The sequence below is a fragment of the Triticum urartu genome, chromosome 2, assembly GCF_003073215.2.
Source record: "Triticum urartu cultivar G1812 chromosome 2, Tu2.1, whole genome shotgun sequence".
Classification (NCBI taxonomy): Eukaryota; Viridiplantae; Streptophyta; class Magnoliopsida; order Poales; family Poaceae; genus Triticum; species Triticum urartu.
Genome location: NC_053023.1, coordinates 250,293,687 through 250,437,865, shown reverse-complemented (window position 1 = coordinate 250,437,865; position 144,179 = coordinate 250,293,687).

Genomic DNA, 144,179 nt, shown 5'->3' with positions numbered 1-144,179 from the left:
GTGGGTTTAAATCCGAACCCTGACCCACTGAGGACTCCGGATTTTGAAAAATTCCTAAGTACATTGGCCCAGGATCTGGAGTGTCCTAGGGGTTTTAGACTCAACACCTAATTATATGTTCGAAGGGCAGATGATCTCTTCTCGAGGATGAGTGTCCAGCTCGTATGGCTCGAAGATCCGAACATAGTTTGTTTTTAGCATAGGAGGAGCGGTGTCCTCAACTTGTTCTTCCACGACGGTCACCAGGTGGGTGACAGGTGGAGACCTGATTTCCCTCTAATCGGGTTTAAGCCCAATCAGGTCATAATCTGTTGCGACCCCCAGGATGGCGATGCGATCTAGCAGTTTGTTTAAAGAAGAGACATCTGCGGGATCCATCTTATCGATGCTTTCGGGGTTGATGCGGAGATTATTTTTGGCAATCTGTGGGACTGCAGTGGGATTGATGGTCGGGCGGGCGTCTATGGCGAAATTGCTGATCTGGAGGATCTGCCCAGAAACTAGGGCTCTTCTAGAGGTGATTTTGTCGTTGATGACGAGGAGAGCCCTCGATCCATCTATCGACAACACGGAGGAAGTCTCAACGAAAGCACCAATGTCGGTGTCAAAACTGGCAAATCTCAGGTAGGGGGTCCTAAACTGTGCGTCTAAGGATCGAAGGTAACATGAGGCAGGGGACGTGATGTTTACCCAGGTTCGGGCCCTCTTAATGGAGGTAATACCCTACTTCCTGCTTGATTGAATTTGATGAGTATAGGGGTTACAAGAGTTGATCTACCTTGAGATCATAATGGCTAAAGCCTAGATGTCTAGTCTGTATGATCATGACCGCCTCTACGGACTAACCCCTCCAGTTTATATAGATACCGGAACAGGCTAGGGTTGTACAAAGTCAGTTTACAGAGGAAGGAAACTACACATCCAGACGTCAAGCTTGCCATCCACGCAAAGAAGAGTCCCATCCGGACACGGGGAAGGTCTTCGATCTTGTATCTTGACGGCCCATCAGTCCGGCCCACATCACATAGCCCTGACGCTTGAGGACCCCCTAGTCCAGGACTCCCTCACTTGTCGTCGGGTTGCCCGTAGCTCCAAATCTAGTGATAAGCGACACAAACAACACCATGTCGCGGCCCATGATGGACACACACTACTGTAGGATGGTACAAACGCGACACTACGATCAGAGACCCTTCGACGAAACTGTGTGCGATGCCATAATCTCAAATAGGGTTGTAAAAAACCCGTCAAAAGGGTGCAAAATGTTTGTGATGACGTATGCATCAAACACGGTTCAGATTTTATTTGCGTGTGCGATGCAGGGCATACGGTTTAGTTCAATTAACTGTTTGGGATGAGGAGGAACAAAAGAAATGGGCAGCCAGATGAAGGCATGTGAGATATATAGCATACGGTTCACTAGGATGAACTGTGTGTGATTAGGCAACACAGTGGAAACGGTTCAACTGAACAAGATGTGTGTGATACGCGGCAAACAGGTCCATAATTAGAAATGTGCGAAGACCAATAATAACACAGACGATTGCTGCTAATAAGCCATGTGATTTGCTCTGTCTATAGTAGAATAACATGTATATATATGTAACAGAAATAAACATCCAATTACATACGTGACTATACAGATCATTCGCACACACCTCAATAAACAATTGCATGCATTCTATCGTAGGAGAAACGATCGTCTAGTCATCTACTTCTTGTGACGCTCCCGCCACTGCTCTGTGGCTCGATCCCTCGTCTGGGTCGGGAAGAAGACAGTTCCTCATGTCAACGATCCTCCTATACATCTCGTAGCTTCTGTACGCGTCCATGGCCGCGTACATGACATGTTGTTCATCTAGTCTATTATGCCACACACTCTGCTAGGCGTTCCTGTCCTTATTGCTCTCATTCTTCATCCTCATGTAGTAGGGGTCGATGATGGCTGAGGCGAAGTCAATCAGGAAGTTCAGTTTGTTTTTGTCGCTGCACCAGACCTTGTAGTGGCGCTGGATGTTGACAAGATTCGGGCATTTCAAGCACGAAACCTTGAGTGCTTTTATATCATTGGTGGTGTCCACCACAGCGAAACTGTAGTTTGAGCTGTTGATAAACCTGGAGAAACGCTCGCAAGGTGTTGTGGCCAAGTGGTAGTGGTAGACGAGGACATCATGTCACACGCACAATTGGGTGACGGCAACCTTCTAATCGTGCCCGGCATGACCCATGGTGTACTCGAGGTCGAAGACGACCACTTGGTACTTATCCTCGGCAAGGAACTGCTCCATAGTTTGGATGGAGCTCTCCACCGAGACCGGATCATTAGTGTACACCACCGAGAGAGCCTTCCCCCTCACGAGGGTGTCCACGACGTGTTGCATGGTGAACCTCCCGTCGTTATCGTCGTCGGCCGCTCGGAGCGCCATTTGAGCCACGGGGAGCGCCATTGGAACCGCTGGATGTCCTCTCTGTATGTGTCCTCGTGGGTGTGCTTACTGTATCATGTGAGATGAGAGATGAAGGTAAATGACCGCAGGAATAAAAGGGGGCCTGGCGGCGTGGATTCTCGGCGCATCCGCATGGCATTTTTTGCAGCGGGTAACTGCATCATCGCTCCGCGGCCGGCGCAACCGCATGCACAATCAACCGCATGCGTGATTGTGCGCCGAATCCAAACACTAGCATTGCGCGTGGAGGGATGAGGGCAGAGCACCCGGAGGGACGCGAGCAAAGTGCGCCGCAGCCGCCTGAACCGCAAGCAACCACACGCATAGAGCAGTTGAACACACATGAAATGGTCGCCTACAAGCTGGCCAACAGTTGCGTCACTGCGTAGAGAGCGCCCGTGTGCTAGCACCTCCATCTAGTCTATAGTCCCCTTTATATTCTGTGCCATACTTTGCCCTCAAATTTGACCAATAAAATGTTAATGCATGTTATAAATATTATATAATTGGAAACTATGTTCAAATATGAATCCAACTATATAATCTTTAGCGACATGCATTCTTATTTTATTAGTTAAATCATACTTATAAACCAGGACGGGGGTATAGTAGGTAATTAAATCGCAAATGTTTTCTATTAACCGTATGTGTACGTGGCCTTTCATCCTCCTCTCGCACGTCTTGTCACCCCGCCGCCACAAACAGCTTACAGCGCAAGCTTGGACAACGCGTGGGCGAGTTCTTTTGGCCAAACGGTGGTGAGCCCATTCTCGCGCAACCTTGCAGGTTCCCACGCAAGCTTCCCGCCGCACTCGGTGAAATCACCCAAAATCCCAATGCTTACCGTCCTGCTATAAAAACCCTCATGGCCGGCGAGTCCTGCGTCCCATTTTCCACTCCCTTCCTATAGCTTATCTCGTCTACTTCTCCCACAATCTCCAATGGCACCAGTCCGTCGTCGTCGCTCAGCCACTCTGCCATCATCAGAGGACAGCTCCAGCTGGGAGGCTACACCGTGGCGGCGGCGCAGTCCCCGGCGTAGTGTAGTACGCATGGCGTCTCTGCTGGGTGTGCGCGGAACACCCACCACATGCTCCACCGCCGCTGCCCGTCGGCAGCTATTGCCGGCCGCCATTGCCGCCACACTACCGTAGAAAGCCAGGGCCATCGCCCGCTCTGCCGCCGTGGCCTGAAGGCGGGAGGTGGCCGTCATGGCCGCCACCCCACTGCCAACCACCGTGGCCATCACCCGCTCCGCCACCGTGGCCTGAAGGAGGGAGGTGGTGGTCGTGGCCGCCACCCCGTCGTCGGCCGCCGTGGCCGCCAACCCACCGTCAACCTCCGGGGTCATCACCCGCTCCGCTACCGCCGCCCAAAGGCGGGAGGCGGAGGTGCATGCCAGCACATGCGTCAACGACCTTGTGCGCTACACCGAGTTCCTGCGGGGGAGGAGGAGCGCCTCATCGAGGACGCAAAGAGCCTTACCGCCGCCGTGGCCACGGCACACGCCGCCTCAGAGGTGAGGAATTAGGAGATCTATGAGGAGAACCACCGCTTCGAGAGGGGTCGTCTAGAGCGGCAGAGGGCGTTTGAGGTGAGCTTCGCTGAAGCTGCAACAGCGGCAGGTACCGTATTACGATTGCCCAGCTTGTCGGTAGGCTCCTCTTCCTCCACCACTTACTGAGCGCGCTTGGTAGAGGAGAGGCAGCTGGAAGTAGTACAAAGCTGCTCCGCAGTAGTAGTAGTATTTAGGGGCTATTTTGTTTAGTTCATCTGACTATAGATGTGGTGGAACTGTACAACGTACTTAAATTAGCTAGAATATATAGTTGAACTAGCTATTTCAGTACGTAGTTGGCAATAATTGGGGAAAAGTTTGGTTGGTTCAGCTGTCGAGTTGAACTGTATGTATAAATTAAGAACGACTGCTTAATCTATGAATGAAATCTATGCTTAATTACTAAATTTTAGTTGCAAAAATTAGATACTGCTAGTGATTTTTAGCTTCATATTTTGAAAAATCGCAGTGTTACAAGGTTGACAAATGGCAATGTTAATAGATCAACAAATGTCAATCTTTCCAGTTTGACAAATGGTAACATACCCAATATGACAGATGCAAATCGCACCAAATTGTTTGTAAGTGGTTGCACACGGGTCATCCAAAAGAAATGTTTGCGTTGAAGAGATGCACAAATCCTGCTCTCACTTTGCATCCTGTCGTCCTGGGGTCGATGGGCAGGGGGGCGGGAGGACGGCAACTGGTGGCACTAAGAGGTAGCGTTCGACGGTGGTGTCCCATGCCGCTGAGGGGGGTGCGCGCACGGAGAGGAAGGCGGGCGGCCATGGAAGTCAAAGGGCTCGCTTCCTAGTGTGCCTGCATAGCATACAGCTCGCATGCTTCCCGTTGAGCCTGCGCATTCGAGGATAGCATGCACTCCTCTCGGTCAGCCTGTGCACTGGACTGCGCTCGCACGCCTCCCGTTCAATCAAGATCAAGCAGCTGTCCGCATGGCACCTCCTACAGCCATTAAAACCAATACATGTGGCGTCACGTGAAGGGTTAACAGAACGCACACTGTTTGAATTATACAAACGTTTGAGATATTAAAGTGGCAGCTATTTTTTCAAAATGCCTTTGTTTGTAGTCATTATTCGAGTGCGCCTTCTCTCAAAATTGACACGAAAAATACCACAGCATGTTGGGTGGCATTCCATGATAGCATGCCAAGTTTCATGAATTTCAGACAAGTTTTGGATTTACTAGAATTTAAAAACCAGGGATCTCAATGTTTTGCCGGCAATCAACGGTGCACTGGTGTTTGAAATTCATTAACATTTGTTGCATGGGACCTAACCATGCACCCAAGGACACAGATTTGATTTTTTCAACCAATTTGTATGAACTAGAGCATGTGCATGTAGTTCAAATTTCAATTATGCACATAAATGCATTGAAAACTCAATTAATGCATAAAACTGTCCAAACGAACCCTAAAAAATCACAAAAATTTACACAACACTCCTATTGTTCTTTGTTGACACGAGAAATTTTTTGGAAGCAATAAGAGGCAATGGATATCATTTCGTCCCCAAAGGTGGGATGTTCCCTACCCAGACCATCATGCTTGTTGTGAGAAGCTCTGGTTTGTGAGAAGCATATACCCAAACTTGCACCAAATGGGACAAAAAATTTACCACGACATGTTGATGACAATCCATGATAGCGTGCCAAGTTTCATGAATTTCAGACGAGATTTGGATTTACTAGGATTTAAAAACCAGGCATCTCAATGTTTTGCCGGCAAGCAACGGTGCCCTGGTGTTTGAAATTCATTCCCATTTCTTGCATGGGCCAAAGCATGCACCCAAGGACACATAATTGATTTTTCAACCAATTTATATGCACTAGAGCATGTGCATGTAGTTCAAATTTGAATTATGCACATAAATGCATTGAAAAATCAGTTAATGAATAAAAATGTCCAAACGAACCCCGAAAAATCACAAATATTGACACAACACTCCTTTTGTTCTATGTTGACACGAGAAATTTTTTGGAAGCAATAAGAGGCAATGGATATCGTTTCGTCCCCAAAGGTGGGACATTCCCTACCCAAACCATCATGCTTGTTGTGAGAAGCTCTGGTTTGTGAGAACCATATACCCAAACCTGCCCCAAATGGGACCAAAATTTTACCACCACATGTTGATGCCGCTCCATGATAGCATGCCAAGTTTCATCAATTTTAGACGAGTTTTGGATTTACTAGAATTTAAAAACCTGGCATCTCAATGTTTTGCCGGCAAGCAACGGTGCCCTGGTGTTTGAAATTCATTCCCGTTTCTTGCATGGGACCTAAGCATGCACCCAAGGACACATAATTGATTTTTCAACCAATTTATATGCACTGGAGCATGTGCATGTAGTTCAAATTTCAATTATGCACATAAATACATTGAAAAATTAGTTAATGCATAAAAATGTCCAAACGAACCCCGAAAAATCACAAAAATTGACACAACACTCCTGTTGTTCTATGTTGACCCGAGAAAATTTTTGGAAGCAATAAGAGGCAATGGATATCGTTTCATCCCCAAAGGTGGGACGTTCCCTACCCAAACAATCATGCTTGTTGTGAGAAGCTCTGGTTTGTGACAAGCATATACCCAAACCTGCCCCAAATGGGACTAAAATTTTACCACGGCATGTTGATGCCGCTCCATGATAGCGTGTCAAGTTTCATGAATTTCAGATGAGTTTTGGATTTACTAGGATTTAAAAACTAGGCATCTCAATGTTTTGCCGACAATCAACGGTGCCCTAGTGTTTGAAATTCATTCCCATTTCTTGCATGGGACTTAAGCATACACGAAAGGACACATATTTGATTTTCAACCAATTTATAAGCACTGGAGCATGTGTATGTAGTTCAAATTTGAATTATGCACAAAAATGCATTGAAAACTTAGTTAACACATAAAAATGACCAATCGAACCCCGAAAAATCACAAAAATTGACACAACACTCCTGTTGTTCTCTGTTGACACAAGAAAATTTTTGGAAGCAATAAGAGGCAATGGATATCATTTCATTCCCAAAAGTGGGACGTTCCCTACCGAAACCATCATGCTTGTTGTGAGAAGCTCTGGTTTGAGAGAAGCATATACCCAAACCTGCCCCAAATGGGACAAAAATTTTACCACGGCATATTGATGCCGCTCCATGATAGCATGCTAAGTTTCATCTATTTCAGACGAGTTTTGGATTTACTAGAATTTAAAAACCAGGTATCTCAATGTTTGCGGCCGAGTGACGGTGGCATGGTGTTTGACATTCATTCCCATTTCTTGCATGGGATCTAAGCAGGCAACCAAGGACACGTATTTGAATTTTCAACTAATTTATATGCATTAGAGCATGTGCTTGTAGTTAAAATTTGAATTATGCACATGAATGCAGAGAAAAGTCAGTTAATGTATAAAAATGTCCAAGCGAACGCCGAAAAATCCGAAAAATTGACACAACACTCCTATTCTTCTATGGTGACACTAGGAAAAAAATTGAAGTCGAAAAGAGGCAACGGATATCATTTCGTCCAGAAAGGTGGAACTTTACCTACCGAAACCATCACTCTTGTTGTGTGAGAAGCTCTCGTTTATGAGAAGCTTATACCCAAACCTGCCCCAAATGAGACAAAAAATTTACCACAACATGTTGATGCCGCTCTATGATAGCATGCCAAGTTTCATGAATTTTGGATGAATTTTGGATTTACTAGAATTACAAAAGCAAGTACGTCGACGTTTGCCGGAGAGCCACGGTGCCATGGTCTTCGAATTTCATCCCCATTTCTTGCATGGGAGATAAGCATAAACCCATGGACACATATATGATTTTACAACCCATGTTGGTGCATCGGAGCATGTGCATGTAGTTTAATTTTGAATTGTGCACCTGAAATGGCTAGAAAACCAATTTAATGTATAAAATTTTCAAACAAACCCTGAATAATTCCAAGTCTTTTACGACACACATATAGTTGCATGTTCACTCCAGATAAAAGGTCTAGCAATTCAAACACTGTCCATTGCCACTGTGACCCCATTATGTCATTCAAATCAAAATGAAAAATCAAGTAGACCGCACGCAGTTTATTATCACGAACTGTGTGAGATGCAGCACAAAATATCTTGGAGCATTGTCGGTGTATAGTATGCCTATGGGTTACGCGAGAATGTGCATCGGCTACAGTCCATAGCCGGCATCTCAATCACACTAGATCGCTCCCCAAATATCATTTCACTGTTCAATCATCACCGGTGAAAGATGGGCACGTGGACCCATGTCGTGAGGGCAACTTCGGTGGCCCACTCCGGCGAGAGCGCGGCCATAGCCACCATGCGCGTGCTAACAAGGTGCATGAGCGCGACCGCAATCTGCGACCGGGCGGCCATGGCAGCCCAAACGGCCTTTGTTGCTTCCCAGGTGGCGGCAACAACATCTGGCTCAGGGATAACAACTAGGCGGCCATGGAAGTCAAATGGCTCGCTTCCCAGTGATCCTGCATAGCGTACAGTTTGCACGCTTCCCGCATCTGTGCATTCGAGGACAGCTTGCACTCCTCTCGGTCAGCCTGTGCACTGGACTGCGCTCGCACGCCTCCCGTTCAATCAAGATCAAGCAGTTGTCCGCACGGCACCTCCTACAGCCATTAAAAACAAGACATGTGGCTTCATGTGAATGGTTAACAGAGTGCACAGTATTTCAATTATAGAACCGTTTGAGATATTAAAGTGGCAGCTATTTTTTCAAAATGCCTTTGTTTGTAGTCATTATTCAAGTGCGCCTTCTCTCCAAAATACCACAACATGTCGGTTGCCATTCCATGATAGCATGCCAAGTTTCATGAATTTCAGACGAGTTTTGGATTTACTAGAATTTAAAAACCAGGGTTCTCAATGTTTTGCCGGCAATCAACGGTGCCCTGGTGTTTGAAATTCATTCCCATTTGTTGCATGGGACCTAAGCGTGCACCCAAGGACACAGATTTGATTTTTCAACCAGTTTACATGCACTAGAGCATGTGCATGTAGTTCAAATTTCAATTATGCACATAAATTTATTGAAAACTCAATTAATGCATAAAATGTCCAAACGAACCCTGAAAAATCACAAAAATTTACACAACACTCCTATTGTTCTATGTTGACACAAGAAAAGTTTTGGAAGCAATAAGAGGCAATGGATATCGTTTCGTCCCCAAAGGTGGGATGTTCCCTACCCAAACCATCATGCTTGTTGTGAGAAGCTCTGGTTTGTGAGAAGCATATACCCAAACCTGCACCAAATAGGACAAAAAATTTACCACGACATGTTGATACCGCTCCATGATAGTGTGCCAAGTTTCATGAATTTCAGACGAGTTTTGGATTTACTAGGTTTTAAAAACCAGGCATCTCAATGTTTTGCCGGCAATCAACGGTGCCCTAGTGTTTGAAATTCATTCCCATTTGTTGCATGGGACCTAAGCATGCACCCAATGACACATATTTTATTTTTCAACCAATTTATATGCACTAGAGCACGTGCATGTAGTTCAAATCTGAATTATGCACATCAATGCATTGAAAACTCAGTTAATGCATAAAAATGTCCAAACGAACCCTGAAAAATCATAAAAATTAACACAACACTCCTGTTGTTCTATGTTGACACGAGAAAAATTTTGGAAGCAATAAGAGGCAATGGATATCATTTCGTCCCCAAAGGTTGGACGTTCCCTACCGAAACCATCATGCTTGTTGTGAGAAGCTCTGGTTTGTAAGAAACATATACGCAAACCTGCCCCAAATGGGACAAAATTTTTACCATGACATGTTGATGCCGCTCCATGATAGCATGCCAAGTTTCATCAATTTCAGACGAGTTTTGGATTTACTAGAATTTAAAAACCAGGCATCTTAATGTTTTGCCGGTAAGCAACGGTGCCCTGGTGTTTGAAATTCATTCCCATTTCCTGCATGGGACCAAAGCATGCACCGAAGGACACAAAATTGATTTTTCAACCAATTTATATGCACTAGAGCATGTGCATGTAGTTCAAATTTCAATTATGCACATAAATGCATTGAAAAATCCATTGTTGAGGAAATCGTTAACTGGTAGCTGCTCGGTCGGCTGGTGAGTAGTGGATTAATAGGCTAATCGGCAAGTTAATCGGCCATTTAATTAATTAATCAGACGATTTAACGGGTAATCGGCTACTCGCTGACCCTATGAGTAGGGATTAATCGGGACGTTAACTGGTTAATCGGATGAATTCTTGAACAGGGGAAAAATCAGTTAATGCATAAATATGTCCAAACAAACCCCAAAAAATCACAAAAATTGACACAACACTCATGTTGTTCTTTGTTGACATGAGAAAATTTTTGGAAGCAATAAGAGGCAATGGATATCGTTTTGTCCCCAAAGGTGGGACGTTCCCTTCCCAAACCATCATGCTTGTTGTGAGAAGCTCTGGTTTGTGAGAAGCATATACCCAAACCTGCCCCAAATGGGACCAAAATGTTACCACGGCATGTTGATGCCGCTCATGATAGCATGCCAAGTTTCATGAATTTCGGACGAGTTTTGGATTTACTAGGAATTAAAAACCAGGCATCTCATTGTTTTGCCGAAAATCAACGGTGCCCTGGTGTTTGAAATTCATTCCCATTTTTTAAATGGGACCTAAGAATACACCAAAGGACACATATTTGATTTTTCAACCAATTTATATGCACTGGAGCATGTGCATGTTGTTAAAATTTTAGTTATGCACATAAATGCATTGAAAACTCAGTTAATACATAAAAATGTCCAATCGAACCCCGAAAAATCACAAAAATTGACACAACACTCCTGTTGTTCTATGTTGACATGAGGAAAATTTTGGAAGCAATAAGAGGTAATGGATATCATTTCGTCCCCAAAGGTGGGACGTTCCCTACCGAAACCATCATGCTTGTTGTGACAAGCTCTGGTTTGTGAGAAGCATATACCCAAACCTGCCCCAAATGGGACAAATTTTTTACCACGGCATGTTGATGCCACTCCATGATGGCATGCTAAGTTTCATCAATTTCAGAAGAGTTTTGGATTTACTAGAATTTAAAAACCAGGTATCTCAATGTTTGCGGCCGAGTGACGGTGGCAGGGTGTTTGACATTCACTCCTATTTCTTGCATGGGATCTAAGCAGGCAACCAAGGACACCGATTTGAATTTTCAACTAATTTATATGCATTAGAGCATGTGCCTGTAGTTAAAATTTGAATTATGCACATGAATGCATAGGAAACTCAGTTAATGTATAAAAATGTCCAAGAGAACGCCAAAAAATCCCAAAAATTGATGCACCACTCCTTTTCTTCTATGGTGACACTAGGAAAAAAATTGAAATTGAGAAGAGGCAACGGATATCGTTTCGTCCAGAAAGGTGAAACATTCCCTACCGAAACCATCACACTTGTTGTGTGAGAAGCTCTCGTTTATGAGAAGCTTATACCCAAACCTGCCCCAAATGGGACAAAAAATTTACCACGGCATGTTGATGCCGCTCCATGATAGCATGCCAAGTTTCATGAATTTCGGACGAATTTTGGATTTACTAGAATTACAAAAGCAAGTATGTCGACGTTTGCTGGAGAGCCATGGTGTCGTGGTGTTCGAATTTCATCCCCATTTCTTGCATGGGAGATAAGCATAAACCCATGGACACATATATGATTTTACAACCCATGTTTTTGCACCGGAGCATGTGCATGTAGTTTAATTTTGAATTGTGCACCTGAAATGGCTAGAAAACCAATTTAATGTATAAAATTTTCAAACGAACCCTGAATAATTCCAAGTCTTTTATGACACACATATAGTTGCATGTTCACTCCAAGTAAAAGGTCTTGGAAGTCAAACACCGTCCATTGCCACTATGACCCCATTATGTCATTCAAATCAAAATGAAAAATCAAGTAGATTGCACACAGTTTATTATCACCAACTGTGTGAGATGCAGCACAAAATATCTTGGAGCACCGTTGGTGTATAGTACGCCCATGGGTTACGCGAGAAGGTGCATCGGCTATAGTCCACAGCTGGCGTCTCAATCACACTAGATCGCTCCCCAAATATCATTTCACTGTTCAATCGTCACCGGTGCAAGATGGGCATGTGGACCCATGTCGTGAGGGCAACTTCGGTGGCCCACTCCAGCTGCCGCCATGCGCGTGCTAACAAGGGGCATGAGTGCGGCCGCAATCTGCGACCGGGCGGCCATGGCAGCCCAAACGGCCGTTGTTGCTTCCCAGGTGGCGGCAGCAACATCTGGCTCGGGGATAACCACTGGCGAGAGCAGCACAGCAGCTGTCCGTTCTGCTGTGGCAGCCTTAGCCCTGATGGAGGCCGCCCATGCCCAGCTCCTGGCTGTCACCGCACAAATCGAACAAAGCTTCCCCGACAATGGTCGGCAACCCACGGCCGAAGAGCCGGCAATCGCCGAGACTGTTTGAGCAGCCGTCCATTCCTCTGTCTCATACCTTCCGACGACGGAGCCCGTCCAAGCCAAGATCGCGTCCCCCCATGCCTAGCTCATGGCGGCCTTTTCCAAAGATATGGTGGACGCGGATGGCGAGATGCTTGCCGAGTATGGTGCGATGGATGCCATGGAGCCCCTTCCCCAGGAGACCGTCGGGCGTGAGCTGGACATGGAGGTGGCGGCGGAGAACGACGAGCACCAGCCATACTAGTACTCTTTGTTTTTTTTAATTAAGAGCGTCGGTCTTTAATTTGTTAGAGTACTGTTTAGGTCAGCTAGCTCTGTTTAATTGCTGAACTTGCTCGATTAAGAAGTTAGTCTCCTTTGTGTACCCAAATTATGCAATGACGTGCACGACCACTGTAACCATGGAAAATCGAACCAAAATTTTTTACGTTCAAACTCATAACACACGGGTTAAGCTATCTGAATCATTTGTGATGTTCACATATCGTACACAGTTCTGAATAAGGGACCGTGTCTAATGACCCTTTGCACGCTAGTTTTTTCGCTGAAGCGATTCCAAATTTCCGTGTTCCGCGGAAATATCTACCTCCCCGCCCCCTCCCCCTTACCAAAAGCCACATTTTCACTATTTCTGCCTTCCTTTCCAAGTTGATACCTACACTCCTTGCATGCAGCGCCGCCTCCTCGTCGGTGACCCTCCTTCATGCTGCTCGGCCTCGTCTATCCAGGTAGGTAATCCACAACCGACCCCCATCCTCCAACTCCTTCCACATCCCACATGCCCCGACCGCCGGCGCGAGCGCGACACCTTCCACCCAAATCACCGACCCCTCCACCAAATAAGCACAGCCCTAAGCCATGGTGCATGCAGTATAGCCAAGATCTCAAGGAGCATTTGGCAGTGGAGAAGCAAATCGCGGCCGCACGCGCGGATGAGGTCGCGATGGCTTCCATTCGTGCCGACCCCCAGATCTTGGATGAGCACCTTGCCATTTGCTAGCTACGCCGGTTAAGCATGCTCAGTTTACCCGTTGCGTGTGCTGCTCCTGCCTTTCCTTCACAAATTCTAGTGAATTGTGCTATCTAATTTTACCATGCAATTTGCTGCTGTAGTGTATATGTTCTATATGTCATGCAGTGTGGTGCTCACTTATTAACTGTTTTGTTAATTAGTTGTCATCTTCAGTTAACTGTTTGGTTCAATTCTGCAAATGTGATGTTCAATTCTTCAGGCTGCAATTTTGTATTGTCTTCCATGTGAGAAATAAATCAAATTTATCTTTACAAAATACATGAGAAACGAATACACTTGCTATATTTCCCAGTTGCCAAGCATGCTTGGTTTGGTTATACATTGGGTAATGTGGTGCTCAGTTAACGTTTGGTTTATTTGTGTTGTGGTGTTTAGTTAACTGTTTGGTTCAATTCTGCAATGCGATGTTCAATAGTTGTGGGTGCATTCTGTTATTGTATACCATGTGTGGAATAAATTGAATTTGGCTATAGTAAATACTTAACCTGATGACGAACTACCTTATATGTGTTCCAGGGAAACAATGGGAAGCACTGAGGTTTACAATCGATGTTAGCTCATGCATGGCCCGTTGTCTAATAACACATTATTGTGCAATTGCAGGAACCATTCTGATATTTTGGTTTTTATAAATTTGGTCCTACACATGTAGGTCCTGCTGTTAGAGGTTTTGACCCACTGTTGGACCCTTTTTGCATATCGGGAAATGAGTTGTCCATGAATATCAATCAAATCAAGAAACTCAGAAAGATTGTTAGGATAAAGAAATTAGTAAGAAAAAACAACAAGATCTTTGTCTGCACAGTGAAGAAGACATCAGTTCACTATAAGATGGTACTAACTATTATACCTTGCCCTTTTTCTATTCCTTTGCCCCATTTCCAATATAGAGAAGATATTTATGCACATCCTTGTTTTCAGGCCTTTCCAAAGTAGTTCACTCATGATTACCTCTCAACCCACCTCTATGGCCAGGGGGCGAGGAAGGTTTTCATACAACACGCACGATTCAATATTGAAGTGTTCCTGAAGAGGACGAAGGACGGTCAATCATCAACATGCACTGGCCTAAAGTTGCAAAGATCTTCAACATGAATGAAGGCTCAATATTCGCCTTCTGCTTCAGTAGTTTTCCAGATGAGATGCATCTGTCTATATAACGTCTATGATGCTAATTTCGAAAGGTTCTACATGTTGCATGTGAAACTTGGTGCTGGGGCAGTTGTGTAATGGGGTAGCTGAGTACTGAAGCTATATCATGTTGTACTCTGATGTATTTCAACTATGAAATTCTGCTTCGTTAATATGGAAATGAAATATATTATGTGCTTAATATGAATGTCAATTAGATTAATAAATGGATTATTAATAATATGGTAATTAGCCTGCTAATTGGGTTTCGCTATTGCAAACGGCTGTTGAAAAAATACCGTGGGCAATGACCTTAGGCAACACACATAGTTTCTAGGAATAAACCGTGTTGGATCAATGAACAACCACACACGATTTCTCTTGAAAACTATTTGTGTTAGGCCACCTTGTGCAAACGTTTACCTCATAAAAACTCTGTGTGATGGACAACCTTTGCCACACAGTTTCTTCTATGGACCATGTGCGATACATTCAATAACGCAAACGATTTAACAGGAAAAATTGTGTGTGATGTACCTGTGAACGGAAACATTTTCCTTGGAGCGACTGTATTACCCCCTTTATGTCAGGATTGTCATGAGAATTGCACCATCTCTCATGAATTCTTGACGCATTGATACTTCTTGCCATCATTTTTCATTCCTCGGTCCCGTGTTGTCGCAACCGGGATGCCGACAAGTGAACTATGATGTGTGAATTCAATACTCCTAGCAACCGTGTTGCTTGGTAGTTAAAGGAGAATAATTTCATTCTTAGCGTTTTGGTTATTGAATCATAATTCTAAAATAGATTGTGCTACCTAGTCCATTTTCCTAGTGCACTCCTTAATCAATGAGTTTGGATTATGTCAACCCCTCGCTCTTTTGATCACATCATCTTGCTGTGAAAAGCAAGATTGTTCTCGAGCTTAGAGACTGTAACACCCCAGATGTAACTTTCCCTATTTGTACTCCAACTCTTGCCGTTTCCGGCGTTAAGTTATATTTATTTCCTCGGGTTCGGGTTTTTGTCTCCGTGTGTTGTTGTCGTTGTCATGCATCTCATATCATGTCATCATGTGCATTGCATTTGCATACGTGTTCGTCGCATGCATTCGAGCATTTTTCCCGTTGTCTGTTTTGCAATCCGGCGCTTCGTTCTCCTCCAGTGGTCATTTCTACCTTTCTTTCATGTGTGGGGATTAAACATTTCCGGATTGGACCGAGACTTGCCAAGCGGCCTTGGTTTACTACCGGTAGACAGCCTGTGTAGTTTCGTATCATTTGGACTTCGTTTGATACTCCAACGGTTAACCGAGGGACCGAAAAGGCCTCGTGCGTGTTGCAGCACAACACCCCTCCATTTTGGCCCCAAACCCACCTAACTCTACTCCATCATCTAGAGCGTTCGATCACGACCGCGTGGCCGAAAACCGTACCTCATTTGGACTCTCCTAGCTCCCTCTACCCCTATATATAGATCCCCACATTCCAAATCCCGGGCAAAACCCTAAATCCGCTCCTCCTCACGCCGCCGGACACCGTCCACGCCGGATCGGACGTGTCCGACCTGCGCGCCACCCGCCCGCAGCCACTCCAGGCATGCAACGTGGCCGCCGCCTCCCACCGCCGCCGGAGCCCGCACGGGCCCGTAGCCGGCCCTCCTCGGCCCATCGCCGCGCCGCCCGCGCCGTCCTCCTCCACGGCGCCGCGCCCGCGCCCGCCGCCATCGGCCGCCTTCCCGCCGGCGCGCCGCCGCTCGCCGCCCGCCGCACCGGAGCAGCCACCGCCCCGCGCCGCCCAGGTCGTCGTCGGCCGCCCCGACCGCCACCACCGCGGCGACCCGAGCCGGCGTCGCCACCGCCATCGCCATCGCCGGCCCCGCCTCCTTCTCTACTCCGGCCGCCGCCCCGCGTCCCCCTCCGGAGACTCCTCCGGCCGATGAACCTCGGGCTCCGTGCGATCCCGATATAGATCTGGCGTGAACAGTAAACCCTAACCCTAGGTCGTTTTTTTCACTAAGTCCCAGAAATTTCAGTCCATGTGCACATGTTCGCGGCTCCGTAACTTTGCATCCGTAGCTCCGATTCATGCAAATAGCATACCAAAATGTTCATCTCAGAGAGTATATCATTTCATTCCATTGAATCATGTTCATTTGAGTTCATCTTGATGCCCGAAATGCTGTTAGAAGTGGGCTACTTGAGTTTATTGTCAGGTCTGCTACTCCGTTTAGCACTTTTGTCATTTTTGCCATGATTATTTTGTGCATGATATGCCCGTGAGTTCTACATATGTTTTGTTAAGGGTTTTGTCATCTTTCCAGAGGTGAAACCCATGTATTTTTAGGATGTGTGTGGTGACTTGTGCAAGCTTGCAAAGTAGTGCACTTGCTAATTCTGTTTTCAGGGACTTAGTGATTTCATTAAGTCCTGGAGCTGTTTATCTCATGATGCCATATGTTCGTGTTGTTTCCTAGTGATCTGTGCATCTTTTGGGGATGATCAGTAAGGATGTTATGTTAATATGGTAGTGATCTATCCGTCCATGTCTTTGTTTGCAATTATAGAGCACCCTAACTTGAGTTAATCGAGCTCTACTTTTGCTACTTTGTGAATCTGGGCAGATTGTCAACTTGTTTTCAATATTGCCGGTGATGTTGTAGTTGATCCGTGCATGCTATTCTATTGTTCTTGCCATGTCTAGTTTGCATTTTGTGACTTCTTGATGGATGTACGCTTGTCTTGCCATGACTTGCACCGTAGTGAGTGCATCGAGCTCGTAAACATGCCTACTTGAGTTATACTTCAGCATGTGTCAGTTTTCACTAAGTCTGTGAGCTGATTATGGTTTTGCTATGTTCACATGCTTGCAATTGTATTTTCTTATCCCTTTTGGCTCAAGGTCACTAAGGGATTTTTGTTAAGATCTTTGAGTAGCTTCATGCCATGCTTTACTTTTCCATTTTCAGGTCCTGTAGCATGTAGTTTTGTTGCTCCGAAGAGGGCTACCTGATCTGAAATTCCAGACAAGTGTTAATTTCACTAAGTCTGAGATCTGTTTGCCATTTGCATTTTTGCCATGCTTGTTTGAACCTGTTAATGGATGAATTGGCCATAGCTCAGTGCTAGACTTTTTTTAAGAATATTGTGTGCATCCCTGCCATGTATTTTGTTGTCATGTTTGGGTGCTGTAGCATGTTCATTTCGTTGCATTTAGATGCCTACTTGCTGTAAATCGCAGACCGGTGTCATTTTTGAATCGCTTGCCATTTCCAAACCGTAACTCCGATTCCGGCGTTCTTTATATCGTTTTCAAGCGATTTCATCTCATCTTTCCAGTGGCACACTTGGTTTTCCAAGTTGAGGCCAGGTTCATGAATTTCCTTTCATATCTTGCATTTTGCATCCCGCATCGCATCCCGAATAGCATATCATCTTTGCATTGTGTTGTTTGAGTTCGCACGTGGTTGATTGTGTCCTTGTTGCTTGTTTGTCTTGTTTGGGTAGAGCCGGGAGACGAGTTCGCTAACGAGGAGCCTGTTAATTTTGCTTTTGAGGATCCAGTCAACTCTGACAACTGTGCAGGCAAGATGATCATACCCTCGAAATCACTACTATCTTTGCTATGCTAGTTTTGCTCGCTCTTTTGCTATGCCAATGCTACGATGCCTACCACTTGCTTTTAAGCCTCCCAAATTGCCATGTCAAACCTCTAACCCACCATTGTCCTAGCAAACCGTTGATTGGCTATGTAACCGCTTTGCTCAGCCCCTCTTATAGGGTTGCTAGTTGCAGGTGAAGATTGAAGGCCGTTCATTGTTGGAACATTTATTTAGTTGTTGGGATATCATTATATTGCTATGTTATCTTAATGCATCTATATGCTTGGTAAAGGGTGGAAGGCTCGGCCTCTCGCCTAGTGTTTTGTTCCACTCTTGCCGCCCTAGCTTTCCGTCATATCGGTGTTATGTTCCCGGATTTTGCGTTCCTTACGCGGTTGGGTTATAATGGGAACCCCTTGATAGTTCGCCTTGATTAAAGCTTTTCCAGCAATGCCCAACCTTGCTTTTACCATTCGCCACCTAGCCTTTTCTTTCCCTTGGGTTCTGCAACCGCAAGGGTCATCTTATTTTAACCCCCCCGGGCCAGTGCTCCTCTGAGTGTTGGTCCCACCGAGCGATGTCCGGGGCTACCAGGGGTAACTCTGGGCTGGCCTAGCCGACGTCTGGCTCATCTGAGTGTGCCCTGAGAAAAAGATATGTGCAGCTCCTATCGGGATTTGTCGGCACATTCGGGCGGTGTTGCTGGTCTTGTTTTAACCTGTCGAAGTGTCTTGAATTACCGAGATACCGAGTCTGATCGGAACGTCTTGGGAGGAGGTCTATTCCTTCGTTGACCGTGAGAGCTTGTCATGGGCTAAGTTGGGACTCCCCTGCAGGGATTGAACTCTCGAAAGCCGTGCCCGCGGTTATGGGCAGATGGGAATTTGTTAATGTTCGGTTGTAAATAACTTGAACCTTAACTTAATTAAAATGAATCAACTGAGTGTGTTACCATGATGGCCTCTTCTCGGCGGAGTCCGGGAAGTGGACACGGTGTTGGAGTAATGTTTGCGCAGGTTGCTCTCTAGTTTCTCGCTCGCGCTTTTGTAACGCCCCGAGACCGATGTGCCAGGTGTCTGCCAGTTATTCGTTGTCGTTGTCATTTGCTTGCGTGTTGCATCTTGTCATGTCATCATATGCATTGCATCATCATGTTTTAAAACTTGCATTCGTCCGGGTTCTCCCCGTTCCTTCCGTGTCCGTTCTGAGCCCAACCACACTTGCACGCGCCCGCGGCATGTCCGAAATAGTATTTTATGAGTGGCTGGAAAATGTTCTCGGAATGGGATGAAAGTTGGCGTGCTCTGTTGTTTTGTTGTTAGTAGACCGCCTGCCAAGTTTCATCGCGTTCGGAGTCCGTTTGACGCCCCAACGGTTAACTATAGCGGCAATATAGCCGGTCCAACGTCGAACATTTTCGGTCTCCGGAAACCGTGCCAGGCTGCATCTCTCCCCTCTTCTCTCAGACCAACCCGCTCTTCACAATCCGCCAGACCCAACCTAACCTCTCTCGTCAGCCCGTGGCCCTGCCCGCGCGCGCGTCCGAAAGCTGTCCCGGACCCGACCCGGACTGTCGTCATCATTGTGTCCGGATCATCCCCAAACATCTAAAAAACGTCTCCGTTTTGTTTATTGGGCTTCCTAACCTAGTTTTTCTTGAACCGTCCGATTTTGATCGGAGGGTCCAGATCTACCCTAAACTCCCCTCTTTCCATATATATAGAACCCCTAGTCTAATTTGAGACAAAACCCTAAAACCTAGGGGATGTCCCATCCATTCCGTGTCCGCCGCCGCCACCTACCTACCCTCTCCCTCTCGGGATCCATCCTCTCCTTGTTTTCCACGCCCAACCAACCAGCGCCTCCCCTCGATCCCCAGCCACCTCTCTGCTGCTCGAGTCCCCAACCACCAGCGACCAATGGTGCCCGAGGCCTCCCCTGCCTCGCCTCGCGTCTCCCCGTTGCTGCCCGACCTCGCCGGCCGTTCGATCGAAAGCCGCTACCCCGGCCACCTTGCACCACCTCCTGCCTCGTCCTCGTCTGCGCGGGAGACGAGCGACCGAAGCGCAGCGCCAAGTTCCCCTGCCTCGCTCGCCTGCATCCGCCTCGCCCCATGGCCGCCGACCCCTGCCTCGCCTTGGGTCTCGCTGGGATGCCATCTCGTTGCTGGATTTCCACCCCCGCGCCTCCCAGCTTCCTCCGCGCTCGATTCCCGCAGTTCCTGAGCCAAGCCACCGCCCTGGATCTTCTCCTTCGCCGACGCCCGTCTCCAGCGCCAAGTTCCATCAACGCCTGCTCCTGCGTCCAGCAAGGGAGCCAGGAGAACGACCCCAGCGCCAAGTCCCGCTCGCCGGTGCTCGTCGACTCCGTTCGTCGCTGTCTCTGCCGGATCCGGCGAGTCCCAGCACCCCGGCCTCCTTCCCCGCGCCGAGACCCGCTGTCGTCGCCCTCTGCCTCCCCTGCATCGAGCATGGCTCGATCCGGTCAGGCGCGTTGACCGCGCCCGCAGCACGTCGCTTCCGCGTGGCCTCGGGAGCGCCAAGTCCCGCAGCAGCCCGCAAGGCCCAGCCGGCCTGCCCCAGCGCCCTCTCCACGGTTCTGGGCTTGGCCCATGGTGAGAAACCCCCAAGCCGCACCCAGTGCTCCTGTCGGGCCAGGCAGATTTGGCCCATATCGTGTTTTTTTTCCAGCGTCTGCGAATTTATCTATTATCCAGTGAATTACAGAATTGCAGAAAACCCCCCAAGCAACATGCATATAATAACTCACAATTCATGCATCGGATTAAAATGATTTATATGTGAAACTTGCTCAGAATTTTGTCTAGTTTAATAATATGTCACTTTCATCCATGTTTAAAATGTCTAAAATGATGTTTGTCTAACTTTGCTCCTATGCCATGTTAAAATGATTTAATTCATAACTAAATAACCGTAACTCCGAATTAAATAAACTTTATATGTAAATGGGGTAGAATTTTTGCCTAGTTTAACATGGTGGCATCATCTTGCATGTTTAATAACTATAAAATATGGTTTAGGGCAGAACAGGACCAAACCTAATATATGCACATGGGGATTTAACGGAATTGTTGTTCGTTGTTTCCGGCCTCATTTAAACTTGACTAGATAGGTAGTTTTGCTTTGCTTCACCCTCTTGCCATGCTTAACAACATTTAATATTGTTGGGTACATAAACGAGATCGAACTAAATAACTTGTCGTGGTGTTCTGTCAATATGCAACCCGTTGCATATTGAGCTCCACTTAAGTTGTAGTGTTGTTTGTGCATTTTGCCATGTCATGCATATTTAAACCGGACATGCATCATACTTGTTTGCGCACCGTGCCATGTTCATGTGTTGGTTGTTTACTATGTTGTGTGCTTCTTTTCTGGTGATTGCTTCTTCGGGTTGGTTCCGGTAACGTCGTGTTGTGAGGATTCGTTCGACTACGTCCGTTTGTCTTCTTCATGGACTCGTTCTTCTTCCTTGTGGGATTTCAGGCAAGATGATCATACCCTCGAAATCACTACTATCTTTGCTATGTTAGATTGCTCGCTCTTTTGCTATGCCTATGCTACGATACCTACCACTTGCTTATCATGCCTCCCATATTGTTGAACCAAGCCCCTAACCCACCTTGTCCTAGCAAACCGTTGATTGGCTATGTTACCGCTTTGCTCAGCCCCTCTTATAGCGTTGTTAGTTGCAGGTGAAGATTGAAGTTTGTTCCTTGTTGGAACATGGAGATGTTGTTGTTTCTTGGAACATGTTTACTTGTTGGGATATCACAATATATCTTATTTAATTAATGCATCTATATACTTGGTAAAGGGTGGAAGGGTCGGCCTTATGCCTGGTGTTTTGTTCCACTCTTGCCGCCCTAGTTTCCGTGATATCGGTGTTATGTTCCCGGATTTTGCGTTCCTTACACGGTTGGGCTATAATGGGAAACCCTTGACAGTTCGCCTTAAGTAAAGCTCCTCCAGCAATGCCCAACATTGGTTTTACCATTTGCACTAACAACCTACCACCTTTCCTTGGGTTCTGCAGACTCAAGGGTCATCTTTATTCTAACCCCCCCGGGCCAGTGCTCCTCTGAGTGTTGGTCCGAACTAGAGTCCTGTGCAGCGCCCCCTCAGGGAAACTCGAGGTTTGGTTTTTGTTGTACGGAGCACTCATCTGAGTGTGCCCTGAGAAAGAGATATGTGCAGCTCCTATCGGGATTTGTCGGCACATTCGGGCGGTGTTGCTGGTTTAGTTTTACCCTATCGAAATGTCTTGTTGTACCAGGATACCGAGTCTGACCGGAATGTCTCGGGAGGAGGTCTATTCCTTCGTGGACCGTGAGAGCTTGTGATGGGCTAAGTTGGGACACCCCTGCAGGGATTTGAACTTTCGAAAGACATGCCCGCGGTTATGGGCAGATGGGAATTTGTTAACGTCCGGTTGTAGAAAACCTGAAGTTGACCTTAAATAAAATACATCAACCGCGTGTGCAACCGTGATGGTCCCTTTCCGGCGGAGTCCGGGAAGTGAACATGGTGTTGGAGTTATGTTTGACGTAGGTTGTTCTAGGATCACTTCTTCATCATACTTTTACCGATCGTGCTTTGCCTTCTCTTCTCGCTCTCATTTGCGTATGTTAGCCACCATATATACTAGTCGCTTGCTGCAGCTCCACCTCATACTTTTACCTTACCCATAAGCTTAAATAGTCTTGATCGCGAGGGTGTGAGATTGCTGAGTCCCCGTGGCTCACAGACACTTCCAAAACCAGCTTGCAGGTGCCGATGAGTCCATGCAGATGACGCAACCCAGCTCAGGAGGAGCTCGTTGAAGATCTTGTCCTTTGTGTTGTTTCGTTCTAGTTGATCAGTATTGGAGCCCAGTTGAGGTCGATCGGGGACCTTGTCGCATTTGGGGTTCTTCTTTTATTTTGGCTCCGTAGTCGGGCCCTGATTGTATTTGGATGTTGTAATGTTTTATTCATGTAATTGTGTGAAGTGGCGAGTGTAAGCCAACTATGTATCTCTTTCCCTTATGTATTACATGGGTTGTGTGAAGATTACCTCACTTGCGACATTGCTTTCAACGCGGTTATGCCTCTAAGTCGTGCTTCGACACGTGGGAGATATAGCCGCATCGAGGGCGTTACAAGTTAGTAATCAGAGCCTTCCCCGACCTTAGGAGCCCCATTGCTTGATCGTTTTTAGCGGCCGAGTTGTGTCTAGAAAAATGTTTTGAGTCATTTAGGAATTATATATCGGAGAGTTTAGGAATTCTTTTTACTTCCCAGTCTCCTCATCGCTCTGGTAAGGCATCTTGATGTAGAGTTTTGACTCTTCTCTTCTCAAATTTAACTAAAAAAAATTTAGGATCACGTGGGTATCTTGGAATCGTTCTGATGGTTTTATGACGAGAACATTGTCTTGGTGCCTCCTGTCAGGGGTTTTGTGGAAGTGTCCCGGGGAGTTGAGCTCTGAGGTGTTGTCGTCATAATTTTATCGTTGCGGTTCTGGAATACCTGACTTTAGTACGCCGACAACGAAAATCCCTTTTATGCAGTTCGTTGGTGAGATAACCTCGATGCCACCCAGTACTGGGGCGGGAGTTCGGGAGTATCGCCATAACTTGTATAACGAATGCTTTTTGAAGGTTGAGGTAGATGATTTCCGAAGGTTTCTTGGTTATGTGTTGAAGGATGGATACAGCTGGATGTAGGATTTGCTAGTTTTGGGTGAGATATTATGCTTCCCCTGTATCCCCAACACCTGATTGCATAACCGGAAAGGTTCGGGAGTTTCATAGGTGGGAATTCAAGTAGCTCTTAGAATTTCTTTCCGACAGATGTATGATATGAAATTGGGGTTCGATGTCTAGTGGTCCGCCTATTCACGGTCGGTTTTACAGTGGTCTCGTTGTGTCTTAAAGAGTCCTTGGCTATGCCGACTCGGGGACGCTTCGTATGTCATGTGCACTGCCTTGTACATGATGGTGCTGTACGATCGAGCCCGTGTAGGCCCCACCACGAAAACTTCGGACGAAATCTCTATCATATGTTTGTTCCGGCTTATTCCGCAAGCCAATCTTTTGTTTTGCTTTGAGTTGTGGTATTTGAGTTGCTTCGAAGTCAAATGTTGATTCCATACCTTTCCTAAACGGTGTTCTCATACTCCGATGTGAATACCAATCCTTCATGATAATCGAGATCGTCATGTCAATTCTTTCCAACCGGTGTAATTATCTTCAAGTGGATCCGATCACTTCAACATTCACAAGATCAATTATCAGTTCTTCTCAATGTTGTTTGTTTCATCCATCTCCAAGTTGCCTTTGTTTTTTCCCGCCCTCCCTCCCTTGTTTTTCTTTAAGGACTCAGATTTCTTAATCGACTATCCATCTTATTGATGTGAAGCCTCTCCATTCTTTTCCTTCAATGTTCTTATCCGGTGATTCTTATGAAGATTCTAACGGAGCTTCAAGTTTATCATTCTTTGTTCTTTTATCCTCTCCGGTGGAACTAATTCAAGCTTTGTTGACCATATCCTTCCCTCGTTTCAAATGCCTTCTCGCACCGGTGCACCTCATAATATTTCATTTCTCGATATTCAATTCTTCTGGAGTGCTCAAGATATCTCGAAGATTCGTGTTTTCCACTCCGCTTTCGTAATCCTTTCAAGCTCTTTCGAGATTGTTATCTCATTCAAGTATTTTAATTCAACCGGTGCGTTCTCTCTTTTAAATCGTTCTACGGTGTTTCTTTTGAGTGGCCCCTAACCCACAGGTCTTTTCCCAGGATCTTACCTGACTCTTCTTATTTTCCCGGAGTTATCCAAATTACTTTTCGAAGTGTGACGTAAGAATGAGTTTTCATCTATCAGATGTATTTCTCCAAGATCTCTCAATTTCTTATCGTCGTTGGCTCAACCTTTCCATTATTCATTCCGGAGTGCCTCAACAATTCATGGTGGTGTTTCTCGTTGTCATTTGAAGACCGAAGAAGAGTTTCTCTTTAATCTTGCTCCATTCTCTTCAAAATTCGTGATTCTAGCTTGTTGCCATCCTCTCATAATTATTTGCGATTGTGAGATATTCTTTTCAACCATCCGGAGTAATTCAGGAGCCTTTTCAGTTCGATTTTCCGGAGCCCATCATCTCATAATTATTCTTTCTCAGCTGTCAGTTATCATTCTCTAGTCTTACCGGTGCATGATTCAAGTTTTCTCTAATCAGCTCGTGATCTCTTCGTTCTCGTGGATCTAAATTCCCTCAAGCATCTTCGTTCATTTCATAATTCTTCCCGGTGTTTATTTATCTTTTCTTCGTTCTTTTTCAATTCTATCGGTGGTTCGTTCAAGATTCTTCCTCCTTCGTGTATCATATCAATTTATTCGTTGTTTCAACCCTTCCGGTGGTTCGTTCAATACCTTCTCAAGTTTGCGCTATATCTCTCTAAACCCTTATACGAGAATAAGTAGTGTGTCAAATCCGTTGCTTGTCATCAATTTAAATTGGTGAAGGACAAGCATAACATAATTCTTATTCTTGTTCATACAAATGATTAATTCCTTATTCCGGAGGTGCATCATATCACATTCTGGGTTCAAGATGCTTTATCTTTTTTTCCCCGGAGTTCCAACCTCTTTCAATTATATTATCACGGAGTTCTCTATCTAAATCATTGCGAGGCTTCAATCTTATTCTTTCCACCAGTCAATTATTTTGGATCATTCTTTTATTACCGGAGTTTCTTCATGAAGGGTCTACATGTTGGTTCATCAAGGATTTAATTCTTTCTCGAAGTGTTCATCGAGATTCTTCTCAAAGGAGCTCAAGTGTTCTTTATCTTGCATTTTAAAATGCAATTCGTTCAACCGTATCATTAGAGGTGGTATTATGCCTTTCTTGATAATTTGAGCTCATGTTTTCATGATTCACATGCTGTCAAGATTGGGATATTTTAAAGCCATCAACCTATTCGTTGGAATTGTCTTGGGTTTATTTTCACCTAAAACTTTCCCTAAGGTTTGTTGCTATTATGGGTGATAATATATGATCCAAGTTCTTCAGCTATCCTCCCGGTGAATTAAGCTTCTCTCCTCCTTGTTGTTATCAACCTAATATATCGGTTCTTTCTTATTCCTCTTTTTCTAGCGGAGTGTTTTCAACTTCGTCTTCTCCTTTGCTTGTTTCTGTCCTTTGTTCAACCTCTCAAGGTTCTTTGGTTTCACTCGTTTGTCAAAGGAGCAACTTAGTTTTACCTCTTCTCTTTCTCTTCCATTTTTCCCTCCGGTACCATTCTAGATCTCGGGACGAGATCCTCTCGTAGCGGTGGAGTGTTGTAACGCCCCGAGACCGATGTGCCAGGTGTCTGCCAGTTATTCGTTGTCATTGTCATTTGCTTGCGTGTTGCATCTTGTCATGTCATCATATGCATTGCATCATCATGTTTTAAAACTTGCATTCGTCCGGGTTCTCCCCGTTCCTTTCGTGTCCGTTCTGAGCCCAACCACACTTGCACGCGCTCGCGGCATGTCCGAAATAGTATTTTATGAGTGGCCGGAAAATGTTCTCGGACTGGGATGAAAGTTGGCGTGCTGTGTTGTTTTGTTGTTAGTAGACCGCCTGCCAAGTTTCATCGCGTTCGGAGTCCGTTTGACGCCCCAACGGTTAACTATAGCGGCAATATAGCCGGTCTAACGTCGAACGTTTTCGGTCTCCGGAAACCGTGCCGGGCTGCATCTCTCCCCTCTTCTCTCAGACCAACCCGCTCTTCACAATCCGCCAGACCCAACCTAACCTCTCTCGTCAGCCCGTGGCCCTGCCCGCACGCGCGTCCAAAAGCTGTCCCGGACCCGACCCGGACTATCGTCATCATTGTGTCCGGATCATCCCCAAACATCTACAAAACGTCTCCTTTTGTTTATTGGGCTTCCTAACCTAGCTTTTCTTGAACCGCCCGATTTTGATCGGAGGGTCCAAATCTACCCTAAACTCCCCTCTTTCCATACATATAGAACCCCTAGTCTAATTTGAGACAAAACCCTAAAACCTAGGGGATGTCCCATCCATTCCGTGTCCGCCGCCGCCACCTACCTACCCTCTCCCTCTCGGGATCCATCCTCTCCTTGTTTTCCACGCCCAACCAACCAGCGCCTCCCCTTGATCCCCAGCCACCTCTCTGCTGCTCGAGTCCCCAACCACCAGCGACCAATGGTGCCCGAGGCCTCCCCTGCCTCGCCTCGCGTCTCCCCGTTGCTGCCCGACCTCGCCGGCCGTTCGATCGAAAGCCGCTACCCCGGCCACCTTGCGCCACCTCCTGCCTCGTCTCGTCTGCGTGGGAGACGAGCGACCGAAGCGCAGCGCCAAGTTCCCCTGCCTCGCTCGCCTGCATCCGCCTCGCCCCATGGCCGCCGACCCCTGCCTCGACTTGGGTCTCGCTGGGATGCCGTCTCGCTACTGGATTTCCACCCCCATGCCTCCCAGCTTCCTCCGCGCTCGATTCCCGCAGTTCCCGAGCCAAGCCACCGCCCTGGATCTTCTCCGTCGCCGACGCCCGTCTCCAGCGCCAAGTTCCGTCAACGCCTGCTCCTGCGTCGAGCAGGGGAGCCAAGAGAACGACCCCAGTGCCAAGTCCCGCTCGCCGGTGCTCGTCGACTCCGTTCGTCGCTGTCTCTTCCAGATCCGGCGAGTCCCAACACCCCGGCCTCCTTTCCCACGCCGAGACCCGCTGCCGTCGCCCTCTGCTTCCCCTGCATCGAGCATGGCTCGATCCGGTCAGGCGCGTTGACCGCGCCCGCAGCGCGTCGCTTCCGCGTGGCCTCGGTAGCGCCAAGTCCCGCAGCAGCCTGCAAGGCCCAGCCGGCCTGCCCCAGCGCCCTCTCCACGGTTCTGGGCTTGGCCCATGGTGAGAAACCCCCAAGCTGCACCCAGTGCTCTTGTCGGGCTAGGCAGATTCGGCCCATATCGTGTTTTTTTTCCAGCGTCTGCGAATTTATCTATTATCCAGTGAATTATAGAATTGCAGAAAACCCCCCAAGCAACATGCATATAATAACTCACAATTCGTGCATCGGATTAAAATGATTTATATATGAAACTTGCTCAGAATTTTGTCTAGTTTAATAATATGTCACTTTCATCCATGTTTAAAATGTCTAAAATGATGTTTGTCTAAATTTGCTCGTATGCCATGTTAAAATGATTTAATTCCTAACTAAATAACCGTAACTCCAAATTAAATAAACTTTAGATGTAAATGGGGTAGAATTTTTGCCTAGTTTAACATGGTGGCATCATCTTGCATGTTTAATAACTATAAAATATGGTTTAGGGCAGAATAGGACCAAACCAAATATATGCACATGGGGATTTAACGGAATTGTTGTTTGTTGTTTACGGCCTCATTTAAACTTGACTAGATAGGTAGTTTTACTTTGCTTCACCCTCTTGCCATGCTTAACAACATTTAATATTGTTGGGTACATAAACGAGATCGAACTAAATAACTTGTCGTGGTGTTCCGTCAATACGCAACCCATTGCATATTGAGCTCCACTTAAGTTGTAGTGTTGTTTGTGCATTTTGCCATGTCATGCATATTTAAACCGGACATGCATCATACTTGTTTGCGCACCGTGCCATGTTCATGTGTTGGTTGTTTACTATGTTGTGTGCTTCTTTTCCGGTGATTGCTTCTTCGGGTTGGTTCCGGTAACGTCGTGTTGTGAGGATTCGTTCGACTACGTCTGTTTGTCTTCTTCATGGACTCGTTCTTCTTCCTTGTGGGATTTCAGGCAAGATGATCATACCCTCGAAATCACTACTATCTTTTCTATGTTAGATTGCTCGCTCTTTTGCTATGCCTATGCTACGATACCTACCACTTTCTTATCATGCCTCCCATATTGTTGAACCAAGCCCCTAACCCACCTTGTCCTAGCAAACCGTTGATTGGCTATGTTACCGCTTTGCTCAGCCCCTCTTATAGCGTTGTTAGTTGCAGGTGAAGATTGAAGTTTGTTCCTTGTTGGAACATGGAGATGTTGTTCTTTGTTGGAACATGTTTACTTGTTCGGATATCACAATATATCTTATTTAATTAATGCATCTATATACTTGGTAAAGGGTGGAAGGCTCGGCCTTATGCCTGGTGTTTTGTTCCACTCTTGCCACCCTAGTTTCCGTCATATCGGTGTTATGTTCCCGGATTTTGCGTTCCTTACGCGGTTGGGCTATAATGGGAATCCCTTGAAAGTTCACCTTAAGTAAAGCTCCTCCAGCAATGCCCAACATTGGTTTTACCATTTGCACTAACAACCTACCACCTTCCCTTGGGTTCTGCAGACTCAAGGGTGATCTTTATTCTAACCCCCCCGGGCCAGTGCTCCTCTGAGTGTTTGTCCGAACTAGAGTCCTGTGCAGCGCCCCCTCGGGGAAACTCGAGGTTTGGTTTTAGTTGTACGGAGCGCTCATCTGAGTGTGCCCTGAGAAAGAGATATGTGCAGCTCCTATCGGGATCTGTCGGCACATTCGGGCGGTGTTGCTGGTTTAGTTTTACCCTATCGAAATGTCTTGTTGTACCAGGATACCGAGTCTGATCGGAATGTCTCGGGAGGAGGTCTATTCCTTCGTTGACCGTGAGAGCTTGTGATGGGCTAAGTTGGGACACCCCTGCAGGGATTTGAACATTCGAAAGCCGTGCCCGCGGTTATGGGCAGATGGGAATTTGTTAACGTCCGGTTGTAGAAAACCTGAAGTTGACCTTAAATAAAATACATCAACCGCGTGTGTAACCATGATGGTCCCTTTCCGGCGGAGTCCGAGAAGTGAACACGGTGTTGGAGTTATGCTTGACATAGGTTGTTCTAGGATCACTTCTTGATCATACTTTTATCGATCGTGCTTTGCCTTCTCTTCTCGCTCTCATTTGCGTATGTTAGCCACCATATATGCTAGTCGCTTGCTGCAGCTCCACCTCATACTTTTACCTTACCCATAAGCTTAAATAGTCTTGATCGCGAGGGTGTGAGATTGCTGAGTCCCCGTGGCTCACAGATACTTCCAAAACCAGATTGCAGGTGCCGATGAGTCCCTGCAGATGACGCAACCCAGCTCAGGAGGAGCTCGTTGAAGATCTTGTCCTTTGTGTTGTTTCATTCTAGTTGATCAGTAGTGGAGCCCAGTTGGGGTCGATCGGGGACCTTGTCGCATTTGGGGTTCTTCTTTTATTTTGGCTCCGTAGTCGGGCCCTGATTGTATTTGGATGTTGTAATGCTTTATTCATGTAATTGTGTGAAGTGGCGAGTGTAAGCCAACTATGTATCTCTTTCCCTTATGTATTACATGGGTTGTGTGAAGATTACCTCACTTGCGACATTGCTTTCAACGCGGTTATGCCTCTAACTCGTGCTTCGACACGTGGGAGATATAGCCGCATCGAGGGCGTTACAAGTTTGTAATCACAGCCTTCCCCGACCTTAGGAGCCCCATTGCTTGATCGTTTTTAGCGGCCGAGTTGTGTCTAGAAAAATGTTTTGAGTCATTTAGGAATTATATATCAGAGAGTTTAGGAATTCTTTTTTACTTCCCAGTCTCCTCATCGCTCTGGTAAGGCATCCTGACGTAGAGTTTTGACTCTTCTCTTCTCAAATTTCACTAAAAAAAATTTAGGATCACGCGGGTATCTTGGAACCGTTCTGATGGTTTTATGACGAGAACATTGTCTTGGTGCCTCTTGTCAGGGGTTTTGTGGAAGTGTTGCGGGGAGTTGAGCTCTGAGGTGTTGTCGTCATAATTTTATCGTTGCGGTTCTGGAATACCTGACTTTAGTACGCCGACATCGAAAATCTCTTTTATGCAGTTCGTTGGTGAGATAACCTCGATGGCACCCAGTACTGGGGCGGGAGTTCGGGAGTATCGCCATAACTTGTATAACGGATGCTTTTCGAAGGTTGAGGTAGATGGTTTCCGAAGGTTTCTTGGTTATGTGTTGAAGGATGGATACAGCTGGATGTAGGATTTGCTAGTTTGGGTGAGATATAATGCTTCCCCTGTATCCCCAACACCTGATTGCATAACCGGAAAGGTTCGGGAGTTTCATAGGTGGGAATTCTAGTAGCTCTAGTTTTTCTTCCACGGATATTGGTTTGAGATTGGAATTTCTTACTGATTATTCGTTCTTGATCCGTACCTTGTCGATTTATTTCTCTACCTTAATTCTACGTGGCTTCTCAATTTATGGATATGTGACCATTTCAAGAGGAATGCATTCGTTCATTTTGTTTGGATGTGAAGACTTTATGTTACAATTTTCATTCCGTTGGATTCAGCTTCAATATTTGTCTATCAATGTGCTAATGGTGGTCAACCTCTTCAGGATGGCTCCTCCAACGCGCACGACTCCGAATCCTGATCCGCCACCACCTCCACCTCCTCCGGAGGCATGGCAAGCTGTGATGGCCGCAACCAATGCAAACACACAGTTGATCATGCAAATTCTTCAAGAGCGCAATCAAGGCAACCAAGGGAATCAAGGCAGCAATCAGAGTCACTTTGCTACACTCAATCAGTTCCTTGCTAACGGGCCAAAGACTTTCAGCAATTGTGTTGAGGCAACCGATGCTGACGATTGGCTTGTGGATCTGTGCAAGCATTTCGAGTGCAGTAACGTCAGGCCTGAGGACTTTGTTAAGTTCGCTTCCTTCCAACTCAAAGATCAAGCTGCAGAATGGTTCCAGCAGTACAAGGACTCCAGAGGTGGAGGCATGGGCAAGAGGCTGCTCAGTTGAGGTGTGATGCTTCCAAGAAGCGAGTCAGAGATGTTACTCCTTCTTCCTCTACTCAAGTGGCCAAGCAGCAGAAGTATTGGCTTCCTCCTCCTCCGTTCTGTCAGCCGTATCAGCAGAAGAGCAAAGGTGGCAGTGGTTCTTCCCACCCACACAACCCTGGCTTTCAGAACAAGACTTCGTCTCAAGCTCCAAGATCGAGTGCTCCGTATCACCGTCCACTTTCAGAGGTCACTTGCAACAAGTGCCAACAAAAGGGTCACTATGCCAACAAGTGTTTCAACCAGAGGCGTCTTCTCCTCCTCCTCTTGTCAGATCGGCAAGTACAGCCGTGGTCAAGCATAACCCCAAGTCCACCAAGGTCAACTTGCTGAATGCAGCTCAGGTAGAGGAATCGCCAGATGTGATCATGGGAAACCTTCCTGTTAATGACATTCCGGCAAGAGTTCTTTTTGACACTGGTGCATCTTTATCATTTTTGTCGAAGCCTTTTGCATCCATGCATGATGTGCATACTATTGATTTGCCTAAGCCGATAGCAGTTTCTTCTCCGGGTTTGTTCATGAACACCAAAATGATGGCTCCGGATGTTACTATCACATTGGGCGACTACAAGTTCCTTTCTTCTCCTATGGTGCTTGGTAACTCAGATATTGATCTTATTCTCAGAATGGATTGGCTTACTAAGCACAAGGCTCAGCTTGATTGTGCAGCTAGGCAGATTCAATTGACTCATTCGTCTGAGGATGTAATTGTCTTTGCCGCTCGTGAGGATACAATCCGTCTATTTTCTCTCAATGAGAAGGGTGAATTGGATGCTATCTCTCAAATTCCACTCGTTTGCGAATATCAAGACGTCTTTCCAGAAGAGCTTCCAGGAATGCCTCTGCACCGGCCAGTCGAATTCGTTATTGATCTTGAGCCTGGCACGGAACCTGTGTGCAAACGTCCTTACAAGCTCGGACCTGAAGAGTTGAAGGAGCTGAAGAAGCAACTTGATATTCAAGAGAAAATGGGTCTCATCTGGCCTAGTTCTTCTCCGTGGGGTTGTGGTGTTCTTTTTGTGAAGAAGAAGGATGGAACGGACCGGCTTTGTGTTGATTACCGTCCAGTGAACAAGAAGACCATCAAGAACAAATACCCACTTCCCAACATCAATGAGCTGTTCGAACAACTAAAAGGTGCTCGAGTATTCTCCAAGCTTGATCTCCATATGGGTTATCACCAGATTCGAATCCGTGAGAAAGATATTCCCAAGACGGCTTTCAGGACAAGCTTTGGTTCATATGAATACACTGCCATGTCTTTTGGTCTCGCCAACGCTCCTCCGACGTTCTCTTGCATGATGAACTTCATCTTCAACGCCTACACCAATGACTTCGTTTTGGTCTATCTCGACGACATTCTGGTTTTCTCGAAGAACAAGGAAGATCATGCCAAGCACTTGCGTTTGGTTCTTGATAAGCTCAGGGAACATCAGTTCTACGCCAAGTTCTCCAAGTGTGAATTTTGGCTCGATGTTTCTTTATCTTGGTCATATCATCTCTGCCAAGGGCATTGCCGTGAATCCTGAGAAGGTGTCTGCAATTGTGAATTGGGAACCTCCTCAGAACGTGAAGCAACTCCGTAGCTTCCTCGGACTCGGAAGCTATTGCCGAAGATTCGTTGAAAACTTTTCTAAGATCGCGAAGCCTCTCTCAAATCTTCTTCAGAAGCACGTCAAGTACGTTTGGTCTCCGGAGTGTGATATTGCTTTCAACACTTTGAAAGAGAAATTGATCACTGCTCCAGTTCTCACTCCGCCTGATGAATCCAAGCTGTACGAGGTCTTTTGTGATGCCTCTCTCCAAGGTCTTGGCGCAGTATTGATGCAAGAGAAGAAAGTTGTTGCTTATACATCTCGCCGGTTGAAGCCTAATGAGAAGAACTACCCCACTCATGATCTTGAGTTGGCGGCAGTTGTGCATGCTCTTTTGACTTGGAGACATCTTCTATTGGGAAGAAAAGTGGACATTTTCACTGATCACAAGAGTCTCAAGTACATCTTCACTCAGCCTAATCTCAACCTCAGGCAAATTCGATGGGTCGAAATGATTCAAGAGTATAATCCGAGTATCGAGTATACTCCAGGCGAGGCCAATGTGATTGCTGACGCATTGAGCAGGAAAGCTTACTGCAATAGTTTGATTCTCAAGCCTTATCAACCCGAGCTTTGTGAAGCTTTCCGCAAACATAATCTGCAAGTTGTTCCTCAAGGTTTCCTCGCCAACCTTCAAGTCTCTCCTACCTTGGAAGACCAGATTCGCCAAGCCCAGCTTCTTGATGCTATGGTGAAAAAGGTGAAGATTGGGATTGCCAAGAGTCAACCCAAGTACAAGTGCTACCGCCTTGACGACAAGGATACTCTCTTCTTCGAGGATCGTATTGTTGTACCCAAAGGTGACCTTCGTAAAGTGATCATGAATGAGGCTCACAATTCTCTCCTTTCCATCCACACTGGGAGCACGAAGATGTATCAGGACCTCAAGCAAGCTTATTGGTGGACTCGAATGAAGCGCGAGATCGCTCAATTCGTGAATGAATGTGATGTCTGCAGAAGAGTGAAGGCAGAACACCAAAGGCCAGCAGGTCTCCTCCAACCTCTTGCCATTCCAGAATGGAAGTTTGACCACATCGAAATGGACTTCATGACTGGGTTTCGAAAGTCCAAGCGTGGCAATGATGCTATATTCGTTGTCATCGACAAACTCACCAAAGTGGCTCACTTTCTGCCTATCAAAGAGTCGATCACTGCAGCTCAATTGGCGGAACTCTATACCTCTCGTATTGTCTCTCCGCACGGTATTCCACAAGTGATCTCTTCAGACCGTGGCAGCATCTTTACCTCGAAGTTTTGGGATTCTTTTCAGAAGGCCATGGGCACGGACATCCGCTTCAGCACAGCTTTCCATCCTCAAACTAGCGGTCAAGTTGAGCGTGTCAACCAGATTCTTGAAGATATGCTCAGGGCTTGTGTGATCTCCTTCGGCATGAAGTGGGAGGATTGTCTTCCTTATGTTGAATTCTCCTACAACAACAGTTTTCAAGCAAGTTCGGGCAAGGCCCCATTTGAAATTCTGTATGGCAGGAAGTGCCGTACCCCTCTCAACTGGTCCGAAACCGGTGAACGTCAGCTTTTGGGTAATGACTTAATCACAGAAGCAGAAGAAATGTGCAAAGTCATTCGTGATAACCTCAAAGCAGCCCAATCCCGCCAGAAAAGCTACTATGATAGTAAGCACCGCGATTTGGCTTTCGAGATTGTAGATCATGTTTACCTCCGTGTCTCTCCTATGAAAGGTACTCGTCGCTTCGGTATCAAAGGGAAGCTTGCCCCTAGATACGTGGGACCTTTCAAGATTGTCAGCAGGAGAGGCGACCTCGCCTATCAACTCGAGCTTCCTTCAAATTTTGCAATTGTTCATGATGTGTTCCATGTCTCTCAGCTTCGAAAGTGCTTCAAGACTCCTGACCGCACCGTCAACTTCGAGGACATTGAGCTCCAAGAAGATCTCTCTTATCGTGAGCACCCAGTTGCTATTCTTGAAGAGACTGAACGCAAGACTCGCAATAAGTCGATCAAATTTCTCAAAGTCAAGTGGTCACACCATTCCGACCGTGAAGCTACCTGGGAACGCGAGGATCACCTCCGTTCTGAGTACCCGGCGTTCTTTCAGTCCTAGATCTCGGGACGAGATCCTTTTGGTAGTGGTGGAGTGTTGTAACACCCCGGATGTAACTTTCCCTATTTGTACTCCAACTCTTGCCGTTTCCGGCGTTAAGTTATATTTATTTCCTCGGGTTCGGGTTTTTGTCTCCGTGTGTTGTTGTCATTGTCATGCATCTCATATCATGTCATCATGTGCATTGCATTTGCATACATGTTCGTCTCATGCATTCGAGCATTTTTCCCGTTGTCCGTTTTGCAATCCGGCGCTTCGTTCTCCTCCGGTGGTCATTTCTACCTTTCTTTCATGTGTGCGGATTAAAAATTTCCGGATTGGACCGAGACTTGCCAATCGGCCTTGGTTTACTACCGGTAGACCGCCTGTCAAGTTTCGTATCATTTGGACTTCGTTTGATACTCCAACGGTTAACCGAGGGACCGAAAAGGCCTCGTGTGTGTTGCAGCCCAACACCCCTCCATTTTGGCCCAAAACCCACCTAACTCTGCTCCATCATCTAGAGCGTTCGATCACGATCGCGTGGCCGAAAACCGTACCTCATTTGGACTCTCCTAGCTCCCTCTACCCCTATATATAGATCCCCACATTCCAAATCCCGGGCAAAACCCTAAATCCGCTCCTCCTCACGCCGCCGGACAGCGTCCACGCCGGATCGGACGTGTCCGACCTGCGCGCCGCCCGCCCGCAGCCACTCCGGGCGTGCTACGTGGCCGCCACCTCCCACCACCGCCGGAGCCCGCACGGGCCCATAGCCGGCCCTCCTTGGCCCATCGCCGCGCCGCTCGCGCCCTCCTCCTCCACGGCGCCGCGCCCGCGCCCGCCGCCATCTGCCGCCTTCCCGCCGGCTCGCCGCCTGCCGCACCGGAGCAGCCGCCGCCCCGCGCCGCCCAGGTCGTCGTCGGCACCCCGACCACCACCGCGGCGACCCGAGCCGGCGCCGCCACCGCCATCGCCATCGCCGGCCCCGCCTCCTTCTCTACTCCGGCCGCCGCCCCGCGTCCCCCTCCGACGACTCCTCCGGCCGACGAACCTCGGGCTCCGTGCGATCCCGATCTAGATCTGGCGTGAACAGTAAACCCTAACCCTAGGTCATTTTTTTTCACAAGTCCCAGAAATTTCAGTCCATGTGCACATGTTCACGGCTCCGTAACTTTGCATCCATAGCTCCGATTCATGCATATAGCATATCAAAATGTTCATCTCAGAGAGTATATCATTTCATTCCATTGCATCATGTTCATTTGAGTTCATCTTGATGCCCGAAATGCTATTATAAGTGGGCTACTTGAGTTAATTGTCAGGTCTGCTACTCCGTTTAGCACTTTTGTCATTTTTGCCATGATTATAGTGTGCATGATATGCCCGTGAGTTCTACATATGTTTTGTTAAGGGTTTTGTCATCTTTCCAGAGGTGAAACCCATGTATTTTTAGGATGTGTGTGGTGAATTGTGCAAGCTTGCAAAGTAGTGCACTTGCTAATTCTGTTTTCAGGGACTTAGTGATTTCACTAAGTCCTGGAGCTGTTTATCTCATGATGCCATATGTTCATGTTGTTTCCTAGTGATCCGTGCATCTTTTGGAGATGATCAGTAAGGATGTTTTGTTAATATTGTACTGATCTATCCATTCATGTCTTTGTTTGCAATTATAGAGCACCCTAGCTTGAGTCAATCGAGCTCTACTTTTGCTACTTTGTGAATCGGGGCAGATTGTCAACTTGTTTGCAATATTGCCGGTGATGTTGTAGTTGATCCGTGCATTCTATGCTATTGTTCTTGCCATGTCTAGCTTGCATTTTGTGCCTTCTTGATGGATGTATGCTTGTCTTGCCATGACTTGCACCGTAGTGAGTGCATCGAGCTCGTAAACATGCCTACTTGAGTTATATTTCTGCATGCTCTAGTTTTTCTCTAAGTCTGTGAGCTGATTATGTTTTTGCTATGTTCACATGCTTGCAATTGTATTTTCTGATCCCTTTTGGCTCAAGGTCACTAAGGGACTTTTGTTAAGCTCTTTGAGTAGCTCCATCCATGCTTTACTTTGCCATTTTCAGGTCCTGTAGCATGTAGTTTTGTTGCTCCGAAGAGGGCTACCTGATCTGAAATTCCAGACAAGTGTCAATTTCACTAAGTCTGAGATCTGTTTGCCATTTGCATTTTTGCCATGCTTGTTTGAACCTGTTAATGGATGAATTGGCCGTAGCTCAGTGCTAGACTTTTGTTAAGCATCTTTTGTGCATCCCTGCAATGTATTTTGTTGTCATGTTTGGGTGCTGTAGCATGTTCATTTCGTTGCATTTAGATGCCTATTTGCTGTAAATCGCAGACCGGTGTCATTTTTGAATCGCTTGCCATTTCCAAAACGTAACTCCGATTCCGGCGTTCTTTATATCGTTTTCAAGCGATTTCATCTCATCTTTCCAGTGGCACACTTGGTTTTCCAAGTTGAGGCCAGGTTCATGCATTTCCTGTCATATCTTGCATTTTGCATCCCGCATCGCATCCCGCATAGCATATCATCTTTGCATTGTGTTGTTTGAGTTTGCACGTGGTTGATTGTGTCCTTGTTGCTTGTTTGTCTTGTTTGGGTAGATCCAGGAGACGAGTTCGCTAATGAGGATCCCGTTGAGTTTGCTGTCGAGGATCCAGTCAACTCTGACAACTGTGCAGGCAAGATGATCATACCCTCGAAATCACTACTATCTTTGCTATGCTAGTTTTTCTCGCTCTTTTGCTATGCCAATGCTACGATGCCTACCACTTGCTTTTAAGCCTCCCAAATTGCCATGTCAAACCTCTAACCCACCATTGTCCTAGCAAACTATTGATTGGCTATGTAACCGCTTTGCTCAGCCCCTCTTATAGCGTTGCTAGTTGCAGGTGAAGATTGAAGGCCGTTCCTTGTTGGAACATTTATTTACTTGTTGGGATATCATTATATTGCTATGTTATCTTAATGCATCTATATACTTGGTAAAGGGTGGAAGGCTCGATATCGCAGAGTCTAATTTCCTAACTCGGATTTGAACTCGGTGGGTTCCAGGACCAGCCCTGAATGCTTAAACCTATCAATCCTCTCCTAAATTTCTTTCTTTTTGTCGTTGGGCAAGGAGCAATCCATTCAGCACTTTCTGGCCTCTCGCCTAGTGTTTTGTTCCACTCTTGCCGCCCTAGTTTTCCGTCATATCGGTGTTATGTTCCCGGATTTTGCGTTCCTTATGCGGTTGGGTAATAATGGGAACCCCTTGATAGTTCGCCTTGATTAAAGCTTTTCCAGCAATGCCCAACCTTGGTTTTACCATTTGCCACCTAGCCTTTTCTTTCCCTTGGGTTCTGCAGACTCAAGGGTCATCTTATTTTAACCCCCCCGGGCCAGTGCTCCTCTGAGTATTGGTCCCACCGAGCGATGTCCGGGGCTACCAGGGGCAACTCTGGGCTGGCCTACCCGACGTCTGACTCATCTGAGTGTGCCCTGAGAAAGAGATATGTGCAGCTCCTATCGGGATTTGTCGGCACATTCGGGCGGTGTTGCTGGTCTTGTTTTAACCTGTCGAAGTGTCTTGAATTACCGAGATACCGAGTCTGATCGGAACGTCTTGGGAGGAGGTCTATTCCTTCATTGACCGTGAGAGCTTGTCATGGGCTAAGTTGGGACTCCCCTGCAGGGATTGAACTTTAGAAAGTCGTGCCCGCGGTTATGGGCAGATGGGAATTTGTTAATGTCCGGTTGTAGATAACTTGAACCTTAACTTAATTAAAATGAATCAACTGAGTGTGTTACCGTGATGGCCTCTTCTCGGCGGAATCTGGGAAGTGGACACGGTGTTGGAGTAATGTTTGCGCAGGTTGCTCTCTAGTTTCTTGCTCGCGCTTTGCCTCCTCTTCTCGCTCTCTTTTGTGGATAAGTTAGCCACCATACTTGCTAGTCGCTTGCTGCAGCTCCACCTATATTTTACCTTTCCTTACCTACAAGCTTAAATAGTCTTGATCGCGAGGGTGCGAGATTGCTGAGTCCCTATGGCTCACAGATTACTATTACACCAGATGCAGGGCCTGATGATTCCACTCTAGGAGACGCGTATGAGCTCAAGTGGGAGTTCGACGTAGACTCTCAACGTTACTATGTTTCCTTTCCCGATGATCAGTAGTGGTGCCCAGTTGGGGGTGAACGGGACTGTTGTCGCATGTGCTTGTTGCTTGTATGCTCTGTATGTTTGGTCATGAGACCCATGTTTGCACTACTTGGCTCCTCGGAGCCTAATAAATGAATACTTTGAGTTGTATAGTTTCATTGTGATGCCATGTTGTATTTTCACATATCGATCATATTGTGTGTATGTTTTGAAATGCTTGGTATGTGTGGGATCCGGCAATCTAGTTGTTTATCCTTGGTAGTCTCTCTTACCCGGAAATGTCTCCTAGTGCTTCCACTGAGCCATGGTAGCTTGCTACTGCTCCAGAACACTTAGGTTGGCCGGCATGTGTCCTTCTTTGTTCCTGCGTCTGTCCCTTCGGGGAAATGTCACGCGGTGTCTACCGGAGTCCTGTTAGCCCAGCTGCTACAACCCGGATTCACTCGCTGATGACCGACACGTTCGCTGCTGGGTCATGTATGCCTGTCCCTATAAGTTAGTGCCACTTTAGGTTTACGACTAGTCATGGTGGCCTGGGTTCTCTGTCATATGGATGCTAGCGACACTATCATATACGTGAGCCAGAAGGCGCAAACAGTCCCAAGCCAGGTAAGGTGGCACCGTGGGAATACCGTGCGTGAGGCCGCAAAGGGATATGATGTGTTACATGCTAGATCGGTGTGGCTTAGGATCAAGATCCTGACTATCCATGCAAATTTTATGACATAATCAAGATAGTCATAAATGTGATGTCGTAGAAGTGTTCCATGACAATACCAAAATTATCATCATGGAAGTGTCCACTTCCATGACGATAAATGGCGCGTCATGGAAGTGCTTTTGTCAAAGGGTGACCGACACGTGGCATCCACTATAATGGGTCGCCGTTAAGCTATCGGGTTCCGGTTTGAATCCAATAACCCGTTAACAGCCCGGACCAATGGGGATTTTCCACGTGTAAAATTCTCATTCGCCGGCGGATCCACGTGTTGGCCCAGCGTTGGGATAGTTGTCATCCAGCGAATGCAAGGGACGCACCTATCATACGTCGACACGTGGCTCGGCCCAACAATAGCCCATTCAGGTCAAAAGGCCAGCCCATTTGAACTAGTCAAAAGGTAATCACCGGCCCACTTAAAGCCTGCTAGCGGCCTGTTCGCATATAGCCCATTTACAGCCCGCTAACTCATGGCCCATTATGGCCTATCAGAATTAGGTCCAGTAGCGCCATCTGGGCCATCCAATATGATTCCATCCCATTTTAACTTCTGGCCCATGGCATCTTTTGGCCCATATGAGGCCCTTTGTAACTCTTGGCCCATTAACGGCCCTTGGTGAAACTGGCCCGTAATGAACAGTGTATTGCTTTATACCCATTAAAAGCCCATTATTCCATTGGGCCATTTCTTTCCCGTGTTATCTTTTGGCCTTCTCAGGGCCCATTTATTATTGGGATGATTTGCAGCATTTGATTACTTACGGTCCGTTACTGGCCTGTTGTGGGCCAAATTCAGCCCGTGGTTAAAGTCGGCCCATTTGTGGCCCATTAATCCATTGGGCGTTTTCATGGCGTCATCAAATACAGTCGATTAACGATGGCCCGTTATAGTTGGCCCATGAATGGACGATCCAACTCTAGCCCATTTATGGCCCATAATGCGGTCCGTTAGTGGCCCATGTTTGGCTAATCGATCATATGGCCCGTAGAAGGCCCATTGATGCAACGGCCCATAGAAGGACCATTGTTTCTACGGCCCGTAGAAGGCCCATTGTTTCTACGGCTCATGGAAGGACCATTGTTTCTACGGCCCGTAGGAGGCCCATGGTCACTACAGTAACTATGTAGCCCATGGTTATTGTGGCCTAGTTTTACAAAATAGGTTATTGCGGCCACTATCAAACCCCACAAAAAGAACTGCACTGACTTCAAGAAAATATCTAAACAAGACAACAAGGAAGTAAATAAGCAAGTAACTTACACTAGGCTATCACGACTATTACACATATTACATGCACTGGGCATCAAAGTTCGCCACCAGTGCAAATATGGGGAACAAAGCAGCATATTACATACACTGGTTGTCAAAGTTGGCGACTAGTGCAAATAAACACCACAGCAAAACAAGTCTAGCACTGAAACCACTTCACAAGAGCTCAAGGAAAAATATTCTAGGTATCCACCATGCTAGCAAGAGGCTTAGCAAGCTTATTAGCTTTCTCTTGTTTGGCTCTTATATCCTCTAGCGCTTGCTATTTTACCAGAAAATATGCATCTGAATTATGCAGGGACTTCCTCAGTCCTTTGGCTTCCTATCGTAGCACATATGATCGATGTCTTTCAACTTGAAGTTGATACGCAAGAAGACGAACTGATTGAGGCAGCGAGTTCGAAGAGCTGGTGCCAACAGTAGTGGCCAGTAAATCGAATACTACATCAAGACAGGACATTGGGGTTGTCTCAGTGTCTTCAATATCGTTTTTACCAGCTTTCTGGGAGACCAACAGGGATGTCTCACTATCTTGAACCTTATCTCCATTACTTCCTTTACCATTGCATAACGAGGTACTCTTCTCCAATATTTTGTCCGCATTCTAAAAGGGAAACAAGCAGACAGATCATAGGTTTACCATGTTGTATATGAAACTCATTTTGGTAAACCAGTTCAGTAGTAAGGTGGACAGGATAACAGCATGAAACAAACATATATCTATGTAGTATGGTCATTGTATGGTCTATATCATTCTAGTTTATGTTGCCAAATCAAGATAGAGACAGCTCAAATCATATCTGTTTAAGACAAAGTAGCATAGACAGAATATAAGTGTGGTAAACTACACAGCAATAACAACACTTGTAATGTTCCTGGCATGAGAACATAATTGTTTATTCAATTGAAACTAAAATCAACATAGAGCAAGGTACAACAGCAAACACGTTAAATAGATAGGTTTAAAACATACTTGTTGCGCCATTGGAGTTTCAATTGCATCCCTCAAATTTGAAATTAGTTGGTATGAGTAAATAAAGTGATGCAAGAGCAAAGGAGTATGAACCATAGCTATGGAACCTGACCTAAGAACAATTGTTCTTCTTCTTTAAGCGTTGACTTGGAGTTCTGAGTGGTGGTTCTCATGCTTTGGGCACTGTGGTTGCCTTACTAATTGCTCGCGTTTGGGTTCTCTGTGGTGGAGACGGTGATGTGTCAACTGGAACTGGTTTAGTGTCTGCTGGGGTTTGGGTTAGAAGGGGTGTAGCTGGTTCTCTATCCAACTGGGTAGGGGTACAATCTGCATGAGTCTGGGTTATGTGTGGTGGGGCTAGTTCTTGGGCAAGTAAAACCATGGTTCTATCTGCATCGCCGGGTAGCACGATCTTTTCTGAAGACCGTGTTTTTACTCCCGTATATACGGCCATCACACCCTCCAATACAAATGGCTGATAAACAAGAAAAGTAATTGAATGTACAGACATTGTAAGATAGACAGGTGCAATGGATAGTAGGGAAAAAACAGGGCATGAAATAATTCACATTTATGTTGTCTAACCAGACAGGATAGCATGACATAATTTCATATATATGATGGCTAATTAAACAAGATAGCATGACACAATTTCACATATATGATGGCTAACCAAACATGATAGAAAGACATACTTCAAAATATGATGACTATGTAAATAGGATGACATGATATAACTATATGATGTGTCTATCAAAGTGGTTGGCATGCCATAATTCACAAACATGCCATCGATGGAAACATGATGGCATGATATAATTCACAGATAGAATGACAAAATTCAAAATATGATGACTATGTAAATAGGATGAGATGATATAACTATATTATGTCCTTAGAAAATGAGTTGGCATGCCATAATTCAGATATATACCGTCTATGTAAACATCATAGCATGATGTAATTCAAATACATGATTTATATACTAAGCAAGTGAGCAGAGGGCAATCACATATATGATGTGTCAACTAAGGAGATGGCATTCAATATTGTGTATATGATGTAAAAACTAAGCATTGCAAGAAAAAATATGCATGATATGAGTAATATAACCCTGCCAAGTTTGAGCACACACCTCAGGGAAAAATAGGACTGGTCATCTGCCTCTGAATCCTCCTCTGAGGAGCTATCCATAACCGGCAAGATATCTGCTTCAACAGGTAGCATTGTCTGCTCTGAAAACCTTGTTTTGACTCCAGATTTCTCCATCACCAATTCAAATGGCTGATGCACAGGAAGAGCAGTTGAATATACAAACATTGTCGACAAATGGAATGAGTAATACAAAAAAGGATGGCATGATACAATTCACATATATGACGCTTGGCTAAATAGCATGGCATTGCATAGTTCACATACATAATGCCTTGCAACAAGATAACATTGCATAATTCACAAATATAATGTCTTGCAACAAGATGGCATTGAAAAATTCACATATATGGTAATTAGACACTAAACAGGTGGCATTCACACAACGCATGTCTAAACTAAGCAAATGGCATGCCAATGCAAGACACCATATGCACGATATGAGCAATATAAAACTGCCAAGTTAGAGCACGCACCTCGGGGGGGGGGATACGACTGGTCATCTGTCTCTGAATCCTCCTTTGAGGAGCTCGTCGTAACCAGCAAGACATGCGCTTCGTTAGATATCATTGTCTGCTCTAAAGACCTTGTTTTCACTCCAGATTTTTCCATGACTGTGTCGAATGGCTAATGCACAGGAAGAGTAATTGAATGTACTAAATTTATTGACAAATTTAATATGTAATAAAAAAGGATGGCATGATATAATTCATATAGAAGATGACTGGCTAACCTCATTGCAAAATTCACATATATGATGCATGGCTAAACAAGATGGCATTGCATGATTCACATATATGATGTAGAAACTAAACAGATGGCATTCACACAATGCATGTCTAAACTAAGCAGGTGACTTATTTTATGTATAAAGTAAGCAATGCAAGGCATCATATGCATGACATGACCAACATCAGCATGCCAGTTAGACCAAAAGATGTAAGCAATGCAAGGCACCATATGCATGATATGACCAACATCAGCATGCCAAGTTATAGCAAAAGACATCATCATGAATCCCCTTCTGAATATTTATCTTCCTCTTGATTACAATCTAGAATGGGGGGATGCTTTTACATCGACCATGGAGCGACATCTACATGAAATTTTATTGCCACACAAGGCTCGTCTCTTTTGCTCTACATGTTCAGTACCATTGTGTACAATAACTGAGATGCATAGGAATAAAACATAGTGAGGTTATGTAAGGAGTGCATGCACAAATCCAGAGTGATGGTAGAAAATTGTGGATAGACCCAAAACCAATGATAGCAGGCATATAATAGCTTTAGTAAAAAAATACAGATAATGCCTCCTTTAATGTTTGTTTCCACCCAACATGAAACTCATAGTAGACACCCGAGATTAACCAGATAGTAGACATATAGTATTGATTGCTGCCCCAATATGAACCCCACAACCATTTAAAAACTCAAGTATGAGCATTAGTTTGGACCTGACTCAGAGTCTAATTGGTGAACTGGACGGTAAAGTAGCATGCCATCATATTAAGCGCTGCATAACAAAAGCTGGCACGAAAGAGAGCGACCTCTCTTGCGGACCTGTGTAGTCCTCAAGGTCATCTGCTCAGTTGATGATGGTTATGAGTTGTCGTGGCTGCCGACAGCGTGGAAGAAGATCTGAGGCGGCGAAATACAGTCTGGAGGGTGGATCCCTGCTGTGGTGAACCCGTCCGTCGTTGGAGCTACTGAGTTGGGGTGGACCACAACGCAGCAGGAGCGGGACAAACCACACAAGGTTTTCTTTGACACATATCTGTAACAGAAGTAATTCTGTAAGGGCTTGTTTCAATTGGAGGATTCTAACAATGCAGGGATAGGAAATAAACAGGAATAGGATAGGAATGCACATGCAAAACTGAGAATTTGAAAACACAGGATTTCTGCCAATCTGGTTGTTTGGTTCACAAGAATTGGAAGATCACGGGATGCAAAGAAGCATGGTGAGATTAAGTCAAACCACAAAAAAATTACGGTTATAACGCTATTATGCTACTAGCTCTTAGTCTTGTGCTTCATGAATGGGAATATGTAAAGGAGGACAAGTGGATATTAAAATTCCTACGTTTTTTTTCAAGGATACACTAAAGGAACAAATCCTACAGTTTTCCTTTGGTCCATTCCTTTGTACTAAATGCATGAATAGTAGTACCATAGGAATTTTCCAATTCCTATGTTTTCTCTTCACTTTTCCTTTCAAGCACTAGCGATTCTAGTAGGCAGGCTTGAACAGGGAAAAGCCTACACTCAAAAAATGTTTGTGTGCTACTTCTACTACTTTGGACCCGGGTCACTGCCCTACTAGCTCAACTCCCAGGCCCATCTACAAATGCAAAGATGAAACTCGTAGAAATAAATAATGATGGTGTTCAGGAGAGTCCATCATGGATAACTAAGTTGCCTAGTACCTCATTGCTTTTCATATAGTAGGAGAAACTAATTGTATTTTCACGTTACTATGTGTGCTCAGTGGACAATATATATAACATGTAGAGTAAAAAAGCAATGCAACAAGTGTACAATCTGTTTGGTGAAGCCATGTCGATCTTAGCATGATTGCGTTGGTCGGTGAGGATGCTTCGGCTGATTTCGCTGTCGAAGGAGGGGAAGAAGATCTTACGCATCTCAAGATGGAGCCATGGGTACTGCTCCACTGAGTTGCACGACGGCGAGGCTGAAGCAGGACAAGAGAGACAATGTTATCCTGAGTGGAATTCAATTAGCATCTCCAGTACATGATGTAAAATACATAACCACAAAGTGCTAGATGTAAAATACATCAGCCGATCATCTCTAAACTTAACTGTCTAAACTAAATTGAACTGTCAAAACAAAATTTTAATGTCAAAACTGAATTTTGCTGTCCAAACTGAATTTTACTGTCAAAACTGAACGCACTAGTAGCAGAAAAGTAGCAGCAGCAAAAACAACGCATGTGAGATCTTGGGCAACTAGTCGTGTAGCAGCATCTCAGGTAGCAGCAGTAGGGGCCCGAGCGAGAGTAGGATCTGCTGCTCGTGCAGCAGCAGCACGAGCAAGAGTAGAGCAGAAGGACAAGAAAGAGCAAGAGCAAGAGCGAGGGCAGTAGCGTGAGAAAGAGCGAGAGTAGACCAGGCAGGAGACCGAGAGCAAGAGCAGAGCAGCAATGGGAGGGAGAGCCAAAGCGGCAGCAGCTCCTACTGATGTGGACGTCGATGCCGAGGGGGCGACGCCATGGAGGAACTGGCCGGCGATGTCGCCGTAGATGGAGCCGTGCCATGTTGGCTCGGGACAGAGCACCGGCAGCACCTTGAGACCGAATCAAGAAGAAAATGCAGTGATTAGTGTAGAACCTCTTTGGTGGTGCTGATTAGGCCTCAGCTTCATCCGAGGAATCGGTGATGATGCTGCTCTTCTGATGGTGCAGGTGAAGAAGGCGGTGTGAGAATGGAGGTGGCCCAAAAGACGAGGGAAACATCGGGGCAGATCCTTGGAGGTGGAGGACAAGGTGGCTAAACCGACGGGACGACAAGATCGATACGAATCCTCATCCGGTGCGGTGGATGAGGGACGTCGAGGTGTTGTTGTGGACGACATTGTCGGTTAAGAGGCTCCGGTTGGGGGGCGAATGGAGGAGGGTGCGGGGCTTCGTGGGTTTTCGCGGCCTCAATGTCCGAATGGGGGCGGAGAGGATGGGAGGGGGGAATCGTGGCTTAGGGGTGCACTTTTCCAAAATGTGGAGTAAGTTACAAAAGTACCCCCACTGATTTGAGCTAGGCGGTTCTTTCAGTTCAGGGGTATCACGGGCATTTCACGTGTCATGTTTTCGCAGGAGGTGGGAGTTTTCGCATGTGTGATATTTTGGGATAGGAAGGCGCGGGTTGAGATGGAGGGAGTTTTCAAAGCATAATGAGACAAGGAGATATCTTAAAATTTCGTGGTAACAAGGTGTGGGTTGAAGAGGCGGGAGTTTTGCAGGACGATAGACAGAGATGCTAGGTTGAAATTTCGGCATAACAAGGCGCAACTTGAAATTTCAGGAGAACAAGCTTAACGTGTACAAAAAAATACAATTCACACCTCACTAGAGAGAGCCATGTGCCGTTTTACTATATTACTAGAAATGCATTCAAATACAACAACAAAAAACTAAAAAAATCAGGACAACATACTTAATGTGTACTGTACCAAATCAATTTGCACTTCCCTCAACAATAAAAAACAATTCATGTTGTCTAGCACATCGACTAAATTTGAGTACATTTTCCCTATTTGAATTGGATTGTACTCGGGTTAGTTATACAACTATCTAAATATTATCTTCACAACACATGACATGAATATAGGAGTAGTAAATGCCCATATAAATATGAACTACATGTACATACAATCTTGAATTCAAATATATTTATCCATTTTATGTTGAATTCAAATTATAGTACATGTATGCTCTAGCTAGATGTTCGGAATCTAAACCATGTATGATACTACGTACAATGTGTTTAACACACACAACACACACACCATTTAGACTAGTAAGGTACATGTGCATTGCATGCATGAGATTTGGCAACCAAATTATGAATAAATATCACATTATAGCATGTAAGCTTTGAGTCATATATGCATGATGTAGACGTTCGTTTAATTCTTATAGTTCATCTCATTCAAAATCAATTAGGTTTTTATAAAAAAAAGCTAATCTATTTTAAGAATCATGTAAAGCATAAAGTAAAAAACAAATAATGGCAATTCATCTAGAAAAAAATTGGGGAATTATGAGACAGAAGATTCTAGAACAAAGGAGAAGTGCTAGTGTTTTGAGGTTTGTGCATTATGCTTAAGTTCAACCATGGAGTCTTCTAGATTGTACATGTGGCAAAAACTGGTGGAATGTAGATTATATCCAACGGCTAGTAGTGCTCGGATTTACCATCTCTACACCGTCGGATAGGCTTCATCCAATGAACATATTTCAATGTTGTTTGCACACTATATAGGGGTATAGATATGGATATAGATATGTGATACAAAATCCACCAAACATCTCCAATTTGAATAGTGTGTCCATGCACGGATGCAATGTGGCCAAACGATGTCTGCCATCGGTATCTCAAATTCAAAGCAGTCTAACCTTGTTCAATGTGTATATAATATAGCATGCTCGTTTCCATACCACACCACGCATATCTCAGTTATATTCATGCATGCATGGGTTTCAAACATCATGATCTCTTATTCAAATATTTGAATTCAACTTTACATTGGTTATGACCTCACCTAATCTTTTACACCCATAGAGTCATCTTCTTTTTATAATTGTACCACTAACTTTCTCTCATGCATGCATGCCCACACATTACCACTCGGCATTATCCATCACACACATGCAATCTTTTTCTTCAGGCCGGTCTCCTATGCATGCACACACACACACACCTCCCCTATTCATCACTTCGGGCCTTCTTAATCTCTCATTCACATGCATGCGCAACGATCGATGTTCCTCTATGTTTGTATATATATAGCTAGGTCTTTCCCAATTTTCCACACAAACTGATCGATTTGTATATCTAGTCAGGTCTCACCATCTTTCCAACGTACACATCAATCAATCTATACCTCTCTCTATATAGGATTACATAGCTGATACACCCACATTATCTATCCATCATCCCCCTCTCATCATCCATGTCTTCCGCTTCATCTCTTAGACGCGCTCACAGTGGCGAAGACAGGGGGCATCATGGGCCCTGGCCCCCCTAACATCACCATATGTTGAGGCTAATATGAATGTGATCAGTATATCAATTGCTGGTAAAATGGTTTAAGTTGATGAATTGGCCCTCCCTAAAAAGGATTAGCAATGCTTGGCCCACGAGCTCATTTATTTTTCATGGCTCTGCCACTGTGCGCAACCGCGCACGTTCTCGCCCCTCTCTTCAAATATCAATCTCACACTTGTGCACTCCTTCATAGTTGATGTCTACTACACAACCTTCTTCTTGTAGACGTTGTTGAGCCTCCAAATGTAGAGGTTTGTAGGACAGTAGCAAATTTCCCTCAAGTGGATGACCTAAGGTTTACCAATCCGTAGGAGGCGTAGGATGAAGATGGTCTTTCTCAAGCAACCCTACAACCAAATAACAAAGTGTCTCTTGTGTCCCCAACACACCTAATACAATGGTAAATTGTATAGGTGCACTAGTTCGCCGAAGAGATGGTGATACAAGTGGTATATGGATGGTAGATAAAGGTTTTTGTAATCTGAAAATATAAAAACAACAAGGTAACTAATGATAAAAGTGAGCACAAACGGTATTGCAATGCTAGGAAACAAGGCCTAGGGTTCATACTTTCACTAGTGCAAGTTCTCTCAACAATAATAACATAATTGGATCATATAACTATCCCTCAACATGCAACAAAGAGTCACTCCAAGGTCACTAATAGAGGAGAACAAACGAAGAGATTATGGTAGGGTACGAAACCACCTCAAAGTTATCCTTTCTGATCGATCTATACAAGAGTTCGTAGTAAAATAACATGAGGCTATTCTTTACGTTCAATCTATCATAGAGTTTGTACTACAATAACACCTTAAGACACAAATCAACTAAAACCCTAATGTCACCTAGATACTCCAATGTCACCTCAAGTATCCGTGGGTATGATTATACGATATGCATCACACAATCTCAGATTCATCTATTCAAACCAACACAAAGTACTTCAAAGAGTGCCCCAAAGATTCTACCGGATAGTCAAGACGAAAACGTGTGCCAACCCCTATGCATAGGTTCATGGGCGGAACCTGCAAGTTGATCACCAAAACATACATCAAGTGGATCAGTAGAATACACCATTGTCACCACGGGTATCCCACGCAAGACATACATCAAGTGTTCTCAAATCCTTAAGGACTCAATCCGATAAGATAACTTCAAAGGGAAAACTCAATCCATTACAAGAGAGTAGAGGGGGAGAAACATCATAAGATCCAACTATAATAGCAAAGCTCGCGATACATCAAGATCGTATCACCTGAAGAACACGAGAGAGAGATCAAACACATAGCTATTGGTACATACCCTGAGCCCCGAGGGTGGACTACTCTCTCCTTGTCATGGAGAGTGCCGGGATGATGAAGATGGCCACCGGAGAAGGATTCCCCCTCCGGCAGGGTGCTAGAATGGATCTAGATTGGTTTTTGGTGGCTACGGAGGCTTCTGGCGGTGGAACTCCCGATCTATTGTGCTCCCTGAAGTTTTTAGGGTATATGGATATATATGGGAGGAAAAAGTAAGTCGGTGGACCTTCGGGCTATCCACGAGGCAGGGGGGCGCACCGCCCACCCTCTTGGGCAGCCCGGGACTCTCCCGGTCCATCTCCGATACTCCGTGGGCTTCTTCCGGTCCAAAAATAAGTTCCGTGAAGTTTCAGGTCAATTGGACTCCATTTGATTTTCCTTTTCTGTGATACTCTAAAACAAGCAAAAAACAAAAACTATCACTCGGCTCTAGGTTAATAGGTTAGTCCCAAAAATCATATAAAATAGCATATAAATGCATATAAAACATCCAAAGTTGATAATATAATAGCATGGAACAATAAAAAATTATAGATACGTTGGAGGCATATCAGCATCCCCAAGCTTAATTCCTGCTCATCCTCGAGCAGGTAAATGATAAAAACAGAACTTTTGATGTGGAATGCTACCTAACATATTTATCCATGTAATTCTATTTATTGTGGCAAGAATATTCAGATCCATAAGATTCAAGACAAAAGTTTAATATTGACATAAAAATGATAATACTTCAAGCATACTAACAAAGCAATTATGTCTTCTCAAAATAACATGGCTAAAGAAAGCTATCCCTACAAAATCGTATAGTCTGGCTATGCTCCATCTTCACCACACAACATATTTAAATCATGCACAACCCCGATGACAAGACAAGCAATTGTTTCATACTTTTGATGTTCTCAAACTTTTTCGATCTTCATGCAATATATGAGCGTGAGCCATGGATATAGCACTATAGGTGGAATATAATGGTGGTTGTGGAGAAGACAAAAAGGAGAAGAAAGTCTCACATCAACTAGGCGTATCAACGGGCTATGGAGATGCCCATTAATAGATATCAATGTGAGTGAGTAGGGATTGCCATGCAACGGATGCACTAGAGCTATAAATGTATGAAAGCTCAACAAAAGAAACTAAGTGGGTGTGCATCCAACTTGCTTGCTCACGAAGACCTAGGGCACTTGAGGAGGCCGATTGTTGGAATATACAAGCCAAGTTCTATAATGAAAAATCCCCACTAGTATATGAAAGTGACAACATAGGAGACTCTCTATCATCAAGATCATGGTGCTTCTTTGTAGCACAAGTGTGGTAAAAGGATAGTAGCATTGTCCCTTTTTTATTTTTTTATTTGGCCTTTTTTGGCCTTTTTTGAGACAATGCTTTATGAATGATGATCATCACACTTCTATTTATTTACAACTCAAAGATTACAACTCGATACTAGAACAAAGTATGACTCTATATGAATGCCTCTGGCGGCGTACCGTGATGTGCAATGAATCAAGAGTGACATGTATGGAAGAATTATGAACGGTGGCTTCGCCACAAATACGATGTCAACTACATGATCATGCAAAGCAATATGCCAATGATGGAGCATGTCATAATAAATGGAATGGTGGTAAGTTGCATGGCAATATATCTCAGAATGGCTATGGAAATGACATAATAGGTAGGTATGGTGGCTGTTTTGAGGAAGATATATGGTGGTTTTATGGTACCGATGAAAGTTGCGTGGTACTAGAGAGGCTAGCAATGGTGGAAGGGTGAGAGTGCGTATAATCCATGGACTCAACATTAGTCATAAAGAACTCACATACTTATTGCAAAAATCTATTAGTTATCGAAACAAAGTACTACGCGCATGCTCCTAGGGGGATAGATTGGTAGGAAAAGACCATTGCTCGTCCCTGACCGCCACTCATAAGGAGGACAATCAATAAACAAATCATGGTCCGACTTCGTCACATAACGGTTCACCATACGTGCATGGTACGGGAATCACAAACTTCAACACAAGTATTGCTCAAATTCACAACTACTCAACTAGCATAACTCTAATATTACCACCTTCATATCTCAAAACAATCATCAAGTATCAAACTTCTCTTAGTATTCAATGCACTTATATGAAAGTTTTTTATTATATGAAAATCAAATTACCACGCTGTTTTAAAGGACTCTCAAAATAATATAAGTGAAGCATGAGAGATCAACTATTTCTTCAAAATAAAACCACCGCCGTGCTCTAAAAAAGATATAAGTGAAGCACTAGAGCAAATGACAAACTACTCCAAAAGATATAAGTGAAGATCAATGAGTAGTCGAATAATTATGTAACTATGTGAAGACTCTCTAACATTTAAGAATTTCAGATCTTGGTATTTTATTCAAACAGCAAGAAAAACAAAATAAAATAAAAAGACGCTCCAAGCAAAACACATATCATGTGGTAAATAAAAATATAGCTCCAAGTAAAGTTACCGATGAACGAAGACGAAAGAGGGGATGCCTTCCGGGGCATCCCCAAGCTTAGGCTCTTAGTTGTCCTTGAATATTGCCTTGGGGTGCCTTGGGCATCCACAATCTTAGGCTATTGCCACTCCTTATTCCATAATCCATCGAATCTTTACCCAAAACTTGAAAACTTCACAACACAAAACTCAAAATAGAAAATCTCGTGAGCTCCGTTAGCGAAACAAAACAAAACACCACTTCAAGGTACTGTAATGAACTCATTCTTGATTTATATTGGTGTTAAACCTACTGTATTCCAACTTCTATATGGTTTATAAACTATTTTACTAGCCATAGATTCATCAAAATAAGCAAACAACACACGAAAAACAGAATCTGCCAAAAACAGAACAGTCTGTAGTAATCTGTAGCTAACGCAAGTTCTGGAACCCCAAAAATTCTAAAATAAATTGCTGGACCTGAGGAATTTATCTATTGATTATCTGAAAAAATAATTAACTAAATAGCACTCTCCAATAAAAAATGGCAGTAATTCTCGTGAGCACTAAAGTTTCTGTTTTTTACAGCAAGATCAACAAGACTTTCCCCAAGTCTTCCCAACGGTTCTACTTGGCACAAACACTAATTAAAACATAAAAACTCAATCATAACAGAGGCTAGAAAAATTATTTATTACTAAACATGAAAAAAAAATAACAAAAATAAAATTGGGTTGCCTCCCAACAAGCGCTAACGTTTAACGCCCCTAGCTAGGCATGATGATTTCAATGATGCTCACATAAAGGATAAGAATTGAAACATAAGGAGAGCATCAAGAAGAATATTACTAGCACATTTAAGTATAACCCACTTCCTATGCATAGGGATTTTGTGAGCAAACAACTTGTGGGAACAATAATAACTAGCATAGGAAGGTAAAACAAGCATAACTTCAAAACTTTAAGCACATAGAGAGGAAACTTGATATTATTGCAATTCCTACAAGCATATATTCCTCCCTCATAATAATTTTCAGCAGCATCATGAATGAATTCAACAATATAACCAGAACCTAAATTATTCTTTTCATGATCTACAAGCATAGAAAATTTACTACTCTCTATATAAGCAAAATTCTTCTCAATCGGAATAGTGGGAGTATCATACGAGACTCGAATACTATAAATTGTTTCCACATTAAAAGGGTAATGTTCAGAAAAAAGGGTAATCATAATCATGACAAGTTTTATAAATATAATCAACAATACTTTTTACAGCATATGTATCATCACAATAATTATCATAAGTAGCAACTTGGTTCTCATAATTAATTGGAACCTCTTCCGGAATAGTGGATTCATCACAAAATAAAGCCATGACCTCTCCAAATCCACTTTCATCAATATAATCATCATAAATAGGAGGCATGCTTTCATCATAATAAATTTGCTCATCAAAACTTGGGGGACAAAAAATATTATCTTCATCAAACATAGCTTCCCCAAGCTTGTGCCTTTGCATATCATTAGCATCATGGATCTTCAAGGAATTCATACTAACAACATTGCAATCATGCTCATCATTCAAATATTTAGTGCCAAAAATTTTAATGCATTCTTCTTCTAACACTTTGGCACAATTTTCCTTTCCATCATACTCATGAAAGGTATTAAAAATATGAAGCATATGAGGCAAACTCAATTCCATATTTTTTGTAGTTTTCTTTTATAAACTAAACTAGTGCCAAAACATGAAACAAAAAAATTCGATTGCATGATCTAAAGATATACCTTCAAGCGCTAACCTCCCCGGCAACGACGCCGGAAAAGAGCTTCATGTCTACTATACAACCTTATTCTTGTAGAATTTTTTGGGCCTCCAAGTGCAAAGGTTTGTAGGACAGTAGCAAATTTCCCTCAAGTGGATGACCTAAGGTTTATCAATCCGTAGGAGGTGTAGGATGAAGATGGTCTCTCTCAAGCAACCCTGCAACCAAATAAAAAAGAGTCTCTTGTGTCCCCAACACACACAATACAATGGTAAATTGTATAGGTGCACTAGTTCGGCGAAGAGATGGCGATACAAGTGGTATATGGATGGTAGATAAAGGTTTTTGTAATCTGAAAATATAAAAATAGCAAGGTAACTAATGATAAAAGTGAGCACAAACGGTATTGCAATGCTAGGAAACAAGGCCTAGGGTTCATACTTTCACTAGTGCAAGTTCCCTCAACAATAATAACATAATTGGATCATATAACTATCCATCAACATGCAACAAAGAGTCACTCCAAAGTCACTAATAGCGGAGAACAAACAAAGAGATTATGGTAGGGTATGAAACCACCTCAAAGTTATCCTTTCTAATCGATCTATTCAAGAGTCCGTAGTAAAATAACATGAAGCTATTCTTTCCGTTCAATCTATCATAGAGTTCGTACTAGAATAACACCTTAAGACACAAATCAACCAAAACCCTAATGTCACCTAGATACTCCAATGTCACCTCAAGTATCCGTGGGTATGATTATACGATATGCATCACACAATCTCAGATTCATCTATTCAAACCAACACAAAAGTACTTCAAAGAGTGCCCCAAAGATTCTACCGGAGAGTCAAGACGAAAACGTGTGCCAACCCCTATGCATAGGTTCATGGGCGGAACCCACAAGTTGATCACCAAAACATACATCAAGTGGATCAATAGAATACCCCATTGTCACCACGGGTATCCCACGCAAGACATACATCAAGTGTTCTCAAATCCTTAAAGACTCAATCCGATAAGATAACTTCAAAGGGAAAACTCAATCCATTGCAAGATAGTAGAGGGGGAGAAACATCATAAGATCCAACTATAATAGCAAAGCTCGCGATTCATCAAGATCGTATCACCTCAAGAACATGAGAGAGAGAGAGAGATCAAACACATAGCTGCTGGTACATACCCTCAGCCCCGAGGGTGGACTACTCCCTCCTCGTCGTGGAGAGTGTTAGGATGATGAAGATGGCCACCGGAGAAGGATTCCCCCTCCGGTAGGGTGCCAGAATGGGTCTAGATTGGTTTTCGGTGGCTACGGAGGCTTCTGGCGGCGGAACTCCCGATCGATTGTGCTCCCCGAAGTTTTTAGGGTATATGGATATATATGGGAGGAAAAAGTACGTCGGTGAACCTCCAGGCTGTCCACGAGGCAGGGGGCGCCCAGGGGGGTGGGCGCGCCCCCACCCTCGTGGGTAGCCCAGGACTCTCCTGGTCCATCTCCGATACGCCATGGGCTTCTTTTGGTCGAAAATAAGGTCCGTGAAGTTTCAGGTCAACTGGACTCCGTTTGATTTTCCTTTTTTGCGATACTCTAAAACAAGGAAAAAACATAAACTGGCACTGGGCTCTAGGTTAATAGGTTGGTCCCAAAAATCATATAAAATAGCATATAAATGCATATAAAACATCCAAAGTTGATAATATAATAGCATGGAACAATAAAAAATTATAGATACGTTGGAGATGTATCAATAGTCTCCCTCCACTTGGCCCCTCGCACCATCTTCTAACACCCCACTACCCATATCCCAGTGCTTGTACGCTCGTAGAGCTCTTCCCTCTATCTATCTCTATCGATATCTCACGTGGTCGACCCCTGCCCTCCCTTCTCGTATATCACCCTGGCCCCATGCACATACATGTATGTATATAGGCCTCTCCTTCACTCAAATTTCATCGACATGTATTCCCTCACCATATCTTAGTATCTGTCACACACACGGACAACATGTGTGAAAGAGAAGAGGTGCACACACGTACTCGTTTCCACATACAAACACGCGGGTGCACGGTGGAGCACACTTGTACAAAAAATGAGAATGTAGAAAGGCTTTAGATTATGTGCCAGTAGTCTATATCTATACCTCTATATCTATATCTACATCTATACCCCTATATTGAGTGCGAATAAATTTGAAAGATGGTCATTGGATGAAGCTGATCCGACGGCGCAGATATGGCAAATCCGAGCACTACTGGCCATTGGATATCATCTACATTCCACCCGATTCTGCCACATGCAGAATCTAGAAGACTCCATGGTTGAACTTAAGCATAATGCACAAACCTCAAACCACAACTAGTTCACCCTTTGTTCTAGAATCTTCCGTATCATAATTGCCCCAAAAAAATTCTAGTTCAATTGCCATTATTTGTTTTTACTTAATGCTTTACAATGCACAATTCCATGAATCATAAAATAGATTAACTTTTTTATAAAAACTAATTGATTTTGAATGAGATGAACTGTAAGAATTAAAGAAACGTCTACATCACGCATATACACTCGTACGCGTCGGTGCTATACAAACGATTTTTAACCCCTTTCCGCGACAGCATTTGGAACCGTCGCCTAGTGGGTGACGGCGATAGGGGGTCCTTCCCACACGACCCAGAAACTGTCAGGGATATGCCCTCATGGCACACACACTCGGAAAAATGAGGTCGTGTGCGACCGGTGAGCGCTCAAATATGGAAATACGTATAGTAGAGCTAAAAAATAATATTATACAGGCGAAATTGTTTCCGGTCGCAATTTTTCCCGTTGAATCGTTTGTGATAGCATTGCTATTGTACATGATATTAACAATTTTATCGTTTGTGTTATTGAATGCATCACACACGGTCAGAAGAAGAAACTGTGTGGCAAAGGATGTCCATCACACACAATTTTTATGTGGTAAACGTTTGCGCAAGGTTGCCTAACGCAAATAGTTTTCAAGAGAAAGTCGTGTGTGGTTGTTCATTGATCCAACACAGTTTATTCCTAACAACTCTATGCGTTTCCTGAGGTCATCGCCCACGGTATTTTTTCAATAACCGTCTGCAATACCGAAACCCAATTAGCAAGCTAATTTCCCTATTATTAATAATCCATTTATTAATGTAATTGACATTCATATTAGGCACATAATATATTTCATTTCCATATTAAGGAAGCATAATTTCATATTGAAATACATTAGAGTAAAACATGATATAGCTGCAGCACTCAGCTACCCCATTACACAACTGCACCAGCACCAAGTTTCACATGCAACATGTAGAAACTTTCGGAATTATCATCATAGACAGTATATAGACAGATGCATCTCATCTGGAAAACTGCTGAAGTGGAAGGCGAATATTGATCCTTCATTCATGTTGAAGGTCTTGGCAACTTTAGGCCAGTGCCTGTGGATGATTGATCGTCTGTCCTTCGTCCTCTTCAGAAACACTTCAATATTGAACCGTGAGTGTTGTATGAAAACCTTCCTCCCCTCCTGACCATAGAGGTGGTTTGAGAGGTAATCATCAGTGAACTGCTTTGGAAAGGCCTGAAAACAAGGATGTGCATAAATATCTTCTCTATATTGGAAATGGGGAAAAGGAATAAAAAAGGCAAGGTATAATAGTTAGTACCATCTTGTAGTGAACTGATGTCTTCTTCATTGTGCACAAAAAGATCTTGTTGTTTTTTCACGCTAATTTCATTATCCTAACAATCTTTCTATGTTTCTTGACTTGATTGATATTCATGGACAAATCATTTCCCCCTATGCAAACGGGGTCGAACAGTGGGTCAAAACCTCTGACAGCAGGACCTACATGTTCAAGACCAAATTGTTAAAAACCTAAATATTAGAATGGTTCCCGCAACTGCACAATAATTTGCTATTAGACAACGGACCATGCACGTCCGGTTAACTAGACACCACAACAAATGAGCCAAACATTAACTGAGCACCACATTGCACAATATAACATACTCCTAATAGAAGATCAAACAGTTAACCTACCAAGCATGGTTAATGTCGCAGGATATCTGCGGCCACCTATGGGACCGAGCGACCCTTGCTGGTTTGGCGGAGGGACGTCGCGTTGCTTAAAGAGCAGACCAGCACGCGGCAACACGACAAAGAGCGCACAAGGAATTTACCCAGGTTCGGGCCGCCGTGAGACGTAAAACCCTATTCCTGCTTTTGTGGATTGATGGTGGAAATGAACGTGGTGGTATGTGGTACACTGGCCTGGCAAGGTCTGCCTCAGGGCTACGGTGACCACAAGCGTATGATGGCTTGGTTTTTGTCAAGTTTCCAACCCTCTAACCCACTCCTACGGCTGCCATGGCCCTCCTTTTATAGGTTAAGGCGTCACCACAGTGGCAAAACAGTCATTGCCCACTGATATGATAGCAAATATTGCTATCATACCTAACTCTGCGGGCTGGCAAGGTGCATTAAATGCACCGCTCAGTGTCACATCACTAGTTGCTCGGCAAGGCCTGCCGGGCTTATCTTGCCAGCTCCGTGCCTGTTCACTTGACATGTGCTGGACGGGTGTCACCTGTGGGTTTATTCTATATGAGATGGCTGCCATGTGGCAAATGCTGCGACTTAATCACCTTGCGGCTTGACACCGCACTAATTCACGACGTGGGTCATTCTTGCGTGGTGGGTGGGGTGGTTCAGGTGCCGCAAGCCCCGGCAGGTGCTGCCGGGGAGTTTTGGCTGCTTGCTTCTGGTGGTGGCCTGGCCCCTTCCTGGGATCGCCTGCCTGACGAGGGAGGCCCTTATCTTCTTGATATCCTATCCCTTTGGATCGATCTTGATCTCTCTGTGCTGCATGTTGGTTCTTCAAGTCTCTTGGTTCTTCAATCTCTGGCTTATGCTGGTGCTCCAATCTTGATATTGTGCATGTGCACAGTGGGGCAACATACCCCAAGGCTGTTGCACTGACAGAAGCCCCCGGGCCTACCCCGATCGTGCTGCTGAGCATCGACGGGGTTGGGCCTAATAAGTGCACAGGCAGGGCTGCTGAAGGGGTTCGCCCCTTTAAAGTTTCTCCGCTGCTGCTTCATTAATCTTGTTGTTAGGGAATTTTCCGATTTCCCCACGTGTGGTGTAAAGCCAATAGTGCTGGGGCCGTGGCAGTGAAGGCCCGTGAGTGACTTTAACGCACGGGGTAGAAAACGCGAAATTACTCTTCCCACGGCGCGCTCTTATCCTCAGCCACGTATGTTGCATGCATAGCGCGGGGTACGTAATGGAGGCGCTTGGTGCAGAAGAGCATCTTGAAGTGGGTCCATCCGTCTTGAATTGGCAGAGGAGGGCGGCGATTGCCTATCGACGGAGCAGCGACCCTTCCCCGCCCGGCCTATAAAAGGAGGGGCCAAGGAGGGCGAAGTCGTCCACCTCTGCATCCCTCTCTTCCTTCTTTCCTAGTTCTCTGCTTCTTCTGGTAATGCTGAAGGGAAGGGCCCGGGGCCAGCCCCAGGGCTTCTGTTCGGGGCAATTGCTGCCTCATGTTGGTGCTGATGCTCGGGGAGTGAGTCTGGTCCTTGGCGTGGTGAACTTCTTGGTCTCTTTGAAGCTCGTCCGGGAGGAGGAGCTGCAGATCATTAGTAATCCCAGCATTGCCCCTCTCGGAGGCTTTGGATTCGATGTTGACGGGAGGTGTGTCTTCCGGCCCGCCAAGGAGGGGTGCGGTGCGTCTCGAGCCCCCTTGTTGTTTGAGCTACTCGCCGTCTTCCCGGGAAGAGCACCGGACTGGTGTATGGGCCTCCTCCTGGAACCACATGTTGATGGAGACGAAGCCTAGGGAGAAGGAGAAGACGGGAGGCAGGCCGACCAGTAGGAGCACGACTGCATCGACGCGTTCATGTCATATTGGCGACCTGCCGCCCTTCTGCCTAGCTCTTCCCCCCTTTTCCCGGCGCCGTCATCACCGTTTCTTCTGCCCGCCGGGAAAAGGCTTGTACCCCTGGTGCTCCCGTTGCCTTCTGGGGCCTTCTGACTGGCTTCCGGCGTCTTCCTCTGCAGTGCCTATGTTGGATCCCTCCTCCCGGTTCTGGAGGCGGTGACCAGGGATCCACGAAGGCACTCCGCACGTCTTCCTCCTTCGCAGCCTCACCACTCTTGATCCTGTCAGACTGGGTTCGCTATCTCCTGACAAGGATCGGGGTGGCGTTCTGCCGGTGCGGCGCCCGTCCTCTTCTTTTCCCACCGCTATACCTGGGATAAGAGGAACAATGAGAGGAGTTTACGGGGCACTTATCTTTTTTCATTCTTAAACTAGTCGGCAATCGCCAAGTTTTAATTCAAATTATGTAATCTCTCAAGTCCATCTTTCTATTCTATAATGCTTGTACTTGCAACTGCATATGAATGAAAAAGATGAATCTTGTCGGGGACTCGTGCATGTGTATGTCCATGCAGAGGCAAAGTACCACTTTAATAGAATAAACGAGTTTTCCCTGGCAAGATATCCTGCCGGCACCTTCTTTGTCTGTTGGAGAACTTCGCCTGCCGGGGAACAGATAGAGGGGCCAGCCCCCCCCCCCCCCTCCTTTTTCCCAAAGGCCACTGCGACCACCCTGACCGAAGCAACGTTCGATTAATGTATGGTAGCACCTAAGTTTCAAAGAGGGAGGCGAGGTTTTCCTATGCAAAGTAGATTTACAAAATAATAATGGACAAGATGTGAACTTATCTGTTTGGCTTGCCGGGGATCGCCGTGCCGTGCAATCTTCTCGTCTCTTGTCGAAGCCAGGTTCACGGCAAGAACCTGCAACTCCATGTAGATGAGAATGAATGCAGGATGTAATCCTACCTACATGCATATGCAAATGCTCATGAAATGCTTATGCAATGATCTGAGTGTGCTTGTGCATGCATGCAATCTTATTTGGGGCCCCCCTACAGCGCTTCATTATTTTCTCTTACATGGGGTCATCGCCCCAGCTTGTACAAGGGGTTACATGCAACTTCGGCAATGCCATGTACAATGGGTGGCTGCCGATCAGGGCCCGACAGCCTCTGCGCCTTATGGCTAGAACTTACGGAGATGCTTAATGTTCCATGAGTTTTGCAATGGTGTGCCATCTCCTATCTCCACAGACTGCGCCGGGTCTAGAGACTCGTACTACCCGGTAAGGGCCTTCCCACTTCGGTGATAAATTGTGTGTACCCTTGGTGGACTGAACGCGCCTAAGGACAAGGTCACCTTCCTGAAAACACCGGGCACGAACCCTGCGACTGTGATAGCGACGCAGGGCTTGCTGATAGCGTGCAGCATGCATAGCGGCACGGAGATGGTTCTCCTCAAGTAGGATATTGTCGTCACGCCAGTGCTGATCTTACGCTACTTCATCATAGACAAGCACTCCAGGAGACCCGTAAACAAGTTCCATGGGGATAACTGCTTCTGCCCCGTAGACCAGGGAGAAGGGAGTTTGCCCGGTAGCTCGATTAGGTGTCATTCTGAGGGACCAGAGAACTACCGACTGCTCCTCGATCTACCACCTGCCATGCTTCTACAGCGTATCGAAAGTTCTTGTCTTGAGTCCACGAAGCACTTCAGCATTCGGCCTCTCAACATGTCCATTGCTCCGGGGGCGTGCCACAGAGGCAAGTGAGATCTTGCATTCGGGGGTTGAACATATTGCATGAAGGCGTGGCTCGTGAATTGGGTGCTATTGTCAGCGATGATCCTTGCCAGAACTTCGAAACGACACACCAATTCTTTCAGGAACTTCATAGCTGACTGAGCAGTCACCTTCCTCACGCCAGTCACTTCCAGCCACTTTGTAAACTTGTCAATGGCAACAAACAAGAATTCAAAGCCCCCAATTTCTTTGGGGAAGGGGCCGACGATATCGAAACCCCAGACCAAAAATGGCCATGACAGAGGTATTGTCTGAAGAGCTTGGGCAGGCATTTGTGTTTTCTTGGAATGGAACTGACATACTTCACATGTCGTGACGAGTTCAACAGCGTCTTGGAGGGCTGTGGGCCAATAGAATCCTTGCCCGAATGCTTTCCCAACTAATGCCCTTGATCCAATGTGTGAGACGCACATTTCTTTGTGAATCTCAGCCTGCAGTTCCTTTGCATCATCCCGACAGACACACTTCAATTTCAAACTGTTGGGCCTCCTTCTTTAATGAGTGTCATCGTCAAACTGATACATACTGGCCCTCCAGGCTACTTTCTCAGATTCATCTGGGTCGCCGGGGAGTTCTCCGGTTTGGAGGAAGCGGACGACGTGCCTTGCCCAAGTTGGAGCCTGAGGCTCGGCAACGAGGAGTAGTGGCACCTCCTCGGCTGCGGGAGCACCAGCGCCTATGGATGATTGACCGTCTGTCCTTCGTCCTCTTTAGAAACACTTCAATATTGAACCGTGGGTGTTGTATGAAAACCTTCCTCGCCTCCTGACCATAGAGGTGGTTTGAGAGGTAATCATCCGTGAACTGCTTTGGAAAGGCCTGAAAACAAGGATGTGCATAAATATTTTCTCTATATTGGAAATGGGGCAAAGGAATAAAAAAGGCAAGGTATAATAGTTAGTACCATCTTGTAGTGAACTGATGTCTTCTTCATTGTGCACACAAAGATCTTGTTGTTTTTTCACGCTAATTTCATTATCCTAACAATCTTTCTAAGTTTCTTGACTTGATTGATATTCATGGACAAATCATTTCCCCTATGCAAAAGGGGTCAAACAGTGGGTCAAAACCTCTGAAATCAGGACCTACATGTTCAAGACCAAATTGTTAAAACCCTAAATATTACAATGGTTCCTGCAACTGCACAATAATGTGCTATTAGACAACGTACCATGCACGTGTGGTTAACTAGACACCACAACAAATGAGCCAAACGTTAACTGAGCACCACATTGTACAATATAACATACTCCTAATTGATGATCAAACAGTTAACCAAACCAAGCATGGTTAATGTCGCCGGATATCTGCGTCCACCTATGGGACCGAGCGACCCCTTGCTGGTTTGGCGGAGGGACGTCGCATTACATAAAGAGCAGACCAGCGCGCGGCAACATGACAAAAAGCGCACAAGCAATTTACCCAGGTTCGGACCGCCATGAGACGTAAAACCCTACTCCTGCATTTGTGGATTGATGGTGGAAATGAACGTGGTGGTATGTGGTACACTGGCCCGGCAAGGTCTGCCTCAGGGCTACGGTGACCACAAGCGTATGATGGCTTGGTTTTTGTCAAGTTTCCAACCCTCTAACCCCCTCCTACGACTGCCATGAGCCTCCTTTTGTAGATTAAGGGGTCAGCACAGTGGCAAAACAATCATTGCCCACTGATATGATAGCAAATAGTGCTATCATACCTAACTCTGCGGGCTGGCAAGGTGCATAAATGGACCGCTCAGTGTCACATCACTAGTTGCTCGGCAAGGCTTGCCGGCCCTCTCTTGCTAGCTCCGTGTCCGTTCTCTTGACATGTGCTGGACGGTTGTCACCTGTGGATTTATTCTATATGAGATGGCTGCCATGTGGCAAATGCTGCCACTTAATCACCTTGCGGCTTGACACCGCACTGATTGACGACGTGGGTCGTTCTTGTGTGGTCGGTGCGGTGGTTCAGGCGTCGGAAGGCCAGGCAGGTGCTGCCAGGGAGTTTTGGCTGCTTGCTTCTGGTGGTGGCCTGGCCCCTTGCCGGGCTCGCCTGCCTGACGAGGGAGGCCTTTATCTTGTTGATATCCTGTCCCTTTGGATCTATCTTGATCTCTCTGTGCTGCATGTTGGTTCTTCAAGTCTCTTGGTTCTTCAATCCCTAGCTTATGCTGGTGCTCCAATCTTGATATTGTGCATGTGCACGGTTGGGCAACATACCCCGGGTCTGTTGCACCGACAGAAGCCCCCGGGCCTACCCCGATCGTGCTGTTGAGCCTCGACGGGGTAGGGCCTAATAAGTGCACAGGCAGGGCTGCTGAAGGGGTTCGCCCATTTAAAGTTTTTCCGCTGCTGCTTCATTAGTCTTGTTCTTGGGGTCATTTTCCGATTTCCCCACGTGTGGTGTAAAGCCAATAGTGGTGGGGCCGTGGCAGTGATGGCCCGTGAATGACTTTAACGCATGGGGTAGAAAACACCAAATTACTCTTCCCACGGCGCGCTCTTATCCTCAACCACGTATGTTGCATGCATAGCGCGGGGTACGTAACGGAGGCGCTTGGTGCAGAAGAGCATCTTGAAGTGGGTCCATCCGTCTTGAATTGGCAGAGGAGGGCGACGATTGCCTGTCGACGGAGCAGCTGCCCTTCCCCGCCCGACCTATAAAAGGAGGGGCCAAGGAGGGCGAAGTCGTCCACCTCTGCATCCCTCTCTTCCTTCTTTCCTGGTTCTCTGCTTCTTCTGGTAATGCTGAAGGGAAAGGCCCGGGGCCAGCCCCAGGGCTTCTGTTCGGGGCAATTGCTGCCTCATGTTGGTGCTGACGCTCGGGGAGTGAGTCTGGTCCTTGGCGTGGTGAACTTCTTGGTCTCTTTGAAGCTCGTCCGGGAGGAGGAGCTGCAGATCATTAGTAATCCCAGCATTGCCCCTCTCGGAGGCTTTGGATTCGATGTTGACGGGAGGTGTGTCTTCCGGCCCGCCAAGGAGGGGAGCGGTGCGTCTCGAGCCCCCTTGTTGTTTGAGCTACTCGCAGTCTTCCCGGGAAGAGCACCGGACTGGTGTATGGGCCTCCTCCTGGAACGGTGTTGATGGAGACGAAGCCTGGGGAGAAGGAGAAGACGGGAGGCAAGCTGACCAGTAGGAGCACGACTACATCGACGCTTTCATGTCGTACTGGCGACCTGCCGCCCTTCTGCCTAGCTCTTCCCCCCTTTTCCTAGCGCCGTCATCACTGTTTCTTCTGCCCGCCGGGAAAAGGCGTGTACCCCTGGTGCTCCCGTTGCCGTCTGGGGCCTTTTGACTGGCTTCCGGCGTCTTCCTCTGCTGGTTCCTGTGCTGGATCCCTCCTTCCGGTTCTGGAGGCGGTGACCAGGGATCCACAAAGGCGCTCCGCACATCTTCCTCCTTCGCAGCCTCACCACTCCCGATCCGGTCAGACTGGGTTCGCTATCTCCTGACAAGGATCGGGGTGGCGTTGTGTCGGCGCGGTGCCCATCCTCTTCTTTTCCCACCGCTATACCTGGGATAAGAGGAACAGTGAGAGGAGTTTACGGGGCACTTATCTTTTTGCATTCTTAAACTAGTCGGCCGTCGCCAAGTTTTAATTCAAATTATGTAATCTCTCAAGTCCATCTTTCTATTCTATAATGCTTGTACTTGCAACTGCATATGAAGGAAAAAGATGAATCTTGTCGGCGACTCGTGCATGTGTATGTCCATGCAGAGGCAAAGTACCTCTTTAATAGAATAAATGAGTTTTCCCTGGCAAGATATCCTACCGGCACCCTCTTTGTCTGCTGGAGAACTTCGCTTGCCGGGGAACAGATAGAGGGGCCAGGTCCCCCCGCCAACTCCTTTTCCCCAAAGGCCACTGGGACCACCCTGACCGAAGCAACGTTCGAGTAATGTATGGTAGCACCTATGTTTTAAAGAGGGAGACGAGGTTTTCCTATGCAAAGTAGCTTTACAGAATAATAATGGACAAGAGGTGTACTTATCTGTTTGGCTTGTCGGGGATCGCCGTGCCGTGCAATCTTCTCGTCTCTTGTCGAAGCCAGGTTCACGGCAAGAACCTGCAACTCCATGTAGATGAGAATGAATGTAGGATGTAATCCTACCTATATGCATATGCAAATGCTCATGAAATGCTTATGCAATGATCTGAGTGTGCTTGTGCATGCATGCAATCTTAGTTGGGGGCCCCCTATAGCGCTTCATTATTTTCTCTTGCACGGGGTCATCGCCCCGACTTGTACAAGGGGTTACATGCAACTTCGGCAATGCCATGTACAATGGGTGGCTGCCGATCAGGGCCCGACAGCCTCTGCGCCTTATGGGTAGAACTTACGGAGATGCTTAATGTTCCATGAGTCTTGCAACGGTGTGCCATCTCCGATCTCCAGACAGACTGTGCCAGGTCTAGAGACTCGTACTACCCGGTAAGGGCCTTCCCACTTTGGTGATAACTTGTGTGTACCCTTGATGGACTGAACACGCCTAAGGACAAGGTCACCTTCCTCAAAACACCGGGCACGAACCCTGTGGCTATGATAGCGACGCAGGGCTTGCTGATAGCGTGCAGCACGCGTAGCGACCCAGAGAAAGTTCTCCTCAAGTAGCACAGCATCATCACGCCAGTGCTGATCTTGCACTACTTCATCATAGGCAAGCACTCGAGGAGACCCGTAAACGAGTTCCGTGGGGATAACTGCTTCTGCTCCATAGACCAGGGAGAAGGGAGTTTGCCCGGTAGCTCGATTAGGTGTCATTCTGAGGGACCAGAGAACTACCGGCAGCTCCTCGATCCACCACCTGCCATGCTTCTACAGCGTATCAAAAGTTCTTGTCTTGACTCCACGAAGCACTTTAGCATTCGCCCTCTCATCCTGTCCATTGCTCCGGGGGTGTGCCACAGAGGCAAGTGAGATCTTGCATTCGAGGGTTTGAACATACTGCATGAAGGCGTGGCTCGTGAATTTGGTGCTGTTGTCAGCGATGATCCTTGCCGGAACTTCGAAACGACACACCAATTCTTTCAATGACTTCATAGCTGACTGAGAAGTCACCATCCTCACGGCCGTCTCTTCCATCCACTTTGTAAACTTGTCGATGGCAACAAACAAGAATTCAAAGCCCCCAATTGCTTGGGGGAAGGGGCCGAGGATATCGAGACCCCAGACCGAAAATGGCCATGACAGAGGTATTGTCTGAAGATCTTGGGCAGGCAGTTCTGTTTTCTTGGAATGGAACTAACATGCTTCACATGTCGTGATGAGTTCAACAACGTCCTGGAGGGCCGTGGGCCAATAGAATCCTTGCCCGAATGCTTTCCCAACTAATGCCCTTGATCCAATGTGTGAGCCGCACACTTCTTTGTGAATCTCAGCCACTAGTTCCTTTCCATCATCCCGATAGGCACACATCAATTTCAAACCGTTGGGCCTCCTTCTGTAATGAGTGTCATCGTCAAACTGATACATACTGGCCCTCTGGGCTACTTTCTCAAATTCATCTGGGTCGTCGGGGAGTTCTCCGGTTTGGAGGAAGCAGACGACGTGCCTTGCCTAAGTTGGAGCCTGAGGCTCGGCAACGAGAAGTAGCGGCACCTCCTCGGCTGCGGGAGCACCAGCTTCGTTCGCGGGGTCCTTAGGCCTGGCTGGAGGGGGTGGTCCGGCAGGCTGTGCGGAGTTGTTTCCGGCAGTGTCTGCCGGGAGCGGATGGCTCGATCGGGAGAGGCTTACCGTAGTCCAACTTTCTCCTTATCACACTTATCATACTCTGCTCTCTGTCTCTTGACAAGCTGCTCAACTTGATAACATTCATGGAGGTCGTGGCCCTTGTTCCGCTGGATCTTGCAGTACAGTCCTTCACCTTTCCCGGCCTTCTTGGCGGCAGCGGCTTCCCGGCAGGCAGTGCATGTAGCAACTTCCTTGGCGGGGGCCTCAGCCTTGCCCTTCTTGCCGATATTAGGCGTGCCAGAACCTTCCACAGTCATCACTGTGTTATCTCTTGGCTTCTTGTTGCGCTTCTTGCCCTTTCTTTGGCTGGTTGATTCATCTTCTTCCTTTGAATCAACATTGATGCAATCCTCCTCTCTTGGCAACTTCCGTCCTTCCTCCATCCGAGCACACTTATCCACTAGTGTATACAGCTCCTTCATAGTCTTGGGCAACCGCACATTCATCTTAGAACGAATGCAACGGTTGCGCACATTGGACTAGAAGGCTGCTATAACAGCTGCAGGATGGATATTCGGAATATTCCTATGGACTTTACTGAATCTTTGTAAATACTTATGGAGAGTTTATCCTTCCTTCTGCTGGAGAAGCTGTAGGTCGCTGGGCCTACCGGTCTCTTGGTTGCCACCGGTGAAAGGACCGATGAACTCGTGGCACAGTTCTGCCCAAGATGAAAAGGAGTTCTCTAGCAGGTGCATGAGCCAAGATCTCACGTTGGACCTGAGAGCCAATGGGAAGTAATTGGCGAACACCTTCTCGTCTCTCCCCCGGCAGCCTGAACAGTGATGGTCTAGATGCTCAAGAACTCTGCCGGGTTCAGTCCCCCGTCGTACTTCTCAGGTATCTCCGGCTTGAACATGCGGACGGACGGCCAACAGACTTGCCGCAACTCGCGTGTAAAGGCAGGGCAGCCGAGCTTGAAAGGTAGGGACCCGCTAACGCCTAACGTAGGGACCCATGACGACCCATGCGTCTCCCCGCCGCCTATCCTCCGGGATTCGCCATTGGCCCAGACTTGTCGTTACCGCGCCTGCTACCGTGGTGGGGACTGCACGGTAGGGACAACCCCCTCCATTCGGCCCGCAATACAAGCAGTGGTCGTCAATTGGGGAGGTCGTGGCGGGCCAGCACGCCGCGAGCCCCCAACCTCAGCGAAACCAAGCAGACTCTGGATGGTGGCACGCCATTCATCCATTTGCTCGGCTGCTGGCGGGAACCTTAGTAGCAGCTGGGCCCGCGCCATAGCCTCCATGGCTGTGCTCGGCATGGATGTTGATGACCTTGACCGCATCGTCGCTTGGCTCCTGATGGTGCCCGCGACGGCGACGGTGGTGGCGCGCTCGCGCTGCGGTGGGTGGCCACCTGGGCAGCGGGGTTGCGTGGCGATGGCGCTTGAGGGTCCGCGGCTCCGTCGGTGGGAGGAGGGATGTAAGCGGAGTCACCCTCCCGTCCACACCTTGCGGAGATTGACCGTCGACGCGCTGCTGAACTTGTTCTACTTTGAAGCCTTCAGCCCCTGTGCCTGCCGTAGCTGGAGTGGCGATGGTGCCACCTGCTCCTACCACGCCCCCAATAGCGCTCACGTCCTCACTTGTCCCCGCATCTCCCACGGCATTTGAGATCGCGGCCGTCGGAGCCTTCGAGGTAGATGGCTGGGCCGAAGGGCCGGACTTCTTCTTCTTGGGTGCCATGGTCGATGGCGTTGTCGAATATGAAGATGGCGATCAAAATGATGCACTACGCATGCTTTCAGGTTTGCACAAGCGAGCCCCCTACCTGGCGCGCCTAATATGTCGCAGGATATCCGCGGCCACCTATGGGACCGGGCGGCCCCTTGCTGATTCGGCTGGGGGACGTCACATTGCACAAAGAGCAGACCAGGGTGCAGTAGCATGACAGAGAGCGCACAAGCTATTTACCCAGGTTCGGGCCGGCATGAGGCATAAAACCCTACTCCTGCTTTGGTGGATTGATGGTGGAAATGAACATGCTGGTATGTGGTACACTGGCCCGGCAAGGTCTGCCTCAGGGCTACGGTGACCACAAGCGTATGATGGCTTGGGTTTTATCAAGTTTACAACCCTCCAACCCCCTCCTATGACTGCCATGGGCCTCCTTTTATAGATTAAGGGGTCACCACGGTGGCAAAACACTCATTACCCACTGATACGATAGCAAATAGTGCTATCATACCTAACTCTGCAGGCTGGCAGGGTGCATTAAATGCACTTGTCAATGTCACATCACTAGTTGCTCGGCAAGGCCTGTCGGGCTTATCTTGCCAGCTCCGCGCCTGTTCTCTTGATATGTCATTGGACGGGTGTTAACTGTGGGTTTCTTCTGTAGGAGATGGCTGCCATGTGGTGAATGCTGTCACTTAATCACGTTGCGGCTTGACACCGCACTGATTGATGATGTGGGTCATTCTTGCATGGTCGGCGGGGTAGTTCAGGCCCCGCAAGCCCCGGCAGGGGCTGCCAGGGAGTCTTGGCTGCTTGCTTTTGGTGGTGGCCTGGCCCCTTGCCAAGCTCGCCTGCCCGGCGAGGGAGGCCCTTCTCTTGCCGATATCCTGTCCCTTTGGCTCGATCTTGATCTCTCTGAGCTGCATGTTGGTTATTCAAGTCTCCTGGTTCTTCAATCTCTGGCTTAAGCTGGTGCTCCACTCTTGATCTTGTGCCTGTGCACAGTTGGGCAACATACCCAGGGTCTGTTGCACCGACACTTAACAACTTGGAAATATAGCAATTGTAATTGTTTGTCATGTATTTAGTACATCCAAATTCGATTTATTTCTCACATGGTATACAATAACACAATGCAGCCACAACAATTGAACATCGCATTGCAGAATCGAACCAAACTGTTAACTAAACACCACAACAAATGAACCAAACGTTAACTGTGCACCACATTGCACAATATAACATACTCCTAACAAAAGATCGGACAATTAACCAAACCAAGCATGCTAGACAACTTGGAAAATTGCACCTTGAAGATTTGAACATCACATTTGCAGAATTGAACCAAATAGTTAACTAGACACCACCTTGCACGAGATATAGAACATATACTCTAGAGCAGAAGATTGCATGGTAAAAGTAGATAACACAATTCACTAGAATTTGTTAAGTAAAGGTAGTAGCTAGCAAACTGAACATGGGTCCTTATAGTGAGCTAGTAAGACAAGCTACTCCTCATTGTCGGAGATATCGATGGTGATTGGCTCCTTGGACATGGAAGAGGGCGAGGCCTCTACTTCGTGGGTTCCCTCGTCATAGTGGTGAGTTGCCTGAGCCGCTCCGGGCACCAACCTGCTGGCTCTTGAGATGAGGTGAGCACGTGCATGTTGAGAAAACACCTCATAGTCTTTGTCGAAGGCACCAATGGTGGCCTCAAGAAAATGCCATGAACTGTTGTTTAAAGCAGCCAACCGCGTCACGGCATCGGTGTGTGAGGCGTCGACGGTGGCCTCGAAGGCGACGTGCTCCTCCAAGATCTGTGGTCAGCAAGAATAGTAGGCATCATGACCTCATCCGCGCGTGCGGCCGCGATTTGCTTCTCCGTTGCCAAATGCTCCTTGAGATCCTGGCTACACTACGTGCACCATGGCTTAGGCAGTGCTTATTTGGTGGAGGGGTCGGTGATTTGGGTGGAAGGTGTCATGTTCGCACCGGCGGTCGAGGCATGTGGGATGTGGAAGGAGGAGGATGGGGGTCAGGTGTGGATTACCTGCCTGGATAGGCGATGCAGAGCAGTGTGAAGGAGGGTCGCTGGCGAGGAGGCGGCGATACAACAAAGGAGTGAAGGTTTCAACTTGGAAAGGAAGGCAGAAACAGGGGAAATGTGGATTGGGTATGGGGGAGGGGGCGGGGAGGTAGATATTTCCGCGGAAGCCGAAAATTTGGAATTGCTTCAGCTAAAAAACTGGTGCGCAAAGTGTCATCAAGCACGGTCCCTTATTCAGAACTGTGTACGATATGTGAACATCGCAAATGATTTAGATAGCTTAACCCATGTGTGATGAGTTTTAATGTCAAAAAATTTGCTTCGAATTTCCCTAGTTAAAGTGGTCATCCACGTCATTGCATAATTTGGGTACACAAAGGAGACTACAACGCACCCACACTTATTAATCGAGCATGTTCAGCAATTAAACAGAGCTAGCTGACCTAAACATTACTCTAACAAATTAAAGATCGACGCTCTTAATTAAACAAAACAAAGAGTACTACTACGGCTGGTGCTCATCGATCTCCGCCGCCGCCTCCATGTCCATCTCACGCCCGACGGTCTCATGGGGAAGGGGCTCCATAGCATCAATTGCACCATAATTTGCAAGCATCTCGCCATCCACGTCCACCATATATTTGGAATGGGCCGCCACGAGCTGGGCGTGGGCGGCCGTGATCTGGGCTTTGGCGGGCTCCGTCGTGGCAAGATATGCCACGCAGGAACAGACGGCTGCTCGAACTCTCTCGACGATTGCCAACTCTTCGGCCGTGGGTTGCCGACCATTGTCGGAGAAGCTTCGTTCAATTTGTCCGGTGACCGCCACAAGCTGGGCGTGGACGGCCTAGACATGGTCGTGGGCGGCCTCCATCAGGGCTAAGGCCGCCGCTACAGAACATACATCTGTTGTGCCGCTCTCGCCAGTTGCTATCCCCGTGGCAGGTGCTGTTGCCGCCGCCTGAGAAGCAATAGCGGCTATTTGGGCTACCTTGGCCAACGGATGCAGATTGCGGCCGCCCTCACGAAGCTTGTTAGCACGCGCCTGGCGGCTGCGGTCGTGCTCTCACCGGAGTGGGCCACCGAAGTTGCCCTCACGACGCGGGTCCACGTCCCCATCTTTCACCGGCGATGATTGAACAGTGGAATGATATTTTGAGGAGCGGGCTAGTGTGCTTGACACTCCGATGGTGCTCCAAGATATTTTGTGCTGCATCTCACACGGTTGGTGATAATGAACTGTGTGCGATCTACTTGATTTTTCGTCTTGATTTGAATTCCGTAATGGGGTCAGAGCTGCAAAGGATGGTGTTTGAATTGCTAGAACTTTTATCTATAGTGAACATGCAACTATAGGTGTGTCGTAAAAAGGAATTATTCAGGGTTCCTCTGGACGTTTTTATACATTAACTTGGTTTTGTAGGCATTTCAGGTGCATAATTCAAATTTGAACTACATCCACATGCTCCAGTGCATATAAACTAGTTGAAAAATCAAATATGTGTCCGTGGTTGCATGCTTCGGTCCCATGCAAGAAATGGGAATGAACATCAAACACCCTGCCACCGTCACTCGGCTGCAAACATTAAGATAATTGGTTCCTAAATTCTAGTGAATCGAAAACTCGTCTAAAATTCATGAAAGTTGGCATGCTATCATGGAGTGGCATCAACATGCCATGGTAATTTTTTGTCCCATTTGGGGAAGGTTTGGGGATATGCTTCTCACAAACCAGAGCTTCTCACAACAAGCCTGATGGTTTCGGTAGGGAATGTCCCACCTTTGGGGACGAAACGATATCCATTGCCTCTTATTGCTTTCAAAATTTTTCTCGTGTCAACATAGAACAATAGGAGTGTGTGCCATTTTTTGGGATTTTTCGGGGTTCGTCCTCATCGTACAGTAGTAGTATCGATGGATTGCGCCATGGAGCAAAACTAACAAGATGAAATTAAAGAAAAAAGGTGGTACATTTAGAGAGCGCTCGTCGCCAAATTATGCATATAGTACTATTAAGAAAGCTACTAGTACGTGCTTAGATGGGGTGCTAAAGTCTATTAAAGAAATTAGCAAACCTATTTAATTCTTTGACAACTAAACTCCTTCATGCTTTGGGTAAACTTCTCTCATTTAAGTGTTTTTTAGAAGTACATATCTCATTTAAGTGCTTTTCATATTGTCGGCATCCTGGAACGGGGTCCCCAGACTTGCCTGCCTGCGGCCCACGGCGTGGCTCCACCAACGGCCCTGTACGGCCCATCTTCATCACCGAACACTCAAGACCATCGCGAGGGGCCAAGCCTCGCGAGGCGGATGATGCACAACCTCCTCGGGGGCGGCCTCACTAGGCTGGCTCGCGAGGGGCGGAGAGATCAAGGCAGGGGGTACCTCGCGAGGTCCTTGTGACACAAGCCATGACGACCAAGGCCAGGCGGGCACCAGGCGGGCGCCAGCACACGCAGCATACACGGGTCCTCTTTGGTTCTAAAGAGGAAAGCGCAGGCGAGGAGTCTCGAGGCATAAGGCAAAGGTTTCCATATCGGTGCAACAAGACCAAGACTAGCAGGACGGCAGGACAGAGGTCACCATGGATCCCAGGACTGCGTCACCGCCAGAGCCTTTGGCAGGCGAAGACCACCTTTTGTCAGGATAACTTGTACTAGTTGTCTCCCTTCAAATTTGGCTGTTGTTGGATCCCATCAAACCTACATTTGGAAAGAGTACCAGGGCCTCTATAAATAGGACTAGCCACCACAGTAGGAGGTGACTGATCTAGAGGGAAAAGAGAGGAGAGACCATTCAGATCATCCTCAACCAAACAAGCTCTCCGAGCTCAAGGACGCCTCTCCTCAAGAGGTTGTTCTTCCCTTGTAGTTGTTCATCCTCAGCCCAAGAGGCAATCCACCACACCACACTGGAGTACGGTATTACACCACATCAGTGGCCCGAACCAGTATAAACCCTGTGTCCATTATTCTATGAGTTCGACGTGCTGAGCTTTGAGATTGCGGTGAGAGTGTGAGCTAGGGGAGGAGAGATCTTCATGCGCACCACAGAGTTCGAACCTCAAGGGTTTTGCCGGAACCCGATATCCGACATGTGGTGTGCCAGGTAGGGGTGCGCCGGTGCCTCTCGTCCATCAGCAGACCCGCCAACGCTTGGCAGCGCCGATGTCTGGTGACCCGAGGGCCGACGCCGGCAACTGGGCAGCTTGGCTGGCCCGGGCGGCATCGCCCGCCCAAGAAGACATCAACTCCATGCTCCAGGCAGCACGCGCACCGCCGAGCGCCGCAGGTTGTGGCCGGCGTGGTCCGACGCCTTCCACCCTTACCCCGCGGGCCGCCTCAAGGGCCTCAAGCTACGCCACGGCGACGGCGCCGCACACCCGACGGGAACAAATGAACATGAGGGCCGCGCTCAAAGTGGCGCGGGAGCTGCTGCGGTGCCGACTGATGGAGAGCGCCCGAATTGCGTTGCTGGAGCGTGTTGCCGAGCTGTTGGACGCCGCAGCCAGGGGTACGCCGCCTTTCTGCTCCTCGCTTACGCCTCAGGTTGCGGCTGGATCGCACAGTGCGCCTTATCGCGCCCACGCGCCCCCCGGGCGCACCAGGAGGTTTCGTCGGTACCGGCGCAACCAGCGGCGCCGGACACCCAACCGCACTTGTGCCTCCCCCGATGGGCGCGGGCATAAGAATTGCCACCCACGGTCCTGGCAGGATGCCGCCCTACCATCCTGAGAGCGGCGTGCCGGGCCGGGCGACGTGGAGCGCGGGGCACTTCAGCGAGGTTCCCGGGGCGATGGCTCCGAAAGCCTATGTGCCCCGCATAATGTACCAGGAGTACATGCCGGAAGATGACCCCAGCTCGTTCCTCGAGCCGGGATGGGAAGAGGAGACGCTGGAAGTTGAGGCCTTCCAGGAGCCACCCGGGAGCCTCGCCGACCACGCCGGTGACAAGAGCTACAGGGCACCACTAATCTCTCAGGAGAAGGCTTACGCTAACCATGGGTCGCAAGTGAATCAGGTCACAACGGGGGATGACGGACCCAGCACGGTAGCCCCCCTTTCACCAGGGGAAGCACACTGGGGGCTGCGTGGGAGGAGCCGGGAGCAAGGCCTCTCCCTAGATCGCATGGAGCAAGGCGTCTCCCGGAGGTAGGTCCTCTTTCGGGGAGGCACTGGCGAGCCTTCCCCCGGCAGAGGGCCCGCGGTCGCCGAGGGCACCGCTAGCGTCCCCTTTGCCCCTTCGCATCGTCCTGGTTTCCGGACGCCCCAACGGTTGTCGAGGGCGGCGCAAGGCGGGGCCCTCGCCTGGCGATATGAAGCAAGGCTCACGCCTGTAAAGGTCTCCACTCGTGACACTCTCACATAATAATTAGTGGGGCCCTAGATGCCCCAGAGTGTCCGGAGTGCCACCCTCGGGCCTCGGAGGATCCCGCCCACATCCTAGTGGAAGCACCATGCTCCGTGCTAGCCGTCGACACTGTCCCCCAATGACTATGCTCATGGCCAGTGAAAGCACTTAGCTCCACACTGGTGGGAAGACAAGAAGATTAGCTAGGTGCTGGACGCAGCCAAATCAGTTTGAAGCACAACTAAACCAAAGTAAGTTACGGCAGCAAGCCTGCAAGGGGTGTTGCGAGCGCCCAAAAGCATTTTTAAGCCTAGCCTAAGGAATAAAGTGGTAGTCTATTTACATGAGGGGCTTCCCCTCCCCAAAATACTCTTACATTGTGAAGGGCCGTAACCAAGCTTTTGCGTGCAGGTTCAAAATAAAGGAGCGTGCGCTCAGTCAGACATATCGCTCGCCTCGTCTCCCGAATCGCTTCCAGACAGGCTGCTGGCATCATCGCTGTCGCTGTCTTCACCGCCATCAGCCACGCCACCATCAACAATGTCGCCCTCGTCCGCCACGACCACCACCGTGTCATCATCATAAGCAAAGGCCCTAACTAGAGCATCCACATTGTCGTCCACCCAGTGCGCTAGGTTGTCTGATGTCTACTACACAACCTTCTTCTTGTAGACGTTGTTGGGCCTCCAAGTGCAGAGTTTTGTAGGACAGTAGAAAATTTCCCACAAGTGGATGACCTATGGTTTATCAATCCGTAGGAGGCATAGGATGAAGATGGTCTCTCTCAAGAAACCCTGCAACCAAATAACAAAGAGTTTCTTGTGTCCCCAACACACCCAATACAATGGTAAATTGTATAGGTGCACTAGTTCGGCGAAGAGATGGTGATACAAGTGGTATATGTATAGTAGATAAAGGTTTTTGTAATCTGAAAATATAAAAACAGCAAGGTAGAAAGTGATAAAAGTGAGCATAAACGGTATTGCAATGATAGGAAACAAGGCCTAGGGTTCATACTTTCGCTAGTGTAAGTTCCCTCAACAATAATAGTATAATTGGATCACAAAACTATCCCTCAACATGCAACATAGAGTCACTCCAAAGTCACTAATAGTGGAGAACAAACGAAGAGATTATGGTAGGGTACGAAACCACCTCAAAGTTATTATTTCCAATCAATCCGTTGGGCTATTCCTACAAGTGTCACAAACAGCCCTAGAGTTCGTACTAGAATAACACCTTAAGACACACATCAACCAAAACCCTAATGTCACCTAGATACTCCAGTGTCACCTCAAGTATCCGTGGGTATGATTATATGATATGCATCACACAATCTCAGATTCATCTATTCAACCAACACATAGAACCTCAAAGAGTGCCCCAAATTTTCTACCAGAGAATCACAACGAAAACGTGTGCCAACCCCTATGCATAGGTTCATGGGCGGAACCAGCAAGTTGATCACCAAAACATACATCAAGTGAATCACGTGGTATCCCATTGTCACTATAGATACGCACGGCAAGACATACATCAAGTGTTCTCAAATCTTTAAAGACTCAATCCGATAAGATAACCTCAAAGGGGAAACTCAATTCATTACAAGAGAGTAGAGGAGGAGAAACATCATAGGATCCAACTATAAAGCTCGCGATACATCAAGATCGTATCACCTCAAGAACACGAGAGAGAGAGAGATCAAACACATAGCTACTGGTACATACCCTCAGCCCCGAGGGAGAACTACTCCCTCCTCGTCATGGAGAGCACCGGGATGATGAAGATGGCCACCGGAGAAGGATTCCCTTCCAGCAGGGTGCCAGAACGGGTCTAGATTGGCTTTCGGTGGCAACGGAGGCTTCTGGCGGCGGAACTCCCGATCTATTGAGCTCCCCGATGTTTTTAGGGTATATGGAGATATAGAGGCGGAAGAAGTACGTCAGGGGGGCCACGAGGGGCCCACGAGGGTGGAGGGCGCGCCCTAGGGGGGTGGGCGCGCCCCCTACCTCGTGGCCCCCTCGAAGGTTCCCTGACATGCACTCCAAGACTTCTGGGCTTCTTTCCTTCCAAAAACGAGTTCCGTGAAGTTTCAGGTCAATTGGACTCCGTTTGATTTTCCTTTTCTTCGAAACCCTAAAACAAGGTAAAGACAGAAACTGGCACTGGGATCTGGGTTAATAGGTTAGTCCCAAAAATGATATAAAAGTGTATAATAAAGCCCATAAACATCCAAAACAGAAGATAATATAGCATGGAGCAATCACAAATTATAGATACGTTGGAGACGTATCATTGTCCCAGATGACCTCAGGCACCGGGGCAATGGCGGCGTCAAAATCAAAGTCGGGATTGGTTTTCAGGAGATAGCTGAAGATGCGGGAGAATGCGCGCCCAAGGAGGCCCCGGCTCTTTTCGTCCACAAACTCGCGAGCCTTCTCAGCTCAGTTTTCCAGGTGCGTCACGACATTGTCGAAGAAGCAAAGATGGCTGGCGTAGTCCTTGGCGTGTGGATGGGGAGCGTGCTCATCGCAGATGGTACCAAGCGTCTGATTGGCCCTCGCCCTGAGGTCCCGAAGCATGGGAACATGCTCACGCAGTAGTGTCTGTCGGCGAAAAGTCTCCTCCCTGCTCTGCTACGCGAAGGACTCGACACTAGCAACCTTCTGCTAAAGAGAGAGCAGCTCGGCACGGGTGGAGGCTAGCTCAGCTCGCACCGAGATCAGCGCAGCTGCGACGGCTTTATTGCGCTGTCCTGCCTCAACCATCCCTGACTGTGGGCAATGATCCTGCCCACAGCTTCGGCTTCCACGAGCTTCACCTTCAGGTCGTACCTGCCAGCAAAATCCGCGCGAGCCTCAGCCACCCTGTGGTTGTCCTCCTCCTAGGCCCTGGCCTCACGCGCGCTTACATCATCCTCTACTTGGGCGACTTGGCGCTCCCTCGTCTCCAACAACTCAAGCTCGAGGCTGCTCCGTGGCCTCCAGCAACAGTGCTTCCTCGCGTCTTGAGATCTTCTCGTCGTCGGACGGTGCGCCCTTCATCGATGCCAAGGCAGCTCTGCGCGCCTCTACCTGCTGCTCCAGGGAGGCGTTCAAGGCCTGGAGCTCCCGCCTGCGCTCCTCGGCAGTCGCACGGTGATGGTCCACCTCCCTAGCCTCCTCCAAGGCCCGGGCGCTGGCCTCCTGCGAGGTTTCCAGGAATGCCTCGGCCTTCGCATTGGCATGCTCACCTCGGGGCAACTTGAGGGCTGGTTTTACTCATAGCTTGACCTATCCGCTGTTGCCCTGAGAACAAGATATGTGCACTCCTATCAGGATTGTCGGCACATTGGGCGGCATTGTTGGCCTTGTTTTACCATTCTCAAAATGTCTTGTATCTGAGATTCCGAGACTGATCGGGTCTTCCTGGGAGAAGGAATATCCTTCGTTGACCATGAGAGCTTGTGATGGGCTAAGTTGGGACACCCCTGCAGGGTCTAAACTTTCGAGAGGCGTGCCCGCGGTTATGTGGCAGATGGGAATTTGTTAATGTCCGATTGTAGAGAACTTGACACTTGACTTAATTAAAATGCATCAACCGCGTGTGTAGCCGTGATGGTCTCTTTCTGGCGGAGTCCGGGAAGTGAACACGGTCTTGTGTTATGCTTGAACGTAAGTAGTTTGAGGATCACTTCTTGATCACTTCTAGCTTCTCGACCGATGCGTTGCTTCTCCTCTCGCTCTTATTTGCGTATGTTAGCCATTATATTTGCTTAGCGCTTGATGCAGCTCCACCTCATTACCCTATCCTACCCATAAGCTTAAATAGTCTTGATCTCGCGGGTGTGAGATTGCTGAGTCCTCGTGACTCATACATAGTTCCAAATAGTTGCAGGTTCCGATGATACCAGTGTAGGTGACGTAACCGAGCTCAAGTGAGAGCTCGATGTAGACCATGGTCATTGTTATGTGTCTTTTCCGGATGATCAGTAGTGGTGCCCCGTTGGGACGATTGGGGATCTAGCATTTGGGGTTGTCTTCTTTTAATTTGGTTCCGTAGTCGGACCTTGTTTGTATTCCGGATGATGTATGTTTAACTATGTTATTTGTGTGAAGTGGCGATTGTAAGCCAACTCTTTATCCCTTTCTTATTCGGTACATGGGATTGTGTGAAGATTACCCCACTTGCGACTACACAACCATGCAGCTATGCCTCTAATTCATGCCCTGACACGTGGGAGATATAGCCGCATTTGGGCGTTACAAGTTGGTAATCAGAGCCATCCCTGACTTAGGATCCCCCTACTAGATCGAATCGCTGACATTTTTGAGTCTAGAGCAAAAATATTTTGAGTCTTAGGATTAAAATCAGAGAGTAGGATTCTTTTTACTCCTCAGTCCCTTGGTCGCTCTGGTGAGTCCTCCAGACGTAGAAGTTTTGACTTTCCTCTCCTCAAATTTCACTAAAAAAATTTAGGATCACACGAGTATCTTGGAATCATTCCGATATTCCCGTGACGAGAACATTGTTCTTGGTGCCTCCTGACATTTAGGGGTTGTGGCAGTGTCCCGGGGAGTTGAGCTCCGAGGTGTTGTCGTCACAATTTTATCGTTGCAGTTCTGGAATACCTGAGTTCGCCGACATCGAAAATCTCTTTTATGCAGTTGTTGGTGAGATAACCTCGATGCCACCCAGTACTGGGGCGGGAGTTCGGGAGTATTGCCATAACTCATATAACGGATGCTTTCGAAGGTTGAGGTACATGATTTCCGAAGGTTTCTTGGTTATGTGTTGAAGGATGGATACATCTGGATGTAGGAATTGTTAGTTTGGGTGAGATATTATGCTTCCCCTGTATCCCCAACACCTGATTGCATAACTAGAAAGTTTCGGGAATTTATAAGTTAGAATTCAAGTATCTCCTAGAATATCTTTCCAACAGACACATGATACGATATGGGATCTATCATATGTTTGTTTCCGGTTTATTATGCAAGTCAAATCCTTTGTTTTGTTTTGAGTTGTGGCATTCGAGTTGCTTCAAAGTCAAATGCTAATTCCATGCTTCTTTCTAAGCGGTGTTCTCATATTTCTGTGGGAGTATTAATCCTTCTTGATCATCAAGGTTGTCATCTCAATTCTATTGCCAACCGGTGTGCTTCTCTTCAAGATGATCCTATCTTTTTCCCATTTGCAATATCCAATCTCGGTTTTCCCAACGTTGTTCGTTTCATCTGTCCCCAAGTTGCCTTTGTTTTCCCGCCCACCCACCCTTTTTCTTCAAGGACTCGGATTTCTTAATCAAGTGTCCATCTTATGGATGTAAAGTCTCTTCATTCTTTTCCTTCAATGTTCTTATCCGGTGGTTCTCATGAAGATGCTCTACAAGTTAATTATTCTTCATTCTTTTTCTTCCCCGGTGGATTCAATGCAAGCCTATGGTGTTGATCATATCCTTTTCCTCCTTTCAAATGTTTTCTCATGCTGGTGCACTTCTTAATCATCCACCTCTTTCTATTCGTGTTTATCTGGAGCGCTGAAGATATCCCAGAAGATTGAAGTTTCTATTCGTAATCCTTTCAAGTTATTTCGAGGTCTTACCTTATTCAAGTCATTTAATTCAACCGGTGCAATCTCTCTTTTAAATCATTTCAACGGTGCGTTTCTTGAGTGGGCCCTAACCCATAGGTCTTTTCCCAGGATCTTACCCGACTCTTCTAATTTTCCAGGAGTTACTCTCAAATTCTTTTCCAAGTTTGACGTAAGAATGAGTTATCACCAGTCAAATGTCTTGCACCAAGATCTTTCAATTCTTTTCATCGTTGGTTCAACATTTCTAATTTTCATCCCGGAGTATCTCAATAATTCATGGTGGTGTTTCTCATCGTCATTCTCAACACTTGAAGACCGAACAAGAGTTCCTCTTAAATCACTACCCTTTTTTTCCAAAGATGTGTGGTTCTTGCGTTATGCCATCCTCTCATAATTGTTTTCGATTGTGAGAATTCTTTTCACCCATCCAGAGCAATTCATGAGTCTTTTCAGTTTGATTCTCCGGAGCCATCATCTCAAAATTATTCATTCCAGCTTTCAGCTCTCGTTCTCCAAATCTTACCGGTGCATCATTCGAGTATTCTCTAATCAGCTCATGATCTCCTTGTTTCTGTTGTATCTAAATTCCCTCAAGTATCTTCATTCATTCTCTAACTCTTCCCGGTGATTCGTTCTCTTTTCTTCTTTCATTTTCAATTCGTACGGCGGTTTGTTCAAGATTCCTCTTCCTATGTTCTCATATCAATTTATTCGTTGTTTCAATTCTGCCGGTGGTTTGTTGAAGACCTTCTCAAGATTATGCTATATCTATCCTTAATCCTTTCAAATGGAATGAGTAGTATGCCAAATTCATTGTGTGTCATCAATGTAATTCTAATTATTGTTTCATCCAAGTGATTAATTCCTTATTCCAGAGGTTCACCAAAATTCTTGATTTCATTTGTTCATCTTTGTTTTCTGGAGTTCCAAGTTTTCTGCATTATGTCATCGCAAAGACCCATCTAAATCATCGCAAGGCTTCACCTTGTGTTTTCAACTTCTCTTTCTTTTTATCATCCATTTGTTACCAGAGTTTTTCATGGAGGCTACATGGTGGTTCGTCAAGGATTCCTATCATTCTTCAATTGTTCTTCAAGATTTCTCTCAAAGTTAAGTTCCGCCAAGCTATACTCTAAAATAAACATGGTGTTCAACACATGTCTTGTTTTGAGGAGTTCAATCATTCTTCATCTTGCATTCCGAAGGGAAGTTCTTCCTATCTTATCTTTTGAGGTGGTGTTATGTCACTCTTGACAATTTCCCTCATGTTTCATGATTCATAAGTTGTCCGAAATGACATATTTTAAACCCATCATTTCCAATTCGTTCATGAGATCGTTTGCAACCTATCAATCTCTTCATTGGAGTTATCTTGGGTTATATTTCACCTAAAGCTTTCCCTAAGGATTGTTGCTATTTATGGTGCTCATAAATGACCCAAGTTCTTCATTTATCCTCCCGGGGAAATAAGTTTCTTGTCTCCTTGTGGATATCAATCCAATCTTGTTTCTGTAGTGGCAGAATTTCACTTCATAGTTTTGAGATGTTTTCCATAAGCCCACTACAAGCTTTTCATTTCATTGTTGGTTTTCCAGCAACTCCGTTTTAACCTTCTTCGAAAGGTGCTTTCCAAGCTCATTTGTGGCAGAAGTTGTCATTTTCTTCTCCATTTTGTTATTCCATTGATATATCTTCTATTCTTCCTTCCGGAGGCATTGTGATGTTACTCTCTTCACTCATCATCTCGGATTGTGAGGACCATGTTCTTTTCATGCTTATCCATTCAACCAGAGTGTCGTTCCCTCTTTTCAAGTTCTTCCCATTCTATCAAGTTTTGCCTCCCTTCTCAACCGGAGTGCTGTCTGAAATCTTTTTTACCCTTGAGCCATTCTTTCAATAGTTCCGGAGGCAGTGTGTTGTTGATTTCATCAAGTATCCTCTCATCTTGTCAAGTTCATATTCTATGCCTTCCTATTCCAATCGGAGTGCTGTCGTAATTGATCTTTATTGTTCCTTGTACATCTCGTTTCTACCGGAGTGCTTGCATGTACTTCTTATCCATTGCACCCCTTTTCTTATGTCTTTCAACCTATAAGGTTCTAGTAATGTTCCTTGTTCCTCTTTTCTAACAGAGTGTTCAACTTTGTTCATCTTTGTTGTATTCTGTCTTTCAGTTGGTTCAACCTCGCAAGGTTCTTTGGTTTCACTTATTTGTCAAAGAAGAAACTTAGTTTTACCTCTTCTCTTCCTCTTCCGTTTCCCTCCGGTGCCATCCTAGATCTCGGGACGAGATCCTCTTGTATTGGTGGAGTGTTGTGACACCCCAAGGCCAGCGCTCCAGATGCCTTCCATGGATTCCGGGTTTCGTCATCTGTTTTGTTTTGTTCATTGCATTCATCTTTGCATCATGTGCATTGCATCATGTCAACTTGCACCCCTTTTAAAAACTCAAACAATTAAATTGTATGGATGTTTGATCCATTTAAACCGAGGGAATTCACATGGTGATTCTCCTTATAACATATCCTCCCAATATATTAGGGAGCTATTATAAATATTCCATTCTTTTGGAATTAACCATAACACACTTGCAAATATTTCCCATGCCTATTCCACTTCGAGTTTGACCTTCAAATCTTGTCCATGATTCTTTATATCTTTTATCGAGGCTCCTCTAAAAAAGCCGAACATTTTTGGACCTTCTTTTCACCAAGTCCTAGTTCAAACCCATTTGAATTAATTTCAAATGAGTTTGAATTTACATCTTTCAATCTTGGACTTTTCAATTTTCTCATAACAAACTCATTTTTATGAGTCCGGGAAAATTACCCGTTTGCGCAAATTCTTGTCCTATCTCTTCTCCTTTTTCTTCTTTGTTTTTTTCTTTTCTTTTCTTCTGTTTTTAGAAGAAAAAGAGAGAAGGAGAGAGAAGCCCAACCCAGGCCGGCCTCCCTAGGCCATCCCTGGCAAGGCCCATGTCCTTTAGGCCTAGCCGCCCCCACCTGCATCTAACCCTAGCCCGACCTTTTCGATCGACCGACCTCTCCCTCTCGATCCCCTCCTCCCTCGACGCGCCGTCAAGGAGAGAGCGGCACCGTCATCTCTCCTCCTCGCGATGCACCCTTCGTCCCGAACCCCTCACTGAGCTCCTCTCGATCCCCGTGGCCACTCCCTCTCCCTTCTCCACACGACGCCCCTCTGCATGACCCCTTCCCCTGCTTCTCCTTCCCTCGCAGCCGCCTCTCCTCCTCCGTGCCACCGCTTCTCCACCTCGCCCGGAGCTCCAAGTCCGCCGGCCACCGATGCCGCTGCCAGCCGCCGCCACGCACCATCCCGCTCCTCTGCCTCCTCTGCACATCACGCCCGAGGCCCCATGAGCCTCCCGTTCGACCGCCGTGCTCTCCCGCCTCCTCCCTGGCGAGAACAGCCATGGACGGAGCTCTTCTTGCCCCGTGCGCCGCTGTCAACCTCGACCAATGCCGCGCCCTGCCACCGATGCGTCGCCTCGAAGATGCAGCGCGCCGTCGAGTAGACATGGCCTCGACCTCTTGCGCCTCCTCCTCACCTCCCTTGCCCCACCGGGGACCCTCCCATCAAAGCCCTGTGCCGTCGGCCTCGCCTCTGCTTCAAGCAGGAGACAAGCGCCCGCCGCTGCTTTGATTTGCGATGCCCAAGGGCCCCTGGCCTTGCTTTGATCTGGATGCGTCGAGACCACCGTTGCAACGTTGGTTTTCTCTGCCCCAGAGTACCTCAAGTTCGTCTACACGAAACTGCCAAGTAACTCTATGCACGGATATCCCCAAGTACCACGATGATAGGAGAACAACTACCGTCGACGTGCATTTTGCCAAGTACCACTACGGTCGACCCTCGAAGCCTCCATGGACGTCATGTTCCTCGCCAGGTACCTCTACCGTCGACGTGTACGACTACTATGTGAACGTGTACCCGACGACCCCAGAGACCTATGTTGCGCCAAGTACCCCCCCCCCTCGTTGACCCAGACATCTATAGGAAAACGTGTACCACTACCGTCGAAGACCGACAATACCACTACTTCCACTACCGTCATGGAATGACTACTTCCTCTACTTCCCTCGTCGAACCCGAACCGTCCCGGACGCATGCTTCAAAGGTATAACCACCGGAACGACGCTCGTGGATGAATGTTGTGTGAAGTATGAGATGATCGTGGTTGCTCCGTGTTCGAGTTGTTCTTTGTGAATTCCTCGTTGCCTTGCCGTCGACATGTGGGAGCCCAGTAACCAGGAGCACCCCAACGTTCATCATGACTCACTCCCGTCACATTTCCTTTTGCCCCGGTATCTCAATCGAGTTACCGGAACCGGAATGTTGCCGTGGCATCATTTTCGGATTCGTTGCCATGGCACCCCTTTTCGTTTCCACCACGGTGACAAATGCTTCATAATATGCTCATGTCAACTTTTAACAAAAATTGCATAAAACTTGCACATGTCATCCGCATCATGATAACAACATTTAAAATGGTTAAAATTGTTGTTTGCTTAAAGATTGCTAAATGACATGTGGGGATTTACCGGATTTTTTTTCTTGTTTCCGACCTCACTTAAACTTGTCGAGATAGTTAATTTAGTTAGGCTTCACCTCTTGCCATGTTTAATAAGATTTAATATTGTGGAGTAGTTTAAACGAGAGAGAACTAAATAATTGATGTGGTGTTTCATCAATACGCAACTTGTTGCATATCGAGCTCCACTTAATTTGTAGTATTGTTTGTGCACTTTGCCATGCCATGCCTCATTAAACTGGACATGAACCATACTTGATTGTGCATCATGCCATGTTTATGCTTGTTGGTTTACCATGTTGTTTGCTCCTTTCCGGTTGTGCTTCTTCTCGATAGTTCCGGTAATGTCCCGTTTGTGAGGATCCGTTCGACTACGTCTGTTCTTCTACTTCTTGGACTCGTTCTTCTTCCTTGCGAGATCTCAGGCAAGATGACCATACCCTCAAAATCACTTCTATCTTTGCTTTGCTAGTTGTTCATTCTACCGCTATGTCGCACTACGTACCACTTGTTATATCATGCCTACATATTGCCATGTCAAGCCTCTAACCCACCTTCCTAGCAAACCGTTCTTTGGCTATGTTACCGCTTTTGCTCAGCCCCCTCTTATAGCGTTGTTAGTTGCAGGTGAAGTTGAAGTTTGTTCCATGTTGGAACATGGATATGTTGGGATATCACAATATATCTTATTTAATTAATGCATCTATATACTTGGTAAAGGGCGGAAGGCTCGGCCATATGCCTGGTGTTTTGTTCCACTCTTGGCGCCCTAGTTTTCTGTCATACCGGTGTAATGTTCCTTGATTTTGCGTTCCTTACGCGGTTGGGTGTTATGGGAACCCCTTGATAGTTCACTTTGAATAAAACTCCTCCAGCAAGGCCCAACCTTGGTTTTACATTTGCCTAACAACCTATTACCCTTCCCTTGGTCGTCCAACCCTAGGGTCATCTTTATTTTAACCCCCCAGGCCAGTGCTTCTCTAAGTGTTGGTCCGAACCGGGTAGCCTATGGGGCCACCTCAGGGCAACTTGAGGGCTGGTTTTACTCATAGCTTGACCTATCTGGTGTTGCCCTAAGAACAAGATATGTGCAGATCCAATCGGGATTGTCGGCACATTGGGTGGCTTTGCTGGTCTTATTTTACCATTATCGAAATGTCTTGTAACTGGGATTCCGAGACTGATCGGGTCTTCCCGGGAGAAGGGAATATCCTTCGTTGACCATGAGAGCTTGTGATGGGCTAAGTTGGGACACCCCTGCAAGGTATAAACTTTCGAGAGCCATGTCCGCGGTTATGTGGCAGATGGGAATTTGTTAATGTCCGGTTGTAGAGAACTCGACACTTGACTTAATTAAAATGCATCAACCATGTGTGTAGCCGTGATGGTCTCTTTCTGGCAGAGTCCGGGAAGTGAACACGGTCTTGTGTTATGCTTGAACGTAATTAGTTTGAGGATCACTTCTTGATCACTTCTAGCTTCTCGACCGATGCGTTGCTTCTCTTCTCGCTCTTATTTGCGTATGTAAGCCACCATATTTTCTTAGCGGTTGCTACAGCTCCACCTCATTACCCTATCCTACCCATAAGCTTAAATAGTCTTGATCTCGCGGGTGTGAGATTGCTGAGTCCTCGTGACTCATAGATAGTTCCAAACAGTTGCAGGTGCCGATGATACCAGTGCAGGTGACGCCACCGAGCTCAAGTGGGAGCTCGATGAAGACCTTGTTCGTTGTTATGTGTCTTCTCCGGATGATCAGTAGTGGTGCCCAGTTGGGACAATCGGGCATCTAGGATTTGGGGTTGTCTTCTTTTATTTTGGTTCCGTAGTTAGACCTTGTTTGTATTCCGGATGGTGTTTGTTTTGTCAGGGTTGGGGTCTCGGCAAACCCTTAAGGTTTGAACACTGGGGTGCGCGCGAAGTCTATCCCTGCAACCGATCTACGCTCTAGCTTGCTAGGATCTCGTGGACGAACTCGACGAACTCACAACACAGATGGACACAGGGTTTATACTGGTTCGGGCCACCGTTGCAGTGTAACACCCTACTCCAGTGTGGTGGTGGTGGATTGCCTCTTGGGCTGATGATGAACAATACAAGGGAAGAATGACCTCCTGAGGTTGAGGCGTTCTTGGGCTCGGTGAGCTTGTGTGTGTGACCGTCCCTCTCCACTGTGGTGGCTAGTCCTATTTATAGAGGCCCTGGTCCTCTTCCCAAATATCGAGCGGGAAGGGAGCCAAAAATGGCAGGCTAATTTGAAGGGGGGCAGCAAGTACAAGCTATCCTGACAAAAGTAGTCTTCGCCAGCATAAAGTTCTGGTGGTGACGCTGCTCCGGGCTCCACGATGACCTCCATCTTGCAGACCTTGGTCTTGTTCTTGTTGCACCGAAATGGCAACCTTTGCCTGATGCCTCGGTACTGCGCGGATGCGCTTGCCCCCTTTGCACCAAAGAGGAAACAAGGACGTTGTGCATGTTGGCGCCCGCCTGGTGTCGATCATCACGGCTCACATCACGAAAGCCTCGTGAGGTTCGCCCCGCCTTGATATCTCTGCTCCTCGTGAGCCTGCCCAGCTAGGCCACCCCGGAGGAGGTCTTGAGTCGTCTGCCTTGCGAGGCTTGGCCCCTCGCGAGGGTCTTGAGTTCTTTGCCGGTGAAGATGGGTCATATGGCCTGCTGGCTCATCCATGCTGTGGGCCGTAGGCAAGCAAGTCTCGGGAACCCCGTTCCCAGAGCGCCGACAGTTGCCCCCGGGCCCAAGGTGCGCACGGGCTTGGCTTCGCGGCAAAGCCAAGGGTCAATCTCGAAGCGCGGCGGGCCCCAAAAGCCTGCGGCCTTGATTGACGCATGGCAGTTGATTGGACATGGGCGTCTCCGCTTCCCCACGCTGCCTTTGAATCCCCTTCGCTATGCGGCCCCCCTTCTTGCACAGTTATTCTTCCCTCGCCACGCCTGGCTCTTCCAATCTTCCAACCTCCCTGCTTCATCATCGCCTTGCTCCGCCTCCTCAATCTGACCAGCGCTCCGCCCACTTCACCATCATGGCATCGAAGAAAGCCGACAAGGGGAAGAAACCCCTGTCCTCGCCAACTGTCCCCCCATCCTTCGAGCAGGCGCTCAACCAGCCTCGGGTGCTCAACGACGAGGCCATGGGCAAGGTTCACCCTATGCTCGCCTCCAGCTTTAACGAGTGGGGAGAGACGCCGGCCTGGCCTGCATCTCGCTCTAGCATGGCTCGGGCAATCACCAAGATCCCAATCTTCATTGACGCCCTCTGGGCTGGCTTGCTTCCTCCCTTCGCCGCCTTCTTCAACACGGTGCTCGAGCACTATCAGATCCATATGCTTCATCTTGCCCCTCAATCTGTGACCCTTCTTGCCGTCTTCGCCTTCTTGTGCGAGGCCATGGTGGGCATCACCCCCTCCGTGGCGCTCCTCCGCCACTTCTTCTTGCTGCATCTCGTTAGTGCCCGGCAGAGCTTAGGGTGTGTGGGCTTTCAGGCCATGGCAACGACGGCAGGCATGGGGATCGACTTCGAGCTTCCTTTGTCCGCGAGCGAATTCCGTACGTGATGGGTGTTTGTTGATGCTGGCGTGCTCAACCCTCTGCTCCGGTGGGGCCTGCCATTCCAAACTCCGGCTGGGGTCACTAGAGGCTCATGAGCCCCTACCTTGCACCCATCTGGGCCAGGCTGCGGTGGTTGAAGGACCTTGGTGTGACTGTGCCCATGGTGGTGAGGGAGTTTTTCAGGCGTCGAGTTGCCCCGCTTCAGCGTCATTCTCACCCGGTGTGGGACTTGCTCAGCAGTCGGGACAACATGAGGTTTCAGGAGGAGGGGCTTCCTCTTGCTGCGTGACAAACTGTGCTCACGGTGCTATCCGGTGTCCCTCTGCCGGACGAGATGCCCAGGAAGAGCTGCATGCTCTACCGCAGCAAGAACAAGGTTACCTTCGTCGAGTCCATGCCTTCCTTTGATGAGTGGGGTCTGCGCCTAATTGGCTTGGAGGGACCCCGCGAGAATCCCGTCATCATGGTCCCGTTCTTCGTGGCCGGTGACGAGCTCGCCCCAGATGATGGTGCGGGGGAGCGAGCTGTGACAGGGGCCGGCTACTCAGGTGCTGAGGAGCACGCGCCGAGCAATGAACCAGGAGCGTCGTCCTCAGGAGTTTGCGACGCCCCTCCTGAGACGCCAGTCGCTGAAGAGATGTGTCATGCGGCTCCCGAGGCCGAGGCTCCAGGAGCCTCGGGAGGTCGCGGCAAGAGAGAGCCGTGCTGTTCGCCGCAGCTGGGCTCCCGTGAAGCCTTTCCTCTTGGTTCTTCTTCGGCTCCGCCGCGCACCGACCATCACGTCCAGCGCTTTGGTCGGCTTTGCATGGACTTCGAGGAGCTCCGCAAGAGGAAGGGATCCCCCAGCGGCAGCTACATCTTCAGGCCGTTGAAACGACGGAAGTACATCGCCATCGACGTCTAAGTACCTCTCCTCGGTGATCTTCTATGTGCCGCCTTCCCTTCCTGACGATTGCCCCCTCAGGTTCCCTTCTGCTAAGGCCGCGAAACCTTTAGAGAAGCAGCTCCCTCTCGTCCCATCGTACCTTCCAAGCTCCAGTGCTTCAGGCTCGGACGCTGCCCGTGGCATGGGGTCAGCCTTGGGAGCTGGTCCGTCGTTAGGGCGCCCCGAGCTTGTGCCTTCACCGCCCTTCCTACGCGGCCTTGCTTGGAGCGCAATGGGCGTGCCAAGGGATCCTCCCTTGGTCACGGTTGGTGCATGGCTAGCCTCGATGTTGGAGCCTCCTTCAACCAGCGGGCCTTGTTCGGTCCGGGCCCCTCGCGAGGGTCAGCCGGCGCCGAGGGCCGCGCCAGCCCCCAGCCCCCAACCAGGAGATGGCGCGTCATTTGATGCTCCACCTGCAGCCCCCGAGACGGAGGACAAGATGGGGCGAGCATTCGAGCTCGAGCGCGGGAGCAGCGTGGTCTGCAACGAGCTCTTCCAGGAGGCGATGGGCGCGATGAACCGCCTTGGTGAAGAGCTTGCTGGCGTCGACTCGCGTCTTGAGGCCAAAGGTCTTCGGTTGGTGGAGGAGCGGTGCAAGCTACGATTGGCCATCAACCTTGGCCGTTATCATCGCGATCTCGAGAATGCGAAGGCCGAGGCATCCCTCAAGATTGCCAATGAGGCCCGCGCGCGAGCTTTGGAGGAAGCTCGCGAGGCCGATCGCCGTCGTGAGGCTGCGGAGGAGCGCGCGTGAGAGCTCCAGGCCTAGGGCGCATCCCTTGAGCAACAAGTCGAGGCGCGTGGGGTCGCCCTTGCGTCGATGAGGGGGATGCCTGTGGAGGAAGAGGGGATCCGGCGGCTTGAGGAGGCGCTTGCCCTGGAGGCCGTGGAGCGCAGCCTTGAGCTCGAGCGGTTGGAGACGAGGGAGCATCAAGTCGCTCAAGCAGAAGATGCCGTCGGGGCCCGCAAGGCGGGAGTCGAAGAAGAGATCAATCTCCGGGTAGCCGTGGTTCCCGCCGATCTAGAGGGCAGGTTCGGCTTGAGGCTGGAGCTCGCCGGACAGGAGGGCGCGGGCAGCACCGCCGCCCTCAGGCCCAGGTTGGACGAGGCCGAGAGGCGTGCTGAGGCCACAACCGCCGCCCTGGTTACGGTGCAGGCAGACCTGGCCTCCGCTCGCGCCGAGCTGCTTTCCCCCCGGAGGCGAATTGACGATGCCGAGGCCGTCGCTCGGCAAAATAGAGAAGAAGTTCTCCAACGCCGAACGCTGAAGCGCGTGCATGGCCCATGCTTCAAGATCTTCGGAACAAGTCCAACACCACCCTGGGCTATATCTGCGACAAGAACGCCCCGACCCCTCACTCGAGTGACTACGCCAGCCACCCGACCTTCTTCACCGAGGTGCTGACGCACCTGGAGGCTCAATCTGCCAGAGCTCGGCAGCTTGTGGAGGAGAGGGGTCATGGCCTGCTTCAGCGCGCCTTCTCCCGTGTCTTCAGCCACCTTCTGAACACGACCCCAGCTTCGACTTTGATGCCGCCATTGCTCCTGTGCCCATTGCCGTTCGGGGCGACTTGGCGCGTTGGGTAGAGGATCATGTCGACGCGTTTGTCAGGGCCTTCACCTCGGAGGATGATGGGGTGGTGGTCGTCGCAGACGAAGGTGATGTGGTCAACAACGGCGATGAGGGCGTTGTCGATGGTGGCGACGATTCTGATGAAGGCGACGACAATGCGAGCGACGCAGCAAGCGATATCTCTGGGTGATCCCATATTCTCCTGTTGTCTTATTCTACACGCAAAACTCGGGCGTGGCCCTCAGAAAACTTGTGAGAGCATTTTGAGAGGGGAGCCCCTCATGTAAACGAATCGCAGTTTTTACTCTCCTATGCAATATGGGTATGTGTCCTCATGAGCTTGTGAAGCTGTGGGTGAGTTTCCAGACGTGGATTACCTTGGTCAGTGCCTGCTTAGGGCTGGGTCGTAACGCGACGAGTTCCGGAGAATGTTGCGGGGCTTGTCGCCGTGTTTGAAGGGGGCCCCATGAAGGGTGAGCACGAGGCGTAATGCTAGCGCGTGCTCTGCGCGGTCCGGCTCATGAGAAGTTTTTGAGGGAGAGGTGACGGACGTGAGTCCCAAACCAAACAAGATCCAGAAGGCGAGAAACGACTCGAATGAGAAAAGGCACCCCCCGCGGACAACGATAAAAATTCAGCTTCAACTTAAGTCCAGAATCAGAAAGCGAAGCAACAGAAAGAGAGATCCAAAGCAAAACGCCGCGTCCGGCACCAAGTCTAGTCTTCGGGTCTTCAAGTCTTCTCACCAGCGCGGAGCTAGTGTTGTGCACTAGGCGTGGGAGGGAGCCCCAGGGCCTGAGGCCGGCACTCCTGAGACTCCGGGGCGTGTACAGCCCCTACTCATTATTACGTGAGAGTGTCACGGGCGGCGAGCTTCACAGGCACCGGGCCTTCTTGTAACGCCCCGTGACCGATGTGCCAGGTGTCTTCTAGTTATTCGCTGTTGTTGCATTGTCATTGCTTGCGTGTCATGCATTGCATATCATGTCATCATGTGCATTTCTTTTGCATACATGTTCGTCTCATGCATCCGAGCATTTTCCCTGTTGTCCGTTTTGCAATCCGGCGCTCCCACGTCCGGTGTCCCTTTCTACCTCTTTTCATGTGTGGGGTTAAACATTTCCGGATTGGACCGATACTTGCCAAGCGGCCTTGGTTTACTACCGGTAGACCTCCTGTCAAGTTTCGTACCATTTAGACTTCGTTTGATACTCCAACGGTTAACCGGGGGACCGAAAAGGCCTCGTGTGTGTTGCAGCCCAACACCCTCGCAAAGTGGCCCAAAACCCACCTAAACCTCCTCCATCATCTCGGACGTTCGATCACGATCACGTGGCCGAAAACCACGCCTCATTTGGACTCTCCTAGCTCCCTCTACCTATAAATATGTGGCTCTCCCCGATTTTTCACGCAGTCCAAACCCTAACTTCGTCCTCCCTGCGCCGCCGGACACTTTTTCCCCGCCCGGACATGTCCAACCGCCGCCCTCTGACGAATCCGCCGCCACCACTTGTCCTCGCGCCGCCTTCTGTCGCCGCGGCCCGCTCGGCCCGAAGCGGGCCCCCGAGCCCATCGAGGCGCCCCGCGCCTGGAGCGCCCGACGCCGCCGCCTTCTCCGCGTCCGGTCGCTAGAGCAGCGCCGGCCACCGCGAGCTCACCGTGCCGTCTCACCGGCGGCCCACACCTCGCCGTAGCACATCGCCCCGCCGCCACTTCCCCTCGTCGCTGGCGCCGCCCATCGCCGTCGCCGGTCCGCTCCCCCGCCGTCTGGCCTCCCTCGTCGCTGGCGCACCTTTCCCTCTCCTCCGGCAAACTCATGGCACCGGCAGCCACTGTTCCGGCGAGATCCGCCGCCGCCAAGATCCGCATGCAAATCTGGATCTAGATGAGAGGTTGACTTTTCTCCCCGAAACCCTAATATTTTGCTATTTTCATCATGCCATAACTTTGCATCCGTAACTCCATTTTGCGCGTGTAGCATATCAAAGTGTTCGTCTCAGAGAGTACATCATTTCATCTCATTGCATCATTTTTATTTGAACTCATGTTGTTGCCCGAAATGCTGTTGCAAGAGAGCTATTTGAGTTAATTGTCAGATCTACTGCACCAAATAGCTATTTGTCATTTTTGCCATGATTAATGTGTGCATGATATGCTCCTGAGCTCTACATGTGTTTTGTTGTATGCCATGCCATCTTTACAGAGGTGCTATCCATGTATATTTGTGATATGTGTGGTGACTAGCACAAGCTTGCAAAGTAGTGCATTTGTTAATGCTGATTTCAGGGACTTAGGATTTCTCTAAGTCCTTGATCTGTTCTTATCAATATGCCATATGTTCATGTTGTTTCCTAGTGATCCGTGCCTCTTTTGAGGATGATCAGTAAGGATGATGTGTTAATATTGTGGTGCTCTATCCATCCATGTCTTTTTTTGCAGTTAGGGAGCACCCTAGCTTGAGTCAATCGAGCTCTACTTTTGCTATTTTGTTAATCCTGGCAGATTGTCTACTTGTTAGCGATTTTGCCGAGGATGTTGTTGTTGATCCGTGCATGCTATGTTGTTCTTCTTGCCATGTCTAGCTTATATAATGTGTATTCTTGATGGGTGTATGCTTATTTTATCATGCCATGCTCTGTAGTGAGTGCATCGAGCTCGTAAACATGCCTACTCGTTAACATATTTGCATGCTCCAGTTTTTCTCTAAGTCTGTAACCTGATTATGTTTTTGCCATGTTCACATGCTTGCAATTGTATTTTCTGATCCCTTTTGGCTCAAGGTCACTAAGGCACTTTTGTTAAGATCTTTGAGTAGCTCCATGTAATGCCTTTCTTTGCCATGTTAAGTTCATGTAGCATATAGTTTTCATGCTCCAAAGTGTGCTACCTAATCTGAAATTCCAGGCTTGTGTTAATTTCACCAAGTCGGAAACCTGTTTATCAATTGCACTTTTAGCCATGCTGTTTGAACATGTTAATGGATGAATTGGCCGTAGCTCAGTGTTCATTTTTTGGAAGCATCTTGAGTGCATCCCTGCTATGTATTTTGTTGTCATGTTTGAGTGTTGCAGCATGTTTATCATGATGCATTTAGATGGCTACCTGCTGTTTATCGCAGACCGGTGCCATATTTGTTTTGCTTGCCATTTCCAAACCGTGCATCCGATTCCGGTGATCTTTATATTGAATTCAACCAAAATCACCTCACCTTTCCAGTGGCACACTTGGATTTCCATGTTGAGGCCAGGTTCAATCATTCCTTGTCAAATCATGCATATGCATCGCATACCGCATCTCGCATATCATACCATGTTCATGTGTGGTTTGTTTACTATGTTGTGTGCTTCTTTCCGGTGTTTGCGCCTTCGGGTTGGTTCCGGTAACGTCCCGTTTGTGAGGACCCGTTCGACTACGTCCGTTTATCTTCTTCATGGACTCGTTCTTCTTCCTTGCGGGATTTCAGGCAAGATGATCATACCCTCGAAATCACTTCTATCTTTGCTTGCTAGATGCTCGCTCTTTTGCTATGCCTATGCTGCGATACCTACCACTTGCTTATCATGCCTCCCATATTGTGAACCAAGCCTCTAACCCACCTTGTCCTAACAAACCGTTGTTTGGCTATGTTACCACTTTGCTCAGCCCCTCTTATAGCATTGTTAGTTGCAGGTGAAGATTGAAGTTTGTTCCTTGTTGGAACATGGAGATGGTGTTCCTTGTTGGAACATGTTTACTTGTTGGGATATCACAATATCTCTTATTTAATTAATGCATCTATATACTTGGTAAAGGGTGGAAGGCTCGGCCTTATGCCTGGTGTTTTGTTCCAGTCTTGCCGCCCTAGTTTCCGTCATATCAGTGTTATGTTCCCGGATTTTGCGTTCCTTACGCGGTTGGGTAATAATGGGAACCCCTTGACAGTTCGCCTTGAATAAAACTCCTCCAGCAATGCCCAACATTGGTTTTTCCATTCGCCACCTAGCCTTTTCTTTCCCTTGGGTTCTGCAGACTCAAGGGTCATCATTATTTTAACCCCCCTGGGCCAGTGCTCCTCTGAGTGTTGGTCCAAACTGTCAGCCGCCGGTGGCCACCAGGGGCAACTCTGGGCTGGCCTACCGGAAGTTTGGACAATCTGAGTGTGCCCTGAGAACGAGATATGTGCAGCTCCTATCGGGATTTGTCGACACATTCGGGCGGTGTTGCTGGACTTGTTTTACCATTGTTGAAATGTCTTGTAACCGGGATTCCGAGTCTGATCGGGTCTTCCTGCTAGAAGGAATATCCTTCATTGACCGTGAGAGCTTGTTATGGGCTAAGTTGGGACACCCCTGCAGGGATTTGAACTTTTGAAAGCCGTGCCCGCGGTTATGGGAAGATGGGAATTTGTTGATGTCCGGTTGTAGAAAACCTGAAGTTGACCTTAATTAAAATGCATCAATCGCGTGTGTAACCATGATGGTCTCTTTCCGGCGGAGTCCGGGAAGTGAACACGGTGTTGGAGTTATGCTTGATGTAGGTTGTTCTAGGATCACATCTTGATCATATTTTTCTCGATCGTGCTTTGCCTCCTCTTCTCGCTCTCATTTGCGTATGTTAGCCACCATATATGCTAGTCGCTTGCTACAGCTCCACCTCATACCTTTACTTTACCCATAAGCTTAAATAGTCTTGATCGCGAGGGTGTGAGATTGCTGAGTCCCCGTGACTCACAGATACTTCCAAAACCAGCTTGCAGCTTGCAGGTGCCGATGATATCGTGCAGATGATGCAACCAAGCTCAAGGAGGAGCTCGATGAAGATCTTGTCCTTTGTGTTGTTTCGTTCTAGTTGATCAGTAGTGGAGCCGAGTTGGGGTCGATCGGGGATCTGTGTAGCATTTGGGGTAGTCTTCTTTTATTTTGGTTCCGTAGTCGGACCTTGATTGTATCTGGATGATGTAATGCTTTATTCATGTATTGTGTGAAGTGGCGATTGTAAGCCAACTATGTATCTTTTCCCTTATGTATTACATGGGTTGTTGAAGATTACCTCACTTGCGACATTGCTTTCAATGCGGTTATGCCTCTAAGTCGTGCTTCGACACGTGGGAGATATAGCCGCATCGAGGGCGTTACAAGTTGGTAATCAGAGCCTTCCCCGACCTTAGGAGCCCCCTGCTTGATCGAATAGCTGGCGTTGTTGAGTCTAGAAAAATGTTTTGAGTCTTTTAGGAATTATATATATCGGAGAGTTAGGACTTCTTTTTACTCCCACTCCCTTCATCGCTCTGGTAAGGCATCCTGACGTAGAGTTTTGACTCTTCTCTTCTCAAATTTCACTAAAAAAATTTAGGATCACGCGGGTATCTTGGAATCGTTCCGATGGATTTATGACGAGAACATTGTTCTTGGTGCCTCCTGTCATTTAGGGGTTGTGGCAGTGTCCCGGGGAGTTGAGCTCCGAGGTGTTGTCGTCACAATTTTATCGTTGTAGTTCTGGAATACCTGAGTTTAGTTCACCGACATCGAAAATCTCTTTTATGCAGTTGTTGGTGAGATAACCTCGACGCCACCCAGTACTGGGACTGGGCGGGAGTTCGGGAGTATTGCCATAACTCGTATAACGGATGCTTTTCGAAGGTTGAGGTAGATGATTTCCGAAGGTTTCTTGGTTATGTGTTGAAGGATGGATACAGCTGGATGTAGGATTTGTTAGTTTGGGTGAGATATTATGCTTCCCCTGTATCCCCAACACCTGATTGCATAACCGGAAAGTTTCGGGAGTTTATAAGTGAGAATTCAAGTAGCTCTTAGGAAATCTTTCCGACAGATGTATGATATGAAATTGGGGTTCGACGTCTAGTGGTCCGCCTATCCACGGTTGGTTTTATAGTGGTCTCGTTGTGTCTTAAAGAGTCCTTGGCTATGCCGACTCAGGGACGCTTCGTATGTCATGTGCACTGCCTTGTACATGATGGTGCTGTACGATCGAGCCCGTGTAGGCCCCACCACGAAAACTTCGGACGAAATCTCTATCATATGTTTGTTCTGGCTTATTTCGCAAGCCAATCCTTCATTGTGTTTTGAGTTGTGGTATTCGAGTTGCTTCGAAGTCAAATGTTGATTCCATACCTTTTTTCCAAGCGGTATTCTCATATTTCTATGTGAATACAAATCCTTGTTGATCATCGAGTTTGTCATTTCAATTTCTTTGAACCGGTGTGCTTCTCTTCAAATGGATCCAATCTTGTCAACATTCACAAGATCAATTATCAGTTCTTTTCAACGGTGCTTGTTTCGTCCGTCCCTAAGTTGCCTTTGTTTTCCCACCCACCCACCCTTTTTCTTCAAGGACTCAGACTTCTAATCAAGTATCCATCTTATTGTTGTGAGGCCTCTTCATTCCTTTTCTGTCAATATTCTTACGCAGTGGTTCTCATGAAGATGTTCTACAAGCTCATCATTCTTCATTCTTTTTCTTCTCCGGTGGATTCTAGTCAAGCTTTGCTGATCATAGCCTTTCCTCGTTTCAATGCTTTCTCATGCCGGTGCAATTCTTAATCGTTCACCTCTCGCTATTCATTTGTTCTGGAGTGCTGAAGATATCTCAGAAAATGCTAGAGTTTATTTTAATTCTTTCAAGATCTTTCGAGGAAGTTATCTCATTCAAGCCATTTGTTTTCAACCGGTGCAACCTCTCTTTTAAATCATTTCAACGGTGTATCTTTTCAGTGGGGCCTAACCCACAGGTCTTTTCCCAGGATCTTACCTGACTCTTCTTATTTTCCCGGAGGTATTCTCAAATTCTTTTTGAAGTTTGACGTAAGAATGATTTATCATCAGTCAAATGTCTTCTCCAAGATCTATCAAAATCTTTTCATCGTTGGCTCAATCTTTTCGCTTTTGATTCTTCCGGAGCGTCTAAACAATTCTTGTTGGTGTTTCTCGTCGTCATTCTCTACATTTGAAGAACGAAGAAGATTTTTCTCTCAATCTTGCTTCATTCTTTTCAAGATTCGTGATTCCAGCTTGTTGCCATCCTCTCATAATTGTATTTGATTGTGAGAATTCTTTTCACCCATCTGGAGCTATTCAAGAGTCTTCTCAGTGTGTTATCCAGAGTCCATCAATTCAGGTTTATTCATTCTCATTTGTCAGCTATCATTCTCCAAATTTTACCGGTGATTCGTTCAAGTGATCTTTAATCGGCTCGTGATCTCTTCGTTCTCATGTATCTAAATCCTCTCAAGCATCTTCTTTCATTTTATAATTCTTCCCGGTGTTTCTTTATGTTTTATTCATTTTTTTTCAATTCTTACGGTGGTTCGTTCAAGAGTTTTCTTCCTTCGTGTATCATATCTATGCATTCGTGCTTTTCAAATTCTACCGGTGGTTCGTTGAAGACCTTCTCAAGTTTGCGCTATATCTCTCTTAATCTTTCTACGAGGATAAGTAGAATGCGAAATCCGTTGCTTGTCAGCAATTAAATTGTTAAAGGATACGCATAACATAATTCTTATTCTTGTTCCATCCAAGTGATTAATTTCTTTTTCCGGAGTGGTTCATCATATCATATTCTCAGTTTGAGATGCCTTGTCTTTTCTTTCCCGGAGTTCCAAGCTCTAATTATCATGGAGATCCATCTAAATCATTGCAAGGGTTCACCTTGTGTTTTCAATTTCTTTTTCTTGTTATTCTTTTCTTAACAAAATTTCTTCATGGAGGCTATACATGATGGTTGATCAAGGTTTTAATTCTTTCTCGAAGTGCTCATCAACATTCTTCTCTAAGGAGCTCAAGTATTCTTCTTCGTGCAATCCGGAGTGTAATTCTTTCTTCCGTATCATTGAAGGTGGTATTATGTCATTCTTCCTAATTTGAGTTCACGTTTCATGATTCACATGTTTCTAAGAATGAGGTATTTTAAATCCATCAACCTCTTCCTTGGAGTTATCTTGGATTATATTTCACCTTAAGCCTTCCCTAAGGATGTTTGCTATTATGGTGCTTATAAATGATCTAAGTTCTTCATTTATCCTTTACGGTGTGATATACTTTCTCGTCAATTTGTTCATATCAATCCAATTCTTTTCCCGTGAGTGGCAGGTTGTCACCTCATAATTTGAGATGTATTCCATAAGACCATATCAAGCTTATTCTTTTCGTTGTTGGTTTTCCAACAACTCCGTTCTAGCTTGTTGTAAGCGTGCTACCTCGAGATCTTGTTTTCCTTCGTTCATCCCATTACATTCTTACTTTTGTTACGGAGGCATTGTGATGTTGCTTTCTTCAACCATCATCTCGTTTCATCTAAGATCATGTTCTTTCATGTGCTTATCCATCTAACTGGAGTGTTGTGTCATCTCTTCTAGTTCTTTTCATCTTATCAAGTCTTTCATCTCTTTTCAACCGAAGTGCTGTCCGAATTTGTAATTCCTTGTTTCTCTTCCCTACCAGAGTGCTTTCAACTTTGTTCTTCTTTGTTGCATTGTTTCTTTATATGGTTTAAACTTTTCAAGGTTCTTTGGTCTCACTCGTTTGTCAAAGAAGCAACTTAGTTTTACCTCTTCTCTTTCTCTTTAGTTTTCCCTCAGGTGCCATTCTAGATCTCGGGACGAGATCCTCTCGTAGTGGTGGAGTGTTGTAACGCCCCGTGATCGATGTGCCAGGTGTCTTCCAGTTATTCGCTGTTGTTGCGTTGTTGCGTTGTCATTGCTTGCATGTCATGCATTGCATATCATGTCATCATGTGCATTTCTTTTGAATACATGTTCGTCTCATGCATCCGAGCATTTTCCCTGTTGTCCATTTTGCAATCCGGCGCTCCCACATCATCCGGTGTCTCTTTCTACCTCTTTTCGTGTGTGGGGGATAAACATTTCTGGATTGGACCGAGACTTGCCAAGCGGCCTTGGTTTACTACCGGTAGACCTCCTGTCAAGTTTCGTACCATTTGGACTTCGTTTGATACTCCAACGGTTAACCGAGGGACTGAAAAGGCCTCGTGTGTGTTGCAACCCAACACCCTTCCAAAGTAGCCCAAAACCCACCTAAACCTCCTCCATCATCTCGGTCGTTCGATCACGACGGCACCTCATTTGGACTCTCCTAGCTCCCTCTACCTATAAATATGTGGCTCTCCCCGATTTTTCGCGCAGTCCAAACCCTAACTTCGTCCTCCCTGCACCGCCGGACACTTTTTCCCCGCCCGGACATGTCCAACCGCCGCCCTCCGACGAATCCGCCGCCGCCACTTTTCCTCGCGCCGCCTTCCGTCGCCGCGGCCCGCTCGGCCCGATGCGGGCCCCCGAGCCCATCGAGGCGCCCCGCGCCTGGAGCGCCCGACGTCGCCGCCTTCTTCGCGTCCGGTCGCCGGAGCAGCGCCGGCCACCGTGAGCTCGCCGCGCCATCCCACCGGCGGCCCGCACCTCGCCGCGGCACGTCGCCCCGCCGCCACTTCCCCTCATCCCCGGCGCCGCCCATCGCCGTCGCCGGTCCGCTCCCCCGCCGTCGCCGGTCCGCTCCCCCGCCGTCCGGCCTCCCTCATTGCCGCCGCACCTTCCCCTCTCCTCCGGCGAACTCATGGCACCGGCAGCCATTGTTCCGGCGAGATCCGCCGCCGCCTCGATCCGCGTGCAAATCTGGATCTAGATGAGAGGTTGACTTTTCTCCCCGAAACCCTAATATTTTGCTATTTTCATCATGCCATAACTTTGCATCTGTAGCTCCGTTTTGCGCGTGTAGCATATCAAAATGTTCGTCTCAGAGAGTACATCGTTTCATCTCATTGCATCATTTTCATTTGAGCTCATCTTGTTGCCCGAAATGCTGTTGGAAGAGAGCTATTTGAGTTAATTGTCAGATCTGCTGCACCAAATAGCTATTTGTCATTTTTGCCATGATTAATGTGTGCATGATATGCTCCTGAGCTCTACATGTGTTTTTTTATATGCCATGCCATCTTTACAGAGGTGCTATCCATATATTTTTGTGATATGTGTGGTGACTAGCACAAGATTGCAAAGTAGTGCATTCGTTAATGCTGATTTCAGGGACTTAGGATTTCTCTAGGTCCTTGATCTGTTCTTATCAATATGCCATATGTTCATGTTGTTTCCTAGTGATCCGTGCCTCTTTTGAGGATGATCAGTAAGGATAATTTGTTAATATTGTGGTGCTCTATCCATCCATGTCTTGGTTTGCAGTTAGGGAGCAACCTAGCTTGAGTCAATCGAGCTCTACTTTTGCTATTTCGTTAATCCTGGCAGATTGTCTACTTGTTAGCGATTTTGCCGAGGATGTTGTTGTTGATCCGTGCATGCTATGTTGTTGTTCTTGCCATGTCTAGCTTATATAATGTGTATTCTTGATGGGTGTATGCTTAGTTTGTCGTGACATGCTCTGTAGTGAGTGCATCGAGCTCGTAAACATGCCTACTCGTTAACATATTTGCATGCTCCAGTTTTTCTCTAAGTCTGTAACCTGATTATGTTTTTGCCATGTTCACATGCTTGCAATTGTATTTTCTGATCCCTTTTGGCTCAAGGTCACTAAGGGACTTTTGTTAAGATCTTTGAGTAGCTCCATGTCATGCCTCGCTTTGCCATGTTAAGTTCATGTAGCATATAGTTTTCATGCTCCAAAGTGTGCTACCTGATCTGAAATTCCAGGCTTGTGTTAATTTCACTAAGTCTGAAACTTGTTTATCAATTGCACGTTTTTCCATGCTGTTTGAACCTATTAATGGATGAATTGGCCGTAGCTCAGTGTCCATCTTTTGTCATGCATCTTGAGTGCATCCCTGCCATGTATTTGGTTGTCATGTTTGAGTGCTGTAGCATGTTTATCATGATGCATTTAGATGGCTACTTGCTGTTTATCGCAGACCGGTGCCATATTTGTTTTGCTTGCCATTTCCAAACCGTGCATCCAATTCCGGTGATCTTTATATCGAATTCAACCGAAATCACCTCACCTTTCCAATGGCACACTTGTATTTCCATGTTGAGGCTAGGTTCAATCATTCCTTGTCAAATCATGCATATGCATCGCATACCGCATCTCGCATATCATACCATGTTCATGTGTGGTTTGATTACTATGTTGTGTGCTTCTTTCCTGTGTTTGCGGCTTCGGGTTGGTTCCGGTAACATCGCGTTTGTGAGGACCCGTTTGACTACATCCGTTTATCTTCTTCGTGGACTCGTTCTTCTTCCTTGCGGGATTTCAGGCAAGATGATCATACCCTCGAAATCACTTCTATCTTTGCTTTCTAGATGCTCGCTCTTTTCCTATGCCTATGCTGCGATACCTACCACTTGCTTATCATGCCTCCCATATTGTGAACCAAGCCTCTAACTCACCTTGTCCTAGCAAACCGTTGTTTTGCTATGTTACTGCTTTGCTTAGCCCCTCTTATAGTGTTGTTAGTTGCAGGTGAAGATTGAAGTTTGTTCCTTGTTGGAACATGGAGATGTTGTTCCTTGTTGGAACATGTTTACTTGTTGGGATATCACAATATCTGTTATTTAATTAATGCATCTATATACTTGGTAAAGGGTGGAAGGCTCGGCCTTATGCCTGGTGTTTTGTTCCACTCTTGCCATCCTAGTTTCCGTCATATCGGTGTTATGTTCCCGGATTTTGCGTTCCTTACGCGGTTGGGTAATAATGGGAACCCCTTGACAGTTCGCCTTGAATAAAACTCCTCCAGCAATGCCCAACATTGGTTTTACCATTCGCCACCTAGCCTATTCTTTCCCTTGGGTTCTGCAGACTCAAGGGTCATCATTATTTTATCTCCCTTGTTGAGACGAGTGCCGCCGTGCCGGGGTCGTCGATCGATGCTGCAACCTGATTCATCTGTATTCCATGGTTAGCATAAGCCTGTTCCTGAGAGGTTAATGGTACCCTGTAGTTGCCGTCGCCGGCGCGATCGCTGTGGTTCTCCGTAGGCTCTTGGAAGGCTTCGGCTCCTAGCGCCCCCCCTCCCCAATCTTCTCCAACGAATGAGTCGATGTCGTCCTCTGGTGCATACTCTTGGTCCATCATGCGGGGCACGTAGGCCTCCGGGGCCGTTACCCCGAACACCTCGCTGTGGTGCCCCACACTCCATCTTGCTCCGCCCATGACGGCGTCCTGGGGATGATAATACGGCATCCGGCTGGGACCATGGGGGGTGATGCTTGCGCTCGTTCTTCTTGAGGGCGGCATGGGGGGATTGGAGCCCCCTACGCCGCCGGCCGTGCTAACGTTGGTGAAGCCCCCGGGCATAGTCGATGGTGCGCAGATGTGGTGAGGCTCGCCACACGACCTTGCATTGGCCTGGGGAAGAAGTCGACAGCTGAAGGGTGGCACTCCTGATGCCGTTGTGTCCAGGAGCTCAGCAACTCGCTCGAGCAGCATGTCCCGGCCGCTCTCCATCAGTCTGAATCGCAGCAGCTCCCTTGCCACTGTGAGTGCCGCCCGCATGTTTGCTTGCTCCCGCCGTGAGTGCGGCGCTGTTGCAGCGGCGTGACTCGCTGCTCTCGCCGTAGCTCGTGCTTGCCGCGGGGTGAGGGTGGATGATGCCTGGCTGCGCTGCCCACGCCTGGCGGAGCTTGGTGACGCCCGCACCGCCTGGGGTGTGGGGTCAAGATCTTCATGGGCAGGCGGCACCGTCCGGGCAGGCCAGGCTGCCCAGCGGTCGGACCCGGCTCTTGGGTTGCCAGGCATCGTAGCCGGTGAACGTCGAAGAGCTGATTGGTGAAGAAGAAGCTCCGGCGCACCCCTACCTGGCGCGCCAAATGTCGGGGTTGGGATCCCGGCAAACCCTTAAGGTTCGAACATTGGGGTGCACGCGAAGTCTATCCCTCCAACCGATCTATGCTCTAGCTTGCAAGGATCTCACGAACGAACTTGACGAACTCACAACACAGATGGACACAGGGTTTATACTGGTTCGGGCCACCATTGCGGTGTAACACCCTACTCTAGTGTGGTGGTGGTGGATTCCCTCTTGGGCTGATGATGAACAATACAAGGGAAGAATGACCTCCTGAGGTTGAGGCGTTCTCCGACTCGGTGAGCTTGTGTGTCTGACTGTCCCTCTCCACTGTGGTGGCTAGTCCTATTTATAGAGGCCCTGGTCCTCTTCCCAAATATCAAGCTGGAAGGGAGCCAACAATGGCGGGCTAATTTGAAGGGGGACAGCTAGTACAAGCTATCCTGACAAAAGTAGTCTTCGCCTGCACAAAGTTCTGGTGGTGACGTAGCTTTGGGCTCCACGATGCCCTCCGTCTTGCAGTCCTTGGTCTTGGTCTTGTTGCACCGAAATGGCAACCTTTGCCTGATGCCTCGGTACTCCGCGGATGCGCTTGCCCCCTTTGCACCAAAGAGGAAACAAGGATGCTGTGCGCACTGGCGCCCGCCTGGTGTCGATCGTCATGGCTCACATCACAAAAGCCTTGTGAGGTTCGCCCGCCTTGATATCTCCGCTCCTCGTGAGCCTGCCCAGCTAGGCCACCCCGGAGGAGGTCTTGCATCGTCCGCCTCGCAAGGCTTGGCCCCTCGCGAGGGTCTTGAGTGCTTTGCTGGTGAAGATGGGTCGTACGGCCTGCTGGGTCATCCACGCCGTGGGCCGCAGGCAGGCAAGTCTGGGGACCCCCGTTCCCAGAACGCCGACATGTTTAACTATGTTATTTGTGTGAAGTTGCGATTGTAAGCCTACTCTTTATCCATTTCTTATTTAGTACATGTGATTGTGTGAAGATTACCCCACTTGCGACTAAACTACCATCCGGCAATGCCTCTAAGTCGTGCCCCAACACGTTGGAGATATAGCCGCATTGTGGGCATTACACGCGCCTAGGGGGGTAGGGCGCGCCCCCACCCTCGTGGACGCCTTGTGTCCTTCCCGGACTACTTCTTATTTTCCTATTTTTTAAATATTCCAAAACGGAGAAAAAATGCTATTAGAACTATTTTGGAGTAGGTTTACTTACCGTACCAGATACCTCCTCCTTTTCAGAGTGTGAAACGTTTTGGAAAGTGTCCCTTATGTATTCCTCCGGGGTTATGGTTTCAATAACATGAGTTTCAACATTTATAGGATTACTTGAGATATAATGTTTGATTCTTTGACCGTTCACCACCCTTGGATTTGTGCCTTCGAAGTTGTTGATTTTTATAGCATCGGAATGATAGACCTCCTCAATGATGTAAGGGCCTTCCCATTTAGAAAGGAGTTTGCCTGCAAAAAATCTTAAACTAGAGTTGTATAACAATACATAATCACCTACATTGAACTCATGTTTTTGTATCCTTTTGTCATGCCATCTTTTGACTTTTTCTCTAAAACAGTTTGGCATTCTCATACGCCTGGGTTCTCCATTCATCAAGTGAGCTAATGTCAAAACGCGTCTTCTCACCGGCAAGTTTGAAATCATAATTGAGCTCCTTAATGGCCCAATATGCCTTATGTTCTAGTTCGAGAGGTAAGTGACAAGCTTTACCATAAACCATTTTATACGGAGACATACCCATAGGATTTTTATATGCAGTTCTATAAGCCCATAATGCATCATCAAGTTTCTTGGACCAATTCTTTCTAGATCTATTAATAGTCGTTTGCAAAATTAATTTAAGCTCTCTATTACCCAATTCTACTTGACCACTAGACTGTGGATGATATGGACATGCAATTCTATGATTAACATCATACTTAGCAAGCATTTTACGAAAGGCACCATAAAAAAATGTGAACCGCCATCAGTCATTAAGTATCTAGGGACTCCAAACCTCGGAAAAAATATCTTCTTTAAGCATCTTAATAGAGGTGTTATGATCAGTAACGTAAGAAAAACAACTAAAATATGTGTATACCCATTGGAGGAAGGAAACGGTCCTATATAATCAAAGCCCCAAACATCAAATGGTTCAATAACAAGTGAATAATTCATAGGCATTTCTTGACGTCTACTAATATTACCAATTCTTTGACATTCATCACAGGACAAGATAAACTTACGGTCATCCTTGAAGAGATTGGGCCAATGAGAACGGATTGCAATACCTTATGTGCATTTCTATCTCCAGCATGGTGTCCTCCATAAGCCTTAGAGTGACACTTGCGTAGGATCTATTCCTGTTCATGCTCAGGTACACAACTTCTTATAACACCATCTACTCCTTCTTTATAAAGGTGTGGGTCATCCCAAAAGTAATGTCTTAAATCATAGAAGAACTTTTTCTTTTGCTTGTATGTGAAACTAGGTGGTATAAATTTAGCAGCAATGTAATTAGCATAATCAGCATACCATGGAGCAGTATGAGAAGCATTTATGATGGCTAATTCTTCATCAAGAAAGCTATCATCAATAGGTAGTGGGTCATCAAGAACATTCTCTAACCTAGACAAGTGGTCTGCAACGGGGTTCTCAGCTCCCTTTCTATCAATAATATGCAAATCAAATTCTTGAAGCAAGAGAACCCATCTAATAAGTCTAGGTTTAGCATCTTTCTTTTCCATAAGATATTTAATAGTAGCATGATTAGTGTGAACAGTTACTTTAGAATCAACAATATAAGGTTTGAACTTATCACAAGCAAACACAACTGCTAAAAATTCATTTTCAGTAGTAGCATAATTTCTCTGGGCACTGTCCAGAGTCTTACTATCATATTGGATAACATTTAATTTCTTATCAACCCTTTGTCCTAAAACAGCCCCTGCAGCATAATCACTAGCATCACACATAATTTCAAAGGGTAAATTCCAATCAGGTGGCTGAATAATAGGTGCAGAAATCAAAGCTTTCTTAAGTATTTCAGATGCTTCTACACAATCATCATCAAAGACAAAAGAAACATCTTTTTGTAAGAGATTAGTCAGAGGCCTAGAAATTCTAGAGAAGTCCTTAATGAACCTCCTATAAAAACTAGCATGACCAAGGAAACTTCTTATACCTTTAATGTTCTTAGGACACGACATCTTTTCAATAGCATCAACTTTAGCTTTATCAACTCCAATACCTCTTTCAGAAATTTTATGCCCTAAGACAATACCTTCATTAACCATAATGTGGCACTTCTCCCAATTCAAGACGAGATTAGTTTATTCACATCTCTGCAAAACTCGATCAAGGTTGCTTAAGCAATCATCAAAAGAAGTTCCATATATAGAAAAATCATCCATGAATACCTCAACAATCTTTTCACAAAAGTTAGAGAATATAGCAGTCATACATCTTTGAAAGGTAGCTGGTGCATTGCATAAACCAAAAGGCATACGTCTATAAGCAAAGGTACAGAAAGGGCTAGTGAAAGGTGTCTTTTCTTTATCCTATTTTGACACGGGTATTTGAGAGAAACCAGAATAACCATCTAGAAAGCAAAAAATGTGTATGTTGGGATAATCTTTCTAGTATTTGATCAATAAAAGGTAAAGGGTAATGATCCTTTTTAGTAGATTTATTTAATTTGTGGAAATCAATTACCATTCTATAACCTGTAACAATTCTCTGTGGGATCAATTCATCTTTATCGTTGTAAAACGACGGCCAGTGAATTGTAATACGACTCACTATAGGGCGAATTCGAGCTCGGTACCCGGGGATCCTCTAGAGTCGACCTGCAGGCATGCAAGCTTTAGTATTTCTTTTCTTACCACTTCTTTCATCTTAGTATTTAACCGCCGTTGGTGATCAACAACCGGTTTCGCGTCTTTCTCCAATTTTATTTTGTGTTGGCATAGAGTGGGACTAATGCCCTTAAGATCATCCAAAGTATATCTAATAGCGGCACGGTGCTTCTTCAGAGTTTTAAATAGTTTCTTTTCTTCATGCTCTGAAAGTTTAGCACTAATAATAACAGGATATATCTCTTTCTCATCAAGATAAGCATATTTAAGAGTATCAGGTAAAGGTTTAAGCTCAAACACGGGATCACCCTTGGGTGGAGGAGGATCCCCTAGAACTTCAATAGGCAAGTTGTGTTTCAAAATAGGTCCATGTTTAAAGAATACTTCATCTATTTCCCACCTTTAATTCATAAACATATCATTTTCATGGCCGAGCAAATATTGTTCTAAAGGGTCATTAGGAGGCACGACAATAGAAGCAAGACCAATAATTTCATCTTTACTAGGCAATTCTTTATCATGGGGTTGTCTACGAAATTTAGCAAAATTAAACTCATGAGACATATCCCCCAAACCAATAGTAACAACATCCTTTTTGCAATCTATCCTTGCATTAACAGTATTCAAGAAGGGTCAACCAAATATAATGGGACAAAAGTTATCTTGTGGGGAAGCAAGAACAAGAAAATCAGCAGGATATTTGACTTTCCCACACAAGACTTCAACATCCCTAACAATCCCAACTTGTGAAATACTGTCTCTATTGGTAGGCTTAATTATAACATCAATTTCCTCTATCTTAGCGGGTGCAATATCATGCATAATTTCTTTATATAAGGAATGATGTATTGCACTTACACTAGCACCCATATCACATAAGCCATGATAGAAATGATCTCCTATTTTAACAAAAATAACAAGCATGCCTACAACAGGTCTATGTTTATTTTCAGTATCGGGTCTAGCAATTCTGGCAGCTTCAATACAGAAGTAAATAACATGCCCATCAATATTATCTGCCAAGAGATCCTTAACCATAGCAATACTAGGTTCAACTTTAATTTGCTCATAGGGTGTAGGTGTTCTAGTATTACTCTTACGAACTACAGTTGAAACTTCAGCATGATCCTTTATTCTAGTAGGGAAACGTGGTTTCTCAATATAAGTAGTAGGAACAATAGAGTCATTTTAAATGATAGTATTTTCTTCAACTTTAATAGGTGCAACTACTTTTACTTCAATGGGAGGATTATATTTAAACCACTTATCCTTAGGGAGATCAACATGAGTAGCAAAGGATTCACAGAATTAAGCTACTATTTCAGAGTCAAGTCCATATTTAGTGCTAAATTCACGAAAGGCATCAGTATCCATAAATGTTTTAACACAATCAAACTTTGGGTTATACCTGACTCCTTACCTTCGTCGAGATCCCAATCTTCAAAGTTCTGTTTAATACTTTCCAATAAATCCCATTTGAATTCAATAAATCCCATTTGAATTCAATAGTATCGAGCATGGAGCGATTATTGAGAGAAAGCCGAGCATAAAAATTTTGAATAATAATTTCTCTTGAGAGCTCATGATTGGGGCATGAATATAACATTGACTTAAGCCTCCCCCAAGCTTGAGCAATGCTTTCTCCTTCGTGAGGACAAAAATTATATATATAATTACGATCACGATGAACAAGATGCATAGGATAAAACTTCTGATGAAATTCCAATTTTATTCGGTTGTAGTTCCATGATCCCATATCATCACATAGCCTAAAGCATGTCAATGCCTTTCCATTCAAAGATAAAGGGAAGACCTTCTTCTTGATAACATCCTCGGGCATACCTGCAAGCTTAAATAATCCACAAACTTCATCCGCATAGATTAGGTGCAAATCAGGATGCAATGTTCCATCTCCTGTAAAAGGATTAGCTAGCAGTTTCTCTATCATACCCGAAGGAATTTCAGAATAAACATTTTCAGTAGGTTCAGTGGGTTGAGGAGCAACTCTTTGCTCTACTGGTCGGGGTGAAGATATCCCGAACAAGCCCCTCAAAGGATTATGTTCCATAGTAACAAGTGACAGTAAATTTCAGCACACTATATAAATTTGGCCTTACCAAATTCCACCTACCAAAGGCGCTTCATTCCCCGGCAACGGCACCAGAAAAGAGTCTTGATGACCCACAAGTATAGGGGATCCATCATAGTCCTTTCAACAAGTGTGTCAAACCCGACGAGGAGCAGAAGGAAATTATAAGCAATTTTCGGTAAGGTATTCTCTACAAGCACTGAAATTATCAGTAACAGGTAGTTTTGTGATAAGGTAATTTGTAACGGGTAACAAGTAATAAAAGTAAATAAGGTGCAGCAAGATGGCCCAATCCTTTTTGTAGCAAAGGACAAGCCTGAACAAACTCTTATATAAAGGAAAGCGCTCCTGAGGACACATGGGAATTATCGTCAAGCTAGTTTTCGTCACGCTCATATGATTCGCGTTCGGTACTTTGATAATTTGATATGTGGGTGGACCAGTGCTTGGGTACTGTCCTTCCTTGGACAAGCATCCCACTTATGATTAACCCCTCTTGCAAGCATCCGCAACTACAAAAGAAGTATTAAGGTAAACCTAACAATAACATGAAATATATGGATCCAAATCAGCCCCTTACGAAGCAACTCATAAACTAGGGTTTAAGGTTTTGTCACTCTAGCAACCCATCATCTACTTATTACTTCCGAATGCCTTCCCCTAGGCCCAAGCAATGGTGACGTGTCATGTAGTCGACGTTCACATGACACCACTAGAGGAAAGACAACATACATCTCATCAAAATATCGAACGAATACCAAATTCACATGACTACTTATAGCAAGACTTCTCCCATGTCCTCAGGAACAAACTGAACTAATCACAAATCATATTCATGTTCATAATCAGAGGGGTATTAATATGCATAAAGGATCTGAACATATGATCTTCCACCAAGTAAACCAACTAGCATCAACTACAAGGAGTAATCAACACTACTAGCAACCTACAGGTATCAATCTAAGGTTTTGAGACAAAGATTGGATACAATAGATGAACTAGATTGGATACAAGAGATGAACTAGAGGAGATGGTGCTGGTGAAGATGTTGATGGAGATTGACCGCCTCCCGATGAGAGGATCAATGGTGATGACGATGGTGATGATTTCCCCCTCTCTAAGGGAAGTTTCCCTGGCAGAACAGCAGTGCCGGAGCCCTAGATTGGTTCTGCCAAGGTTCCGCCTCGTGGCGGCGGAGTTTCATCCTGTGAGCTTTCTTATGATTTTTTCCTGGACGAAAGACCTCATATAGTAGAAGATGGGCATCAGAGGGCTGCCAAAGGGCCCACGAGGCAAGGGGGCGCGCCACCCACCCTCGTGGATGGTGGGTGGGCCCCCTCTGGTACTTCCTTCGCCCAATATTTTTCATATATTCTGAAACGTGCTCCCGTGAAGTTTCAGGACTTTTGGAGTTGTACAGAATAGGTCTCTAATATTTTCTCCTTTTCCAGCCCAGAATTCCAGCTGCCGGCACTCTCCCTCTTCATGTAAACCTTCTAAAATAAGAGAGAATAGGCATAAGTATTGTGACATAATGTGTAATAACAGCCCATAATGCAATAAATATCGATATAAAAGCATGATGCAAAATGGACGTATCAGTCCTCGGAACTCATGCAGACATACGATCCTGGTCATATATATCTTGGCCAACATCACACTTGTATAAGTGGTTTTCACTAGGATAAAGTGATCAACTAGAACCCAGATAGAGTCGTACCCCGATCGGGTCCTGGGTAATCCGGTGATGAAATCCATGCCAAGCTTGTCCCACTTCCATTCGGGTATTGGCATAGGCTGAAGCAATCCTGCCGGCTTCTGATGTTCTGCCTTCACTCTTTGACAAACATCACATACTGCTACATACTCGGCAATATCCTTCTTCATACCTGTCCACCAGAAACTCTCCTTCAAATCCAAATACATTTTGGTGTTTCTGGGGTGAATCGAATATGGGGAGTCATGATCTTCCTGAAGTATTAACTTCCTGATCTCCGCATTATTGCGCACATATACATGATCCTCAAACCATAAAGTCTCGTGCTCAACCTCATGAAAACCTTTGGCCTTTCCTTTGCTCATCTTCTCCTTTAGCTTAGCGGTTTCCTTATCATCCTTCTAGGCTTCTTCAATCTTCCCCAATAACTTAGACTGAACCTCCATTGCTGCAACAAAACCTCTTGGAACTATCTCCAAATGAAGTTCCTTGAGATCATCGACTAACTCCTGCGGTAATCCTCCACTTACGAGTGTATTGACATAACTCTTGCGTCTCAAAGCGTCTGCTAGGACATTGGCCTTTCCTGGATTATAATGCAGCTTCATATCGTAATCCTTTATTAGCTCCAACCATCTCCTCTGCCTGAGATTCAGCTCCTTATGCATGAAAATGTACTTCAAATTATTGTGATCCTTGTACACATCACAACGGATCCCGATAAGAAAATGTCTCCAGGTCTTGAGCGCATGCACTACGACTGCTAACTCTAGATCATGCGTGGGATAATTAAACTCATGCGGTCGAAGCTGACGTGAAGCATATGAAACAACTCTTTCGTCCTGCATAAGTACACCTCCAAGTCCTAAGCGAGAAGAGTCGCAATACACTTGGAAATCCTTGCGTATATCCGAAAGAATCAGCACTGGGGCTGTAACCAAACATTTCTTCAACTCCTGAAAACTGGCCTCACAATCTTCGATCCATTTGAACTTGGTGTCCTTCTTCAACAACTCTGTCATGGGTTTCACAATCTTCGAAAAGTTCTCAATGAATCTCCTATAATATCCTGCGAGTCCCAGAAAACTTCGGATCTCTCCAACTGAGGTGGGTGCCAACCACTCAGTGACGGACTGAACCTTGGTGGGATCTACTGCTATACCTTCTCCTGATATAACATGTCCAAGAAACCCAACTTCCTTCAACCAAAACACACACTTGCTAAACTTGGCATACAACTGATGTTCCCTGAGCTTCTCGAGAACTAAGCGCAAGTGTTCCTTGTGTTCCTCTTCATTCTTCGAGTACACCAAAATGTCATCAATGAACACCACAACGAACTTATCCAAAAACTACATGAACACCTTGTTCATCATACTCATAAATAGGCAGGGGCATTAGTCAATCCAAATGACATGACTGTGCATTCATATAGCCCACACCTTGTGGTAAAAGTTGTCTTAGGTATATCCTGTTCCCGAATCTTCAACTGGTGGTACCCTGATTTAAGATCGATCTTGCAGAATACTTTAGCTCCTTGAAACTGGTCAAACAAATCATTGATCATCGGTAGTGGGTACTTATTCTTGATCGTCACTTCATTCAAGGCCCGATAATCAACAACCATTCTCAAAGATCCATCCTTCTTCTCAACTAAGAGCAGTGGGGCTCCCCACGGTGATGAACTTGGTCGGATATAACCTCTCTCGAGTAACTCCTTAATCTGCTTCTTAATTTCCTCTAGATCATTTGCGGGCATCCGATATGGTCTCTTCGATATTGGTCTGGTGCCTGGCAAAAACTCAATCAAAAACTCTATGTCTCGATCTGGCGTCATGCCCGGTAATTCCTCTGGAAACACATCCGGGTAATCCTTCACAATAGGCACTTCTTCCCGAACAACTCCCTAGAGAGAATTCACTTGGGTCCTCCTTGGCGCATGCCTAGACACATACTTGATCCTTTTTCCCTTCGGGGTGGTGAGTATAATTGACTTACTAGCACAATCAATATTTCCTCCATACATCGATAGCCAATCCATGCCTAGTATCACATCCAGTCCTTGTGACTCCAAAATTATTAGGTCTGAGGGGAAAACATGCCTACCTATGGTCAATGGCATCTGAAAACATCTAGTGCTTGCCATATACTCCGCTCCTGGCGAGCTTACTAACATAGGTGTCTTAAGAACTTTGGTGGGCAACTTAAATTTATCCACAAATCCCCTTGATATGTATGAATGCGATGCACCAGTATCAAAAAGAACTATTGTAGTAAATGAATTAATCAAAAACTTACATATAACTCCATCTCTCTGTTCTTCAACCTCCACCACGTTAACGTGGTTCACTTGTCCTCTGGTGAAAGGGTTGGGCCTCTTCTCAGAGTTTCCATTTCCATTGTCGTTTCTTCCTTCGGGGCATTCGGTGGCGTAGTGTCCAGTCTTCCCGCACTTGAAACAAGTAATGTGACTTTGATCTTTCTTGGCAGGTGTTGCTGGGTTGGAACGTTATGCCCTAACCCTAATGATATCGGTCCCACCGAGTTGACATGTTGGTCCCACCAAAAACCCTAACGGTCACATTATGAACTAAATCGGTCTGACCGAGTTGTATGATTAGGTCCCACCGAGTTTGGTGATTTGTCTGTAACAGTTAGAATTTGTGTGGAGGCTATATATACCCCTCCACCCACTCTTCATTCGTGGAGAGAGCAATCAGAACATGCCTAAACTTCCAACATACATTTTCTAAGAGAGAACCACCTACACATGTGTTGAGGTCAAGATACTTCATTCCAACAACATAAATCTTGATCTCTAGCCTTCCCAAAGTTGCTTTCCACTCAAATCATCTTTCCACCAAATCCTATCCTATGAGAGAGAGTTGAGTGTTGGGGAGACTATCATTTGAAGGACAAGAGCAAGGAGTTCATCATGAACACACCATTTGTTACCTCTTGGAGAGTGGTGTCTCCTAGATTGGTTAAGTGTCACTTGGGAGCCTCCGTCAAGATTGTGGAGTTGAACCAAGGAGTTTGTACGGGCAAGGAGATCGCCTACTTCGTGAAGATGTATCCTACTGTGGCATGTCCTTCGTGGGCGATGGCCATGGTGGGATAGACAAGGTTCCTTCTTCGTGGACCTTTCGTGGGTGGAGTCCTCCATGGACTCGCGCAACCGTTACCCTTCGTGGTTTGAAGTCTCCATCAACGTGGATGTACGATAGCACCACCTATCGGAACCACGCCAAAAATCTCCGTGTCTACATTGCATTTGCTCCCTCCAAACTCCTCCCTTCACCTTCAGATGCAATTGTTTTACATTCCCCCGTTATACTCTTAGAATTGCATGTGTAGGTTATTTGCTTGAATTTTGCTAAGTTGCTAAAATCTGCCAAGAATTAAAATTGGGAAAATGCTAGATTTTTATTTGGTCAAATACTCTAATCACCCCCCCCCTCTAGACATAATTTCGATCCTACAAGTGGTATCAGAGCTTTGGTCTCCATATGCGTTGATTTCCATAGCTTTGGTGATCATAGCCTTGGTTTCACAACCTAGGAGAGTATGGCGTCTAGTGAGGGAAATTACCACCGTAGAGGTCCTTATTTTGATGGTACTAATTTTGCTAGTTGGAAGCATAAGATGAAAATGCATATTCTTGGACATAACTCCGCCGTTTGGGCTATTGTGTGTATTGGCTTGCAAGGTGAATTCTTTGATGGGAGGGAACCGAACCATGAGGCTAGCGCGGAAGAGTTGAAGATGCTGCAATACAATGCTCAAGCTTGTGATATTCTCTTCAATGGATTGTGCCCCGAAGAATTCTATGAAATCAGCCGTCTTGAGAATGCAAAGGAAATTTTGGATACTTTGATTGATATGCACGAAGGTACCGACTCCGTCAAGGAATCCAAATTGGATGTGCTTCAAAGTCAACTTGACAAGTTCAAAATGAAGGATGGTGAAGGTGTCGATGATATGTACTCTAGGCTTGCTCTCATCACAAATGAGATTGCCGGCTTAGGAAGTGAAGATATGACTGATAGATTCATCATCAAGAAGATCCTAAGAGCCTTCGATGGAAAATATGATACCGTGTGCACATTGATCCAAATGATGCCAAATTACAAAGATCTCAAGCCAACGGAAGTCATTGGAAGGATTGTTGCTCATGAGATGTCACTCATGGATAATGAAGAGCTTCACAACAAGTCAAGTGGTGCTTACAAAGCCTCATGTGATGCTCCCACGTCATCAAGTGAGAAAAAAAACTTCAATGAAGAATTGAGCCTAATGGTGAAGAACTTCAACAAGTTCTACAAGAGTAGAAGCAAGGAAAGAAGTTGCAAGTCAAGTTCCTACAATGACAAAAGATCTTCAAGTCGTGAATGTAATTGCTACAATTGTGGAAGACCCGGACACTACTCCAATGAGTGTACGGCTCCCTACAAAAGAAGAGAAGGTTCTCCCAAAATAAGGAGTTGGAGAGAAGAATCACCACCAAGAGAGAGAAGGAGTAGATATGATCGTTATGAACGAAGAACATCACGGAGAAGCAAGGATTCGGAAAGGAAGGATAAATCATCAAGGGGCTACACAAAACGAAGACATCAAGCTCACGTTGGTAAATGGGTATCCGTCTCCGACTCCGACCATCACTCCGAAAGAAGTTATCACTTCGACTCCGAATATACTCAAGATGAAGGTGTTGCCGGTCTAGCACTTGTGTCAACCAACTCCTACAACATATTTGAGTCACCAAATGAAGGGATTGGAAGATGCTTCATGGCAAATGGCCCAAAGGTATCATACCCCGAGTATGTTGATTTCAATAGTGATGAAGATGATTTGCTAGGTGATGATGATTTACTTGTTGACAACTCTTGTTATGAAAACTATGATGAACTTGCTATTAATCATGCTAATCAAGACAAAACGAATGATGATGATAAGAAGGAGATTGGGCGTCTAACTATAGAGCTAAACGCTCTTAAGTTAGCTCTTGAAACTACCTTGGAAAATCATCAAGAGCTTTTAAAGACTCATGAGAAGTTACGCTTCGAAAAACTCAACCTTGAGCAAGAGCATGGGTTCTTAAAAGCGATCAAAATTCTTATTACATTGCCAAGCGTTTACTTTTGTCTACTTACATGCCTCAAGTTAAATCTAGCAACAAGAGTAAGAAAGATTCTTCTTCTAGTAGTAACAATAATCATGCTAAACGCAATGATGTTTCTTATAGTAGTTCTATTGATTCAACTAATGATTCTCTTAGCCAAGTTACACTTGAGCAAGAAAATAGCTTATTGAAGGGAATTATAGAGAAAGGTGTTTACAAGAGCCTTGCTGAAAGTAAGCAATTTGAGGAAATTGTACGCAAGCAAGGAAGACACCGGAAGAATCAAGGTGTTGGTTTTGACTGAAAGTTCAATGCCAATGGAGTTGAGTGGGAATAAGATCAATACCCCAAGAAGAAGTTTGTTCCTCAATAAGAGAAGTATGATCCTACTTCTTTCCAAGGAACACAAGCTCAAGATGATCTTCCACCACAAGACCACAAGCAAAAAGGCAATGACAAGCTTCAAGAAGAGATTGATGCATTTGAAGAAGCTCCCAAAGCCTTGGTCAAGTGGGTTCCCAAGACTACATCAAGTTCTACTTCATCAAGTATGACTACAACTCCAAGGATTCCCATCAAGATGGTGTGGATGCCGAAGAAGATGAACTAGAGAGTTCTTGAGGGTGACTCCGCCAACACACTTCACTCATATCATTTTGGCAAGGACAAGTGCAAACAACTTCCATATCTTGCACTAGTTCAAGGAGTCACAAACCCTCTTGTTGGTAATACAAGGGACAAGGTAACCTAATGCATTCATGGAAATCATCTCATGTGAATATCACTCTATGTCTATGGATATCCTTATTTGTTCCTTGTGGGACTAACCCATGTAGGTATTGAAAGTGTAACTCACTTCAAAGGATTGCTCCAAAGGATCTACATCAACATTGAGCATCTACATCTTCAACACCTACATGAAGTCATCATCGACAAAACCCAAGGTTAATTCATCCCTCTTAAGGGGGGATAACACATCTAGGGGGAGCTTTACTCTAATCAATTGAGCTAAAGCAACTCTAATGGTGTGAACACAACAATGCTTTATGTAAAAGTGGCAACCCCACTTGTGCTTAAACGATGAGTATGACCTACGATCAAATGTTCTCATTTGACTCCTAAGTCAATATACTCATATATAGATGACCTAATCATCGCCAAATTGCTTGATAGATGCTAGAGCATTTGTGCATGCTTTGTCACATATTTCTTTTGCCATCTTATTGTGTGAGCATGTTGGTCGCATATTTTACTCATTCCAGGACATCCATTTGTTGCTTTGATTGTTTGGCTTTTTTATCTTTTGCATGGATGGACAACAATGCCTAAGAACTCTCGCTGGCTATCTATGCTTTTCTCGTCTCAAACTCTATTCATGCTACATCACAAAGTTTGATCAAGTCAGATGCGAACCACTCTGTGTGAGGAGCACTCGGAGTCCCCAATTCGTCATATACTTAAACTTCCAAAACCTCTTTGTGCACTTCGGTATGACCGAGTCATCCATTCGATCACACCAAGATCACTAAGTTGATCTAGGTTTTCAATCTCGGTGCAACCAATTAGAACTTTTTGGTCACATCGAGTTGCAGTAACTGCTTGCAGTTCTGCATCTCGGTGCCACCGAGTTGTTCCACTTAGTCACGCCGACAGGGTCAGGTTATATATACTCATGGGTCAAATTTTGGAAAAATTTCCAAAACATTTCACCTGCGCGTGACCTGCTCTGCCTCCTCAGGTCTCCGGATCGTCCTCTCGCTGCCAGCGACCTCCCGCCGCTGGTCTCCGCCGCCGTCAACGGCAATCTGCCCCGTCGTTGCTGCCGTAGCATGTTCACCGCGGAAGTAGGGTATGAACTTGATCTTTGTGCTATTCCTTAACTCTGATTCGTAGCACATTGCTTTGCCATGATTCTTGCCACGTATGAGATCATCCTGTCCAGCGAAAGCATCTCGTAGATTTGATTTGATTTGAAAATTTAGGGTTAGGTCTCCGCCGAGGTCATCTCGGACCGACCGAGTTGTAGAAATCGGTCTCACCGATTTGGCTTAGGCCATTGCACATGCATTTTCGGTCTGACTGAAAATTGCAAATCGGTGTGACTGAGTTTGATTCTCTGTGAAACCCTAGCAGTCTCGGTGCCACCGAACTGTGACTCAGTCTGACCGAGTTCACTAGTTTAGGTTCCAAAAGATGCTTCGGTATCACCGAGTTTACAAATCGATAGATCTGAAATGCTTTCTGTGAAGAACTAAAACTATGTTTTTAAATCATTTGTTTTGCAAAAATTCTGTACTTTGTGATGCTCATCTACTCTACCTCATCTACAATCTATTCACAGGGTCTGCTGACAGTGTGCCCGCAGGATGTCTGATTAAAGTGACAGCCAGAACAAGTCTGAAGAGCAGGTTCATATGAGTGAGGGCACTAGTCCCTCTAGCACTTCTGAGGAGGGCAGCAGGAGCACACCAAGAAACTTGCCCAAGGCAGCCACCAGAACAAGGAAGAAGAAGACCACATATTCTAACGATGAGGATTATGTGGCTGTTGAGGAAGAAGTCGGCTCCAAGAAAAAGGTGCTGAAGAAAGAGTATGGCTCAGCTGCTAGAACAAAGCCAGGGATGCACAAGAAGGCTCTAGCAAAGAGAATTCCCATGTCAAAGGCCAGATCCTCAACTGCTGAAACCTCCAAGCCAACTGAAGAGGCAGTTGGAGAAGGGAAGAAAATAAAAGAAAGGGTCAAGAAGACCACTGCCAGAGTACTTGGTAGATCCTCCATTATGAAAGATTCTAAAGAAGAGGAGGAGGAAGAGGATGTTGCACCAGCTCCTAAGGCTCATAAACTTATAGGAGATGCAATCAAGTCAGGGCTGCTCCATCTAAGCCCAAATTTGCTCCCAAGGCTGCTACTCAGAAACCCCCAAAACCCAAGAGGAACACCAGGAGTATACCTGCTGAGGAGAAGAACAAGGCCCCAGTGCCTGAAGCCAAAGAAGAAGAAGATGATTCTCTTGTCTTGAGGAAGTTGAAGCCCAAAATTCCTGACCACAATGATGCTCACCCAGTCACTAAGGACATGCACATCGGGAAAGATGCAGGACTGAGGTTGTGGAAACAGTCTGATCCCTATGCTGTTAGGAGGAGGACTGCAGTTGACTACAGGTTCCATACAAAGGAACAACAAGATTTCTATGAGACCATTCTACTTGACAAGAAGCCCATAGTGTGTGACATGAAATTGGTGGACTGGGAGTTCATCCGGGAAAATGAAGATCACTTCCCTAGAGTGTATGACAGCTTTAAGGCTTGTGGAGTAGATGAATTCGTTGGACAAAAGCTCACCAAATGGGATGATGTGTTGATCATGCAGTTCTACTCCACTGCCCACTTCTATCCAGATGGGAGGATAGTTTGGATGTCTGAGGGTACTAGGTACCAGTCCACAGTTGATGAATGGGCCAATCTAAGCAATGCCCCAAAGGAACATGAAGATGTCTTGGATGTGTATGCCACCAAGAAGAAAGACCACAAATCAATGGCAAACATGTACAAGGAGATCCCTGATAATGCTTTAGAAACACATAAGTTTGGATCTGTACACTATCCGTTGTCTGGTCTGCCTACGATCAACTGGATCTTAAGGCACACATTCCTACCCAAGTCAGGAGATCACAAGATGATCCGAGGACACTCCATCAACATGCTGCAAATTTTTTATGTCCCCGAGAAGTTCAAAGTTATGAGTTTGATTATAGAAACGATCAAAAGGATTGCTGCCGATCAAAAGAGGAGTTGTGGATATGCTCCACACATTCAAGAGCTTATCAACTCTAAAATGGGCACAGGAACTTACTTGTTGGACAAGGAGCATCTACCTCTATATGCTGAGTTTGAAGACAACACTGTTGTGATGAATGAGGAAGAACCATCATCAGCTCAAGTCCAGAAGAAGAGAGCCAAGGACAAGGCTGAGAAAGCTGCCCAGATGCCAAGTGTTGAAGAGGCATCTCGAGTCTTCCTGAAGAGCAAGCAAGATCAGTTAGGCTATCTGATTCAAGCTACACTGAGGATTGAGAAGGGCTTGGCCACCCTGACTCGGAATCAGGAGAGCCTGGAGAGGATTGTGGAAAGAAAATTCTATGATCTTGATCTGAAGGTGACTGAGATTCAGACTGCTGTTGAGCAGCTTCAGGAGGAAGTAGAGGAGAGGAGAGGAAAAGCAACCACTGATGTTTTTAAGCGTGTGCCAGGAGGTCCAAGGTCTGCTGCAGTGCCAGTCTCAGATGCTAGAGCTTCAGTGTCAGCACCAGCAGCTACAGCTCCAGTGCCACCTCCAGCACCCACTCCATCAGCTCCAACTACTGCATCGGAAGCCTTCGTCCTTGGACATCTATCTACACCACCTCCCGAAGACCAAGCCTGAGAGATGTATAGCACTATCCATTTTCAAACTTTTTGGTAACTTGTTGCCAAAGGGGGAGAAATATGTATAGATCATAGGCTTCGAGAGAGTGTCTTGCTTTTTATCTCTCTTGCTATTTCGGTTGAAATACTTTATTGTGTGCTTGTGTGAGATACTTTATGTCCTTGTGAGATACTTATATGATCATGTGGTTGATCATATGCTACCTTAATGTTTGGTTGAATGATGCTATCCTTTATATTCCATATATGATCATTCACTTGCTTGGTGATGAGTGCATGCTTTTAATTTCTATCATTTTGAGCGCTCCACCAAGATGTATGTGACATGGGAGAGTAACCCATGATCCTAATCGATTATGCATTCACATTCAAAAGCAAATTTTAAATAATGCACAAATTTAGGGGGAGCTCTTGCTTATCACATACTTCTCAAAGCGATGATGTTTTTCAATCTTATAATCATTTGTCGAAGCTTTGATCTATATGTTGTCATCAATTACCAAAAAGGGGGAGATTGAAAGTGCAACTGTCCCTGGGTGGTTTTGGTAATTCCTAACAACATATAGCTCATTGAGCTAATGCTACTTCAAGATAAATATTTCAGGAAAAGCTCAATGGTTGGCATGTCATGGATTAGAAAGTGGACTCCTCAAAATGCTACGGACAAAAGGATTGGCTCAAGCTCAAAGCACAAGACTCTACATTTCATTTTTAGTGATCCAAGATCACATTGAGTCCATAGCAAAAGCCAATACTATTAAGAGGGAATGAAGTGTTGCTTAATGAGGTTCTTGCTCAATGTGCTTAGTGACATGCTCCACAACCCTCAACCACTTTCTCATATCCAAATATATCCAAAACTAAAAGTCAAACTCGGCCCCACCGATTTGATCTATCCAGTGCCACCGAGTTCACTTGACATAGGCACTGCCACAAACCCTAGTATTTTCGGTCCCACTGATAGGGATCTCGGTCTCACCGAGAGGGGATGGTAATCTCTCTGTTTCCCTTCATAACATTTCGGTCCAACCGAGATGAGCGATCGGTCCCACCGAGATTGCAATGCAAACTCTCTGTTTCCCTTGCGTAACGTTTCAGTCCTACTGAGAGAGTGAATCAGTCCCACCGAGATTGCCTGACCAACTCTCTGCTTAGTCTATTACCAATATCGGTCTCACCGAGTTTGTGTAATCAGTCTCATTGAGATTACGTTATGCCCTAACCTTAATGATATTAGTCCCACCGAGTTGTCATGTCGGTCCCACCGAAAACCCTACACTGCATCAAAATCAAAATCAATTTACCCTTCAATTTAGAAAGCGACCCCACATTAACTAGTCTCCCTTGTATTCTAGGTCATATTTCACCATGATTTTCACAATTAAAATATATGTTATATGTTGCAAAAATAATATAATTTGAAAGAAAATTGAGATACGAACCAAACGATACAATTTTTTATGACATGCATTCACATTTTGCTTATCAAATATAGTACATGGTCAAACTTTGACCCAAAATACGCAAAACAAAAAATACTTCCAAGACTGGCGACGCTCTTCTCCTCTTAAACCACCGCCGCTCCTCTCATGTTCCAATCCAAATCCAGCGCCGCTCATGTCCTCTTCCATTTCAAAACAACCACCGCTTCTCTCCCGTTCTAATCCAAAACCAACGCCGCTCCTCTCCTCTTGTTGGGGAACGTAGTAATTTCAAAAAAATTCCTACGCACACGCAAGATCATGGTGATGCACAGCAACGAGGGGAGAGTATGATCTACGTACCCTTGTAGATCGCAACGGAAGTGTTGACACAACGTAGAGGAAGTAGTCGTACGTCTTCTTCCCGATCCGACCGATCCAAGCACCATTACTCTGGCACCTCCGAGTTCTTAGCACACGTACAGCTCGATGACGATCCCCAAGCTCCGATCCAGCAAAGCGTTGGGGAAGAGTTCCGTCAGCACGACGGCATGGTGACGATCTTGATGTTCTACCGATGCAGGGCTTCGCCTAAGCACTACAACGATATGATCGAGGTGGAATATGGTGGCAGGGGGCACCGCACACGGCTAAGGAACGATCTCAATGATCAACTTGTGTGTCTAGAGGTGCCCCCTGCCTCCGTATATAAAGGAGCCAAGGGGGAGGGGTGCGGCCATCCCTATGGAGGCGCAGGAGGAGTCCTACTCCTACCGGGAGTAGGACTCCCCCCCCCAATCCTATTCCAACTAGGACTCCCAAGGGGGAAAGAGGGAGAGGGGTGGCCGGCCACCTCTCCTAGTCCTAATAGTACTAGGGGAGGGGGGGAGGCGCGCAGCCCTTATGGGCAGCCCTTTCACCTTTCCACTAAGGCCCACTAAGGCCCATATGACTCCCGGGGGGTTCCGGTAACCTCCCGGTAATCCGGTAAAATCCTGATTTCACCCGGAACACTTCCGATGTCCAAACATAGGCTTCCAATATATCAATCTTTATGTCTCGACCATTTCGAGACTCCTCGTCATGTCCGTGATCACATCCGGGACTCTGAACAACCTTCGGTACATCAAAATGCATAAACTCATAATAACTGTCATCGTAACGTTAAGCGTGCGGACCCTACGGTTCGAGAACAATGTAGACATGACCGAGACACGTCTCCGGTCAATAACCAATAGCGGGACCTGGATGCCCATATTGGCTCCTACATATTCTACGAAGATCTTTGTCGGTCAGACCGCATAACAACATACGTTGTTCCTTTTGTCATCGGTATGTTACTTGCCCGAGATTCGATTGTCGGTATCCAATACCTAGTTCAATCTCGTTACCGGCAAGTCTCTTTACTCGTTCTGTAATACATCATTTCACAACTAACATATTAGTTGTAATGCTTGCAAGGCTTATGTGATGTGTATTACTGAGAGGGCCCAGAGATACCTCTCCGACAATCGGAGTGACAAAACCTAATCTCGAAATACGCCAACCCAACATGTACCATTGGAGACACCTGTAGTACTCCTTTATAATCACCCAGTTACATTGTGACGTTTGGTAGTACCCAAAGTGTTCCTCCGATAAACGGGAGTTGCATAATCTCATAGTTATAGGAACATGTATAAGTCATGAAGAAAGCAATAGCGACATACTAAACGATCGGGTGCTAAGCTAATGGAATGGGTCATGTCAATCAGATCATTCAACTAATGATGTGACCTCATTAATCAAATAACAACTCATTGTTCATGGTTAGGAAACATAACCATCTTTGATTAACGAGCTAGTCAAGCAGAGGCATACTAGTGACACTTTGTTTGTCTATGTATTCACACATGTATTATGTTTCCGGTTAATACAATTCTAGCATGAAAATAAACATTTATCATGATTATAAGGAAATAAATAATAACTTTATTATTGCCTCTAGGGCATATTTCCTTCACCTCTTCCATTCAAAAACCACCTCCAGCAAGTGAAGGTGCTGCGGATAACTAGATCGATGGAGGAGTACAAACGATACATGTGTCTCGTAGGCGGCCACCCTGTGAAGCTAGCTAGGATGTTGGAGATACAGTCTTGGTTTGACAACCCGAAGCAATTAGCGGCGACGGTGAAAACGATGTTAAAATATCTGGAAAATAGCGAAAAGGAGGCGATACACCAGGAGTGAGTCACGCGGGAGTACATAGAGCTGCTCCTCTTGGCCATAGAGCAAATAAATTCACCGGATCCGATCATGAGGCTACTGTGGTGGGAGTATATATCCAAGATGGAGCATCCACCCGAGATTGAAGGATCAAGCATCTACACAATGTCGTTTGTGAGGGTACCGTGACAGAGCAAGCCGGTGGAGTCTTCGTCGACTAAACCCAACTACAAGTAGAGAAAAACAATTGGCGCGATGACGCTTCCCCGTCCTCTCCTTCGCCGTTCACCTCATCCCACAGGGCAGCTACCTACCGCCGAGGAATAGGAGGGGACTCCCCACCCAAAGAGTCTGAGGAGGAGCTTAGGGTTGTTAGTATTTGCAGGTTGTGTTTTGCGTTTCAAATTTGAGAGTACTTTCAGATATGAATGTCTTTTGAATTTCAGATTTGTAGTATTGAGCTTATGAAGTATTTTATAAATTCTGGAGATCTATTTCTAGCACTTTAAAGATGTAGTTTCATATAAAAGTGCAGACAATCTGATTCTCAGAGAAGAAACAACAAGTTTCAGTTTCAGATAAGAAACAACAAGTTTCTGAGGCAGAGCATTTATATTAACATGTCCTTTTAAAACAGGGATAACATCATGTTGGAAGTTTCATTCATTGTCAGAAATGGAACTACCAGCCAGTTAACATCATGCTAATCAACATTCATGCATAGCACATCTTCATATGATACAAAGTAAAAAAAATATGCTATTTTCAAAATGCCCACATAATGGTGAGTGTTTTGGAGGTGGTGTGCATAGATGACCATGGGCACCCACATGTCAAAGGAAGAGGTAATTTTTTGGATATTTTCACTGCATCAGGTGGAATCGAATTCGGGCGGAGCAGCGGTTGGGGAGTGGAACTTGGCCACTGGGCTACTCTAGTACTTTTGCTAGAAATTAGGCACAACATCTACCACTGTTGTAGCACGTCTATGGCCCTACCAGATCCATAGTCGTATGCAAGCAAGTGCCTCATTGAAAAAATACTTCCTCCTAATGCTATACTGACGTTGGGGGCCACGGGTTTGTCAACGTAGTTACTAAGGGAGATAAATTTACAATGAAGCTAGTCATCGGGGAGCTGGCATGTATCATTTATTATCAGTTGGCGAACAAGTATCAGCTGGGTTATGGGCTACCCAGTCTAGGCTTTCTTTTGTAACATGTGCAGCCCACGAGATGTCGGTTTGTATTTGTTTGAGGGTCGTGATGCATCGACCGGCCTATGGCCCTCCCAACCTAGGATTTGTTTTTTCTTAAACATCCGTTGCCTAACTTATGTATTTTTTTGAAGAAAATGCAGAGGTTTTTCTATTTTTCTATATAAGAATAGGAACGCCAAGTCCAACTTATGTTTCCCTTCTAACTATATTATATATGTTTATATTATTTCATATGTTATTATATATTACTGTTATTATCATCATATATATAACAGATACTTACATATATAAGAAAAAAATTGATGTATTATGAAATTATAAAATAAATGTTTAACAATAAAATCCTGGTTTTTTTTTACTTAAGGTCAACGAAAATACGGGTGATTTTGTACAAAAGCTTGGTAAGGTTTAAGGACAAATGTCAATAAAGAACTTATTATGTAAATATATTTAAAACAAAATGCCTAGCCCCTATTTATTTTTTGATAACATTGTTGCAGCCAACCCAACATTATAATTAGAACCAGCGCAGCAAAATCGTGTATGTCGAGAAAGTGCAAATGGGCTGTAATTTTTTAGGAAAAAAATAAATGGGCCGCATGGATGCTACATTATTTGTTCACCCAAGCCAGCAAAATCATATATTTCTAGAAAGTGCAAATGGGTTGTAGTTTAAAAAAACATTAATCGATCGCATGGACGCTACATCATTTGTTCATCCAACGCAGCGAATGGACTGTAAATTCTTCACAGGCACTGGGCCTTGCTTCATAGGCACCGGGCCTTGCTTCATGGGTAGAACTTCCTGAGGTGCTTGATGTTCCAGGCGTTCTGGATGGGGACCCCGTCCTGCGTCTCCAGGCGCACGGCGCCAGCCCTGGAGACGTGGGCGACCCGAAACGGGCCCTCCCACATGGGCGAGAGCTTGTGCAGCCCTTCCCTAGAGAGCACCCACCTCAAGACAAGGTCACCCACCTCGAGCGTCCTGGAGCGGACGCTGCGGTAGTGGTACCGCCGCAACGCCTGCTGGTACCTCGCAGCTTGGAGCAAGGCTTCGCGGCGGCGTTCCTCCCCTAGCACGAGATCCATCCCCCGCATGGCGTCCTGTCGCGTTTCATCAAATGCCAGGACCTGCGCAGAGCGATGCTTGACATCGTGTGGGAGAAACGCTTCTGCTCCGTAGACGAGGAAGAATGGGGTTTCGCCTGTCGGTCTGGTGGCGGTGGTGCAGATGGACAACAACACGGACTGGAGCTCGTCGTGCCATCCCCTGCCGCAGGCCTCGAGCTTCTTCCTGAAGGTCCTAGTCTGAGACCCCTCAGGACTTCCGTGTTGACGCGTTCGGCTTGGCCGTTGCTCCTATGGTGTGCCATGGAGGCGTAGCAGATCAGCGTCCCAAGGTTAGCACAATTTGTTTTGAAGAGATTGCTAGTGAATTGTGAACCATTGTCGGTGATGATGCGATTAGGGACCCCAAACCGGCTCGCAATGCCCTTGATGAAGTTGACTGCTGACCCGGCTGGGATGGTGCAGACGGCTTCCACTTCCGCCCACTTGGTGAACTTGTCGATGGCGACATAGAGGTAGCGGTAACCTCCAGGCGCTCGAGGGAATGGACATTGGATATCCAGCCCCCATACTATGAACGGCCATGAGAGCGGGATAGTCTGGAGGCTCTGAGTCGGCTGGTGGATCTGCTTGGCGTGGAATTGGCAAGCCTCGCAGGACTTCACCAGCTCAGCCACGTCATTGAGTGCTATGGGCCAGTAGAACCCACTGCGGAAAGCCTTGCCAACCAAGGTGCGCGACGACGAGTGGTGCGCGCAGTCTCCGCCATGTATGTCAGCCAGCAACTCCTTCCCCTGTTCCCTGGAAATGCATCATAGAGAAACATCATTTGGTCGCTTCATGTATAGCTCACCGTTCTGAATGCAGTATGTCGTAGCCTGTCGGGACACATGCTTCGCGTCTTCCTCCTTCTCCAGCAACATGCCTTGCGTCAGGTATGCCTTGAACTGGTCGATCCAGCACCCCTCCTAAGGCTCGAGTGCTAAGAGGAGGCGCGCTCTTGAGGTCGGGCCGCAGGCGGGGGCTCCCGAGGCTGGTGGCTGAGGGAGCCCCTCCCGAGGCGGCGCTGGCGCCGCTGGCTGAGGTCCTGCTGAAGGCTTGAAGAGTCGTACCTCAAAGACACTAGGTTCTTGGGCCAGCTGCTTGGATGCTCTTCTAGCGATGTCATCGGCCTCTTGGTTGGTGCCACATAGCACATGCTGCAGCTCCAGGCCTAGGAACTGCTTCTCCATTTTGCGTACCTCCGCGAGATATGCTTCCATGTGCTCGTCCTTTGGCTCATACACATTGTTGGAGAAGTAGACGAGGAGCTGCGAGTCTCCCTTGACGGTGAGGCGCTTCACTCCCAGGGCCGCCGCCGACTTGAGGCCGGCGATGAGGCCCTCGTACTCTGCGATGTTGTTGGAGACCTTCTTGCCCCGCTGGAAGCAGCGCTGCAAGGCGTAGTACAGTTTGTCCTGAGTGGGCAAGATGAGTACGGCTCCAGCACCCGCGCCCCGGAGCGCGAACGCGCCATCGAAGTACATGACCCAGCCGTCTAGCGCTTCATTCCCTGGTGAGAGGGATCGGTTCTCGCTTTCTTCGAGCTCTGGTGCATCGGTCCATTCTGCCACAAAATCGGTGAGCGATGCGCCCTTGATGACCCTGGTTGTGCTGAACTCCATGTCAAATGCTTGCAGCTCAATGTTCCATTTGGCGACCCTCCCCCGCAGCATTGGGGCTCCTGAGCACTCTCTCCGATGGGTAGGCTAAGACGACCTTGATGGGGTGACCCTAGAAGTAGTGTCGCAACTTACGCGAGGCCACCAGGAGCACGAGCAAGAGCCTCTGAGGAGTGGGATATCGCGCCCTCGCATCTCGCAGCACCGTGCTGACGAAGCATACCGGGTGCTCGACAAGGGTGGGAGAGCAGAAAGAGTTTTTGGCTCCCGGGGACTAAGGTGTTTCCTATGGATCTCCAGCTCCTGTGGCTTGACAACTAGCCGGTCTGTCCGCCACCTCAGGAACATCATCTTGGTGTTGTGCAGCCTTATTCGGCTTAGCGGCTTTATTTGGCAAGCCCTTGACTCGGGGCTCCTCTCGGAGGGTCACCAGCGCCGCGCTAGTGGAATGGAGTGTGGCAGACAGGTAGAGCACCAAGGGCTCGCGACGACGAGGCGCCACCATCACCGGCGGGCTGGTCAAGTATCTCTTGAGGTCTTGAAATGCTAGGTCGGCCTCGGGGGTCCACTCAAACGGACCCTTCTTCTTCATCAGCTTGAAAAATGGCAGGGCGCGCACCCCCAACTTGGAGATGAAGCGCCCCAGCGAAGTCACGCAGCCTGGAAGCTTCTGCATCTCTCTGAGGTCTTGTGGTGGACTCATATCTTCGATTGCCTTGACCTTCTCCAGGTTGGTCTCGATCCCTCTATGGGATACGAGGAAGCCCAGTAGCTTGCCGGAAGGGACACCAAACACGCATTTGTTTGGATTGAGCCACAGTTCCACCTGGTGCAGGCTCGCGGAGGTCTCCTCCAGGTCCTGAATCAAAGTTCTTGGCTCCCGAGATTTTACCACAATGTCGTCGACGTAGGCCTCAGCGTTCCTCCCGAGCTGCTGCCCCAAGGCGATGTGCATCAGTCACTGGAAGGTTGCTCCTGCGTTGTGCAGTCCGAATGGCATGCAAGTGTAGCAGTATACCCCGCATGGGGTTAAGAAAGCTGCTTTTCCATATCTTCCCCTGCCATCTTGATCTGGTGGTATACTGAGAACGCATCCGGGAAGCACAGCAGGTCACACTCCGCGATGGAGTCAACAATCTGGTCAATGCGCGGTAGTGGAAATGGGTCCTGAGGGAAGGCCTTGTTGAGGTTGGTGAAGTCGACACACATGCATTCCTTTCCTCCTTTCTGCGGCGCAACGACCGGATTTTCCAGCCACTCCGGGTACCGGACCTCGCGAATGACACCTGCTGCCTCCAGCTTGCGGGTTTCCTGAATGATGAAAGACCGCTTCTCCGTGGATTGTTGCCTCGCCTTGTACTTCACAGGGTGCACATTGGGGCACACCTTCAGATGATGTTCAATTACTCCTCTCGGGACCCCAACTAGCTGCTTGGGCTCCTAGGCGAATACTCCCTTGTTCGCTCATAGGAAGTCCACCAACTCCTTCTCTTGAGCTGGGGCAAGGTCGGAGCCCATGATAAAGGTAGCGCAGCGGCCCCGTCCACGCTGACCAGTATCTGCTTCATCTTGGCTTGACCTTGGGTGAACAACTGCTTCTTCTTGGTCGGCACAGCCCCCTTGGCCCTAGGCGTGGCCTTGCTGGCCGGGCAAGCTGCCGCCATGGCTCTGAAGGCTAGTTGAGGGCCGCCACGGCTTCCTTGGTGTCCCCAGCCATGGTAAGGATGCCGTTGCTTCCTGGCATCTTCATGAGGTTGAAGGCAGGATGGGTCGTTTCCATGAACTGGGCCAGCGCCGGGTACCTAAGGATGGCATTATACGGCAAACCGATGCGGGCGATGTCGAAGTCGATTAGCTTGGTGCGGTAGTTGTCGCGCGTGCCGAAAGTCACGGGGAGACGGATTTGCCCCAGCGGGCTGGAGGAGCCGCCGCCGACTCCGAAGAAGGACCGGCTGGGGCGGAGCCACTAGAGCAGTACGTGAAGAAGACTAAAGGCCTACATAGAGAGCACGTTGAGGCCGGCACCACCGTCAATGAGGGTCTTGGTGACGGGTACACTGCAGATGGTCGGCGTGCAAAGCATTGGAAGCAAACCCGAGCTGACGGTGTGATCCTCTAAGTCAAAGATCCTCTAAGTCAAAGATCAGGTCGGCCTTGGGCGCCGCCCACCACGGGGGAGCCCCCTGCCGCATGGAGGCGGCGTTGATCTGGCGAAAGAACGGCATGATGTGACGGTCCGTGGGTGGCGCTTGCGAGCCACCGAGGAGAGCCGCGATGACCGGGGGCGCTGGTCCCCCGAAGCGCGTGATGAAGAGGTCGCGTGGCTCCTCCCAAGAGGTCACGGAGGATTCTGGCAGGTGGAGGAGCCACACGCGCGATACACCGGCGAGGGCCATCGGGAACCAATTGGCCATGATCTTGTCGTCGCCCTCGGCCTCAAGGACAGCCCCCTTGTACGCCAGTAGAAAGGCCGCCGGATCCACCGCACCATCGTAATGGGGCGACATCTTCGGATTGAACTTGTGCGGCCACTTCACCCGCCGCAAGGCGGGGGTGAAGGCCCGGAGCCCCCCGGCGCCGCGGAGGGCGTTTGTCGATCCAGTCGGGGAAGAGGCAGCGTCCATGAGAGTTGGTCGGAGAGGCGAGGCTGTCGAGGTACCTGAACATGCTCTTTCCTAAACTCCAGGTTGGTGCATCAAAGGAAAACTTGATGGGCTCGGTAATTGGTGCAAAAGTCCTTCTTGGAACACGAACTTGATTCATCCAGCGCTCCTCTTCTGGTAAAGTGGTGGTGGAGGTTTCGGTGAATCTTGGTATGCCGATGTTCAGGTACCTAGTGACTTCCTTCAAGTGTCGTCCGAAAGGGGTGTCATCATTAGGTTGAGTGAACTTGTTCCTTGGGTCCATCATCTATAGAGATAGGAATGAGTAGAGAAGAGATAGGAATGAGTAGAGAAGAGTATCCTGTGGCTTTTCCTAGTGGTCGCATCCTACAGTCAGCGTGTGCTCCGATACCATCTTGTAGCGACCCGATCCCAATGGACCGTAGTCTCTATGCATAAGTGTCATCCCTGGATCGATATTGCTAACACATACAGTACTCGAGGATTTATAACAAAGTTCAATCACACACTTATTACATCTAGTGTCTCAAAAGAGTACTTATTACAATAATATGGCTAAAGGCCATCTAAATAAGAGAACTACGGAAGCATCATAGATAAATGAGTCCATCCAACTCCACGGAAACACTGAGTGCATGACACCGACCTATCACACATTAGTCTTCGTCTGAAAATTCTGCAAAATGATACATTGCAGTCGTTTAGGTCAGCACATGGATTACGCTGGCAAGATAACACTATAGAGCAATGAACAAATAACACTACATGCATATATGGCTGGTGGAGGCTCTAAGTTTAACATTTGCATAAAGCCAATTTTTTCCTACAACAAAGGAATAGATTTTTATTTAACTACCAAGTTTATATCATTATTGAGAAGGTATCCCCAACTCAATCCCAAAATAATATTAATAACCCAACAAATTCATTAAGTAAAGTGATGAGATCAAACAATAATTCAAGTACCAGATACTCAAGATGTCCAAAACCGGGGACACGGCTAACCATGATTAGTTTATACACTCTGCAGAGGTTTTCACACTTTTCCCAACAAGACTCGATCTCCTCCGTTGGATTTCTTGCACTACATGATGTTTGAGAAATGGATGATCGACACACAGTCTTTCTGAAGAGGTCCCCTTAACCGATAGATAGGCCGGTACACCTACAATCCCCTGCATCTGCTAGCCCATCATGGAAAGGATTCCCACAACTTACTCAAGTATGCCAGAGCCTATAATGGCATGTGGCTGCACATGGAAGTTTCCATCATGAATAATCTTATGATCCCTTTGAGCCTGGGTGGCATTTGAAAGGATGATCACACGGGAACCCCGGAATCTCCTAGGACAACACTGGATTCCCCATGTGCCCGCAACCAATCCACCTAGATGTGTATTAAAGTAGCCACCTTTCATGAATCTCACAACTTTCATGAATCTCACATACCAATCCCCGTCTACGAGCATAGCAAAGCGGGAATTAGCATAACGTATATTCCCGGGGTTGATAAAAAGACAATAGGTTCCTACCTCATCAACTACTTAACCATAACCACATGTTCACAATCCTAATCATGAAATGTTTGAGGGTTGAAACTAATGCATAAAACTATATAATAAAGGGATATGATCAAAGTGTTACCTGCCTTGCTGATGATCGGTAAACCCTAGAGATTCGTAGTAGCAAGCTTCGCACTCCGGGTACTCTATCGTAAACAAACAATAGCATACATAAGCACTCAAGCATAAGATGCAAGGGTAAAACCAAATAAAAGTTCTAAGCAGAAATAACATGTGAAGAGCTTCAATTTGCAAAAAGAATCGATCAAATCGGAGGTACGAACTCAAGATATGATCAAAAGAAGTTCAAATTCAAATCTGTTCGAAACCAAATTTTAAATTTTCAGAAACATTTTTAAGTTGATTATCTTAATAGAGGAGATCGTAACGGAGAATTTGGCATTGGTTTCGTTGGATTTGGATAAACGAGCAAAAAGTAGTGAGGGTTTAAAGATCAGGGACTAATCCGAGATGAAAATAATTACGGATAGGTCCCTAGCCGAAAATAAATGAAAAAAACCTAACGAACGAACGTTCCCTAACAGTGGCTAACGAATGAAAACGTTCACTAATAGATCTAAAGAAACGAAAGTTCTCTAATTAAACCAACCTAATAAAATAAACCGATCTAAAATGAAAATCAAAACTTTAAAAAAATCGGGGCGGATTTTTCGGTGGTTATACCGGTTCGGTGGAGAAAACCGGCGGCGATGGCGGACTGGCCGATGGCAGCGGCGAGGCGGGACGGCGGCTCCGGTGGTAGGGTGGCGCGGTGAGGCGACAGCGGGGCTACGCGGCGCGGCGTGGCGACACGGGCGGCGGCGGTGTGGTAGCGGCGATGGCTTGGGCAGCGGAGGCGGCGCGGCTCGATGAGGAGGAGGGGGCCGGGGCCTTGACTTTTAAAGGGCCGGGGAGGGGTGCGGCTTGGAGGAGGAGGCGACGGGTGAGGCGGGGCGGCGTCGGACTCCGCGACGTGTCCGGCTCGGGCACGCGCGAGGAAGGCGGCGGGGCGGTTTGGGCCGGCTGGGTTTTGGCCTAGACGGTCCGAAAGGAATTTCTTTTTTAAATTGTGCCATGACAAAACATCCAAATAAAATAAAATAAAAATGCTAAAATACCAGAAATAATTTTCACCATCCCCTCCTATTATTTGGGACCACGTAAACATTTTTCTGGACTAAAATTCAATTTTTAAAAATGCACTTTTTCCTCTAATTTAATAAAATTCAGAAAAAGTTCAAATAAATATAATTTTTTTTCAAAATAAATTTCCAATATTTTGTAGCTGTTTTGGAGAAGTCATATTATATCCTCTCATTTATTTAATACAGAAATAATTGGAAGAATAATTTTGAATAAAATCACTTTGATCCAATTTTCCAATTTTGAAAAAACTCAAATATGGATTTTTGTGAAAACCTCCAACTCTCTCGATTGGTCCTTGAGTTGCTTAAGGTTTCTAGGATCAAAATTCCAAATAAAAAAAAATTCAAAATGCACAAATCATGATTGCATACGATCTCCTAATGATTAACATCCTAATTGAAAATTGGGATGTTACAGACACGGCTTGGCAGGGACACTGGCAGGGAAGACGAAGCCGGAGTCCATGAGCCTACCAGAGTCTAGCTGGAGGTGGCACTGATGTCCACACGAAGAGCACCCAGTAAATCGCTCTTCTGGGGGCCAACAGCAAATGATGGTGCTGTCGGCGCCTAGCTAACGGTGATGATGCGACTGACGTTCAGCTAGAGTCCGAGTCATCGTCTTCACGCTTGACGATCGAGGGCTCGTCATCGTCGTCTGCACCATTGGTGTCCTCCTCGTCGTTGTTGCTCCAGGAGGAGCTTTCATCGTCTCTCGAGCTTTCCACGCAGCACCCGAGGCGAGCACCTGAGCGCCCGAAGACCTTGAAGGAGAGCATATCAGATTCCTCCAACTTGAAGCAGAGGACGTGCCCTTTCGCAAGGTAGTTAGCGCGGCGAAAGTCTTCCAACCACGCCTAAGGAGCATGGCGCGAGGAGCGGGGAACTCGACGTTCACCCACACGGCGCCATTACAGCAGCCACTCATGCGCAGCCGCAGCCCAAGCATCTGGGTGACCTTCGTCACTCTGGCAAAGGGGCGAGCGAGCCACAGGCGACTGCGAGGAGGATCGCACAGCTTGACAATGAACTCCAGTGTCGTGCCCCCCGTGTGGCCTTCTGTCGGTGTTGGAGCAGTTGGAGGAGAAATGGCAAGTGCGCCACTCCATCCACCTCGACCGTGGGCGCTGCGTTGGCCCCGACCGCGCCCCAAAGCTCCACCTTGTGCACTGGATCCAGCTTCTACTGCTGTAGTGTAGGTAGGAACATGGTGTCGAGGAGAAGCTCTCATCGCTACGGTCGGAGCATGGGCGCGTCCTATTCCTCTCGCCATGGTGGGAGCAGAAGTAAGGTAGGATAAGGAAGAGATGGTAGATGAGCATTGCCACACTCTCATGCCTCCTTTTATAGCAGGAGCGAGGGGGGCTGGCTCTCCACTACTCTGGGGAAACCATCATGCTCCCCCATTCCAGCCCTCTGCGTCCTTGGATGGCATCCGGATTCATTGGCCGCCCCACTACACCAATCCAAGGCACTTTGTATTCTGCCAAGGCACACATTCCCGCACCCTGGGCGTCCATCACCGAGCCCGTGCAATGCATGCACGTGGTGGAAATGGCAGGCATAGTGGGTGAGGTAAAGGAAAAATGGCAGTTACCCCGACTCACGTGTGGGCGCCCTAATGATTTCCCGTGGACGTTGGTGCCCCTGGTTTACAACATGAACAATGCACGCCGTCTGAGTGCTGAAGATATCATGGGAGGCCTGGGGGCTGGCGCAGGTCCAGATTAATGAAGAAGCAAGGAAGATCTCAAGGACACAGCATCGATCTCGGCGAGTTCAACATGAGCGCATGTGCATTTGTTGGGCCTACCCCAACGATGCCCGGTGGCACGTATGGACCAGGCCCGGGGGCTTCTTCTGGTGCAACAAACATGTGGGTTTGCCGCCCTTAGTTGTGCGCAGGCATGCATTAGATCATACATCAAGTATCAATGCTTAACACAAAATAAGCCAGAGAAGCCGCTCTTCGTGAGATAAAGGAGCGCATTAAGAATACCAAACCAACCAGAAGATTTCCAAAAAATCCTCCTTTGTCGGGCAAAAAGGCCTGGCGGGTTCGAGACTGCGCCTGCGACCAAGGCCAAGCCACGCCGACAAGGTCTCCAGGGCCACCAAAGCCAAGACCGAACCCCAAGCCAAAGGACCCGACAGGCTCCGTGCCGGCAAACCTCTGTCAGGATGCCACCACTCCTGCTCATCAAACACCACTCACTAATCAGCGCGGCGTCAAGCTCTCGAGTGGCTAGATGGATCCTTTCGTGCACATGGCAACCTGCTGGAGAAGGGATTACCTTTTATGACACCCGTGCTAGAGGCGTGTCATGCAAATAAGAGGTAGTTAGCAAGCAGTGGAGAAACCTTGTCGGGGCTACCTCTCCACATGACAGTTAGCGGTGCATTTAATGCTGTCCTAACTGCCAGAGTTAGGTATGATAACACTGTTAGGTATCTAATCATAATATAATGAATGTTTTGCCACTATGGTCTCCCCTTAAGCTATAAAAGGAGGCCAGAGGCTACGTAACAAATGATGGGAACTTTTGATCCTCTAGCACTTGTATGCGCATAGCTGCTCTCCCCGAGGCACGCTTGCCGGGTAGATCAATCCACCAGAGCAGGAGTAGGGTGTTACGCTACTCAATGGCCCAAACTTGGGTAAAAGAGAGTTCTCCTTGCCGCGCTGCCCTACTGCCTCTGCTCTTTGTGTAGTGTGATTGTTCCCACGGAACCACAAAGGGGCCTCTTGGTCCCATAGGTGATCATGATCCTCCACGACGGAAGGTTGTGTCTTTTACTTCAAACCCATGACGGTGTCTCATGTAAACTTCCTCTTCAAGAACACCATAAAGACACACATTCTGCACATCTAGCTACCTAAGACTACATCCTTTTGACACAACAATGGACAACAATAAGACATATGGTAGCAACTTTTACAACAGGAGTAAAGGTGTCCTCCTAATCTATGCCATACCTTTGCTTGAAGCCTTAAGCAAAAAGCCTAGCTTTATAACGATCCATAGTTCCATCAGACTTTCTTTTGATTCTAAATACCCACTTACAATCTGTAGGATCGAAAGTATGTCTAGGGGGGTGATTAGACTGCTTGACCAAATAAAAATCTATCGTTTTCCCAATTTTAGTCGTGGGTGGATTTTAGCAATTAGCACAAGTCAAGCAATCAAGATACACATGCAATTCTAAGAGTATAGTAGTAGAAAGTAAAACGTTGCATATGAAGGTAATGGGAAGGGTTTGGAGAAGGCAAATGCAATGGAGAAACGGAGATTTTTGCCGTGGTTTCGATAGGTGGTGCTATCGTATGTCCACGTTGATGGAGACTTCAACCAATGAAGGGTAACGATCTCACGAGTCCACGGAGGGCTCCACCTACAAAGGGTCCACAAAGAAGTAACCTTGCCTCTCCCACCGTGGCCATCGCCCACGAATGACTTGCCTCACTCGGGTAGATCTTCACGAAGTAGGCAATCTACTTTCCCTTATAAACTTCTTGGTTCAACTCCACATCACGATGGAGGCTCCCAAGCGACACGTAACCAATCTAGGAGACACCACTCTCCTAAAGGTAATAGACGGTGTGTTGATGATGAACTCCTTGCTCTTGTTCTTAAAATGATAGTCTCCCCAACAGTGAACCTCTCTCTCTCTCTCTCTCTCAGATTTGGCTATGATGGAAGAAGGATTTGAGTGGAAAGCAACTTGGGGAAGTCTATAAATCAATATTCAAATGGTAGGAATGGAATCTCCTGATCTCAACACATGAATAGGTGGTTCTCTCTCAAAAAATGCATGGTGGAAGTGTAGGCACATTCTGATGGCTCTTCCACAAAAGGAGAAGGGGCTGGAGGGGTATATATAGCCTCCGCACAAAATCCAACCATTACACACATTTGACTCATCTCGGTGGGACTGAATGGTTGAACTCAGTGGCATCGATTAGTTCAAAAATGTGAATGTTAGGAATCTCGGTGGGACCGACTCGAACAACTCTATGGGACCGATGTGCTAGGGCATAGGGAAAATGTCGTCTGGGTGGCACTGATTGCATCAACTCCGTGAGACCGAAGTGAAGCAATAAGGCAACAGAGAGTTGGTCAAGCCATCTCGGTGAGACCGGTTGCTATTTCAGTGGGACCGAATGATGAGGACATCAATACCGTTGTTGCACCCACAGCCCCTGCTGCTACATATACTAGACCAATTACTAACCTTGGGTTTTGTCGATGATGACTTCATGTAGATAGTGAAGATGTGGATGCTCAATATTGATGTAGATCATTTGGAGCAATCCCTTGGAGTGTTGCACTTTCAATACCTACATGGATTAGTCCCACAGGGAACATACAAGGATATCCACAAACATAGAGTGAATTTCACATATGATGATGTCCATTAAAGCATTAGGTTACCTTGTCCCTGTCTTACCAACAAGAGGGTTTGTGACTCCATGAACAAGTCCAAGATACGAAGTTGATTGCACGAGACCTTGCCAAAATGAATATGAGTGAAGAAAGTTGGCGGAGTCGCCCTCAAGAATACTCTATTTCTACTTCTTGTGGATCCACATCAACTTGATGGGAATCCTTGGATTTTGTAGTTGAACTTGATGATGTAGAGCTTGACATAGTATTGGGAACCCACTTGACCATGGCCTTAGGATCTTCGTCAAATGAGTCAATCTCTTCTTGAAGATTGTCCTTGCCTTTTAGCTTGTGGTCTTGTGGTGGAAGATCATCTTGATCTTGTGTTCCCTTGAAATAAGTGGGGTCATACTTCTCTTGTTGAGGAACAAACTTCGTCTTGGGGTATTGATCTTCTTCCAACTCAAGTCCATTTGCATTGACCTTTTGTTCAAAACCAACACCATGATTCTTCCGGTGCCTTCCTTGCTAGCGTACAATTTCCTTAAATTTCTTACTTCCGGCAAGGCTCTTGTAAACAACTTTCTCAATAATTCCCTTCAATAAGCTATTTTCTAGCTCAGGTGTGACTTACTAAGAGAATCATTAGGGGAATCAAGAGAACTACTAGAAGCAACAATATTGGATTTAGCATGATTATTGTTACTACTAGAGTAAGAATCTTTCTTGCTCTTTGATAACCCACAAGTATAGGGGATTTTTTGTAGCCTTTTTCGATAAATGGGAGTGTCGAACCCAACGAGGACCTAAAGGTTGAACAATATTCCCTCAAGTTCTATCAGCCACCGATACAACTCTACGCACACTTAATGTTTGCTTTACCTAGAACAAGGATGAAACTATTTGGTAGGCGAAATGATAAGTTTGCAAGAATAAAACTAGAAGTACTTTGCAAGAATAAACCTATGAGTAAAATGCAAGACAATAAAAGTAGATAGCTTTTGTTAGTAAGAAAGTCATTTGTCCCTAGGTGATCGATAACTAACCCGGTGATCATTGTTGCAATTATATATGAGGGAGAGGCATGAGCAAAGATACTTTATCTACTTGGATCATATGCACTTATGATTGGAACCCTAGAAAGCATCCGCAAATACTAAAGATCATTATGGTCGTAAAACCCAACCATAAAATTAAGTATCAAGTCCTCTTTATCCCATACGCAATGACCCCCAAACTCGGGTATGTGCTTCTGTCACTCACGCCACCCACCATAAGAAAACCATTAACTTATTACAACGCTCTACAGTGGGGATCCCTCCGTTTGCGTGACATGGAGGGCACCTTAGGACAGCACCAAAATAAAATATACAACTCAAACCAATCTGTTGGGGAACGTAGCATGCAATTCGAAAATTTCCTATGCTCACGCAAGATATATCTTGGAGATTCATAGCAATGAGAGGGGGAGAGTGTGTCCACGTACCCTCGTAGACCGAAAGCGGAAGCGTTTGACAACGTGGTTGATGTAGTCGAACTTCTTCTCATTCTAACCGATCAAGTACCGAACGTACGACACCTCCGAGTTCTGCACATGTTTAGCTCGATGACGTCCCTCGAACTCTTGATCTATAAAAGTGTCGAGGGAGAGTTTCGTCAGCACAACGGCGTGGTGACAGTGATGGTGAAGTGATCCGTATAGGGCTCCGCCTAAGCACTACGTGAATATGACTGGAGGTGTAAACTGTGGAGGGGAGCGCCGCACATGGCTAACAATGTTTGTTGTGTGTTCTAGCGGTGCCCCCACATATATATAGGTTGGAGGGGAGGAGAGGCAGCCAAGGTGGCACCTCAAGTAGGAGGAATCCTACTTGGGGTCCTCCCAATTCGGCCTCCCCCTTTCCTATTCCTATTCGGAGTAGGAAGGGAAGAGGGGGAAGGGGGAATCCTATTCCCTTTTTGCTTTCCTTCTTCCCCTTTTCTTCTCAAATTTGGCCAGCCCATATGGGTGGGGGCGCACCAGCCCCTTAGTGGATGGTGTGTTTCCCCTCTTGTCCCATTAGGCCCATATAGCTTGCCAGGGGTTGCCCAGAACCCCTTCCGGTGACCTGATATGTACCGGGTACCCCGAGAACACTTTCAGTGTCCGAATACTATGGTCCTATTTATGAATCTTTACCTCTTGACCATTTCGAAACTCCTTGTCATGTCCATGATCTCATCCGGGACTCCAAACAACATTCGGTCACCAAATCACATAACTCATATAATGCAAATCGTCATCGAACGTTAAGCGTGCCGACAGTACGGGTTCGAGAAATATGTAGACATGACCGAGACACTTCTCTGGTCAACAACCAACACCGGAACCTGGATGCTCATATTGGTTCCTACATATTCTACGAAGATCTTTATCGGTCAAACCGTAATGACAACATACATCATTCCCTTTGTCATCGGTATGTTACTTGCCCAAGATCTGATCGTCAGTATCTTCATACCTAGTTCATTATCATTACCGGCATGTCTCTTTACTCGTTCTGTAATGAATCATCCCGCAACTAACTCATTAGTCACATTGCTTGCAAGGCTTATTATGATATGCATTACCAAGAGGGCCCAGAGATACCTCTCCGATACTCGGAGTGACAAATCCTAGTCTCGATCTATGCCAACCCAACAAACACCTTCGGAGATACTTGTAGAGCATATTTATAATCACCTAGTTACGTTGTGACATTTGATAGCACACACGGTATTCCTCTGATATCCGGGAGTTGCATGATCTCATAGTAAAAGGAATATGTATAAGTCATGAAGAAAGCAATAGCAATAGAACTTAACGATCATTATGCTAAGCTAACGGATGGGTCTTGTCCATCACATCATTCTCCTAATGATGTGATCCCATTCATCAAATGACAACACATGTCTATTGTTAGGAAACTTAACCATCTTTGATTAACGAGCTAGTCTAGTAGAGGCTTACTAGGGACACAATGTTTTGTCTATGTATCCACACATGTATCAAGTTTCCGGTTAATACAACACTAGCATGAATAATAAACATTTATCATGATATAAGGAAATATAAAATAACAACTTTATTATTGCCTCTAGGGCATATTTCCTTCATAATCATGATCATCTATCAACCCATAGGATAAAACGGGTCTACTCAAACATCATAAGATAGCCATAGATCATTGGGAAATAATATATAGCGTTGAGCACCATGTTTAAGTGGAGATTACAACGGGGAGAAGAGGTGTTAAAACGCTGCATAGAGGGGTGAGCGTTGGTGTTGACGACTGTCGGCGTCCTGGAAATGGGGGTACCCAGACTTGCTGCCTCTGGCCCACGACATGGCTCCATCAGCGGCCTGGTACAACCCAGTTTTGGCAGCACGACTCAAGACCCTCGCGAGGGACCAAGCCTCGCGAGGCAGATGACACCAAGACCTCCCCAGGGGGCGGCCTCATCAGGCTGGCTCTCGAGGAGCGGAGATATCAAGGTAAGGTGTACCTCGCGAGGCTCACATGACGTGAGCCATGACGACCAAGGCCATGGAGGCGCCAGCAGGCGCAGCGTACCAGTTTCCCCTTTGATGCCAAGTGGGCAAGCACGGGCATAGAGTCCCAAGGAATCAGGCAAAGGTTTCCATATTGGTGCAACAAGACCAAGACCGCGAGGATGACAGGACGGAGGTCATCGTAGAGCCCACTACAACGTCACCACCAGAGCCTTTTGCAGGCGAAGACTACTTTTGTCAGGATAACTTGTACTAGTTGTTTCCCTTCAAAATTGGCCGTTGTGGGATCCCTTCCCGCCTACGTTTGGGAAGAGGACCAAGGCCACTTTAAATAGAACTTAGCCACCGCCGTAGCAAGCCATCCAGAGGGGGGACGGATCCACT